The sequence below is a fragment of the Bombyx mori genome, chromosome 1, assembly GCF_030269925.1.
Source record: "Bombyx mori chromosome 1, ASM3026992v2".
NCBI classification, from domain to species: domain Eukaryota; kingdom Metazoa; phylum Arthropoda; class Insecta; order Lepidoptera; family Bombycidae; genus Bombyx; species Bombyx mori.
The window spans coordinates 6,376,898-6,486,876 of record NC_085107.1 but is presented as its reverse complement, the minus strand read 5'-3'; the positions used below and the strand labels follow the sequence as shown (position 1 = coordinate 6,486,876).

General features: G+C 36.3%; 4 protein-coding genes and 2 long non-coding RNA genes across 12 annotated transcripts; 3 read left to right on the top strand and 3 right to left on the bottom strand.

Annotated features, from left to right (window-relative positions):
• The first annotated feature begins 3,776 nt into the window (after window positions 1-3,776).
• On the top strand, window positions 3,777-16,254 carry LOC101743847 (peptidoglycan-recognition protein 2). The gene is made up of 5 exons (XM_004929756.4): window positions 3,777-4,477; window positions 8,380-8,541; window positions 10,415-10,616; window positions 12,106-12,218; window positions 15,846-16,254. The coding sequence occupies exons 1-5, from the start codon at window positions 4,285-4,287 to the stop codon at window positions 16,088-16,090; spliced, it is 915 nt and encodes a 304-aa protein (XP_004929813.1). The 5' UTR covers window positions 3,777-4,284; the 3' UTR covers window positions 16,091-16,254.
• Window positions 12,047-25,557, bottom strand: LOC119628458 (uncharacterized). Its single transcript, XR_005244626.2, has 2 exons — window positions 25,286-25,557; window positions 12,047-12,337 (listed from the first exon to the last, which is right to left on the bottom strand). It is a non-coding gene; the product is annotated as an uncharacterized LOC119628458 (long non-coding RNA).
• A 4-nt stretch (window positions 25,558-25,561) lies between these two features.
• Window positions 25,562-53,950, top strand: LOC101739885 (peptidoglycan-recognition protein SC2). 2 transcript variants are annotated; one of them, XM_038010646.2, is made up of 5 exons: window positions 25,684-25,916; window positions 41,212-41,367; window positions 43,128-43,329; window positions 45,745-45,857; window positions 47,236-53,950. In XM_038010646.2, exons 1-5 carry the CDS (start codon window positions 25,694-25,696, stop codon window positions 47,484-47,486), a joined length of 945 nt encoding a protein of 314 aa, XP_037866574.1. In that variant the 5' UTR covers window positions 25,684-25,693; the 3' UTR covers window positions 47,487-53,950. The 2 variants fall into 2 exon arrangements, with proteins under 2 accessions (XP_004929814.1, XP_037866574.1); XM_004929757.5 differs by lacking the exons at window positions 41,212-41,367; window positions 43,128-43,329; window positions 45,745-45,857; window positions 47,236-53,950 and adding exons at window positions 34,449-34,604; window positions 34,821-36,669 and having other exon boundaries at window positions 25,562-25,916.
• Window positions 53,951-61,560: 7,610 nt separating this feature from the next.
• On the bottom strand, window positions 61,561-63,804 carry LOC134198869 (uncharacterized). The gene is made up of 2 exons (XR_009973130.1): window positions 63,481-63,804; window positions 61,561-63,173 (listed from the first exon to the last, which is right to left on the bottom strand). It is a non-coding gene; the product is annotated as an uncharacterized LOC134198869 (long non-coding RNA).
• On the top strand, window positions 62,880-85,667 carry LOC101739748 (peptidoglycan recognition protein). Of its 2 annotated transcripts, XM_004929891.5 has the most exons (5): window positions 62,880-64,227; window positions 79,013-79,177; window positions 80,092-80,293; window positions 82,305-82,417; window positions 82,803-85,667. In XM_004929891.5, the coding sequence occupies exons 1-5, from the start codon at window positions 64,005-64,007 to the stop codon at window positions 83,066-83,068; spliced, it is 969 nt and encodes a 322-aa protein (XP_004929948.1). In that variant the 5' UTR covers window positions 62,880-64,004; the 3' UTR covers window positions 83,069-85,667. The 2 variants fall into 2 exon arrangements, with proteins under 2 accessions (XP_004929948.1, XP_012549076.1); XM_012693622.4 differs by lacking the exons at window positions 79,013-79,177; window positions 80,092-80,293; window positions 82,305-82,417; window positions 82,803-85,667 and adding exons at window positions 71,329-71,487; window positions 71,808-72,971.
• Window positions 85,668-88,180: 2,513 nt separating this feature from the next.
• On the bottom strand, window positions 88,181-109,129 carry LOC101743510 (cold shock domain-containing protein E1). Of its 5 annotated transcripts, none has more exons than XM_021350437.3 (17): window positions 108,905-109,117; window positions 108,446-108,580; window positions 108,107-108,216; window positions 106,863-107,260; window positions 106,571-106,767; window positions 106,295-106,502; window positions 106,020-106,208; window positions 104,182-104,333; window positions 103,232-103,364; window positions 102,002-102,190; window positions 101,121-101,249; window positions 97,845-98,026; window positions 96,450-96,667; window positions 94,955-95,131; window positions 94,296-94,467; window positions 93,519-93,676; window positions 88,181-92,678 (listed from the first exon to the last, which is right to left on the bottom strand). In XM_021350437.3, exons 3-17 carry the CDS (start codon window positions 108,198-108,200, stop codon window positions 92,662-92,664), a joined length of 2,613 nt encoding a protein of 870 aa, XP_021206112.1. In that variant the 5' UTR covers window positions 108,201-108,216; window positions 108,446-108,580; window positions 108,905-109,117; the 3' UTR covers window positions 88,181-92,661. The 5 variants fall into 5 exon arrangements, with proteins under 5 accessions (XP_021206112.1, XP_012548989.1, XP_004929811.1 ...); XM_012693535.4 differs by having other exon boundaries at window positions 108,107-108,184; XM_004929754.5 differs by having other exon boundaries at window positions 108,107-108,580; window positions 108,905-109,129.
• Between the last annotated feature and the right edge of the window lie 850 nt (window positions 109,130-109,979).

Below are 109,979 nucleotides of genomic sequence, written 5' to 3'. Positions count from 1 at the left end.
TGGGTACCACCACCCTGCCTATTTCTGGCGTGAAGCAGTAATGCGTTTCGGTTTGAAGGGTGGGGCAGCTGTTGTAACTATACTTGAGACTTTAGAACTTATATTCATTCCCGGTCCTGCGAAAAGAATGGAAAGCAGTCGACGTCGCCCCAAACACGTTATTTCGGATCCTCCCGATCCACTAACGGTCCTTTTAGGTAACTCAAGAACCGGTCACCGTTCTCGTCGAACCCGTCGCTTGCGCCCTTCGCTCGACGAGTAAATTAACCCTCAGACACAGCCCACTGAGTTTCTCGCCGGATCTTCTCAGTGGGTCGCGTTTCCGATCCGGTGGTAGATTCTGCGAAGCACGGCTCTTGCTAGGGTTCGTGTTAGCAACGTCGTCAGGTTTGAGCCCCGTCAGCTCACCTACTAGTTAAGGTTCCGCTGAAATAGCCTCTCAAGGCTATCAGCTTAGGTAGGAAAAAAAAAAGAACTTATATCTCAAGGTGGGTGGCGCATTTACCTTGTGGATGTCTATGGGCTCCAGTAACCACTTAACACCAGGTGGGCTATAAGCTCGTCCACCCATCTAAGGAATAAAAAAAAAACAGATTCTCCCATTGTTTTGAAAACATCGATTGGGGTTTCATAAAAAATTATGGCTTTATTCGCTTGGAGATGTTTAATAGCCGCTTGAATTTCGTCGGGCATGACGTCCAACTCCCGGTAATAAGTGCTGTAGGGTTTGTTAGCATATAATGTTCCATGGCGATTTCTGAAGTCGTCGTGGCCTAACGGATAAGACGTCCGGTGCATTCGTGTTGAGCGATGCACCGGTGTTCGAATCTCAGGCGGGTACCAATTTTTCTAATGAAATACGTACTCAACAAATCCCGGCTAATAGTAATCTGTATTATTCCTTCAACACATTCACTTTATCTTTTTTATCCGTTACCGTTGTTTCAAAGCAGTCCTCAATATCCCACGTGTTAGGCTTAAATAGGCGCGTTATATATCGCACTTTATCATGGAGATCCTTGGTACGGTAGTATCAGAATACTTTTCCAGTTCATCACATACCTTATCCAGGTGTCCATGCGGTCACGTCAGCAAGCAGCCTGTATGATAGGTGACTTGGAATTCAACATAGCAATACTAGGAACTCTGGCTTTGAGATTTCGGCGCTCTTCAATCAAACGTCAGGTGTTTTTTCTTAGCCCCCTTGGTTTCAAGTGGTTACCACAGCCCATAGACATCTACCACGTAACTACTGCCACCCACCTTGCGATATGAGTTCTAAGGTCTCAAGTATAGTTACAACAGCTGCCCCACCCACCAAACCGAAACAAATTACTGCTTCATGGCAAAAATAGGCAAGGCGGTGGTACCTACCTGTGCAGACTCACAAGAGATCCTACCACCAGTAATTACGCAAACCGTAGCTGTGAGCTCGTCCACCCATCTAAGCTATAAAAAAAATGTTTTTGACTGTGATTCCTGTATTATTAAGGTTCTAGTTACGACGGTGATAAAGAAGTTGTGCACTCGAAAATTTTTAAAAATAGTTGCATCTTAACATAGTGGACGGATATTAACGAGGCATAAGCTATTTTTAAATATATAATCGATTTCGGTAAAGTCCCCGCTTTATTTATATGGAACTCGTCACGTACATCCGGATTGGCCGTGCTGGCTTCATTTGTCGAAATAAAATCATTTCGATAACAGTTTTACAACCTTTATCTTAATAAACCTTTGCTATCGTACTTTATTCCAAATTTTACAATGCTCCGAACGAACGATAATGCACTATTTTATTTTGGTGGTGATAGTAATATATGTGTAATCTGATACTTGTTATTGTTTTTAATTCATTAAATTGACAGCTAATTTATTTATCTAAATTCTTAATTTCCGTTCGTTCCGATACCTACCTTTTGTTTATGTCCTTAAATATAATAAAATGTAGACGTAAATAGTTCATTACAAAAATATTAATTATGAAGAATAAATATTTATGTAGTGCTTTCATTGAATGCCAATTAAAATAGTAATAATAATAGATCTAAAACAGACATCCGATTTTATGAAACGAAATATAATTTTATGACCAGGAACACAGCAATTTCAAATAATAGATATAATTAATTTCATATCATATACATATAAGATCTATGAAATTCTAATTGCACTTGTCAATATTTTTAAATAAAACTTGAATAATATGTGGCTCTATAAAAACAAAGTTTTTTTATTTTATTTATTTGAATTACTATCAAACTAAAAATCTACTACATTGCTACACTTACTTGAAAAAATAATGGAAGTGTAGAAAAAGTTAACGTTGAAGGAAATCCACTTTCTTTACATTCCATTCCTTACATTATTTCCATATATTGCATTAAACTAAATTATTGGAATCTAGTCAATCTCTGGTCGTTATTACTATCAATTAGATTAGAAGTGAAACAATCTATTCAGACCATTAAAATTATATAAAATGATTTAAGAATATATTATTTTTCTCATCAAAAGTTTTAAATTAATTACCACATCAAGCTGTAAGATCATGTTATTTTATTCACATCTTACTCCTAGATTTAGTTAGATAAAAAATAAACAAATGAACTGAAGCTCTTTAAGCGATTCTTAGAGTATTCCAAAAGAACAACTAATTCCCGGAAATCATAAGAAAAAATGTCCATTCATTTTTGAAATAGCGAATTCCTTTTACTTTATCTGTTTCATTCCAAAACTATCTAAGTCAAACATCAAGCGAAGAATCATTATCTATTTAATCATCACTTAATTAGGTGATCGATAAAGATCTGACGAAAATATTCTATCAATTGCGAACAATGATGGTAGCACGAATTCCTTTTTTCTATTTTTACTTTATAATTTTATTATATATTTTTAATTTTTATTGCATAGATGGGTGGCCGAGCTCACAGCCCACGGGGTGTTAAGTGGTTACCGGAGCCCATAGACATCTACAACGTAAAACCCACCTTGAGATATGAGTTCTAAGATCTCAGTATAGTTACAACGGCTGCCCCACACTTTAAGCCGAAAAGCATTACGGCAGATATTGGTAGGGTGGTGGTACCTACCCGTGCGGACTCACAAGAGGTCCTATCACCAGTAATTACGCAAATTTTAATTTTGCGAGTTTGATTTTTATTACACCATGTTATTCCTTCACTGTGGAAGTCAATCGTAACATTTGTTGAGTACGTATTTCATTAGAGAAATTGGTACCCGCCTCTCACTACATCGCTCAACACAAATGCACCGTACATCTTATCCTTTGCGCCACGACGACTTCTAGTAGACTTTTTTCGATTTTACTGTTTTTCCACGAGCTTCTAGAGTACTTAATTCGAAATGAATAGTACAATATACTTATGCATAGATTTATATTGCCTCTAGTATAGGTAAATGAACATACGGTCGTCCCGACGGTCCGAGGTCACTATCGCTTATAGACGTCAGCTATAGGTGGGAGATGAACCAATAACTGCCTAAAATTGTCTTAAAGTATCGTATTGCCGTTACTGTGTGAGTTGACGACCAGTGAGGACTGAGTTGAGATTTTCTGCTAATTGATCAACTCAACTATTGTCAGGACTTTTGTTTATACTTTAACAATAATTTTATTAAATTTATAAATAATAGTATATGGCACAAAAAAAGCTCACATTATTATATTATTATACGCATTCATTATCCATTGCTTCGTTCGTTAAAATATATTGATATAAATAATATAACTATGACTAGCTGACCCGGCAGACTTCGTAGTGCCTCAATCGATTAATAAAAGACCTAAACTTTTGTATAAAATAAACTTAAAACAAACAAAAAGGAACCCGTCCGACGCGACGGGGGACACATCAAACTAAAAACAAAATTGTTATTTTTATTTAATTCCGAGCATTTTCATATTTATCTACCTTTTAAACCTTCTCTGGACTTCCACAAATAAACCAAGACTAAAATTAGCCAAATCCATTCTCGAGTTTTAGCAAGACTAACGAACATCAATTAATTTTTATATATGTAGATTAAGATTATAAAACTACTTACGATTGCTACTTAAATAGCTCAATGCGATAGAAAAGGAAGCATATATTATGTATATGATGGTTCGAATTTATCAACATTGCAAAGGTTTATCAACCAGTGTTGTTTTGTAGGAAACATAAATTAGTTGCGTTCGAGAAAACGTGGCGATACGTCGTCTGCTTCCATATATTTTAAAGATCATTTTGTGAGTTTTGTTTCATTTTTTGGACTAAGATGCCTAGACGGGGCGTACATACAGAGAGCGGTCCCAGCACAACTGCAGATGTCATCATGTTGAATGACAGAAATGTAGCAACTGTGTCGGGAGACGTCGCGTCGATTCAAACTTCACAATTTAATGCAACCGAAGGCCCTCGAGATGTTGAAACCAATGCTTCGAACGCACAAAAATCCGAAAAAGACAAAGGTGAGACAATCGTGTTAGCACTTCGCGATATACTCTCTAATATAGAATAGCTAGCGCAAATTTTATATCGGCGGCTAGAAAAAAAGATTTTTTTTATAAAAAAAAAATGTGCTGTCCAGCGAATTATTTTATTTAATATAACCCGGAAATTATTTACATTCCTTTATTTATTCAGAAGGATATATATATATATATATTTAATAATGTTCATAATGCATTTTAATTTACTTACTTTATTACCTACTCAGCAATATTGTAGATAAGCTTTGTTATATGAGTTTGAAGGAAATATAAATACAATCAAATAAAATAGATAGCATACATACTCTTTTGTAAGAATAAAATCCTATATTAAATTAAATCTTATTATCTTAGATTATTTGTTAATTTTTTAAAACATTGAAAAGGCAATTTCATATGTTATTCTGCTGCCGGAGACTATAAATTTAATATATAATAATATATAAATAATATATAAATTATTGACTTGAAACTTGGTATTCATGTAGAAAATACATGTACTTAATGGATAGGCTAATATTGATATGAGTTTTGGACTCCCTACACCAGTTGCGGGGGTGTTAATGATGAGAATCTTTGTGGGGGTGAGAAATAATAATGTTAATTTTAACTGCCCAGCGAAGCAGACGAAGTACAGCTAGTTCTTTCATAATCGTATTTGTTAGGTATTTTTTTCAAAGTATATAATCCGTCTTTAGGTTTCGAGTCCCTGTATAATCTTATCACTCGAATCCAATACACCGAGCATCTCACAAATTTGGCCAGGGAAGACTTAAACCAACCGGTATTTTCAGAAATATTTTTAAATTACAAGTGGAAGAACTGTATTAATGATAAAACGCTGTACTAATGAGCTAATAATTCAATATCGGTTATTGATAATATTTTTAATTCGCGGCAGATTACCATCTCTTTTGTCTTTTTTTTTTTTAATAGAATTGTAGGCAGACTTTCGTGTACCTCGACTCGATTTATAGAATAGGGGTGGTACGGAAACCGAAACAAAGCGACGCATCGGAATGGCCAAATCCACTATGAGCCAGCTAAACGAATTATGGAGGGATCGGAACATACTCAAGAAGATGAAAGTGCAAATGGTTGAGACGCTCGTTTTCTTAATCTTTTTGTAAGGGGCTGAGACCTGGCCCTTGAAAGAGTCTGATATGCGACGCATAGACGCGTTTGAGATGTGGTGCTGGCGGCGCATGTTGCGCATCCCTTGGACGGCTTTCCAGACGAACGCTTCCATCCTCAACGGGCTAAAAGTTGACCAGAGGCTATCCACCATATACTTATATAGAGTGTTAAAAAATGGGGCAGTGCCAAGTCGTTGTCTACCGAACGTTGCGATGTTAGATGAATTTCGCTCACGGCGGCATGAGTTCACCATATCAAACGTTTTAATATTTATTGCTTTCGTAAAAAAATTGACGACAACGTAGGTTGACATGGTTTATGATCCACATTGCAATATTTGCGTTGGTTCATTATTGTTATCACAAAACATAAAATATTACATTAAGCTTAATCCACGTATTGCCACGATCGCTTACAGGTAAAGTTAACAACGTATCCGATGATAACATTTCGAAATAAGATTGCAAACTTGATAATGAAAAATAAATGTTGACAATTCCCTTGTTTAACTTCTTCTTTAAGAACAATTAGATTAGAACTAGTAGAATATAACTATAAAATAAATACTGAAATAAAGATATGTTACGGCTTAGATTCCCGTTGGTTATTTTATTAAAGTTTCGAATTATTAGTTACTAATATTTAAGTAACTTTTTTAGAATTTCTCTAAATAAAAACGATTAATAGCTTTTGTTGATTAGACCGACTTTTGTATAATTATACTTTTCTTTTCGGCCAGGCGGCCGAGCCTCGTACGAGGTGTCTGCGCCTAGAGGCGCGCAGGGTATGTGGGACTTCACGATATGCAAATTTTGGCAATAGAGAGCGGGTCCACGGTATTTTAGGGCTCTACCCACTAATTGCGTCTTTTTGCACTCCATCCGAGGTTAGAACCCGGGCAAAGAAAGAATGCTCCCGCGGTCAACACTACAACCAGACTCGCGGCGCCACTTTTAGGACGCCCGAGTGACGAGGGGTTGAGGGGTCGAGACGATCGTCGACGAACAACGCCATCGGCCTCCACGTTTGTACAGCCGCCCTGGCGATGCTGTGTTGATATACCGGGATAACACCGTCCGATCCATCCCCGGTTCGGCGGCGACGGATCGGTGCGGAGTGGAACGGACCCTGTTTCATTCCGCCGCCTCCTTCAGCAATATAACCGAACATCGTAGTCACAATGATCGGCAGCGACAAATCCAGTCCTATATGTGCGACGAGTAGATTGTCGAGGCAGTAAGCGAAAATGTGGTCTACCTCGTCGCAGTAAAAGTCAATTCCCGCCGGCAATGCGACACGGATGCAGGCCGAAGCACCCAAAGAGCGGTGAGAACCAGCGTCGACTAATGAGACGCCCTCTGTAGCGGTTCACCTAGTCCGGGAGGCCCGGGCGTAACGTGAAATTTTATACCTGCCTGTCAACAGCATTTCAATGTTAAATATGTTTTAATGTGCAATACAGTATTCTTTCTCTCTCTCTCTCTCTTTATCTCTCTCTCTTTCTCTCTCTCCTATGTAAAACGAAAACTGTAATGTTTTAAATACGTTATTAACAATAATAAAAAACACGATGTTAAACCGTAACAATAGATTTGTCTTTGGCTTACAAAACTCGAAGAAACTGTCATAAATGCTATTCGAGGATTCGTTTCTTATTCGTTAGTACTACGATAACTTTATTTCATTGCTTGTTCATTGATTGGTTCATTGTTTATTGTAGGTAAGCTGATGAATATAATAAATAATTCAGCTTTGTACGAAATAATAAAAATAATAGTGAACATTGTGGTGTGACATATAACTAAATTGGAAGTTAAACATGTATCCCGTTCGACTCATATCTATGTATAAGCCACTATCAACATGAAAATTCAGTTTACCAACATAGATAAAAAATGGTGTCTTGTAAGTAGTGTGTGAGTCATTAAGCATTTAAAAATACTTTTATCTCTATTAGAAATTGAATTATTTTTATAACATAGATAATAAAGGAACACTAATAACAATCGCAAAATCCTCGAAATTGGACCATAATCACTACTAAATAAATAATACCTTAAGATTTAGATTCATTGTATGAATTTATTACATTTGCTCTTTTGAGATCGAAATTTTGATTTTGATTTTACTAGTTGCATGTTTTTTTTGATAACCGTAAAGTTTGCTATAAACAAAAAAAAAACAGTTTATCTTAGCAATATAAGTATAATGTTTATTATATTATGTATTTAATATTATAATATATTAAGAGACCAGAAGCATAAGAGGGGTCTATTTTCCCCAAAATACCTCATACTGACAGTAGACGGCAAGTCCATACCGTTAGGAATTTCCATCCAGTCTATTTCTGGGAAGCCATCACATTTCCCACCCCCGAGGCCACCGGAGACAAACATAGCCCGATCTGTTACCTCATTCGACAGGATATCCGTAAATTGATTCTCCAGCATTAAAAAAACGGTACGCTAAGAGTCTGCACATCTAACATTACTAGCCGTACTCGCCCGCTTCGCTGGGCATTTAAAATTGACATTATTATTTATTGTCATTATTATTGGGGAGTCCAATACTCATATAAATAATAGTCTATCCATTAAGTACATATATTTTCTACATGGATACAAAGTTTCAAGTCAATCGGATGCATGGTTCAGTACTTATAACGGAACATCCGTAAAAACCACTGTAGATTTATATATTAGTATAGATGGTAACTACAGAAATATATTTTTATCACTTTACAGATATACCGTTTTCGCGCTACCTGCGAAAAGTAGTGAAGACATCGAGCAGGGTGATTAGAGCGTTGTCTATAGCTGCGTTCGTAATACTTTTAACAGTCGTCGCCTTCATGCTGTATTTCACGATCATGGCTAACTTTTCCTCCGAAGACGGCGACCGTACCGGTAAATATGCATACTTTAAATATTTAATTTTACAGTTCAATCGCTAAAATGCTGTCCCAATGCTTAATCCGACAAAAAAACGTTTATGTTGTAAGTCATCGTGGCCTAAGCGATAAGACGTCCTATGCATTCGTAACTAGCGATGCACCTGTGTTCGAATCTCAGGCGGGTACCAATTTTTGTAATGAAATACGTACTCAACAAATGTTCACGATTGACTTCAACGGTGAAGGAATAACATCGTGTAATAAAAATCAAACCCGCAAAATTATAATTTGCGTAATTACTGGTGGTAGGACCTCTTGTGAGTCCCCGCGGGTAGGTACCACCACCCTGCCTATTTGTGCCATGAAACAGTAGTGCGTTTCGGCTTGAAGGGTGGGGCAGCCGTTGTAACTATACTGAGACCCTTAGAACTTATATCTCAAGGTGGGTGGCGCATTTACGTTGTAGATGTCTATGGGCTCCAGTAACCACTTAACACCAGGTGGGCTGTGAGCTCGTCCACCCAACTAAGCAACAAAAAAAAAATGTTTATGTTATAAAAATATCTACCGTGAAACTATACTTAGAGTCTATACTTAGAGTTAATGCTAAAAGCAAAGCAAAAAAACCGATCTGAGAATTTATTGGTGCCACTATATTTTACGAAAGGTGTCTATTACTTTAGACTACATTTCGTTATGAAAAGTAATGAGGTTTCTCCAACTTCCACCATTACAACAAGCTTAGTGTGTATAATACCAGCTAAGTGAAGTATAAAGAAGTTATGAAACTTAGCCAAAAGCATTGGCCCGCTGAGTTTTTCGCCGGATCATCTCAGAGTGTCGTGATTCCAATACGGTGGTAGATCCACTCGCGAAGCTGCTTCCCTTGAGCAGTTAGACCTCCTTTGAGTCGCTCGAAGAAATGCTAGCAAAAGTTCCCTTAATAGCTAAGATCTCGAGTTCACCCATCCGTTCTGGCAAATCGACTAGTTCTCTGAACTAGCCGTGATACCTACATGCCACAAAAAAAAAACATTTTAAACAAACAACTTTACAAATATTGTATTTGAGTACAAACATTGTTTTCTTTTAAATATTTTTTCATTTTTTTCATCTGTATTTAATGTATCGGAATCTGTCACTCTAATGTTTATTAATTTCAAGACGTTCAATTAACTTGCAAATTTGCAAACTTAACAATGACCATATTAATTAACCTTGATATCTTAACTAAGACTCTACTACTCCATTTAAGCAGACAAGGAGCTCATATGTTTAAGCCAACGTTACCGAGACCGATTTACATCCCAATATATAAAACGTATCTCCCATGAGTACGTTTTAACCACCATATCAACCATATACAACAAATGAGGTTCAACAGACAGTACCTATGAAATTAACCTATGAAATATTCATAATAATATTAATAACTGTCTGACCCGGCAGACTTCGTAGTGCCTCAATCGATAAATAAAAGACCTAAACTTTAGTATAAAATAAACTTAAAACAAACAAAAGGAATCCGTCCGACGGGGACATATCAAAGGAAAAACGAAATCATTATTTTTATTTAATTCCGAGCATTTTCATATTTATCTACCTTTTAAATCTTCTATGGACTTCCACAAATAATTCAAGACCGAAATTAGCCAAATCGGTCCGGCCGTTCTCGAGTTTTAGCGAGACTAACGAAAAGCAATTCGTTTTTATATAAATAGTATAATAATAATAATAATATTACCTATGAAATTGAATTAAGATAGCTAAGTACAGTTAGCTAATTACTAGCAATTTTTTAACATTCAATTGTACCTACAAAGGTTTTAGCGGTATTGTATATCACAAGAATCAGTTTTGTTAACAATATTTTCTTTATTCTCCAGCTCCTCACGAGTGGGATATTTCAAGGGTGTTGTGGCAAGCCAGATGGGCCAACAATACGCAGCGCACAACAGCTTTCGATCCTATACGACTGGTCATTATCCAGCACACCGTCACACCAGACTGTTTCACATTCGTCGCTTGCGTGGCGGCATTACGTAATCTCCAGAGCTACTTCTTGATAAACTTACATTATGACATACCGTAAGCTGTCCAAGTACTTTCTAGTTTAGTTCATGCCACTTATAGGTCTACTCACAATGAGGATCGGTAGATATATGTCTGTGCTATTCCGCCCTCGAGTAGTATTTTTTTTGTTGCTTAGATGGGTGGACGAGCTCACAGCCTATCTGGTGTTAAGTGGTTACTGGAGCCCATAGACATCTACAACGAAAATGCGCCACCCACCTTGAGATATGAGTTCTAAGGTCTCTCAGTATATTTACAACGGCTGCCACGCCCTTCAAACCGAAACGCATTACTGCTTCGCGGCAGAAATAGGCGAGGTGGTGGTACCTACCCGTGCGGACTCACAAGAGGTCCTACCACCAGTAATTACGCAAATTATAATTTTGCGGGTTTGATAATTGTTTGATTGTAGAAGTATAATACTAGTTTCCTGGCCGTTCCTAGTAGTAATTAGTCGAAGTGGCCTAGATAAATAGACACCAGGGCTTACTCGTATCAAGTAGCTAATACACGTTCGCGAATGACTTCCACAATGAAAAAAAAACGTATAAAAATAAATAAATCAGGAACATAATTAGCGTAATTACGGGTAGAAGGCATTATTTTAAGTCCGCACGGATAGCACCGTGTCTATTTTTGCCATTATGCCTATTTCTGCCGCGAAGCTGTCAGGCATTCCGGTTTTGAAGAATAGCACTGTACCGTTAGACTTTTACTTCTTGTTTCTTGACGTGGGCATTCACAATATGATTAATGTCTATGATGTTTTAGCCACTCAACGCTAGATGATCCATGATCTGGTATTCACTTACGCAATAAATAATATTAGAGACTAATAATAATGACTTTAATATTACATTATTTTTAGTATTAGTCCTATTTAGAGCAGTATTTCTCTTTTATGAGGAGTTTTAGTAGTACTTAATTGTTTGTACTCTTATTTGCTTACGAGCATAGGCCATTCCAGGGCTACAATTGAGTCTTACGAAATCTATTCGAGCCTTGTTCGAACATGCCACAGTGGTCAGGAAAAACCGGATAAAAGGGAGTTTTTTTCTAGATTACGTGCTCAAAATATCTCTTGACTCACATTTTACTGGTGGTAGGACCTCTTGGGAGTCCGCGCGGGTGGCTACCACCACCCTGCCTATTTCTGTCGTGAAGCAGTAATGCGTTTCGGTTTGAAGGGTGGGGCAGCCGTTGTAACCAAACTTGAGACCTTAGAACTTATATTTCAAGGTGGGTGGCGCATTTACGTTGTGGATGTCTATGGGCTCCAGTAACCACTTAACATCAGGTGGGCTGTGAGCTCGTCCACCCATCTAAGCAATAAAAAAAAACTAGGGACGTACAGTGGTCCCTGGGTCCGATCCCGGGTCAGGGTCATAGGAATGATTTATAATCTGGCGATGACAAAACGAGATGAGAAAATGAACACAAATATATACTTCATAGTAACAAGATTATTCATTGATTAAAGAACTATGTAATTAATTACTTTCAGCTACAATTTCATGATTGGAAATGACGGCAGAGTGTACGAAGGACGCGGCTGGGGCATGGTCGGTGCCCATACCTTCATGTATAACAGATGTACACTGGGCCTAGGATTTGTAGGTGAGATCTCATAATAATTTGTGAGGTCTTCTTGATCACTTCGGATCCGCTTTTGATTACTTCTCGAGACTGGTGCCGTTGTGAACGATATTTGGTATTCGATGTGTTGAACGATGCCCCTAAAAAAGTTTAATAACTATGTTTAAATGCACTATCAATTGATAAATCCTCGATCGTACGGTGGGGTATCAAGGAGACCTATCGATTCTAAAATTTGAAAATATATTTCTATTTTTTTTAATTTCAATCAATGTAATTTTTTATAGTAATGTAGATATTGAAGAAAGGATAATGACAATAGTTGAATGGTTGTGCAAATGGTTTGCCAGCTTTAGGTAATAGTTCAAACAACTCATGAAACCGATACTCACTTTTCAATATAGTTAAGTTTTCTTTTAAAATAGTACACGATCTTAAAGTATGGTGTGAAGTCGAGTAGAAATTCAAAAAAAAGACTACACGCGAACCCACTTTAAAATAATTTTGCCCACCTTATAATTTTGAGCTATTACATAATATATAGTTTCCTGCAAAGGAGACGGTCATTAGTTGGTAGTAAGTAAGTTGGTAGTAGTAAGGTAAAAGCACCTATTACGGAGGTATTTCGCAAAATTTGAAAGTAAGAAAGAAAAATAAGCATTTGTAAGTATTGCTAAAGATGGAAAAAAATTTCATCGTCAAAAATGGAATTTAAATTTCGTATTACTGTTGAGTCTATGTTTCTTTTCTAGAAATTACTTATTTAAAAAAATGTTTTAAATAGCCGGGTCGATTTTCCCTAATACGGAGGTATGATTGAGGTCAGAGCCTATTACTGCGGTAGACGGTTCCTAATACAGAGGGTCAGAAATTATATTTATTAAGTTCCGAACATATAATATTTATTAAGTAAATAATATAAATGTGAAGAACTTAAATTGTAAGTTTTGCATTAATTGACCACTTTTAATGAAATTTATAATACAAATGTACCTAGTAAGTATAACAGTGCATTCACACAGGTCGGCTCGGAAAGAAGAGTACATTTTTACCGCGTTTAAAAGTGATTTGGATTGTATTTTAACATGAGAATTCTAGGGAATTTCGAATGTATGTAATACACATAAATAAAATTGGAGTGTCTGTTTGTAATATTGAAATAACCGCTTTTTATCACATGCATATAAATATATATACGGTATATACACCAAAATAACATTTTTTACAATTTTTGTCTGTCTGTCTGTTTGTTCCGGCTAATCTCTGGAACGACTGGACCGATTTTGACGAGACTTTCACTAATAGATAGCTGATGATATAAGGAGTAACTAAGGTTTTTTAGACTTAAACTTAATGGTAAACTTAAGGTAAGTGAAGTTTTCGGCTCAATTCAGACATCGGTGGCAACGGCCGACAGCGATGCGAAGGCCTACCCGATCTTGTGGACCGAATGGTAAACAGTCGACGTCGCCCTAAGCACGTCATTACGGATCTTCCCGATCCATTAACGGTGTTTTAGGTACCTCAAGCACCGGTTACCGTCCTCGCCGAACCCGTCGCTTGCGATGAAGAACTCGAAGAAGAAATCAACCTATAGACGCAGCCCACTGAGTTTCTCACCGGATCTTCTTAGTTGGTCGCGTTTCCGATCCAGTGGTAGATTCTTCGAAGCACTGCTCTTCGTAGGGTCAGTGTTAGCAACACTCCCGGTTTGAGCCCCATGAGATCATCTACACGTCAAGGGGAAGCTGAAATAGCCTGCCAAGGCTATCAGCATTGGTAGGAGAAAAAAAAGGTGCGAAGAGCACTTTCAGCTTTGAAAGAATTTTAAACTTTATCTACATTGTTTTATAGATCAGTATCGCTTGAAAGGATAAAAATGTTCGGTGGCTGATGCGGCGGCCGCTGCCACTGCTGTCTGAATAGAGCTATACATATTTAAGATGAACAAAATAGAATTACTTAATGGTAAATTTATTGAGGACTGCTTAGGAACAAACAAACAAAGCATTTGCTTGACCATCTGTGAACGTTTCACAGATGGTCATCTGTGAATGTAAACAAAAGATAAGAAAGTTTAATAGTTTTATGAATGAGTCTTTGTGCCTTTACCGACTCAATAGAAATATCTGTACGGGATTTCTGGGAATCTGTCATAAATGGTTCATAAAAACAAATCGCTATACCCGAAATTGACGCTATAGTATCCAAAGTCGCTCTTACCGAATGAATTTCCTACGAAAGTATGCTTTACATTCAAGGGACGTAAGTTTGACGTCGCTATAACCGAGGTCGTTATTAATGAAATCCACTGTATTTAATATATTTTAATAACCTTTCACTTGTACACTATTCCCCTCTTATACATCGTATTTCTCTCTGAAAAGGGTTTGCTGGAAGAAAACTCATGAAGAGTTAAGCTCGCCTTTGTACATAGTATTTAGACATTCTTTAAATCTGTTTTTATTGTATTATCTTTTTGTGTAAAATAAGTATAAATAACCTTTCTATTATTTCTATGGAATCCTAAAACTTGTAATTTTATGTTCTATGAATATGACCGTAATAGGAGATCATAGAACCTAACACAGAGTTACCTGGAAATAACTACCACCGTAATAGGAAAACTACTCGTATTTTTTTAATCCTAATTCTGACCCATAAAAATTTCGATAAACAAAGAATGTAAATACTTAATCAAACGATAACAGTTTTTTGGCCCAGATGTGTAAAACTCAAGTCAACAGTTATACAAAACAAATGATTTGTGATTAATTAAAATACACCTTCCTATTTTTACCCCTTCTAAGAAACCAACATTTTGCACTCGACAGTTTTCATATTTAACTAGATTTTTAATGAATAATACATACCGCAGAATATGGTTTCTAATTTACAAGATTAATAATTATTCCAACTAAACTTGGAACTAATTCAATAACTTAATAAATTGAAAGTTATAAACAATTAAATATGCCCAGTATATTTCCTATTTCGGAGTTATACCACCGTATTAGGATTAATCTATAAAATTCGTACCGTATTACGGCGGTATTTTGTTTCTGATTTTTTGAGTAAAAAATGAGTTACATATATGAAACAAGCTATTTAAAAAGTAAGTATAATAGTAGGAAAATGCTATAAATAACACATTAACAAAGTTGAACGACTTATTAATACAAAAAACTTAGTTTCTAAATATTAGTGTACTTATTTTTTTGTTCCGCGTTTGTATGGAAACTCCTCTCACGTTGATGCCGTGCTACAAACTGATAGATCTTGTAGTGTTGTTTATATGCTACACTTGAAAATGTCAGTTATGTTATGAAGTAATAGATTTAGAATAAATAGATTCCGTTTTGGTGAGCTTAAACTGAATAAAACAAGAATAAATGTCTAAAATAGAAATACCACCGTAATAGGAAGCGATTTTGACTACCGCCGTATTAGGAGCTTTTACCTTAGTCGTTTTCGTTCGCTAACGTCAAGAGAATATTTCTAAATTGTTCTAAAACAACAAACGTGTTTTGTGTACTCAATATTTCTCTATAACTCGATCACCCTATTCGCCCCTATGATGTCTGACGATGGTGCTAATAATGCGGTTTCTCTGACATATAAATAAATATATTATGAATGTATTTGCAGGAAACTACGACAGACACACACAAGTTTCAAAGCTGCAAATCGAAAGAATGAAATTGTTACTCGAAAAAGGCGTAAGAGAAGGCTTTCTGGATCCTAACTACCACATAGTCGCCGCTAGTGATATACAAAACACAGACAGTCCCGGATCGAATCTATACAAGGCCTTGAAAGAATTGGATCATTTCGAACACACTGATCGCTTCAGGAACGTCGACTGTGAAGTTACCTACGGAATGGTATCTTAAGCAAATTGTATTTATTGTACATGTAAAATAAAAATATTGGTAAATGTTGCATATACCGTCTAGTCACCTCTCTTTATCCGTCATCGTTTTCTTTGTCAGTAAAATTAGGTCAGCCCAATTTGTTTATACGTTTTTAAGCTAACCATTAAAATGTAGTACATATACACATGTGTTTTAACCTAACCTATAAATGAGTCGACTATTATCAAAGCCGGCAATGTGACTTTTGGACAATTATTGGTAAATCAGAAAAACGAATTATTGACTTTGTATTCCATTGGCAGTCACAAAACTCTTCTGAACGACATCTTAGATAAATAACAGGTTAAGTATTAACCTTTATTTAATGCAGGTTTTGAACCGTATTCTTTGAAGGAGACGATTATATTCAAATCAATCTGTATCGACATATCAATAACATTTTTTTGTCCAAATGCACAGATTGCCACCTTTGATAATAGACGACTCAAATACTGTTGTGGAAATATATATTTTGGATACTAGTATACGGAGTGGGTATGCGAATGGCTGCAATGGATATGTGGCAGCGGTACTGGCTTAAGATCATCACCGTTGATTGTTGTTAAGCTGCGGGATCTGTAGTAATCAAGAGCTGATACGACAAAGGCAAGATTTTCTACCGAGCCTTTGAAATTGCTGAGTACACCGAGGACCCAGATAATGTTATTTCGAATTTGTATTTAATTAGCGACCCGCCCTCGCTTCGCTTCGGAAACTGTAATTTGTTATTGATTTCTCCACTATTTAATGGATTTTATTATACATATAAACCTTCATCTTCAATCATTTTATCTATTAAAAAAAAAGAACCGCGTCAAAATCCGTTGCGTAGTTTTAAAGATTTAAGCATAGCATAGGGACAGACAGATATAGGGACAGAGAAAGCGACTTTGTTTTATACTATGTAGTGATGTGTCGTGACGTGCAACCTCTTTGACAGGACATAAGACCTACAACGACTAGACACTGACTAAGACAGACACTTGACAAGAATTCAAAAATAAAGACAGAAATGGAACGAGGGCGTACCTGACTAGCGGCAGGCAGTACTTTTCATAGATTATACACTTAATATATTTGTACTTTTTTTGACTTCCTAAAAGACGGACACGAACGAGACGATAAGGAACGAATTGACCGTTCTCACGTGTATATAAAATAGACGACAAAAGAACTAACCTTCTTCAAGTGGTCCTTCGACCGTTCATGTATACAAGCTTATCTTGTAGACTTGTAGATTCCTATTTCCTTCTTCTGTTTTTGTATTGCTAAGATGGGTGGACGAGCTCGCGGCCTACCTGGTGTTATGTGGTCACCGGAGCTTCTAGACATCAACGACGTCAATGCCACCACCCATCTTGAAAAATGAGTTCCGAGTCTCATTTTTCAGAATATAACGGCTGCCCCTCCTTCAAACCGAAACGCATACTGCTTCACGGCAGAAATAGGTAGTGTAATGGTACCTAACTGTGCGAACTCACAAGATGCCTTACCACCAGTAGTTATGGCAATTATATGTTTTGCGGGTTTGATTTATTATACGATGCTATTCCTTCACCGTGGAAGTTATTCGTGAACATTAGTCGAGTACGTATCTCATTAGAAAAATTGGTACCTCCCTGCGGATTCGGACACTGACACAGTCGCATCGATCGATACCAATGCACCGGCCGTTCTATCTTTTAGGCCACGATGACATTGATTCATATTTAGATTGCTACCACTACAACGTTATTACCATAAGCGAAAACACGCCTTTTATCAGTATTTATAGCATTACAAAATCAACAATCAATGTTCATTGAAAAAACGCACACAGCTTTCACCAATCTTTAATGCGCATCAGAATTAAAAAAAATATATATTTGTCAATCAATTTATCGGAATCACGAATAATAAATACTACGAAGTACATAGGTCACTGACCTTGGCGAAAGCTGATAACATAATAACTTATAGATAAGAATTATTTTCAAAATTATTGAGTATGTTGATTTTTTATGCGATCTCTAAACCTCACACGTGTAAGTGCATGGCTCGATTCTCTATGACTATATTAAATCTCAAATTTGGGCACCATTTTCGGATTGTTGAAACAGTTGACGTTAACATATGACTAGAGAATATTTTTGTCATACTGCCATGGTCAACCTATAATAGATGCCGTACGAGCTTTTTCTACAAATAGATGCTTTTCAATCACTTAATAACAACCATAGCCTTTTCGAAGAGGAAGAAGGGGAGAAGAGAAGGACCGAGGTCCTCCCCCTCCCCCAATTTCTCACAGGAGACTACGCCTTGAAAAAGACGCGCGAGGCACTTGCTCCGCAGAACCGACTACCGACTAAGCCCCATCGAGCTCCACTACTTCAACTACACGAAACTTGCGGTACCGCAAGGCGCGCCGGAAATAACATCCATACCCTGAGGGAAGCCGAATACTGAACGAAGTGGAAGAAGATTGTACAAAGAGCCACGAAGGTCATTCAAGGACACGACCTTCAGCAATGCAGTATGCGACTAAGAAGAAGAAGAGATAATAACGTCCATAGGTACTTTATACGTGTGCAAATTTTCAAGTCAATGGAACATCTTGCAGTTCATAAAAAACATGCATCTTCTTCTTCTTATCAGTCCATGGCCATCCACTGCTGGACATAGGCCTCTCCCAAGCCTCGCCACAAAGACCGGTCCTGCGCTGCCTGCATCCAGCGGATCCCCGCGAACCTCAATAGATCGTCGGCCCATCTTGTGGGAGGCCTATCCACGCTACGTCTTCCTTCCCCGTCGCCACTCAAGAACTTTCTGGCCCCAACGGCCATCCGTTCTGCGAGCAATGTGTCCTGCCCTCTGCCACTTCAATGTCGCAACCCTTTGGGCTATGTCGGTTACCATGGTTTTCCTGCGAATCTCCTCATTTCTGATTTGAAGATAAGACGTTGTTAAAAACAAATAAGCATCTACTAATACATAGTAATGTTAAAAATATATAGTATTAAGCCGTAAAATTGTTTGCATCGTTTTTATTTCAATAAAAATAAAAAAAAGTAATAAGCATATCACGTCTAGCTAGACTAATGTCTCAATCTATTGATGAGGAAGGAAAATTGTTACGTTGTTCTTTTTTATCCACATCTAAATCGAATATAAGGAGTTACTACTACTGTCTACTGGTGGTAAGTTCTCTCGTGAGTCCGCACGGGTAGGTACCGTCACCCTGCCTATTTCTGCCGTGAAGCAGTAATGCGTTTCGGTCTGAAAGGTGGGGCAGCCGTAGTAACTATACTGGGACCATAGAACTTATATCTTAAGATGGGTGGCGGCATTTAAGTTGTAGAAGTATATGGGCTCCTGTAACCACTTAACACCAGGTGGGCTGTGAGATCGTCCACCAATCTAAGCAATGAAAAAAAAAGTTAAAATATGTAGTATTCTTGGCATAAGTTAGGATTTTAGCGGTTCAGTTAACACTGCCTTTAATTGTGCTGGAAGACCTCTGTCACAAACTGAAACGTATAGTTGTTCTAATATTATTATTATAAGAATATTTATAATTAACGAGTCTAACACCTGGTTCTATGTCAAGTGAACAATGGGACGACCGCGCTCGGAATTATAACGCCTTATTATACGCTAAAAGCAAAATTGTTGGTTGTTGAATTCAAATTATTATTTGTTGTGCAAACGAACAATTTCTTGTGGCTTCATGTTTTGGGAAGAGTACATGTTTAATCAAGATGTCGTGTTCCGTTTTTCTAACCACTCTTCTTCACTCGAACGGCTTCAAGCCAGGAAAATAAGTTTGGTATTGAACTATAATTACTAGTGGTCGTCCGGTAGTCGAAATTCGACTATAATTAATTGAAATTAAAAGTTTGTACACTATTATGATTATATTTTCAAAGACTATTCTATAATCACAAATTTCGCCAAGACTACACTATAGAAAAATATTAATAAAGACAAACAATATTTAGTCTATTCTCGATTTGACCACAGACGTCAAGAACAAAAGTTTGACAATCAATAAATAGTGTGCATGCGTGTGTGCGTCAAATACATGGGAGTGTGTATAATGTTTTTTTTATTGATTTATTGTATTTTTAGGCAGAATTTAAGAAAATATTAACATTGTGCACTCTTTCTCTATATTCTCTATAAGTGTGGGAAATTTCATACTCCTCCGTCCGCGCAATTTTCGTAAAAAGGGATACAAAGTTTTTCCTTCACGTATTAATGCATAGATTTTTCTATCTAGAAATTGACAACAGTTTCATACAAAAAATTATATACCTAATAGGAAGTGCCACAAGTATTTTATTACTTTGACCGTGTAAGGATATCGTAACCTTGCCAGACGACCTTGACGATTTTACGGTACGAATAGTTTATTTATACACTTGTGTCGACGTTGACGCATTCAAAGTCCGCGCAGGGTCTCGCGGGGGTGCTTCTGGGGGGAGAAACTTGATGAATTTCAATCCGTTAATCATCTAAAACCATGTAAGCTTAAAAAGAAGGAATCATTATTAAACATCAGCGTCAACACATTTTAAATTTGGATCTAGATTTTTGAATGGTACCTAATAGAGTAATATTCTGCTTATTTTGAAATTTAATTTAGGAACACTAAATTTATTCTGTTGTATTGCATTATTTCATAAATTATATTTTATTATTTTATATTATTATCATTTTTCAATATAATAATTAATTAGCTAGAGAAATATACAAAAACTTAAGGCAGCTTCACGAAGTTATTCTTCATCGCAAATGACCTACCTATCCTTGAGTTAATAATATACTTTTTTCAGAGGCGCTCAGGCAATTCAATTTGAGTCTTTGAGTTCGCCCATCCGTCCTATGTGAAGATGAAAAGGCCAAAAGGACTCAAAAAAGAAACATCCTGACTTCCTTACGATTCTTGATTTTTACGGAAAATTGTCAGTGAAGTTCTAGATTTACCTTATTTCATCGGCTACCCGAATATGTTGCGATCGATCCAATTTGAACTAGATACTAAATTTACAATACGCTTGGAAATCGAAACTTGTGTTGAACACTAAGGATCATCTTCTTAGTGTAACCGATAACCTCACGATAAACTATGCCGCACAACTATATATATTACCGTAATTTAACATACGGCAGAGTATATTTTAAAATCAGTTATTCTTTTCTTAAGGCTTTTTGTCAGTACTGTGTTTCAAAGTCAATTGGTATGTTTATTTTTATTCCTTAGATGGATGGGTGAGCTCACAGTCCACCTGGTGTTAATTGGTTACTGGAGCCCATAGACATATACAATGTAAATGCGCCACCTACCTAGAGATATAAGTTCTAAAGTCTCAGTATAGTTACAACGGCAGCCCTACCCTTCAAACCGAAACGCAATTACTGCTTCACGGCAGAAATAGGCGGGGTGGTGGTACCTACCCGTGCGGATTCACAAGAGGTCCTACCACCAGTGATTATACAAATTATAATTTTGCGGGTTCGATTTTTATTACACGATGTTATTCCTTCACCGTGGAAATCAATCGTGAACATTTGTTAAGTACGTATTTCATTAGAAAAATTGGTACCCGCCTTCGGGATTCGAACACCGGTGCATTGCTAGATACGAATGCACCGGACGTCTTATCCTTTGGGCCACGACGACTTCTCGACGACGAAAATCTCTCTCTGCTCAGCTCAGCTGCTCTGCATTATCGATTCATATGTATATTATAAAAAAAAAAAATTTATTGCCCTTGTTGGCAGACGAGCATACGGCCCACCTGATGGTGATTGGTTGCCGTCACCTATGGACTTCAGCGATGCCAGGGGCAGAGCCAAGCCGCTGCCTACCGTAAAGTACTCTCCACAAGCCTCGTTTGAAGAAGGAAATGTCATAGCGCTCGGGAAACACCGTGGAGGGGAGCTCATTCCATAGCCGGATGGTACGTGGCAAAAAAGATCTCTGGAAACGCACTGTGGATGACCGCAGTGGCTCCAGGTAGTATGGATGAACTCTACGGTGGCGGTCGGTGCAATGGTAAAAACGAGATGCCGGTATCATCTCGAACAATTCCTCAGAGCACTCCCCATGGAACATACGGTACAAAATACAGAGGGAACCGAAGTCCCTCCTCAGACCAAACGATCCGTGAGAATGGGATTATCGACAATCCGAACGGCCCTCCTCTGTATGGAGTCAAACGGAAGAAGCTGGTATTTGGGAGCCCCGGCCCAGAGATGGGAGCAATACTCCACGCGAGGCCGGACTTGTGCTTTATAAAGCAAAAGTCTTTGTCCAGGGGTGAAGTACCGCTTCGCTCTGTTGAGGACTCCCAGCATTTTGGACGCCAACTTAGCTTATTATTTTGTGTTGTGTTTGATAGCGGCAAAAATATAACTGCGAATGTAACAGTAAAAAAAATCCCTCCTTGCTTCCTCGCCTTCCTCGCTTGAAGAAATGCTCGTGACCTTTGATTATATACACAATCAAAGCTCGTGACATTGGGAAAATTCTGTAGGAGTCGTAGAAAGTGAACTCGATTTTTTGTCCATGATATTTCCAGAGAGTTCCTCGTTCAATGTGAGATCAATTATTGATGGATTCTCTGATTAAATAGTTCTCTCGATAATTCGGCAGGGCTTATTAAAATCATTGTTTTCGACAGCTTCTTACATCTCATTACATCATATTTAAATAGGCTAGCAACCGACGCCTGGCATGTGTTGTTTAAACAGATTGTAGTAATTAAGTGAGAGATAAATAAAATCTATTCTGCTTTATAAATACTTGTTACGTAATTAAAAAAAATTGACAATGTCCATGAGTACATAGAGCGAGAAGGGATTTTAATTTTTTTTAAATTACATGCAATTACTGATACCGAAGATTTGTGGAACAGATTAAAAATTTATGTTCATACAAAATTCTACAAAGTCAAATCTAACGACATGGAAAATTAAAAGAAAAACAGCGGCACAATTTGAATAGTGCAATATAAAGAGATTTGAAAAGTATTTATTCTTTTTTGTTCACCAAATTTGTTATAAAAACCCATTATAACAATTGATTAAAATTACTAAGCGATCATTTCCTGTATAAATGCCCTATATAGAAAATAAATCTATGCGTTCTACGAAGAAAAAAAGTCTAGAAGTTAATACTTTTCTTTGTGTATTACATACAGAATGTCTCAAGTACATGCTTTTATTTAGTAAATAAATTATTTTATAATAGGTCCAAACTAGTTACTTTAATAACGTACTGACAACAGTTTAGTAAATATATTAGTCGTTTTTAGGACACTTTTCTCCTTATGACGACATAAAACGATTTTATTTATTATAAAAAAAAGAACATAATATTCCTTACCTAAAAGTACATGTTATTATCCGCAACATGCTTCGTCAGATTACAGAAATAGAGTTACCAGCAACATGCTTCGTCAAAAAGTACAATACTTACTTTCGTCTACAAACGTCGTCATAAGTTAAGTTAAGCGTAGTTTAGTAAATTATGTACTAGATCAGTCAGATCTTCATTGTGATCTATGAATTTGATTATCAGTCGACTATTTGAAGTATTCTAAACATGCAGATATACATATATGGACCGTTTATTTTGAAAGTGGTGTAAGTCCATTTTCTTTGTTTCGAGAAAATTAAAGGTTACTATATTTGTTGATTTAAAAATACAGGCAAATCATATGAGGTCTGGCTATGCCACCTACCTCTGTCAATTGGACTTACACCACTTTCATAATCGATGATTATGCAATTTCATTTACCGACCGATTTTAAGTTGTACAGAACATGGGATTTTTTTGAGAAATTAAACACGGATTAGTTATATATAAAAAAATTACATTAAATTAAGCATGAATTACGTGATAGCTCATTTTTCTCAAAAATGGACTTACACCACTTTCAAACTAAACGGTCCATATCTCAATCTCACTTAGCGAAAGAAGAAGCCGGCTTAAAACAAATATTTATAATGTTTATTACTACTATTGAGAATTATAAGAAATATCGTTTTTATTATTAATTCATAATAGTATAGCAGTCTCGAATATTTATATACTTATTGTTTGGTGGAATTCAAAAGTTAACGATTTCAATTTATTTATGAACACTATTATGAATTATGTATTGTATAATACATATAATGATGTAGAATATTCCAGAATGAATTAACAATAAAATACTTAAGTTTTCTGTAATTTAATAAGAAAACAACATTTAATGCCCTTAATCTCTTTTTAAATTATTATTTTTAACAGTATTATTATACATTCTATGCAAAACTGAACTACTCTCTTCACTGAATGACAGGCAGGCAGGTGAGTGATTTCATCTATGAAAAATCTTTTTTTAAAACTAAAGAGTTTTAAAGGTTTTAAATGATAAAGGCTTTTCTTTACATAATATGTACATGTTTTCAAAACACACAAAACCTTGGGCATTGAACTCATCCTGACCGACCATATTAAACTTGCTGGCGGATCCAATAGCTAAGGAATAAGCCCTGCTCAAGGAATAAGATTGACGTCTCAGTTGCTTCAGATTGTGTTGAAATCGCCAATATACTTTTTGTTAAACTACTAAATAGAAAACAGTTTATTTTTGATTGATAAAAATAGCTCCGGACGACTGTGAATATCATTCGAATTATATTTTAATGTAAGTTTTTCAACTGGTTCTTGGAACCTGTTGTTTGACGTGTTCAATGTCACTGACTCAAAAGCAAGTATATTTTTCCTCATATCAACATCGAGTTATTGATTTCACTAAGAAAAGATGTGTAGCAATTCGATGAACAAGAATCTGTTAATTGTTAAGTACATAGATAACAAATAAATGTAAACATGTACGTTTTAACGCTAAGCTAAACAGGGACATTCAATGAATCGCCTTAGAGACGTATTAAGGCTATTTAGTGAGTACTTGATTCGAAAAATTTAAAGGTAAGTCAAATAAAATCTAACAACAAACCATCAATGCATTACAATCACAGTCGACGCGGTTATTGACTGCGATGGCCTACTTGCTTTAGTCATTTACGGTAACAGAAGACACAGATAATAAGGTCAGAGGATACTACATGATAGTAGGTCCTATATTAAGCAGAACGTATGCGTATGCAAATCGGTATTTAATCCATACAACGATACTCACAAGTCCAAACTTCAAAAATAATATCTTGAATACTACTGGTCGCTTCGAAAGTTCGTTCGGATTAGCCAAAGTCAAATATTTGGATAGTCATAACCACAGTTCACTTTTGTTTACGACCTAAGTATCAAATTGGGCATTATGGTGTTTGCGGATTCCAGTGACTGCCATGAGCTCATCTGCTTATCTACTAGCTAGCAAAAAACAGTGCCAATTAACCAAGATCCCAAGATGTTTATCGGTCAATGCTGTTAATGTTTACAGAGAAACGAACTACGAAGTTAGTCGCGATCGGAAAAACGTAGAGAGCCGTCGTCTGAGTGGTTAATCATCTCGGTGCGTCATTCCATTGTTTTCTGTGTATGTGTGTGCGTGTGTTGTGTTTTTCTTGTTTTGTTTTAAGTGCTAGCCATGAAGAGTGATGGTGATGAAAATCCTAAACACGAGACGAAAAGCCCGCCTCCTATCAGCTCTGACGTAGCTGTAGTGGACGACAGAATAATGGCAGTTGCAACGCAAGCTGCGAGTTCGACGCCTATATCACAACTCAATGTAACAAAGTCGTCACGGGTCCATATCGGACCCAAGTTCATATCAGTAACTCAAACCGTCAGGAATACAGAAGAAATCAAAGGTAAGGCTAGTCGAAAATCGATTTAAATTATTTTCTATTAGCTTGTCTGCATTATGCGAACTTATTACTCTAAATGTACAATTAACGAGGCTTGCGTACAATGGCAGTGCTATCATATATTATGTACATATTATAACCTATTTATTATAAGTTAAATAAATGCAGTCTAACACGTCTACTTGTTTTTATATGCAGACTGACAATCACGATTTCTGCGAATTATTTGGCGTATTTTTCCTGTTATTTCGATTTTTTGTATTAATTTTAACGTTACACAAAAAATTATTATACTCTATCATTTACATGTTCACTTCAACCTTATAATTTCAAGCAGAGGCCATGATAACATTTTACTTATCCCGAATATGACGTTCATATTTTATGTCGTGTCACTATCATTTTATGAATTTATGTTTTTGAATTTGAATCATTTCATTTGCGTATTTGTTTTGTGGTAGCTGTTCTCATTTGGGTAACGGTGTATTAATTACATAGTAACGACTATTGAAATGCTTAGTTATCATTGGATAAAAAAGTAATAATAATAATAATAATAGCCTTTTTATTCCTAAACATAGGGTTACAAGAGGTCCCTAAGTTCGGTGTGCCTTTTGGCATAGGCCTCCTCCAATTCCTTCCAATGGGTCCTATCCCTTGCTACTCTCAGCCAGAATGGTCCCGCTGTCTGCTTCAAGTCATCTTCCCATCTCCTGATTTGACGACCCCTACTTCGTTTGCCGTCTCTTGGTTGCCAGAGGGTGACTTGCTTGCTCCATTTGTTAATGGGGTGGCGTAGCATATGCCCAGCCCATCTCCATTTTTGGACGTCTATCCGGGTGAGAATGTCTGTGAGTTTCGTTCTTGTTCTTATGTCTACGTTCCTAACTCTATCTTTGATTTTTAACCCTAGCATGCTTCTTTCCATGGCACGTTGGCATTTTATTAGCTTTTCCCTGTGGTTAAGTGTCATTGACCAAGTTTCGCAGCCATAAGTAAGAACTGGTAGAATACAGGTCTCGAATGTTTTCTTTTTGATGTGATTGCCTAGATCCTTACTTTTCACTATTTCCTTCAGTGACCAGTATTTTCTCCAACCTTGGGCTATTCGCCTGGTTATTTCCTTGGTCATTACATCTGAAGGGGATATAATCTGGCCTAAGTAATTATATTCTTTGACATATTCGATCTTGATGCCATCTACCATAACGTCTATTTCCCTTGAGTTTGTCATCAATTTTGTTTTTCTGCCATTGATTTCCAGACCAGCTTCCCTACTTATATTGGCTAGGCTCTGCATCATTAGTTCTATTGCCGCAGGATTCTCTTCAAGAAGCACCAGATCATCGGCAAATCTTAGGTGGTTTAGGCGAGCTCCATTTATATTTAGACCTAAGTGGTCCCAGTTTAGCTGTCTAAAGATGTGCTCGAGTACGGCGTTAAATAGTGTAGGGGAGAGAGGATCGCCTTGGCGTACACCCTTTTTGATAGGAAATGACTCTCCTGTTGATTCAAGTTTGATACTGGCCTTGCTAGATTTATATATACTCTTGAGTATTTCTATATAGTTGCTCTGGACTCCTTGTTGTTCAAGACTCCGCCATATGTATTGGTGCCTGAGGCTATCGAATGCCTTTGAGTAATCTATGAACGCCAAGTATATTTGTTTATTGTATTCATTATACTTCTGTATCAACTGTTTTATTGTATGAATATGATCGATTGTGCTGAAGCCTTTTCTGAATCCTGCCTGCTCTGCGGGTTGGCTTTCGTTTAGCGTTAATGATATTCTTTCCAGGATCACTTTAGCAAATACTTTATATATGTTTGATATTAGAGAAATTGGCCTATAGTTCCCAATCTCGTCTCTAGTGCCTTTTTTATGTAGTAAAATTATGTGACACTCGGTCCATTCTTCTGGGATTTGCCTTGTTTTTAAGATTTCATTGAAGAGTTTTGCCAGCACAGGACTGATTTCCTCTAAAGTTCCCTTAAGCATTTCGTTAGGTATCTTGTCCGGCCCTGGAGCTTTCTCGAGTTTTTGGGATTTTATTGCCTTGGTTACCTCTGAGGCAAGAATCTCTGGCACTTTGTCTACTTTGTTTTCATTTGCTTCGTAAACTTCCGGAATTGTGTCCAACCCTGAACCTAATTTATCAGAATACAATAGGCGGTAATAGTCCGTGGCTAGTTTCAGTATTGAGAGTCGGTTAATTAAGTTAGATTCGCGTTGGTTCAGTTTCAATATCCATTCTTTCCCGTGTTCGCTTAGTTGCTTCAGAGCCTTTTTTGTTCCTCCTGTTCTTTTTATATTTTCTTCTAAAACACTATTTCTTTTCTCTCTACGGTCTTTTCTTATATTCTCCTTAATTTTCTTGCTAAGGTTTGCAATTTTTTGGCGTCTTTCTTTATCCCCTTTATTTGATATTAGTGTTCTTCTTTTATCCAATAGTTCTAGTGTCTCCTTGCTTAAATAGCTTTCTTTGCTCTTAGGTTTGCTGACTAGCATCTCTTTCAATTTGTTTTGTAATCTTCTGTATTTAATCCCAGTTTCTGCGTCGGAAGCAATAATTTCTTTGAGTGATTCTGTTTTGGGAGAATTAATGGAATGACTGTATTCTGACATTTGACACAGCTTATTATTATTTGCTAGGTTTTTCCTGGATCTTTTAGATTGGTTTAAGCTTAGGCAGCTTCTCACCATACGGTGGTCTGTGTTAAAGTTAAGGTTTTTAACTATGTTGGTATCTGTGAACGCGCTTGCTTTGTTAGTTATAATAAAGTCTATTTCAGTTTTGAATTTTGCACCTGGGGAGGACCACGTCCATTTGCTTTTAGTCTTTTTGTGAAAACGTGAGTTCATTAAAATAAGGTTATTTTCCATCATGAACTCTACTAGTTTCTGTCCATTTTGGCTTCTTTTGCCATGTCCAAACTTCCCGATTGTGGATTCTTCTCCATTTTGTCTTTCTCCAACCTGTGCGTTAAAGTCGCCCATGATTATTATATTGTTATTGTAGTGCGGTTTTATTGCTTCTGAGATACTCTCATAAAAATATTCTATGTCTGATATCCCTGCTTGTTCTGTTGGGGCATATATTTGGAAGATGGCCCATTTTTTCTTGTATTCCGGAAATTTAAAATGAGCTACCGCAATTCTGTCAGATACTCCTTCAAAACCCATAATGTTTTTCTTTAGCCTAGACTTAATAAGGAAGCCTACTCCTTTTTGTCCGGTGTGTTCTCCTTTGTGAAACATGATATAGTCGTTCCTCTCTTCTATTCCTTCTCCTGGCCTTCTCATCTCGCTGATGCCTATTATGTCCCATTTTATGTTGGATATGGCTATTTCTAATTCTTTTAGGCTCTCTTCCGTTCTTAGTGTCCGAGTATTCAGTGTACAGACATGTATATTTTTATGTTCGGTGTTCTTTTTATCTTGTTTTGTCTGTATTGTTTTCTTTTTGTGCATATTTTTTCTGGATAGGTTTGCATTAGGTTGTTTCGAGTTGTAATATTTTGATTTAGATGGAGGGTGTTTGTCTTCTTCCCCCACGGTGACAAGCCGGCTTGGGGTGCTTGTTATACATGTTGTGTTTGGTAATGTGGTTGTTGGGATTGTTTGGATCCGGGTGCCGCATATTAGTTTTTTGAGGGATTTGATAATGAAGCGGATCTCCCGCGCTCTATATAGTTCAGTATATTTGGGCGCATTGTTTCCTTTGTCGCGGTTTTAGAAGAGGCGTTGTTCAGGGCGGTCGATGTACTTTGGGTATTACTTGCATTGACTTTCTTTTGTGATGGTGTTTTCGGTGATCTTGAAGTCTCTCTTTTCCTCTTTTCTCTGTTGCTTTCATGTGTTTTCTTTATTATCAGTTTGTCGTATTTGATGAACGCTATATTCCCTTTGTTCTTTTCCTCTTCAACTTGCCGCTGTAGTTGTTTACGTTTTTCTATTATTTCTTTAGGGTAGTCCTCTTTGATATTTATACCTTCTTGTAGATTACGTCTATTTCGCAGAATCATGTGTTTTTTCCATGTAGTTGTGAGTGAGACTACAACAGGGCGATTTTTATCGAGCTCTTTTTTACCGATCCTGTAAGTATTATTAATTTCGAAGGTTTCAAAATGTACTCCCATTTCCAGTATAATGTCTTTTATATAGTCTACTAGCTCCGTTTCTGTTGTTGCTTTTCCTTCCTCGATGCCAAAAAAGACAAGGTTATTTTTGCGCTTATCCTTATCAGCGAATTTCAATTTTAACTCTAGCTCACTGATTTTATTTTTGAGTTGGGTATTTTCTTCGGTGATCGCTTTAAACTTTTCGTCTAGTGCTGCCATGACATTTTGTGTTACTGTAGTTGTTATAAGTTTAGTTTGTTGGTCTAACTTTTCATCTAATTTTGCCAATAGAATTTCCATACTTTTCTCCATGTTTGGTATTTTTTATATTGCTATGGCAGCACTTGTTTCGCTGTGACAACACTGGTTTTGTAATGGCAACACTTTTTTTGCTGTGGCAGCACTTGTTTCGATGTTTGTTATGTTGGTACTGTAGTTTCCACTCTGTAGTCTATGTACAATTTGCATCAGATGACACTTCACAGTATTTTTGTAGGGTAGAATGATTACAATATGTGGTTGATTTGTTCTCACAATTTAACACTTTTCTGTAGTTTTTTGCTAATCGTGTAATTTGTTCTTTGTTGCAAACAATAGTTCGTATGACACTCTTTGTTGGCACTTTTTTACACTGTTTATTTTTAATTTTCCGCGGAGCTCTGTGACGTGCGTATTGACTGATCGACAACCGGAACCGGAATCCCGGATAAAAAAGTATATAGTTAATAAACAATTTGGCAGCGGCTTGGCTAGGTAGGCAGCGGCTTGGCTGGTAGGCAGCGGCTTGGCTCTGCCCTTGGCATTGCTGAAGTCCATGGGCGACGGTAACCACTCACCATCAGGTGGGCCGTATGCTCGTCGGCCTACAAAGGCAATAAAAAAAAATTAAAAAAAATTTGGTAAAATGACATTTCTGAGTCGATGTATTTTTTTAATGTTCTTCAGTAGTGATTTTCCAATCGAGCTTATCCCTGAAATCATCCTAATTGTTCCACAAAGCAAGCTATATTTATAAAAACTATAAACTTTAAATTTAGAGGCGCAATTCATTCTGTCTGTTTTATCTGAAATGTCGAATTTAATTGGGGCACTGAATAGCTACTGTGTTTAATTTGATCAATATTACAATAATTGCTTTGTAAAAAATTCAAAAAGTCTAACATAGCTGCGAGCTTAGTATACTGGAATTAGTGCAGACTAATTTATTATTATTATTTCATATATATTATTTCACTATTAATGAATTTACTGTCGTTTATCACGTATTTATTACAAAAAACCATGACAATATGAAGCTTCTCATTTATGACCCACTAGCGTTATGTTTATACAAACTCGATGCGAGATAATGAGAACATTACATTTTTCACAAACGGTAAAATATTTCGCCTTTTCGCAAACATAAGCATAATTTTCTTTCTCTTTTTCATAAAACTTTCGTCAACACGAAATTATTCACAAAAAATAACAATAATTGATGATCGTACAAAATAGGAAAAGGTTTTTATGACTGGAAAAAAATGTTGATTAAAATCAACATACATAGTCCCCCAGATAATAGTCTAAAAAAGTAAGATTTTATTACAGATAAGGCAATATTTGGTTTTAAGTAAAGAAAACAGTGAACTGACGCTCAGATTAAACACAGGCGTAAAGTTATAATGGAATGTTCTGGATATAATGGTGTCCTAACCGCGTCATTATGTGGGTTCTACTAATGCTTTTAATTGAATATCACGATGGAAAGTCTTAGTCTTAGTTAGTCTACTCCAAATTACGTGGTTGTTATCGTTTCCTGCTCTATATGGAAGATCTTCCACCGTGCTCGTGTTTTTTTATCGATGAACAGACAAAGCGAATATTTTCGTTAAAAACTTTTTTTATTCCTTAGTTCTTATAAAAGGCCTTCTTACGCTTCTTATTTTTGACTCACTGACGTTATTAAATTACTGAAACTCAGAATCTAAATGAAGGCATAATAATTTTTTTGTGTGTTTTTTCTGACTATTCTTTTACTATGGAGTTTTGAAAAATGAATTACTGAAAACATTGACAAATCCAAAATAAATAAATAAATAAGTAAATATAAATAAATAAATATTTACTAACAATCACGCCACGTTAACTGGTCCCGTGATAAGTTCGTAAAGAACTTGTGTTACAGGTACCAGATAACGGAAATAAATGTAAGATCTTTGTTATACACATACATATATTTAATATACATCCATAACCCTGGAAAATACATTTATATTTATCATACAAATATCTTCCATTGGCGGGATTCGAACCCGCGACCCCCTTGTGTAGTGACCATGTCACTTACCAGTACACCAGACGGCCGTTGAATACATTAGAGTCACGAGAACTATGAGTATTTGTGAACTTTGAAATGTAACGAGAAGGACAATTGACTTTTTAGCATTCAGAAATGATTTTGTTAATAATATTATGATATTTTTTAAACAGAAGAAAAATATAAATTATCATTACAATTTAATACAATTTCAATGATGACGAGTCCTATTTATTCAATTTCAAATTAAAATTCAAAATCATTCAAAATTTATTTCAACTTGTCATCAAAAACACACTTGTTGAATGTCAAAATGTAAAAGAAAATGTTAACTCTACCACTTACTATTGATAAATATGTATGACATAAACGTAAAAACCTACGCCTAATTTATTGAACAAACATAACGAACAAAGATTCAAACCAAATATCAAAACCTACCCATGCTATAACACTTTATCTATACTAATATTATAAAGAGGAAAGATTTGTTTGTTTGTTTGTATTGAATAAATAGGCTCCGAAACTACTGAACCGATTTGAAAAATTCTTTCACTGTTTGGAAGCTACACTCTCCCCGAGTGACATAGGCTATACTATTTTTGAAAAAAAATTGGGGATCCTTACTAGAACTCTAATAATGTAACCCGAGGTGTAAAAAAATTACCTAAAATTTTTGCAAAAGACCCGAGCGAAGCCGGAGCGGGCCGCTAGTAGTTAAATAAAGAGCTACGTAGCAAAATAAGATTATTAGCCATTCAGATTTAAAGAAGCTAAGAGCGTTTTAATTTCAAGCTCGACAAAGAACAATACAATTTAATAACTACGCCAATTTTCATATCCGGTATACAGATTCTAAACCAGAAGTCCGTTGTGGGATAGAGACAGCGGTTCCTCTCAATCTTCATTAAAACTTCAAACGCTTTCATTAGACGCGAATACGACAGCGACACACGCCAAGAAAACTCGTGAAGTGCGTACCATGTTTGGTTGTACCATGATTCTGGTTGGTATTTAATAAAAAAATTAAATTTAAGCCGAATCCGTATAGTTCATTAACATGTTTAACAAGTACCCATACGCAGCAGGGCTAACTATTGACTGAAAAACGTTGAGAAGGAAAACCGTATAGTCAGACTTTGCATGACAATTGTGCAAATTAATTGCATCAAACATCGAATGTTGCGCAACCATTAGTCTACAAAAAATATTAGGCAACTAAGTTTACTCAATGATTAACACATTTTTTTTCTACTATGAATCCGAACCGATTCTTATATTCGGTAACTTTAAATCAATGTATTATTATTATCTAAAACTTAACGCTCCGATAGATACACTGTACAGTGTACGGTAACCGTCACTAAACCAATACCATAGTGCTTGTAACTACCGGCAAAATAATAGTGATTAGTCGTGTTCGATAATTGAAATTTATTTTTTTATAATATTTAAATTACTGAATTAAAAATCAAGTATGGTGCGTGATCGACGATCTTGCACAAGCGCGATAGATGTTTGTCGGCTGTCGTGAAGTTGAGCGGGTGAGGCTTTTGATCTTCCAGTTTTGTATGATAAGCCTTCGGGTTGTTGATGATTTTACGCTAAGCTAATCGTAGGCAGCGGCTTGGCTCTGATCCTGGCATTGCTGAAATCCATGGGCGACGGTAACCACTCACCATGAGGTGGTCCGTATTGTCGTATGCCTGCAAAGGCAATAAAAAAAGCTTACACAAATTAATATCGTGTTCTATTTAAGGTATAGTGTTGTTGGGCAGCTTTGGAACGGTTCCCTTACCACTTCGTTTTGTAGAGGGTATTTGTTTATGGAAGCATTAATTTTGGTACCAAACATAATTCAATCTTGTCATCCACTTTAAAATACTATCGATTAAAAATTTTAACACATGGAAATGGCAGTTTGATGATTACGTAAACGATAATAATAACTGAAGCGTGTCACACAAAATGTAATAATATGATCGGTGCTAACCATAATTTATTTGAAAAAATGAATACCGTTATGAACTTTGTAATAACAGAAAATTAAATGATTTATTTTTAAATGTATTCTGTTGTTAGTTTAAAAATTGCCAGAAATTATGGTTTTGTTTTAGGCCAAATACTCGGTCAGGAGCTGATATCATCTAAGAGCACACGCAAACTCCGCTGTAGTATCGCCGTGTTTGTTTGCTGGACGCTCATTGTCACATTAGGACTGGGCTTCTACATATCCCACTACGCGCTATCCAAGCTCACACGTCTCGATCTAGGTACGTGATCCAATTTGAACCCTTAAGTGGTTAACTTTATTCCATACCTTATCCGTTCTGGTCTTAATAATAATAAAAATGTTTGTACCATTGTCAGCAACAACAAATCATAAACTTTCCTTATAAATTTTTATGTGAATCTAAGATGTAATTAATTATTGTTTTTATAATGTCTGCTGATAAAACTTTACATAAAATCTCCTTTATTTTGATTAGATATACACGAGCCCTGGTATCTTCGTCGAAGTGACTGGCAAGCGATGTCGCCATACTCAGTGGATTTCCTCGATTTACCCCTATCCTTCGTCATAGTTGGTCACAGCGCTACCAACTACTGTACTGAAAAGTACGAATGTATTAAGGAAATGTTGGATGTGCAGAAAAGCCATTTGCATCGCGGATGGCAAGATATCGGTCCCAATTTCCTCGTGTCTGGTAACGGCATCGTATTCGAAGGCAGAGGCGCTAATGTGTTCGGTGCAATGGCGATAGCTTGGAACCGCAGAAGCATACTAATCATGTTCCTCGGGGATTATACAAAGGATAAGACGACACCTGTACAGTTTGAACACTTAAATATCGTCTTAGATCAACTTGTAAAACAAGGAGTCTTGCGACCTGATTACACTTTGTATGGCCAATGCCAGGTAGCGTCGCTCACTATAAGTCCTGGACCTAACGTTATACGTGAGCTACATAATTTGAAGCACTGGAGCTCTGAAAACAGCAGTCTTTGTCTCCGGGGTTAAGGTTGGCTATTAATGGCATTTAAAATTTACTCGTGTGACAGTATCTTATCAGTAACTAGCAGAAAAACTTTCTGCGCATACGGGTATGTAAGCAAACAATAAGATGTTCCAACGAAACACGTTTTGGTGTTACTTTCTTTACTTCATTATTGTATCTTAAGTAGTAAAGTAAGGAATAAGTCAATGTGGAAGTTATCTATGTGCAAATTGAGTCAAGATTTTTAATAAGAGGATATTGTTTATTACTACACTATGACTTAAAGTACTGTATGCGTACTATAATAATTATCTATTTAGCTACAAGTCCAAGGCGGATCTCTAGTATAGTATTATCTTTCTGAATTGAAGCCTTCATTCGTCCAAGGGTCTGTCTGTTTTGCTTTCGTTGTTATTCATCAGCTAAAATTTAAAACCTTTTAAATTTAATTACTATTAATCCATATTTCAACGAGAGATATTCGGTTCGAATGCATTTGATTTATCTTCCCTTCCAATCTGAATCTATTGCTGATTATAACCAACAAAAAGGACGGTGTAGTCAGTGGGCTTATAGAGCACCAGTATCAACCACCTCCAATGCTAATATTACTTAGAACCATTTAAAAAAAAAAATACAAATTAAATGTTAATTATATTGAAAAATTTGTTGTGGATATCAAATATATATAAAATTGAAAATACAAGTAGTGTCAATTTATTTCGTACAAAGTATTTTGTTGTTCTATTCAAGACTGAGTTCAATTAATTTTAAGATTATTAAAGTAGTTAAAAATAATTAAGTACCATATTATTATTTTAAATTTTCTTAGGTAGGTAGTTGATATGATTAATTGTTTAGAAGAAATTGTTACTTACAAAAAAAGGCGGATTGAAGAAAAATAACCAAAAATAAAAGTTTCTGTCCCTCGAGATACTTGCAGTTGAAATAATTTTAAATATTTTGACAATGATCCTGAGTTTTTTGGTTTCCCTATTTACGACTGACATGACAAGAAAATTCCTTTCTCTTAACAATTTTCATAGTAATGTATAGTAAACCTGTATAGTAAGTATCTGTGCAACACTTTACGCATGTGTAAAATATGTAAATATGTATGTGTAACTAGTAAGCAGCAAAGTTGTATGTAAACCACAAATCTTTATTTTAATCATGGAAACAAGTTACAATTAAGTATTATTATGTAGAAAAACTAATGATTAAAAAAATTTTAAAACAAAAAAAAATTAAATGTACATATTACTACATATATCTATCACATGATTGGTTCTCGCATTGTGCTTAAGAGAAAATAAATGAATGTGTGATATTTAAAAAATCTCGTTTTATTTTAGTATTGCTACGCGCTGGGGTTCAGGATAAATAAAAGCTCTATCCGGAATACTACTTAAAAACTGTATTCAACACTTAGAAGACTTCACAAACACTTTAAAAATCTCAATTCGCTTCTTTCGCTTCGAGTAGTTCCGATTACTGACTGGCTGCGTGCCATCTCTGCAACGCTTTTATAATCGAGACGAAATCCCTAGAATCGTCGAGAATATTCCACAGAAGTCGAATATTGTGTGTTTCCGTTATCTGACAATAGATGGCGTTGTACCTTTCAAGCGTTTTAGATGCTACTAGATCCTACGATGTTCGTTCGGCTATTCGGCGATAGATGGCGTTACTCTGACCGGTGTAACAGTATTTTGTTTTCAAGTAATACTTTATTTGTATTTAAAAACAACTGTTCCTTCTTTAATAAATTTAGAAAAATAAAATATCGATTATCCCGAGGGGCTGTTCTATTTTAATTAAAAACATACGTACGTATACGTATACAAATTAAAGCATAAAACAAAAACGACGTTTTTGTCTATTCAAAGACGTTAGACAGTTTCGTCTATTAGAAGCTTATAGAGCTCATAGACAATAATAATCCTTTATCAGATATTAAACAAGTAATTTACAATAATAACAAAATTTGATTATAAATTAAGATAATAACTCACTTAAATTTGAACAAAGTGCATATTTTGAAGAAAAAAAACTTAAATTTAAAATAGTTAGTTTCGGAGTTTATCTTGGACAAACATCGGGCCACATTAATTATTTATAATAATCAACATTTTTCATCAACAAAAAATTTACAATAATTACTAACGGTATCCACACTAGGCCAGGAGCAGCCAGGTATCGTGGATAACAAACAGCCTGTATGTGTTCCTTAAATTATTTCGTAAATCATTACTATAGCAAGACAAAATAATTAATCTAATATTGTTGTTTATCTTTAGATATATGCGTGTGAAACCTGAGTAATATAGGGTAAATAACATGCGACAGATTCTTGATTTTGGTGAAACAGATGGCATGAAGGCATTTAAAGCACAAAAAACGTAACGGTTTTACTATAAATGTACATACACATAATGTTTTTCACGTTTTTCTTGAAATAAATATAACTTTACTAGACAATGCCTCATCACTCCTATTACATACTTATATGTATGTAATTAGGACTCTGAAATCCTAAATCAACATATTTCTTTATAAAATTTCCCCTAGAAATTTTAGAAATGACTAATATTTAGACAAGATAAAACCAGAGCAAAGAATTGGTATGTATGATGTTATTATATCGTACGATATAATCACAACATTATTTTTCATTCGTAATAGTGGAAGGCTAATTCTAAGAGTATATAGACAAAACGCGATGCGATAATAAAAATTCTTTCGTAATGTTACCACCAATAGAGAACCGAGAAGACATCGTAGAATGCTGTCTCTCTCTCTCCGAGCGTCCCTAGCTTGCCCTTCCTATCTTCTTATTCGTACACTCTTGACAGAGTGGTCGTGGTCATGCATCAGTCGGATCCTGCGATATCGATGCTCTCGCGATGCGACGCCATGTGGCACAATGTTTCGCAGAGTGAGAGCAAACATTTATGATGGAGTGAGTCACAGATTTTATGAGGTCGGTCCATCGTGTTGGAGATTGTCCGCGAGATCTTTTGCCCTCGACTTTCCCTTGCACCACCAACTGCTCAATGGAGTCCTCATTACGAGTGATGTGCCCGAAGAACTTGAGGATTCGTAATTGGACTGTTGACGATAGTTTCTCCTTGATGTTGAGCTCTTTCAGGATCGAAATGTTGGTACGGTGCGCGGTCCACGGAATTCTGAGGAGACGTCTCCAACACCACATTTTCAGTGCGTCAATCTTACGACGGTCTTGCATCCTCAGCGTCCACGTCACAGCCCCATACAGAAAGATTGGAAAGACCAGGCATCTCATTAACCGAACTTTTGTGTTTTTGGTTATTCTGCGGTCTCTCCAAATCTTTGTTAGCCTCTCAACTGAGGCTTGCCCATTCGTCCGAAAAGTCCGCCCGCGTGTCCGATTTCCATCCAGAGAAGTGTATGTGTGATACATGTTTTTTCAGTTTATCAGACGATCGTTATCGTATCGACGCAATAGTCTCAATACACTCAAACCGTCTAAAAAGTCCCAGTGAGCACAGCTGACACTCTACTGAAACTTTTTATTTTAATTAGCTATTAATTCAGGACATTAAACAGTCTCTTACGATAAATTAATGCCTATAAATTGGATTCCAAAAAGTTGGTAACAATCTGTATCAACCAAACAGTCTTTATTTAAAAATTTAGTACTTAAAATCTATTAACAAACACAATCCTACATAAAAGTTAAAACAATTGCACATTGTATGCATAAAATCAAAGGAAAAGGTACAACTAAATTTGCGATATCATTCGGGATAAAACTGACTTTAATTGATATTTACGTTATTTTTTTCGAAAATTTTACCGGCAGTATTCGACTGAAAACCTATCAACGCATTTAGGATTTGGAGCTGTTAATATCATTATATCCGTACTCGGGTGTAGCACTGCTCATGCTGGTGCCCTGCACCCCCGACAACAGATTTTGTCACTCTCAGAATCAGAGACTGATCTCGCTCGCCCTAAACACGTCATTACGATCCATTAACGGTGTTTTTAGGTACCTCAAGCACAAGTCACCTCGCCGAACCCGTCGCTTGCGACGAAGGGCTCAACGAGTAAATTAACCCATAGACACAGCCCACTGAGTTTCTCGTCGGATCTTCTCAGTGGGTCGCGTTTCCGATCCGTTGGTAGATTCTGCGAAGCACAGCTCTTGCTAGGGCCAGTGTTAGCAACACTCCGGTTTCAGCCTTGTGAGCTCACCTACACGTCAAGGAGAATCTAAAATAGCCTCTCAAGGCTATCAGCATAAGTAGGAAAAAAAAGGTCTCATATAGAATCCCCGTACTATGTCACAACGACAGCCTAATTTAAAAATAGACAGGCAGCCCCTAAGCCTCTCGCTGTTTGATAAAAGCGGGCACAATGCGTAAGCCCATATTATCGTTCACCTCCGACATCGCGCCCGTAGCGGGCAAAACAATTTTTTCCGCTGCTACGGGAATATACGTAAACCCGATGTCATAATTAGCAATGAGAGTCACAGCGGAGCGTGACCGTATTTCACTAATGAATATATAAAGATAAACAACTGCTATATTAGCTACAATAGGACTGATAAGTATCCTATATTTAGATAGATAATAATTATCAGATATCGATATCAAATCTATGCCAATTTCACCGTAAGTTAGCACAAAAACCTGCAAAGCATATATTAAGTTGTCTGTGCATATTCGGTATGAGCGCTATTATCTATTATGACGTTAGTAACATGTCTGGGTGGGTAGTGTGGGAAGAGAATGAAATGATAACATTTTTTTAATTAATTAATCTTGTGGCTATTAAAGTTCTCTAGAGATTGATACTTAAATAAATTACGCCGTTTGAAGAAGTACTAAATATTTAATTATTTAAAAATATTTTTGATTTCAATAGTTATTTAGTTTAGTTCCAGTTTTAGTAGTCAGCCATGGCTCTTTATGAAATCTAACACAATCGGCTACGTTATACATTGCAATTCTTGTTGAATTAGTTTATTTAGAGATAACAAATTTTAATAATTAGATTCAACCAGGTTTGCTATTCTCTCTATAATTTTGTACACTTGCACAGGCGTGTTTTTAATTTTTTGTGCATTTTTAAATGTTACCCTATAAGTTACCATTTAAACTAGGGTCTTAGTGCTCGTTAGCGAAGCGGTTAACATACAGTCAGCTCCGTACAGAGATAACACACAAAAAATTTAACTAGATAATTATAAAACATATAAGAGAATTTAATTCCTAATAAACTTAATAGGACTACTTTTACACTGTTTTCAATTAGCTAGCATAGTAAATAGAGGTTTTTTTTTTTTAATTTTAAAGTATACATATCTAGCCTTTAAGATCTGTGCTGTAACGTTTTAAAGCAGCACCGAAACAAAACAATAAAACACATTCAAATAATACACAAATAAAATGATATGAAGTATTTCAGAATGAATAAACAATAAAATACTTATTGTGTTTTCTGCGATACAATAACAAAACAACATTAAGAGCCCTTAATCTCTTTTAAAATTAATATTTTAAACAAACCGAAGTTTCTTTTTTACTAAATGACAGACTTTAATGAACGACACTGAAGAAAAATCCTTTTTAAAAACTAAAGAGTTTGAAATAATGAAGGTTTTTCTTTACACACAAGAATATTATGATATTTGAAATAACTTATTTTACTCTCTTACGCATATGAGGATAATTCTGTGTCTTAGCTTATTATTTCATTATATATCCGAGGGCTCATTAGTGCAAGGCATGTTTGAATTTAATGCGCTACTGTCCACCCCATTCGGTATACCAAGTTAAATCTAGAGGATGACAAATTTATTTTAATAAAGTGAAATTAATTTTTTTTCCAGAACTTCCACTGCCGCGCTTCATATGGAAAGTGTTGAAGAATACAAGTAGAGTGGAAAGATCGCTATGTGCTGCTGCTGTTTCAGCTTTAATCATATGTATAGCGTTGACACTTTACTTCACACTGTCAGCCAAGGCGACCACTGACGACGATGTTGGTAAGTGTATTTTACAATGTAGACAAACTTTTGGCCCACCTCATGTTAAGCGATCACACGCGCATATACATGAGATCATACAGTAAATGATTCATTAATATACTTAGAACAACGCCAGCAATTTAAAGCGTTTGAGTCGTCCGTGAACCACGAAAATTGTATAGTTTCAAAACTTAGAAAACAATATAATGACAATAAAAATTAATGTCCACGATTCGGGGAAAACCCAAACAAATACTAATTTAAATCAAATGGTTAATGGTTATGGTTCGAATAATTTGCTGTCAGAAAACACAATTTAGCACGTTATAGAAAGTACGACAGTAAGCCCAGAGTTTTTCACCGACTGAGTGAAATTCCTCAATAAACACACGGTCCAAACGTTTTATTCTGAACTTGTATATACGCAAACTTATCCTGAAAACGTCATTAGTAAGATTCAGGCAAATATTTTGTGTTCTGTAATAGCTACCTACTACAACTCCTACAATTGCTTCAAGATGTAGGACATTTTTGTAAAAATTGTCATAACAGATTTTTGATTTGATTTGATTTGACATTATAATTGATACCTAAAGCAATTGATACCTAAAGCTTTTTACGTCACTAGTGTTGACGAATTGTGATGAAATATGAAAATCCTTTAGCCCTGTATGAAGCTTTCTTTCATCTTACTGCTGAGTACGAACAACTCTGCCTACACGATGTAAGGCGTACGTCACACGGTTGACGCCTACGGACGGAGAGTTAGTTAAATACATATAAGTTATTGTTCTAAAAATTCGCTCCACACAATGAAAATGTATTCAAATGCTACAGCTATTAATGTTAAAACACTTACAATTCATTTTATTAATAGCAAATATTTGTTTTTGTACAGAACTGATAAGAGCACAAGGACAGACCGGAGCGTTTAGTCATTAGTGATAATTCGCGTAAAAACTAACCTCAAAACGCTTCATATTTGTTTAAAAATAACTAACGCTAAGTGGACTAAACTTATTAACCTGAAACTTATTATTTTTCGCATTTGACATAAACAAGATTTGCCTATTTTATTACCGATTTTTACTTGCAGATTTATAAAATATAATTCATATTTTTACCGAAAAATACGATCATAATTAAGTTTGACGTAGCTGTATGAATATTTTTCAGTACTTATCATAAAGTCCGTTCACTGGTGATAAGATCTGCAAACGCTTATCGGTACATATACTAATTATAACTAAAGCAATAGACTGCGGTTGCGTTCAAGACCAGAGAAGTGCTACTCTACGAGTGTAGTTATATTATAATTAGTATATGTATTAATACGTGAAGCAAAAACTTTGTCCCCTTTTTACGAAAATTGCGCGGACGGAGCAGTATGAAATTTCCCACACTTATAGAAAACATTGAGAAAAAGTGCGGAATGCTCATTTTTTTTAATTATTGATAAAAAATACAATAAATCAATAGAAAAACATTACACACACACTATCATGTATTTGACACACACACACACACACGCATGCATACTGTTTGTATAATGTCAAACTTTTCTTATTGCTTATAGTCTGTGGTCGAATTGAGAATAGTTTAAATATTGTTTGTCTTTATTAATATTTGCCTAAAGCTTAGTCTTGGCGAGATCTGTGATTATAGAATTTGACTTGAATAGAATCATAATAATGTTCAAAATTATAATTTCAATTAATTATAATCGAATTTGGACTACTGCGCGACCACTAGTTTATATTAAGTCCTTCATTCCACAGCACCTCACCCATGGAACATCTCTAGAGATATGTGGCTGGCCAAGAAGTACAATGGGTCAGAAGCAATTACACAGTTTGTGCCGTTGCGACTGGTCATCGTCCAACACACGGTGAGCGCGAAATGCTCCAACTTTATCACGTGTGCGGCCGAAGTCCGGATCATCCAAACGTTTTATTTGGAAAAACAAAAATATGACATTCCGTAAGTTTTTTTTTTTTTTTTTTTATTGCCTTTGTAGGCAGACGAGCATACGGCCCACCTGATGGTAAGTGGTTACCGTCGCCCATGGACTTCAGCAATGCCAGGAGCAGAGCCAAGCCGCTGCCTACTGCTTAATACTCTCCACAAGCCTCGTTTGAAGAAGGACATGTCATAGCGTTCGGGAAACACCGTGGAGGGGAGCTCATTCCATAGCCGGATGGTACGTGGCAAAAAAGACCTCTGGAAACGCACTGTGGATGACCGCAGTGGCTCCAGGTAGTATGGATGAACTCTACTCCGGTGGCGGGCGGTGCGATGGTAAAAACGAGACGTTGGTATCATCTCGAACAATTCCTCAGAGCACTCCCCATGGAACATGCGGTACAAAATACAGAGGGACCCGAAGTCCCTCCGCAGACCCAGAGGCTCCAAGCGATCCGTGAGAATGGGGTTATCGACAATCCGAACGGCTCTCTTCTGTATGGAGTCAATTGGAAGAAGCTGGTATTTGGGAGCCCCGGCCCAGAGATGGGAGCAGTACTCCACGCGAGGCCGGACTTGTGCTTTATAGAGCAAAAGTCTTTGTCCAGGCGTGAAGTACCGCTTCGCTTTGTTGAGGACTCCCAGCATTTTGGACGCCAACTTGGCTTTGCCTTCCAAATGACTCCGAAATTGGACATCGCTCGAAATGTCGACCCCAAGTATCCCGATACTCCCGGAAGCTTGCAGGGATACTCCTTGGAATTGCGGCGCCATGACAAAGGGGTCCTTCTTCGCAGTGAACGCGCAAACTTGTGTCTTTGTCGGGTTGAATTGAACCAAGTTCAATTCACCCCATTCGGAGACTCGCCCCAGAGAGTTCTCCACTTCAGACACAAGTTTTGATCGTCTCTCTTGCACCACGCTCCGAGAGAGACTCTGATGGCCGATATATCGCGCATCCCCCGTGCTGTCATCCGCATAGCAATGCATGCCATCAATAGACAGCATGTCATTGATATACAGGATGAAGAGCGTGGGGGAGAGCACCGAACCTTGTGGAACGCCAGCGTTAATGGTCATGGTATCAGAGCAGTCACCGTCTACAACGACAGTGATGCTCCGCCCATCCAAAAAGCTAGCGATCCACTTGCAGAGACCCTCGGGGATTCCGTAAGATGGTAACTTCGATAGAAGTGCCCTATGCCAGACCCTGTCGAAGGCCTTCGCGATATCAAGGCTCACAGCAAGAGCCTCGCCCTTGCTCTCCAAGGCTTCAGCCCACCTGTGAGTAAGGTATACAAGAAGATCGCCAGCTGAGCGACCGTGACGGAAACCGTACTGTCGGTCACTGATCAGCTGGCGATCCTCCAGATACTTCAGGAGTTGTATATTTATTATTCGCTCCATCACCTTGGAAAGCAAGGAAGTTATCGCGATAGGCCTATAACTCGATGGGTCCGACCGGTCACCCTTCTTGGGGATAGGGTGGACGTGGGCGGTCTTCCATGAAGACGGAACCCTGTTAGTGCAATAAGAGAGGCGATACAAACGCGTTAGCGCGGGCGTCAGCTCAGGGGCGCACGTTTTATCATTCAAAAGTATCAGTTCAATTGAGTTTAAAAAGGTAAAAAATCACCTTTCATAAAGCTAGGGATGCAGCTTTGTCAGTCTATTCACGTTTTAATAATAAAGAAGTCTTCCAACTCTTTGCATCGTGATTCTCAAGGCTGAGGGTCGCGACCTTTATGAAGCGCTTTTGTTTGGATTCTGATACTCCAATCATTCCTGTCCTCTGTGCAGTGGATAGCGTCACTGATCCCAACATCAGTTGGAGACGACATGGATACTCCAAAGTCCCATGTCGTCCTAATTTGATCGGACCAACGAGAAACAATCAACGGAGCAGCTCTAATACACGAATCCAAAGCGCTTTACTTTAATTTCCTTTTCATTTATAATAAATTTTATTATTTTTTTTGCTTAGAAAGGCGGACGTGCTCACGACCCACCTGGTGTTTAGTGTTTATCGTAGCCCATAGACATCAACAACATAAATGCCGCCACACACCTTGAGACATAGATAAGTTCAAAGTTTTGGTTTTATAGTACAGCGGCTCGAGCTGAAATGCATTACTGCATCACAGCAGGAATGGGCAGGGTAGTGGGACCTACGCGTGTGAGTTCACGAAATGCCCTATCAACAGTAAAAATGTGTAATTTATATAAAACAATTATTCCCAAATCACCGGATTAAGTCAACCATTTGTTGTAATAACCGTTTATAAGTGCACAAGCGCACACATCAATAACTTAAGTTTTAAATATATTATTTCCCTATTTACTATTCGTTCGTAGCCTAAAGAACTATTCAAGCTTCGCGCGGAGATAACAAAATTAATTAATTAAAATCAATGAAAAATATGCTGATTTCAGTTACAATTTCATAATTGGCAACGACAATAGAGTTTATGAAGGACGCGGTTGGGGCATTATGGGAGCACATACTTTATCTTATAATAGCTGTTCGGTCGGTGTGGCTTTTATAGGTAAGAAGTTAATTTATTCGAACTAATTTTATTCGGGCAATAAATATTATTTTTGCTTAATCTAATATAATTTTTACTGTTATGTTCAACGAGATATGAAGATTCGGGGGTGTATGTGGGTCAATAAAGTATTTTAGATCGAAATGCATTCCACCTACATACTGTTCGGTAGGTGTATAAATGTTCGATGTAGGTCTAATTTATATTAAGACACCTGTATAAGTTAGAATAAGCAGGTTGTTTTCAAAATATTAATTCTTGTGATTTCTAATAATAATAGGTATACTCCACAAACCATTCTAGAAGATACTACACACAAGCTCTACTACGACCGCGCCATTCTCACCGATAAGGCAATTCATTATAATAGACCAGATATCACCGTACAGGACAAAATTAACAAAATCACTTACCTTATTGACATTGCTGTTTCTAATACACAGAACATACAAAAAACAATAACTGAAAATATAAGCTCACTCAGAACTCAAAGATGAAGTGAGCAGAATTTGGCGACAGGAAAAAGTATACATGGTAACCATAGTTCTCTCCACAACAAGCGTTATTCCCAACCGTCTTCTCCATAGCCTAAAACTATTAGACCTCAAAGAAAGCCTCTAAAAACCCTCTACATAACTCTACAAAAAGCCGCTATCTTGAATACATGTAGAATAGTCAGAAAATTCTTGCAGATAGACGAAAACGAAATTGCCCCTCATAATAACATACAGTCAACATAAATTTTCCTCACTACACGCTGCATTCACTTGGTTTAGGCCCGTGGATGTGATTCAGACTAGCCAAAGTGCTAAGAAAAGGTTACCTTTCCGAAAAAAATAATAATAATAATACGACTATACTGAAAAGGCGCGTACGATAAATTATAGTTATATTTTATGTAACACACAAATCGTACACGACTTTTCCACAAATCAGATACTCGGGATATAGTACCTCAAGGGAAAACACCGGTGCGATCCACAGATTCCTGATTCATTTTTTTTTCTCTAAGCTGAAAACTATTTATTGGCTTAATAACTTGTGAATGTAATTATGTATACTCTACGAAATGTACACGTTGAATTGGATTTCGTTATTTTAAAATATTTCAGTACATTTTTTTTAAATTATATCTATAAATGATTTAAAAAATATAATCATACTAAATTTTAAGTATTTATAAATGTGCGCACTCCCGGTTATATATTTAATTAGTAGGTCTTACGCGGAAAATAAATCGTTCGAAATAGTGGCCTTAATCTGAACTTGATGAGAAAACTCAATGTCGAAAAGTCTTCTATTTCAATGAGCTGTTTCATTTGCAGAGTGAAAACGGTCGTATAAAAAATTCAATTAAATGTTTTTATTATTATTACAGGTGATTACCGCGAGCTGGAAGCCACAGATCTTCAGATTAATAGAACACAGATGTTACTTGACGACGGCGTAAGAAGGGGTTTCCTACATCCCGATTACTATATTGTTGGTGCTTGTGATATCCGTGAAACAGTCAGTCCGGGAATCAACCTGTATAATGCCTTAAAAAAATTGAAGCATTTTGATCACAGCGGACGTTTCAAACACAAAACTTGTACGCAAATCTATGCAATGATCGAAAGTGAAAACTAAATGTGCCACTACTTTTAATATTAGTTCGTTTTAAGCATATTTTTACTATAAAGATATGGAGTTAAAGTGAATCTTGATCATAATAACAGATCGTAAAGGATTTTTGATCGGTCCTTACTATAATTATATTCGACACTATTGTCCAATTAACGGCAAACGAAAGCTTATACTGTTAATGTTTTTATCAAAACCATTCAAATCTACGAAATAAATGACTATAACGTATTTTTTATCTATAGCAAACGTTTACCAAACATTTGTTTAGGCAAATTAATACGTCAATTTATAATCCCGAATCAATGAGAAGTTGTCATCGTTCAAATTCAAAGTTCATGTAAGTCGTGTAGTTTTTGTGAATTTCTTGTGAATTTTGTGCAACTGTAGACGCCGCAAAAGCATCACGAAACATTGAAGGCAAAGCACCGGCCCAGTACCGAGTCTATAATTTAAGACTATAAATATGCACGATAGAATAAGATGAAGATAATAACAATAATAATACAGAGATTAAGATAATAATAAGAACAATCTATCCTAGTAGGTGCACGGTAATGTTTCGTATGTACTAGTATAGTTTGATGCGGAAATGCTCTATTGATATTTGCTAGATGATGTGTGGAAGAAGATTGACAAATTGAAGCCCTCAAACTACAAGTTGAACAGACAAACAACTAGACGAATAAATTAAAGCATCTGTTAATTTTAAAAGCTTTATTTTAGTAAAAGATCTTATATTGTACAATAGATCGACCTCATAATATGTCAGTGCTAAGAAAAGAAACGATGCATCTATCTATGAAATCACAAATAATATGTTAAATGTTTATTCAGAGATTCCTTTATGATATTTTGCTCTGGAATACTTTGATTTGACAGATTGACAAGATTGTGGGTTGTGTTGTGTTTGTGGGTTAAGTTGCACATTAAATATTTTTATTCGTCGACAACGGTGCTTGGAATGCCTAAAAGCAACGAGAGTGAATTGGTAGGATCCGAAATGACATGTTTTCGGCGACAGCGACTATATGTTATCCGAACGTGTATCAGATCGGGTATGAAATCCATTAAAGTTTTCAGATTAGATTAGAGATTATGTTTTTGTACGACAAATTCTATACAATGTAGAACTCAGAACAATATCCTGCGTAATGAAACCTACGCTGCTTGCATTAATCGAGAATATACAATTACCAAAACAAAATCGATGACTTTTCTCCCAACCCTTATAAGACAATTTTAATTATTGTTGTATTGTAATGTAAATCATAAGGTGTCAGTAAATATTGTTGAATTTCGCTAAGGGGCTAATAGTACTGAAGACGATAATGATACAAATTCCAGCTTTTATATAATTTCAGTGAATAATATTTTATGGATTATGGATGGAAATACGTGAAGCAAAAACTTTTTACCCCTTTTTGCGAAAGTTGCGTGGACAGGGGATAATAAAACTTCCCACACTTAGCGCCTGGCCACGGGGATCGGCGGGGCGAACAGCGAAGCGGTGGGCGAGGCGACCATTCGCGCAGCACCGTTTGCAGGCCACGGGTACTCACGTTCGCCGCCGCGACTAGTAAGGAAGTCCGACAGCGAAATGTCTATATCGAAATTATCTCGATATTGCTTACAAATTAATAGTTTTTTGGTTCAGGACCTATTATTTGGAAAAGATTGTGAAGTACATGATTTGAATAAGAATCGGAGTATACCTATAGATGGAGAATTCCACAAGAAGTACGAGAAATACTTTGGGTGGCTAGACTTCCAAATAGCTGGTCTAGCTAGTATTTCAGCTATTTTATTTTTTTATTGCTTAGATGGGTGGACGAGCTCACAGCCCACCTTGTGTTAAGTGGTTACTGGAGCCCATAGACATCCACAACGTAAATGCGCCACCCACCTTGAGATATAAGTTCTAAGGTCTCAAGTATAGTTATAATGGCTGCCTCACCCTTCAAACCGAAATGCATTACTACTTCACGGCAGAAATAGGCAGGGTGGTAGTACCCACCCGTGTAGACTCACAAGAGGTCCTACCACCAGTAATTACGCAAATTATTATTTTGAAGATTTCATTTTTATCACACGATGTTATTCCTTCACCGTGGAAATCAATCGTGAACGTTGAGTGTTGTTGAGTACGTATTTCATTACAAAAATTGGTACCCGCCTGATATTCGAACACCGGTGCATCGCTCAACACGATTGCACCGGACGTCCGTTAGGCCACGACGACTTTAAAAATATAAAATAAAAAATAAATAAAAAATATAAAAATTTCGGCGTTAATTTTTCGCGGCGAAAACAACTAAACTCATTTAATCACTGCACTATTCGCCGCGACTACCGCTCGACTCCGTGGCTCGCGCCGTCCGTATTCATGCATTTGTTTTGCTCGCCCGCCGCATCGCGCGATTCGCTCGGTACATTTCGCCGGTCGCTTCGCCGGTCGCCGGTGCGCGTGGCTTGTTAGGTACATTTCTATGCGCTTGTTTTAGTCGCTAGACGCTTCGCCGTTCGCACCGCGCGAATATTCGCATCGGCGAATGTCCCGTGGCCAGGCTGTTATAGAGAATATACAGAAGGAGTACAGAATGCTATTTTTTTTTAAATTATGCCTAAAAAATACACTAAATCAATAAAAAAACGTTACACACACACGCATATATTCTTGTGTTTATTTTCAAACTTTTGTTATTGTTTAAAGTGTATGGTCAAATAATAGATTAATATTGGGGACTTTTTGCGTGAACGCGAGGTGTGAAGTTGTGTGATTTGTTTTATTTTGTCTAATTAGTGTTTCTTCAGGTTTAAATGTGTAATAACGGTGGTTTATTAACTGTTTAGTATCTGTGAAAGTGCACAAATGTGAGAAAATGAAACAAAGCCGCTGAACGTAGCTTCTCGGGATCGGGAAAAGTCCAATAGTCTCACATTTTATTGAGATTATGTTATACTTCACCCCATATCATCTCATCTCATTTCATTTCATTTCGTTTTCATTTTATTTCATGCCATGTTTCATAATAATCAACTTCATTTCATTTCATAATAACATTTTCATACAAAAAAGTTATCATTAAAATTAAAACAAGACTTGACCTAAAGGTTTTAGTTACTAGGTCATAAAATCCCTTAAAAAAAAAATTAATATTGTTTGTCATTAATATTAATTAACTATAGTGTAGCCTTGGTGAAATCTGTGATTCTAAAAGTATAGCCTTTGACAATAGAACCATATTAATGTTCAAATTTATAATTTCTTTTAATTATAGTCGAATTTCGAGTACTGGGCGACTTCTAGTAATATTTTAAGACGCAGCGCAGGACCTCGTTGTGGCGTGGTTTGGGGAGACCTATGTTCAGCATTGGACATCTGTGGTCTGAAAGATAGAAGATTTTTTAAATCGTTAAATCAAATAATTATAGCACTACTTAATATAAATCATAATCGTTTCATATGTGGTTAATCGTTGGGTTTTCGTTCATCTTCTATAAGAATTTTGTATTTGTAGCCGTTACCGAAATCCACATGAAATTATGATGGCGCATCATTCTCTAGTTTTCTAGTCATTTATGTGGAATTGGGATCGTGGCACATAAAATAAAGTTATTCCATTGTTGCACTTTTATTGTTATCTTGTCAAATCTTTTGTATTATATTAATTAAAAGTATGTATTACCTTTTATACGCCTTGCTCTTCAATCGCCTTCGCCATCTTCCTTTTCTCTCTCATTCTGTCTGTCATTCTCTTATTCCTTTCATACCGTTTTCTCTCACTCACATCTTAACACTCCGTTCCACACTCTCTTCATAGATTCCGTTCTTACCAATCGTACATTTATTTTGGTCCTTAATAACGTTATATTTTTATATATGGTGGCGTCGCTGTTTATCTAAACTATCGCATATGTTCTTATCGCATGTGCATGTGTGTTTGAAATTGTCATGGCCAAAAGGATAGGACGCTCGGCGTACCCGTATCAAGCGATACGATTGTCGGTACGAGCACCCCGCAAATGAGTACTAATATTTCTGTCTTTTTTTTTTCATTTTATGATGATAGCCTCTCAAGGCTATTTCAGCTTCACCCTAACGTGTGTAGGTGAGCTTACGGGGCTCAAACCGGAGTGTTGCTAACACTGACTTAGGGTCAGTGTTAGCAACACTCCGTAACACACTCCACAAAGGGCAGTGATTCGCAGAATCTACCACCGGACCGGAAACGCGACCCACTGAGTAGATCCGACGAGAAACTCAGTGGGCTGTGTCTACGGGTTAATTCGCTCGTCGAGCCCTTCGTCGCCAGCGACGGGTGCGACGAGGACGTTGATCAGAATTTCTGATAAGATGCACACTTGGTACGTATTTACTGTTGTAGGAATAACATCTAATAATGTAATAATCACAGAGAATAGGACGCGTTGTAAGCCCGCATGGGTCGGTAATGCCGTCCTGACGATATCTGCGCCAAGCAGCCTTGCGTTCCAGTTTCAAGGCAAGGAACAGCCATGGCACGTTCTATTCTATGGTAAATCTATGTGCACTATATCAATATCCTTATCTGTCTATATCTCCATGCACTCTATTTATTTATCCATTTATTATTTACTAACGACCTGCCCTCGCTTCGCTTCGGAAACTGTAATTTATTATTGATTTCTCCACTATTTAATGGATATTATTGTACATATAAACCTTCCTCTTTAATCACTTCATCTATTAAAAAAAACTGCATCAAAATCCGTTGCGTAGTTATAAAGATTTAAGCATACATAGGAATATAGGGACAGAGAAACCGACTTTGTTTTATACTATATAGTGATCTATTTGTTATAACTCTATGTCTATGTCTATAGACGTATCTATATAAATCTATTACAAATCCTATTGAGATTATTCTATTTTTATGGGGCGACGCCGCTGTCGCCAACATCACTAGTAAGACGGGTATGGAATTCACGCGGTGATATTCAAGCGTTTCGTCATTCACTTAACAATAAGTGAACCATAAGCTCGACTATTCATCTAAGTAACATGATTTTGTTATTGTAGAGACCTATTGTAGGCGATTGCATGCAGCAGATATGCGAATGTTGCGATGGATGTGTGGAGTAACGAGAATGGATAGAATACGGAATGAATATGTTAGAGGAAATCTGAAAGTGGCACCTGTGACAGAGAAGCTGAGGAGTGCGCGTTTGGGACGCTATGGACATGTGATGAGACGAGATGAAAATGAGGTTGGTAAGAAAATGCTAACTATGAATGTGGAAGGATATAGAGGAAGAGGTAGACCTAAGAAAAAATGGATGAATTGCGTGAAACACGATATGGGTAAGAGGGGAGTGAGCGAAGAAGTGGTATATGATAGAAGAGTATGGAAGGAAAAAACATGTTGCGCCGACCCCAAGTAACTGGGAGAAGGGCAGGATAATGATGATGAGTGACCTACATTTTTTAATTGAACTGAATTATCTTAATGAGATTATGAATCGTGATCACATTACAGTTTTCATATATATATTTAATTCCAACTTCAAAGCATTTAATTATTTCGGCTGTGTAAAAAAGCCGCTGTACAAAATGTAGCTACCTTAAATATGTAACTATAAGAAAATAATGCGACATAAGATTCTGATATTTACTAGTTGCAACTGATTGCAATTCTAAGTTCATACATACACATCAATATATATATAAAAAATCTTTGTTGGAAAACACATAAGTCTTAAAGTAAAATTAGTCTAAAGACGTCGTGGCCTAAAGGATAAGACGTCCGGTGCATTCGTATCTAGCGATGTACCAGTGCTCGAATCCCGCAGGCGGGTACCAATTTTTCTAATGAAATACGTACTTAGCAAATTTTCACGATTGACTTCCACGATGAAGGAATAACATCGTGTAATAGTATGCTCGTGTAAAGTAATAAAAATCAAAGTCGCAAAATTATAATTTGCGTAATTACTGGTAGTAGGACCTCTTGTGGGTCCGCACGGGTAGGTACCACCACCCCGCCTATTTCTACCGTGGAGCAGTAATGCGTTTCGATTTGAAGGGTGTTGCAGCCGTAGTAACTATACTAAGATCTTAGAACTTATATCTCAAGGTGGGTGGCGCATTTACGTTGTGGATGTCTATGGGTTCCAGTAATCATTTAACACCAGGTGGGCTGTGAGCTCGTCAACCAATCAAAGCCCAAAAAAAAAGTAGTAATTTAGGCTTCATATTTTACATTTAAAACGCAACCGACCACTTATACTCATAACTAATGTTATATTATGTGAAGTTACAGTAAAAATATATGTATATCAAAAATTTATTTCACAACAAGAGAATGCTACGTTTAAATATTTTAATGAAAACGTTGGACATAAAAAAGTGTGTGTTCACAAACTAAATAAGTAAGTAAACTTTGTATCGTTTCCAGATATTGATAAATAAATTTTTAATTTTGTAAAAAGCATTTTTATTCAGCCGTACTAATAATATAATAATATGTTGTCTGAAAAATTTTTCAATATTTACTATTAAGACCACAAAGATGGCGCACAATTACATGATTGAGTGCAAGCATCTTCGTATAAAAATTCAACAAATATTACTGAAGCTAAAATGTTAACCGATAAAAAGTAAATTATACATATATATTATATAGACACTGCACTTAAGCTGGGTAAACAAATAATGAAGAAAACGTAGTAATTGAGATTATCTACAACTTCACTTACGTGAAGGAATCGACTGAACAAGTGCAAAAAAGTACTATTTAAAAAAGAAATTAAATACATTATGAATCGAACAAACATAAATAATGAGACTGTGGAATATCGAAAATCTCTGTTCTTGGCAAAAATACGCATATTACAAATTCAGAAAACGACAGTGAGAAATCACATCATAGTCATGGATATTTCTTTTATTGTACAAATTGTATAGATGTTACATTGTAACGAATAATGTATACTCATACATTCTGTTATAAATTTCGATAAATAAAAAATTTAAAATCCTCAAACTTCATAGCCTTTCCGATGCACTAAAAAATATGTTCCGAGATTTTCAACTTACGGTACGGCTAGTGATTGAGTGCTTAACTCATTCGTTTGCGATCGGCGTCAAGATGAAACCACGTCTTTTAATATGGACTAATCTCTAAAATACGATGGTTAATTTTTAAGCATTTTTGACATTAAAAAACAATGACAATTATAAATACGTTTACAGATGCCATAAAAATAGATGCGCATTCTAAATAGCAACCATGTTTGGCTAATATCGTCATTCGTCAGATTTCGACAAGCACAAATATCCTGCGGTAGCGAAAAACAAATGTTTACATCACAAACTTTTTTATTATTACTTCACCGACTAAGCGCGGAGTACTACTGCAAAACTCCAACACCATTTCGACGCTTGAAAGGCAAACGTGACTAAACGACAATGCGTGAACTTTACAGTAGACTAATTTAAAGTTGAAATACCTGAGAACAAAATTTATTTTAACGAATCTAGCTGTAGTAGAATCTAGCTAGTAGCTGTAGGATTGAAATGATTTTAATAGACCTAGAATATTTTTTTTTGCGCATCGATTATGTTTATTGCCTATCATTTATGTACAAAGCAGTTATTGTCGCTTAGTCACGTTTGCCTTTCAAGCGTCGATTTATAGTTGATACCATAGATATGTACTATAATACACATTTCCTTATCTTATATATTCTAAATTTATATTATGGAAAATCTTACCAGTAGCAGGACATCTTGTGAGTCGGCACGGGTAGGTACCACCACCCCGCCTATTTCTGCCGTGAAGCAGTAATGCGTTTCGGTTTGAAGGGTGGGGCAGCCGTTGAGCTATATTGATGCCTTAGAACTCATATCTCAAGGTGGGTGGCGGCATTTACGTTGTAGATGTATATGAGCTCCGGTAACCACTTAACACCAGGTGCCTGTAAGCACGACCACATCCACTGTGAAAAAATAATAATAAAAAAATGTTTTTTAATACTTTTGTGCGAACGTCCAAATCACGCAGTGCCTTTGAAGATTAAAAAAATCGCTTCATAGATTTATTCATGCCTACTAACACGTAAGAGTATTATGTCTCTTTATTGCCTTTGTACGCACACGAGCAAACAATCCAGCTGATGGTAAGTAGTCGCTGTCGCTTATGGACGTCAGCAAAGCCAGAGGCACAGCCAATCTGCTGCATACCGCAAGTATGTCCAACAAGTAGCATGGTAGATACAGCAAGGTTAGGAAGTATATAATACATCACATATTTATTATTGCTAACTTAACTAATTTTATAGTTTTTGCTTGATGCACAAAAATTGATTTAATAAGTTATTAACTTTTGATTTAACTCATCTCTGGATATTCTAACCTTTTTATGTCGATGAAATAAAATAAATTATGTTATTCAAAATAAGGTACAATAACAAGCTGCAAATATAATAAAAAAACATTCAAAATTTAAATCTGGAATCTATCAAGTAATAACATTTATGTGATTTCTGATTTTAGCGCCAATCTTTTTTAGATATTTTGCCGATATTAAGCTGGAGTGGGTTGATAAGGAGAATCGAATTACTGAGATACAATTCTGGGACGCAAAATGGTTAAGATAATACACATTGATAGTTACGCTAATAGATAATGCCCACGCCACTATACTGATTAATTGAGAAGCTTCAGTAGAGCTTTGAGCCTTAACTTAGTCATGTTGCTTTTTATATTGCTTAGAACGGTGAACGAGTTAGTTCTAAGTGGTTACCGAAGTTTATATAAGGCATCAACAACATCAACGCTACCACTCGAGACATAAGTTCTAAGTATATAATTGTATATACTACAATGACTGCCCGAAAACTTCAAATAATAACACAATACTGCTTCGCAGCAAACATGGGCAGGGAGGTGGAGTTTTTTTTTGCTTAGATGGGTGGACGAGCTCATAGCCCACCTGGTGTCAAGTGGTTACTTGAGCCCATAGACATCTACAACGTAAATGCGCCACGCAACCTTGAGATATAAGTTCTAAGGTCTCAGTATAGTTACTACGGCTACCCCACCCTTCAAACCGAAACGAATTACTGCTTCACGGCAGAAATAGGCGGGGTGGTGGTACCTACCCGTGCGGACTCACAAGAACTGCTACCTACTCGGGCATAAGCTGTCCTCCTACCGGTGCTATTAAAACCTATTGAACTTATTAAAAATTCTTATTAAAATGCGGTTCAATAGTAAATACGTCCACATCAGCAAATAAAAAAGGAAGATCGTATATTCGTACCACCCAAAAAGTTTTTATGATTTTACCATATCTTAAATTATTATCATATGTAAATGTTCTGGCTTACGCACGTCTCTTTTAAGTGATCCTTTAAAATATGGTCTGTATAATAAGTTTATTTCCCTAACAAAATCGTAATTAGGATCACCATTACCTCACTCATGTTAATATCGTAGAAGTATATGTATACTTTGCACGAAAATAATGAAATATTAAATTTTCAGATAAGAACAGTAAATTCGAAGTTCAAACCCAATTTTATTGTTTTTATTTTTTACTTACTCTGGCCATCAATACTGTTACAATTAAAAGTAAACAAAATATTACATTTGAATTTGGAATCTGTCATTTTTATATGATTGCTCATTGAGTTTTCTCATTTTGGCGCCAATACATTGTACAATATTTTGCGATATTAAAATGGAGTGGGATGATAAAGAGAACCGAATCACTGTGATTGGATTACACAAAGTAGGTATGGACCCATATGCAATTTTTAAAACTCTACATACGCTTGGTATTAGTAAAATGTTTGTGTACCGGGCTATTAATAGGTGCAATGCGACCTCCTCTGTTTGTGACAGAAAGAGATCTGGCCGTCCACGTAGTGTTCGTACGAAAAAGGTGGTCAAAGCAGTAAGGGAAAGAATTCGAAGAAATCCTGTCCGAGAGCAAAAGATTTTATCTCGGGAGATGAAGATAGCACCTAGAACCATGTCGCGAATTTTAAAAGATGACTTAGGACTTGTAGCCTATAAGAGACGTACTGGTCATTTCTTAACTGATAATTTAAAAGAGAATAGGGTGATAAAATCGAAACAACTACTGAAGCGGTACGCAAAGGGAGGTCGTAGAAAAAATTTGTTTACGGATGAGAAATTTTTTACAATTGAGCAACATTTTAACAAACAAAATGACCGTATTTATGCTCAAAGCTCTAAGGAAGCTTCCCAATTAGTCGACAGAGTGCAATGTGGGCACTATCCGACTTCAGTGATAGTTTGGTGGGGTATTGGCTATTAAGGAGTGACTGAGCCATACTTTGTGAAAAAGGTATCAAAACATTTGCACAAGTGTATCAAGATACCATTCTTGAGAAGGTAGTGAAGCCCCTTAACAACACCATGTTCAATAATCAAGAATGGTCCTTCCAGCAAGACTCGGCGCCAGGTCATAAAGCTCGGTCTGCGCAGTCTTGGTTGGAAATGAATGTTTCGGACTTCATCAGACCTGAAGACTGGCCGTCGTGGCAGTGAAGAATTTTCCCATGGAAAGAGTGCGTGCTTCTATTGATAACTGGCCTCAACGTTTAAAGGACTGTATTGCAGTCAATGGAGACCACTTCGAATAAGCTTTTTATACTTTAAATTGTTTTATATTTATGTATTAAACTAACACACTGTAAAAGTAATAAATGTTATTTGCAATAGATTTTTTTAATTTTTAATTGTAACAGTATTTATGGCCAGATTAAGTAATGCAACACCATCTGTGACCACATTGTGAGTTTATATTAAATTACAAACTAATGCATTCAATCTTACTACAAGCTTAGAAAAGTAATCACGTCTTACCTAATTCGTCAATTTATGCCACCATGACCGTATGAAAATATTGACATAAACAAGACACACACGAATAATTTTTACGACCATTGAAGACACAGTTTCGATGGTCGTAAAAAGTAAAAAGAAACCTTAAAACCTACGTCATTATCGATGGTTCAACGCAGCAACAGGCTCTATTCATGTATTTGCTCTCTCTCTCTCTCTTATCTAAGTTTATAATTCTTAATCACCCTTCATCAGTATCGAAAGTAGGTTAAGCAATATAGTACATATTTTCTTCGTTTTTCGCGGGTCGTAGATATAATTAAAACTTATTTTACGGTTTAATATCGTCTTCTTGTTGTCATTACAGGTGTAGTAATCGGCACAAGTCGTGAGCTCTCGACACAAGAGTGGGGGGGGGGCACCTGCGCATAGTACACTTAGGGTAAAGTTAAATGGATCACTCATGTATTACCTTTTTTATAATTAAATTGACTTCGTGCAATTTGGAATTTAAAAATGGTTTAGTAATTTTATAATAGTTTTGCCCGGCGTTTCGCTCGTATTATAGTCAGAAATAAGCCTATTTTTGATCGACTTCCAAAAGGTTATCAATTTGTCCCATTTTTTTCCATAGAAGAGGTATGTTGTCGAGTTTTTACCGCTAATTTGCTTTTCCCGTCTGGGGACGGATTTGGAAGAAATACACGAATTTATACTATTAAGCTTTAAGATTACTATTAAGATTTTAGTCGATTTTCATTGATTTCTGTAGTGCCAGGGAAACCATTTGAATAATATAGCTAATCATATTTCTAATTGATAAGCTTGAAAGAGAATCTTACAGCTACTTCATACAAAAACTATGGAAGTTATAAGCAAGTTCTTAAGTTATCTTTTTATACGAGTATTGATCAAGGTCCAAGACAAAAAACAATAAACCGACTTTTACTAAAAAATTTCAAATAATATATATTGTATATGTACTTGTGGTACTAAATGTACATTTATCCACAGTACATTATTCATAGGAAGTTGGTGCCTGGAAGAATAAAATAAGGTTGACAAAAAATATGTGGTTAATAAATATAGATAATAACATTTAACATTTGAGTTAATAAAATTAGAAGAAAGCGTAGTTTGTTGCAATGATGCGCTTGCACAACACAGGGAACCAATCAAAACTGACGGCTTGTGACGCGACGCGGGAAGATCCAATCACGTAATCGATATGGCCGGCGTCACCCCCGTTCTTACCTCGTTCCCCCAAACAGACCCAAAATGCATTACTGCACGTATCAAGGTCAGAGCTCAAGACTGGTGCCGATTACTATAACCCTCCGCCCACTGAGTTTCTCGCCGGATCTTCTCAGTGGGTCGAGTTTCCGATCCGGCAGTAGATTCTGCGAAGCACTGATCTTGTTAGAGCCAGTGCTAGCAACACCTTCACACTAGGACAACGCTGAAATAGCCTCTCAAGGCTATCAGCATAGGTAGAATAAAAAAAATAACCCCAAACATCACGGTATTACACAACATGGTTCCAAACTAAGACGAAAAGAAAAAATGGCCAAAACCCTCTTAAAATACCTACGGCACTTCTGTAACACGAGATGTTTGTTTAAAATTACCCTATACACTATTAACATACTATATATAGGAATAACCGAAGTTTTACTGCTTATTTTTTATGTATAATAGGGAAAAATACTACAAGCATAGTTGAGGTGTTTCATTCAGAAAAAGATACTGTCATTATTGTACTGGCTTCTAGTTTCTAATAAAACTAGACCCGAAGTCTTGAGAAACAAACAGGTTAAGCGAACCCGCGAACCTTTTTCTGTCGCGTAATCAAGTTCAAGTGCTCCGATAGTAGCTTTATTGACGCAACTAGAATGTCAAACTCAATGTTTCCAAGGTTGCGCTGTATAAAGACTACGACTATGACTTATGACTAACGATCTATCGGACCGGAAGAGTAAAAAAGTTTTATGCGCACTCATATTATATTATGTCTGTTCTTATAAAATTAACCTAGCGACACTGATTGCAAATACAATCCTTTAAAAAAATTAGATTAAAGATAAAACGATATTGGCAAACACATTTAATCAGCATTATCTACACAAATCGCGGCCATATTAAAATGGCGGACCCAGAACGAGCACAAACAAAAGCAAATCAAACAATAATATAACACATAGTTAATACTATTTCTTGAACTAGGGCTATGTGTTTCAATTTAGGTTTCATTTTTATTGCCTTAACGGGTGAACGAGCTCACAGCTCGTTTTGTGTTAAGCGGTTACCAAGGGCCCATAGACATTTCAACGTGAATGGCGTCACCCACATTGAGAAGTGAGGTCCATGTCTCGATTATATAGATTTAAAGGTACACGCCCCCCCCCCCTTAAATCGGAACGGGTCACTCCTGGCACCCTTAGTTCGGTCACACTTCCTGGCGTAGCTGGAATCTGGTAGTATAGTATATAGTATATAGATCCTTAATATTTTTCAATAAAAATAATTCATAAATAATAAATAAACACGTATTTACATAATAATAAATCATAAATACATCCTTACGGCTCCTGCAAGGAGACCAATGGAGAATTATAATATAATCAGATATGTAAGAAACCAGACTAAGAACCACACGGCGTCTTTGTCTCCACCTTATCCCTTTAGGTGGGGTCTGCACAGCGAATTTTCTATTCCATTCTTTTCTATCAGCCGTCATCTCAACACTTACTCCTCTTTCTCTCATCCCGTGATTCACACACTCCATTCATGTCTACCTCGGTCGACCTCTTCCCCACCTTGCACTACCATTTCCTTATATTCATATATATATACCCTCATCTTGTCTATTTTTGTCACTCCATACATCCATCTCAACATTGGCATCTCTGCCGCATGCACTCTTTTTTCATGCTTTACTTTCGTCGCCCAGCATCAGATCGATACAGCACGACAGGTCTAATGATCGTTTTGTAAGTTCTCCCCTTGAGTTTTAACAAGGCATTCTGCGACCACATGGTGTTTGCAGAGACTTGTCGCCATTTCACTCAACGGGCGCTTATTCAACTCGCTACATTAACTATTTATGCTACCATTCCCATAGAACCATAACTATGAAGATCTAAAAACTAAGTTTAAAATTGAAGTACATAACTCTTTTGAGCTCTATAACCAGGCTATTTTTGAGAGCAACAAAAAATCAAGTTCGGAAATATTAATTTTTTTTTATTTATTTATTTAATATATTTTGTACACACAGCTGTTAGAAAATACACGTCAATAAGGATACAGAGTACAAGGGCACTACTTATTTCATGCTGAAATCTCTTCCAGTTAATCTTCATTCTATCATCATGAATTAGCCAACCCTATATTTGTTGCCGTAATTATTGAGCAAGAGCTAGTCTACGTGAGTCTAATCCTGTAATGCAACGTTTGGAAAAAATCAATGATGTCAACTTACAAAACGCTTGACAATAACTGAATTAGAAATCGAGGACTAATGTTAAATTTACCTTGATCTCTTTATTTGCACAACACTAATTGATAATCGCTTACCGTCTTCAACCAGTTATTCTTTGGATGCGACGACCGAACCATTTCCACTAGAGTGTAAGAACCTGTTTGACAACTTTTTAGTATTTTTAATAATTTACATATTGGCTCTAACACTCGTTTTGGCATTAACGTAATTACGTTCTATTTTGCATTTGCAGCTATTTATTATTGAGTTAAGTATTTCAGAGGTTTGACAAGCGTAACGTATTTCCAAAACTGTGACGGAATAGACTAGACCTTTAAAAAATCCATCTATGGGCAAAAGTTCTTTGTATTGTGGTTTACTTCCTTTTTAGTTAAAACAAATACAATAGAGTTAAAGATATTCTTACACGGATACTCAATATTTTCGTTTTGTTCCAGCAGTACCTACTTTGTGGATTGATCGATCGCGGATCTTCATATAAGATCTGGTAATATCGCTAATATTCTCTCTAATAATCTTCCTAGTTTTTCAAGTATAATAGTACCAGTGGTTAATTCATTCCATATATTTATATACTCTTACCGAATTACACATGATCATCAAGTCTGGACATAGGCATTGGGGAAGGCCTATGTCCAGCAGTGGGCAGATAAAGGCTGATGATGATGATGATGATCAAGTCTTCGAGTGATTCAGAAAAGCTATATTTGTGATTACGATGTTATCTACCATCAATCGTCTTTTTTGTGTATGTAATCTGCGAACAAGATATTTCTAGGTATTTCTAGAAAACAGCCCGGATTTAATAAGATCTACATAGTGTGACAAAAAAGCAAGTTGTACTAAAATTTAAATATATGTATAGCTAATACAAGATACACTATATGTAAATGGCCAAAATATATGTACCTTCCTTATTGAGCTTCTTTATTTACTAGATTCTAACCGAGATCAATTCATGTAATACCAATCTGAATTAAATTGTGTGTTGTTAAAAAAACAAGCTTGATCCATTAAGCGTAATACAATGTCGCAAATATTTTTTTTATTCCAATGATCTTGACAACTGGATAGTGAAACTTTTAAACATAAGGGCTCGAACACACTCCTATGGAGCGGTGGCGTCGTGTCGTATGTCATAATAACATGATGCGTTTGAGCCTTACTCCCTGTTTACCGACATCCACCGACACATTTCAATATCTTGCTCTTCACGACAAACTCACTCCTTTGTTACGAAACTATCGCGTGGCATCAGGTGTTCCGTCAGATTCTCATAAACACACGAAGTATTAAAATAAATACCTTTGCTTGAATTGAAAATTTAGTTTTACTGAAAGATGATACTGTACATTAGATTTTTGTCGAATGAAAATTTCTGTTTGTAAGCATTTTTTACTCATTTCTTATTAGCAATATTTTTTTTATGATTGAGTCATTACTGGTGGCCCGGAGGCCTTTTCAGTTTTACCATGACAGGTAGGCGAGCAAAGGCTCAGACAGGAGGGGTGGGACTTGACAACAGCCGCCCGAGCGCCTCCAAAGGAGACTTAACAACTCAAGAGCAGCTGTTTAGCAAATTAATCTACTACCGGATCGGAACCAATTAGCAATAGTTAAGCTAAAAGCGAAGTACATACCTGAAGTTCGAATGAATGAAAATGTTCAAAAATCTTAGTAGTTCGGTGTTGCTGATTGCCTGTTATCAAAATCAGCTCTGCATCAATTGTATCGCGACGCGATAATTTATTTTTGTAAGCGAAACGATAATGTGAACAAGGGTGCAGCGACAGTGATTTTCTCTAGTAAAATAAATATAAATTTAACTCGTCAATTACAACTAAAGTGACTTATCATCAATTTCTTTTTAGTACCGCTTATAAAATCGTTGCACAAATTCAATAAGCATTGCTATTTATAGAGAAACTCAGGTGATTGTAACCGACGGGAGTTTCTGGTAAATGATAGAATAGGAAGGCTATAGTTGTCCGACATATTCTGGTTATTACTACAATTTTTATCAGCCAACGTTTCTGCAAAAGAAACGAACTTAGACGCGTTTGATAGACAGAGCGAGCCGTCGTCTCAGTGGTTACTCACGCTTCACTCATTGTGTTGTTCCATTTGTTTTTTTTTTTTTTTTTCGTTTACATCGGTGCTAATCATGTGGAGCGATAGTGACGGAGAACGTGAACTTGCGATGATGTACCGTCCGGACTGCAGTTCTGACTTCGTTTTGATGGACGAACGAATGATAGCATCAGCTTCACGTGCAGCAGTTTCGCCGCCTATATCACAGCTTAACGTGTCCAAATCATCGAGGGTCCACATCGGGCCCAAGTTCGTATCGGTCACACAAAAAGTCAGGAATACAGAAGAAATAAAAGGTAAGTGACCTCTATAATCCATAGAATATTTTATAGTGTTAATCTCTGTGATTCTTTCTGCAATTGGCGACTCAGTAGGACTAATAAAGCTAGCGTACTATAAGTTTTCATGCCATGCTTAACGATTAATTTACTAATTGGTTACGATCGTTAATAAGCTACTTGCATTCATAAATTATCTACTGCGAATTGTTATTTTTTGTAATCATTATTTCATTTCCTTTCGCTTTTCATTCTTGTATTAAAATTAGATACATGAGTAGGTTATTATTTCACTGAAACGTTTCAAACAACAAAGAAAACCACAGTCTCGTATGAGAGTACAGTTTTACTGAATAATACTTAACTTAATAAAGGAAAAATTAAACACTAAAGGCAACGAGATAAAGAATATTTATATACATATATACATACATTAGACCAGACCACTTAAAGTAAAATATTTTGTTTTAACAAACCCTATTTTTCTAATGGCATATCGTGATATGAATTCTGAGATCGGTCCTCTTAATTTCCATATAATTAGTCATATTTTAGTGAGTCGTTTTATAAGTTTTGTACAATATAAGTAGAAATCGCGCGGACTGTTTGGCCAATGACAATATTTAAACATCTGACATAAGCACAAATATTTCGTATTGCGGAATGTTGTAAAATATCCTGTTATGAGGAGGCTATTCATTCAGTAACCTTTTTTTTTAAAACAACATCCAATTGGCCATATAATTTACAAAATACTTTTAAAGGAAGAACTGACTCCTTTCAACAGTTTTTTTAAAACGCAGATATTTAACAATGTTAAGAGTATTAATACAATACTCAAATATGTCAATATGTGTTATAGATTAATCAGAATTGAACTGTCTACGTACTTTCTTAAAGTCTGTTAATAAATGAATGTATTAAGTAATTAAAAAACAAGCTAAATACTCGTATAAAATCTGAATTTTACCACAAAACAAAAAAAAAAACTTGTTGACAGTTTACGTCAATTTTATCGAACACTTTTTTATCAACTCAATTAAGTCTCGTTATCAGAAAAAATACATTAATTTTATCAACTTAAATTTAATCCACGCATCGACATGGCTTTTGCAGCAAAAGTGATAACAATATACCTAATAAATAATTTCGAAATATTTTGTAGAATAGTTGCAAAATGATAAGAAAGCAAATAATCAGCAATTCCTTTGATTAATCACGATATTATCTAGGTTGAAGTCTTTAACATACTTGCTTATTGTTCTGCCCGTTATTAGGTACAATGACATTAGTATTCATGTTTTGTAATGACTTTATTTCCAATTTTATTATATTTGGTGATCAGTGTAAGACGGTTACCAAGTACACTATCAGGTTACACCGTGCATGCCATACTCAGACTCGACGTGAGAGTACCAATAACGTTTTTGATACTGCGGCAGAACCCGTGGCTAGCAGTTAGCCACCGTTGATGTTGTAGATACGATAGATCCACCTGAACCACCTTAAAGGCTTGTTCGAATAATCCTTCCGTTCCCCAAAAAAGGTAAACACAAGAAAAAAAACTGGTGCCAGTATAATTAGGGGGAAATTAAATTCTGAATTTCTTAATGAGAAAAAAAAATATATATACGAAAACAATCATTTAGGGTACTTTTACACTCAGGTGTGTATAGAAATTTATAATTCTTATTCTGCCCACTAAAAAGGTGGTTCAATTATCGATGATCACATATTATTATACAAATATGTACCTATAGCACTAAAATCTCAGTTGTTAATCATTCTGTTCACTTAAGCTTGGAAATGCAAATCTAAAATTGAACGAAAAAATATATAGCATCGATAAATTGAACTAATTAATTAATGTGATGAACTTCCTTTTTTTATTACCTTCTTTGATTCATATAGGAGTACTAGATAATTAAATTCAAAATGGTAATCGTGTGCGTAAGGGAAACTTGGCTATATAAAATGTATAAGTTCATTTTGCAGTACGCATTAAATATTGGTTTTATAACGGTACCACCGTGAATTTGCTCGAAAATTCGAAGATTAATTTTCAATGAGAAATCTATAAATACGACGAGCATATGCTCTGTCGTGTCCAAGTCGCAACCACAATGCTGGCACTCTGCCGACGGCTCGGATCCGATCCAGTGCAGGAACTCACCGAAGCAACCATGCCCGGTGAGCATCTCCGTGGGCCGGAAAGTGAGGCGTCCTCTGTCACGATTCATCCAATCCACAATGACCGGGTGAATCGCCTCGAAGGTCGTACGACCAGCTGAAGAATCGGCTGGCTGCCTGAACCATGACTCCAGCACGGATCACCGAGATTGGGCCCTCCGTGCTCTGAGCACACCGGGGCTGTGACGCACCACGCCCCGGACACGAAGGTCAGCCCGCCACTGATAGCCAGTGGCGAGCGCTTCCACCTCCGCCTCTAAATCCAAGGCGGCGTCCCAGCCAGTCGCACGCCGCCTCAAAGGAGATGGTGCGATAACCACCGATGACCCTGACTGCGATGGTGCGTTGCGGCCGTTGCCGTTGGCCTCACACGGGCGCCCCGTATAGGGCCATTGATCACACCCCCCTGTATAGAGGCTCGTCACCTGGTCAGGCCTCTCAACCAACCCCAACAAACGAGGGACCAGTTTCTGAAAGTGAACATGGAAGGTGCAACGAATGTTCAGAATGAGGCCCAGGTACTTCAACTGCACCCCGACCCCGATACGGACGCCTCCAACCACGATACAGTCATTGACAGGTGGCTTGTGGAAGCACGTGGCCTCGGATTTACTGAGTGCCACGTTGAGGCCCAATCTCCTGATTTTGACACCTCCCCCCAGGCCACGACCAACGGATCGTCTGCGCAACAGATTGCGCTCAGGCCCGGGAGGAGGGCACCCCTCAGCACCCAGTCATACCCGATATTCCACAAAAGAAGGCCGAGCACCGACCCCTGTGGAACACCGCGTACGACCGGAAACCGGTGCACGATCCCACCGTGTCCGGTACATATGACCGATCTGTCGTCCAAGTAGGAACCCACCAGCCGGCTAAGGTAGGGGGGCACTCCGTGTCTTTCCAGGGCCCTCCCCTATCACGGGCCAGGGCAGGCGGTAAACACATTGGCGATGCCGGGCGACACCGCCAAGGCTACCCCATCCCCGGAGATGGGCTCCTCCGAGAGTGCCCGCACGCGAAGATCGCGTCCACCGTTGAGCGGCCCTTTCGAAAACTCATCTAGTACTTAGAACATCTTTATAAAAGTGTTTAAATAAATAATATGGGTTACAAACCGAATAACGAATAAAGGGTTCGACGGAAGTATCTCTTATCGCTCAGAATCATCTCTGTTTATCATCATTTATCTTGTACGGGAAAGAAGTGTTATGCATGATAGACATTGTGGTTCTACCGAATTCACCTTGATTGGCAATGGCAAATCGAAAATTAAGAAATCACATATAAACTAATGAATGAATGATCAAGAAATCTCATGAATTAACAGGATTTGAAAATCTTGTCACCTTTTCCAAAGGTTGGGCACACTACGATAAGTTTCCAGGAAGAATTATAAGGATGTCGAAAAATAAAATGATATATTTAGTAACTTCAGTATCCCAACGGCCACAACGAAAGCGATGCTAATTCGAAAATCAATCTTAGACCGGACATAGTGATGATTATTCATACTCTGGATTATACTGGATCGGAAGTTGGTGGAATATTAAAACAAAAAAGGTTATCTTGTGCAGCAAACGAAAAAAATTAACCATCATTTCAAAGACATTATATTTTAGAATAAAATATAAAAACTGAGCCTAAGCTACAAAGTTCGTGAAACTATATAGTGTTCACCCAAAAACATGACATACGTGTATTCTAATTACTTACGTAAAAATAAAATCATATAAATTTACGAACAAAGTAAACGGAAAAGGGAAATAAGTGCGATATTTAAATAAATGGTAATTCACGGGAAAATTTGGTAGAAATGAAGAATTCTCAAATCCGAAACAAGAGTAATGTTTGAAACTAGGTGAACATTGAGGTGGCCGTGAGCAATTAAACTTAAACGTATATAAAGACTAAGGACAAACATATCCTGCCTTGAAAAAAACTTAAAAATAACCCAGTTTCCGAACAATCTACTGCATCCGTATAAATCTATTATATAAATCTAAACCATACCGAATAATAATCAAACGCACAAAAAAAATCATCAAAATCGGTCAAGCCATTTTGCCGGAGTGCGGTGAAATACACACGTACCTAATAATTCTCTATTTACAATCACACATTTTTTTGAAAACCGTTTATTTACTATACCTGACTCAGAATGTAACGGAATCCTATTTAAAATAACTACATATATTTATTTATTTATGTAAATATGCATACAATTCGAAGTGTCGTAGTGTAGTCCTTTTTAAATGGCCTTTAAAATTACCAGACCACCACAAACCAGCAAAAAACCACCTAACTTCGATTTCATGAATCAAGGTACCTTAAGTTTAAAAAAATTCTGACAACCAACAATATATACTTAGTCTGGCCATAAATACTGTTACAAAGGAAAACAAAAAAAATTCTATGGCAAATAACATTTATTACTTTTACAGTGTGTTACTTTAATACATAAATATAAAACAATTTAAAGTCTATAAAGCTTATTCGAAGTGGTCTCCATTGGCTGCAATACAGTCCTTTAAACGTTGAGGCTAATTATCAATAGAAGCACGCACTCTTTCCATGGAAAATTTTTTCGCTGCCAATCGTATGGATTGTTTTAGGGACTCCAAATTATCATGGCGTTTAGAGCAAGCCGTACTCTCTAAAACTGAACATAAATCATAATACAGCGGATTAAGATCGGGACTAGACGACGGCCAGTCTTCTCTGATGAAGTCCGAAACGTTCGTTTCCAACCAAGACTGCGTAGACCGAGCTTTATGACCTGGCGCCGAGTCTTGCTGGAAGGACCATTCTTTATTATTGAACATGGTGTTGTTGAGGGGCTTCACTACCTTCTCAAGAATGGTATCTTGATACACTTGTGCCGGTGTTTTGATACCTTTTTCACAAAAGTACGGCTCAGTCACTCCTACATAGCTAATACCCCACCAAACCATCACTGATTTGCTCCACACGGATTTCCTCCCGGATTAGGAGGAGGAATCTCACACCCCCGATTACTCTCTTTAGACAACCCATACCCTGGACCAGGAAGGTCAAGTACCTGGGCGTTACCCTGGATGCATCGATGACATTCCGCCCGCATATAAAATCAGTCCGTGACCGTGCCGCGTTTATTCTCGGTAGACTCTACCCCATGATCTGTAAGCGGAGTAAAATGTCCCTTCGGAACAAGGTGACACTTTACAAAACTTGCATAAGGCCCGTCATGACTTACGCGAGTGTGGTGTTCGCTCACGCGGCCCGCACACACATAGACACCCTCCAATCCCTACAATCCCGCTTTTGCAGGTTAGCTGTCGGGGCTCCGTGGTTCGTGAGGAACGTTGACCTACACGACGACCTGGGCCTCGAATCAATTCGGAAATACATGAAGTCAGCGTCGGAACGATACTTCGATAAGGCTATGCGTCATGATAATCGCCTTATCGTTGCCGCCGCTGACTACTCCCCGAATCCTGATCATGCAGGAGCCAGTCACCGTCGACGCCCTAGACACGTCCTTACGGATCCATCAGATCCAATAACCTTTGCATTAGATGCCTTCAGCTCTAATACTAGGGGCAGGCTTAGGGACCCCGGTAACCGTACTCGTCGAACTCGACAAAGAGGTCGACGTGCAACCTAACCCATGCATCAGCCCGCTGAGTTTCTCGCCGGATCTTCTCAGCGGGTCGCGATTCCGATCCGGTAGTAGATTCATTCGCGAAACAATTGCTGTTGAGTTGTTAGGTCTCCTTCGGAGGCGCTCGGGCAGTTGTTAGCAAATCCCACCCCTCTTGGCTGAGCCTTTGCTCGCCCACCTGTCCTGGTGAAGCTTCCTTAGAGCTTTGAGCATAAATACGGTCATTTTGTTTGTTAAAATGTTGCGCAATTGTAAAAATTTTCTCATCCGTAAACAAAAATTTTCTATGACCTCCCTTTGCGTACCGCTTCAGTAGTTGTTTCGATTTTACCACCCTATTCTGTTTTAAATTATCAGTTAAGAAATGACCAGTACGTCTCTTATAGGCTGCAAGTCCTAAGTCATCTTTTAAAATACGCGACATGGTTCTAGGTGCTATCTTCATCTCCTGAGATAAAATATTTTGCTTTCGGACAGGATTTCTTCGAATTCTTTCCTTTACTGCTTTGACCACCTTTTTCGTACGAACACTACGTGGACGGCCAGATCTTTTTCTGTCACAAACAGAGGAGGTCTCATTGCACCTATTAATAGCCTGGTACACAAACATTTTACTAATACCAAGCGTATGGAGAGTTTTAAAAATTGCATTTGGCTCCATACCTACTTTGTGTAATGCAATCACAGCGATTCGGTTCTCTTTATCACCCCACTTCATTTTAATATCGCAAAATATTGTACAATGTATTGGCGCCAAAATGAGAAAACTCAATGAGCAATCATATAAAAATGACTGATTCCAAATTCAAATGTAATATTTTGTTTATTTTTAATTGTAGCAGTATTTATTGCCAGACTAAGTATATAATATGTGTGTGTGCCAAATACACGGTAGCGTGTGTAGTGTTCTTTTTATTGATTTAATGTATTTTTTATGCATAATTTAAAATAAAATTTAGCATTCTGCACTCCTTCTCTATATTCTATATTCATATTCAATATATGTATGTGTATAATAAAAATCTTACATTTATTTCCGATATCTGGTACCTGTAACACAAGTTCTATACGAACTTATCACGGGACCAGTTAACGTGGCGTGATTGTTAGTAAAATATTTATATATTTATATTTATATTCTCTATAAGTGTGGGAAATTTCATACTCCTGCGTCCGCGCAATTTTCGTAAAAAGGGGTACAACGTTTTTGCTTCACGTATTAATATATAGATGCTACTGAATGTCGAATTGTACAAATTATGTTTGTACAAAGTTTGATGTTGTTTCAGGCCAATTACTCGGTCTGGAGTTGGTTTCGTCTCAAAATACGCGCAAAATTCGCTGTAGCATCGCCGTGTTCGTCTGCTGGGCGCTCATTGTCACAGTAGGCCTCAGTTTCTACGTCTTCCATTACGCACTATCCAAGAACGAAGCTCGTCTCGATCTCGGTACGTGATTCTAATCTTCAACTTCCTTTTTAAATGTCTCTTTAAACTAATAGACCCCTTTAATAAAGTCTTGACTAAAACCTGAAATATAATTATTCAAAGCTACTAGGCATTATTCATGCAGTTATTTTGTGGTTACACATAAATCCTATTTTCTTTTTTACAATGCTATATATTTTCACATGTACTTCACACAAGAAAATATATTATTATAAAACTCACAAGCTTGTTACTATATGGTTAATTTATCTCCAAAATCAAACCTCATCGACAGTGTCATTTTATATCATGGTGTATAACGCCTCCGTTATTTTGATTAGATATACACGAGCCGTGGTATCTGCGACGGGGCGACTGGCAGGCAATGAGGCCCTACACTATGGATTTCCTCGAATTACCGGTATCTTTCGTTATCATTGGCCACACCGTTACCCAATATTGCAATCAGAAATACGACTGCATAAAGAAAATCATAAATGTACAGAAGAGCCACCTGGACGCTCGCTTTGAGGATATCGGCCCCAATTTCCTTATAAGCGGAAATGGTATAGTATTCGAAGGGAGAGGCGCCAACGTATTAAGTACTATGTTGAAAGGGTGGAACCGTCGAAGTATTACGATAATGTTCCTTGGAGATTATAGAACTGACAAAACGACTCCTGCACAATTTGAACATCTAGACATTCTTTTAAATCAGCTCGTTAAGCAAGGAGTTCTGCGGCCTGACTACACAATATTAGGCCAATGTCAGGTGAAGCCACTCACCGTCAGCCCTGGCCGCAACATCTTGAAAGAACTAAAAGATTTTCAACACTGGAATTCGGAAAACGCACACCTGTGTTTGCCTGGATGAATTTTGACCGGTTTGAAATACCAGCTGGCTTCTCAGGAAATAAGAGACAAAGAATTGTCGTTTGTGTGTATAACGTTGAATTTAATTCTATCGCAGAAGGGAGGCGAAAACCGAGAAGATTCAATTACTTCGCGATAGGTTCTGTCGTTCTTTTATTTTGAAATTTCTTGTTACACATTGAAGTAAAATTATCAAGTAACGGTCCTCGTAACGACTAAAAATCGTTCACATAAAAATTTAAGAACTTTAATTAAAACAATACATTTTGTATCCTATCTTTGTGATCGCACAAAAAGCCTCATAAAACAATACACATTCTGTTATCGGGTCTTTGCCTTTTGCTGTAGCCTACATAAGGGTAATAAAAATCAAGTACATATTTTTTAACCAAAATAATTTTATTTAAGTAGATTTAATCATGTCTGCCGTCAAAAAAATTGGTAATACTTTACTTTTAAATATCATTCCATTACCTTGTTTATTCTTAAATGAAACCGGGCCTAACTGCCTTGTCTGTACTGCGTCATACCTTCTATGTAATTAAAACGTAGTGCTACCACAAATTACTAACGTCTGTAATTCAAATAGAAAGAAATTTTGAAACTGTTAAAAATAAACGTCCAAAATCTCATTTGGTTTTTTTTTCCTGTTTGTATCGATATTTGAAATAACTAAAAAAAATTTGGTTATTTTATATATTATTATTTATTACTTACATAATTTATATTAAGAAAAAAATAACATTCTTTTTCTATTGCACAAAATGAAGTATTTGACGCGCCAAATCTGCGCTTTTATGAAAAAGCAGGGGCGGCTTCTGCCACTAGTTTTCAGATCACATTACGATCTCACGAAACATGAAGTACTTATTTGACATTTATTAGTACATTTAGTTCACTTCACTATAATACCTTTACTTCAAAAATGCTCACCTAACGCTCACCCGAATTGTATTATGAGTCGTTCTTTTTTTTTGTTTTTCGTTTTGATAATCCACAAAAAAACCGTACTATCTTAATTTAGAAATTGTTTTCCATCGCTTTTACATTTACTGCCTGCTGAATTATTATGAAAAAGATATTTGTTTTTCTTTCTTGTTGCAGACAAAACTGATCACTATTAAAGTAGTTTCAGTATAGATTTTTGCCTAAAACACGTCATTACGGATCCTCCCGATCCATTAACGGTGCTTTTAGGTTCCACAAGCACCGGTCACCGTCTTCCTCGAACCAGTCGCTTGTGATGAAGGGCTCGACGAGCGAATTAACTCATAGACAAAGCCCACTGAGTTTCTCGCCGGATCTTCTCAGTGGATCGCGTTTCCGATCCGGTGGAAGATTCTGCGAAGCACTGCTCTTGCTAGGGTCAGTGTTAGCATCACTCCGCTTTGAGCTCCGTGAGCTCACCTACTAGATAAGGTTACGCTGAAATAGCCTCTCAAGGCTATCAGCTTAAGGAGGACAAAAAAAAATTGGATTTTAAACTACATTACTGCAGATATCAAAATATGATCCAGTATTTAATCTCTCTTAATATACATATATTGTATAACTCTATCTAGTGGTTTGGATTTTGGGGAACTTAAGATTTTTTCTAAGTTAATGGGTCTTTATGAAGTGCTTCAAAGACTGCAATATCCCTCATGACTCAAGTTAGGCGCTGATATTGATTTTGTGATATCCATTGCTTCTCTTACAAGGGTGGGATGATAAGTAACTAGCCTAATAATGAAACACTGAACTTTCCATGATAAAATTAATTTTATTTTTCGACCTAGTCTCCGTGAACTTCTACGCACTTATTCCATCTTCGTTCTAAAGCAGTAATGCCTTCCATAAAATGATTTCTTCCAAGGCCTGCAAAATACTCCTCTACAGCGGCTATGACTTCATCATTTGTGGCAAATTTTTGTCCGCCAAAAAAGTTTTGAGCTTAGGGAATAAGTGGAAGTCTGATGGCGCTAGATCAGGCGAATAAGGTGGGTGGGGCAGCAAATCATACTTTAATTCGTTGATTTTTGCCATAGCTTTAACACATGTGTGAACCCTAGCGTTGTCTTGGTGGAAGATGTTTTTTTTTTCCGCCAAACCTGGTCGTTTTTGCTGAATACATTGATGAAGATTATCTAGAAGATTAGCGTAGTATTCTCCATTAATTGTTTGACCTTTAGAAAGGTAATCTATCATCAGGATCCCATCTGCATCCCAAAAGACGGGAGCCATCACTTTTCCAGCCGACTTTACAGCCATGGTTTTTGTTGGAGCCGGGCATCCCGATTGCGTCCACTGTTTTGATTGAATTTTTGATTCTGACGTGTATAATGAACCCATGTTTCATCTGTTGTTAGAAATCGACGTAAAAATCGGCTTTATTACTCTGAAACGGTCCAAACATTCTTTTGAGTTTTGCACCCGATCCTTTTTTGATCATGCGTAAGCAATCGCGGCACTCAACGGGCCGATAACTTTTTCATATTTAATTCCTCACTTAGGATATGATGTACCCGTTCTTTTGAGATACCTGTAGTGTCAGCTATTCCAGATAACTTCAATCATCGATCTGTTAAAACCATATCATGTACTTTCACGACCATTTTCGGAGTCGAGACGCTTTTTGGACGTCCGAGGCGGGCTTCATCTCGGACACATGTACGACTGTGTTTAAACTCATCCACCCAGCTTTTACTGTGGCATTAGAAGGAGCACATTCACCCAAACATTTTTTTAACTCGTCGTAGATATCTTTCCCCTACATGCCCTTCATATGAAGAAACTTTATCACCGCTCTTTGTTCAATTTTATCCAATTTGAAACCACTTGGCGAAATATATTTTCAAATGACAAAAAATCAATAAAATTTTCACGCCACCAAATTCAAACTTAGAACACAGGTGGCCAGAGATACGAACTTAAAAATGACATATATATTTTTTTAATTTTAGCTTTTTAAATAGCAAAGGCTAGTTACTTATCATCCCGCCCTCGTAGCACCAGGTGAGTCCCGAGCCTGATGGCCAGCTTTCAACGTAGAAAAGAATTTGTTTTAGTATAAAGAAAAATAGAAAAGCAATTTCACGAATTTTCTTTAATCAATAAATTAAAAAGATAATGTGTCTTATGCCACACTATGCTTATTGAATATGAATAAATACCTTTATAGCTTTGTAAACGGTTGTCACAATAAAAGAATTTGATTTGATGCTTTTGTGCCGCATTAGAACGAATTTTCTCAAAAGGATACTGAATATGCACGCTATTTTTTAATACAGTAATGATGTACAAAGTGATGTATTTTAAGTTCAATGTGCACCATTGTATAACAGACCGTTATATCTTTGATTAAAATTAATTTTATTTTATATACTGCTCACCATTACATACATAGCTATAAATAACCAATAGATAAACTATCACTTCAACTCGAAAAGAATTCTAAGTTATGTTTGGTCAATTTTTATGATAGTTCAATAAAGATGTTTAGTAGTTCTTAACATTCTGTCGTTTTCCTTGAAGTCCGTCTGAACTGCCATTATCGAATATTAATTAGGTAAATAATTGAAATTATACTGTCATACAGGTGTGAAACCTAGTATAGGTTAAGTTAGTAATACTAAGGTACTAGTCGGCTTGTCTAGCTATGACTGATGTCCATGGACTAAAATACTACATATAAACAGATGAGTCTGGTGCTACTACTGACACCATAAGTACGAATAGAAATAAATGTATGTACTTAATAATAATACCAAAAGTCCATCAGATACATGTGACAAATAGTCATACGAGAAGTGTGATAATGACTGAACCAGTTTGAATATTTTAGTGTTTTTAATGAGTGCGTGTAGACTCATTGAGAATTATTTTAGGTAATACAATTGTACAGGAATCTTTCAGCTTTGTATACTAACAACAATTTTACAATATTTCAAATGGGAAAGTCTGTGTGTCTGTCCTATTACGAAACAACGAAACAACAGAACTAAATTATTTTCAGCAGAAATGCCCGGAGTGATAACTATGTCTATCCAGAAAAAAATTGTTCGTGTTTATCTTATTACTTTGTTCTTATTATCTTATTACCTATTAATAGATTATTTTATTCACAGAAGCTTGAACATTAATATAAGAAATAGCAATGCGAACAACAATTAATTATTAAAGACTCTACAAAAGTTAATAAAAAATATTTACTCATTTAAAAATATTAGTTATGGCAGTGGGTATTATGAGTACAAGATTTACTTTAAATGCTCTATGCATATATTTGATTTACACAGTCGAACAGCGAAATGAGTCAGGTTACGTTTGCCGTCAATTTCGATGCGACTATGTTTAGGTTAAAGTCGTGAGGAAAAGCACATTTTTTTCTAATGAAAACCAATTTTAACTATGTAGCAATAACATCGTTTAAAAATGATTAATGTAATTAATAGCGGTATCTGTGAGCCCCTTACGCAGGCTAACTCCTGTAGACGTTTATGTTTGTATCTTTTAGGCGTTGCTTTTCGAGTGTTGTTGGCCATATTAGTATGCTCACCCTACGGCCCACCTTATGGAGTGGTTAACGATAGCGACAGCTCTCATAGACATTAACAATTACAGTGGCAGAGCCAAGCCGCTGCCTATCGCAAGCTACGAGTATATGGTGTTGACTAAGCGGGATCAAGACAAGGCCCGTACCCGATCGAGAATTAACGCATTTGAAATGTGGTGTTGGCGCAAAATGTGTCAATTCTCTCGAAGCTAAACGTCAAGACCCGTCTAAATATAATCTGTATGCAGCGTCTCCTCAAGTACTTCGGACACGTGGCCCGACGAAATCCTGACAACTTGGAAAAACTAATAGTTGTAGGTCACGTGAAAGGAAAGAGAAGTCGAGATGATCGCCAACCAGGTGGACGGACATTGTAAGGGAGGCCCGAAAAAGGGAGGGGATATCCTGGCGGCACGAATTGGCAGTGCCGTGTAGGGGGCCTCGGACAGCCCAAGGGAGGGGGCCCTAAAAAGGGAGGGGTTATCCCAGCGGTACGAATTGTCAGTGCCATGTAAGGAAGGGGCCTCGGACAGCCCACAGCCTGAGAGGCCCGGCGAGCATGGTTTCTAGTGGCAGTAGGGCGGCGGGGAGTAAGGGCTCAGCACGAAGCGCGTACTTTTGCTCCCAGCCTGCCTTGGATGAGTTCTGCTTCATCAGAAGTATGGAAGACAGTTGTTGAGACAGGGCGTTTTAATTGGTTCAATCACGATATTCCTTGGCTACCGCCCTCAACGGGTAGACGTAAAACCACCAATTTCTTAGTGAACAAAACATTTTTATGCTTATGTATTAAAATATACTTACTAGAGGTCTTATACTTACGCACGAGGTAAATATACTTACGCAGTAATCGAAATTCGATTATAATTAATTGAAATTATAAGTTTGAACATTAGGTTCTATTGTCAAAGACTATTATTATACATTGCCAAGACTACACTATAGACAAATAGTTAAAGACAAACAATACTAATATATTTTCAATTTGACCACAGACTTTAAGCAATAACAAAATGTTTGACAGTAAACAAAGAATATATATAGTTATGTGTGTGTGTCAAATACATGGTAGTGTGCGTAATGTTTTTTTTATCGATTTAATGTATTAATAATGCATTTTTAATAAAAAATTAGCATTCTGCACACCTTCTCTATATTTTCTTTTTAAAAACAATCACGCCAGGTTCACTGGTTCCGTGCTAAGTTCGTAAAGAACTTATGTTACAGGTACCAAATAACGGAAAAAATGTAAGATTTTTATTATACACATACATATACATATATTTAATATACATCCATAACCCTAGAAAAGACATTTTATATTTATCATACAAAATATCCTCCATTGGCGGGATTCGAACCCGCGATCCGCTTGTGTAGTGACCATGTCACTTACCACTACACGAGACAGCCGTTCATACATATTGTAAGTGTGGAAAATTTCACGTTCATCGGTAATTATAGAATTAATTAATTACATAGAGCGATTGCTCTATGTAAGATTTTGATGAGAAAAAAAAAATTCACTTTCATAATTTTGCCGCCCTAAAAAATTTGCCGCCCGTAGTGTAAATTCACCACTGGTTATAGTATAAACTTGATAATTTTTTGAAATAGAATAAACGCTACGTATTTTGTTCAACTGTTAAGTTATAATATAATATTGTAGATAACATGTTCAGCTATCAGAGTAAGTAAAGATGTTATAGAATATTAATATAATAAAAATTTTACAGTGATAATAATAAAGAAAGGGTCCATAATTTCTTGACACACATTGTACTCCATATTATGTTTCATGTTGTTTCAATAAATTTAACACGGAACTTAAGTTCAGTGAAATTTTAACCTAATGTCAGTAAATTTATTTTGTTTTTGATTAAGCTTTAAATTATATTAGAATCTTGTAAGTTTCGGCCTTCCGTTCTGACGGTGAGGCATGTTGCAGACCAGCACGGGAAGGTGCTTACTTGTTTTTGCCGCGCGGTAATTATAACATATTCTCCGTTAGCCGCTCATCAAGGCACTCAGCTCGTTTAGTTATAAAACTATTTAGACAAAATTTTAGTTGATACATTTGTTGTTGTTTCATGAGGAATATTTTTTCATGGATAAACAGGAAACTAATTTATATTTCAGAACTCCCGCTGCCGCGTTACCTATGGAAAGTTTTGAAGAATACAAGCAGAGCAGAGAGACTATCGTGCTCCGTAGCGCTCACCGCTCTTGTCATATGCATCGGGCTAACTTTGTACTTCGCTTTGACAACCGAGACAGTCGCAAACGATGATGACATCGATGTCGGTGAGTTATCGTGGCCACAAAAGTAGGCAAACTTTTAGATCTATTTCTGCCGTGAAGCAGTAATGCGTTTCGGTTTGAAGGGTGGGGCAGCCGTTGTAACTTACTTGAGACCTTAGAACTTATATCTCAAGGTGGGTGGCGCATTTACGTTGTGGATGTCTATGGGCTCCAGTAACCACTTAACACCAGGTGGACTGTGAGCTCGTCCACCCATCTAAGCAAAAAAAAAAATTTTTCTTTTTAAGTTTCGCTCGTGGCCTAACGAGTACTAGTGCAAAAATAATAATAGTTTTAAAACTTTACGATATGTAATTTTCTTCTAAAACCACTACGTAGGTTCCTCACGCATTTTAATTTTAATTTTTTTTCTTGACGATGAACAATAAGAAATAAACAAAATAGCGAAGCTACAATTTATAAAATTTAGATGACAACGAAGAAGCTATGTGTTCTGGTTAAAATGGTGCAATGTCGTTGCTACCCGTAACTAAGCATTTGGGATGGTAATAAAAACCACATGGTATTTCAATTTCGACGTCTCAATAAGTATATAGTGTTAATACGTTCATTAGGCTTCGATAACCACTTCATCCCGGGTAATTCGTGAGCTCGTCTCTCCATCTTTCCATCATGCTTATAGCATTTTCCAAGATATGTAAAAAATATGAAACTACTGCTATAATTTTGTAATATTTTTTTATCAACTGATTTCTATTTTGTAGGCGGTACCCAAATGCTTACGTTGACAATAATTTTAAATTAAAAGTTATTATTTTACGGCTTACTTTTTTAATATGCATCAATTAAATTTTAAGCGTCATAATGAAATAAATATTTCAATTATCGTCATGTGCAAGCGAGATATTAATAATAAACATACTTGATGTAATTTATTATACACAAATATTCCTTAGCTCCTCATGAATGGAACATCACAAGGGAGATGTGGTTGGCTCAAATTGTAAACGACACGGAATCAGTCAGAGAATATAACCCGATTCGTCTGGTCATCGTTCAGCATACGGTCAGCCCTGAATGCGACACCTTCCAAACATGTGCGTCGCAAATGCGTATTCTTCAATCCAATGTCTTAAACAATCTTGAAGATGACATTCCGTAAGTTGTCTAAAATATTATGCACATCAACATCTACTTAGTCTGGCCATAAATGCTGTTGCAAAGGAAAACAAAAAAAATTCTATGGCAAATAACATTTATTACTGTGTTTATTAGTGTGTTAGTTTGATACATAAATATAAAACAATTTAAAGTATAAAAAGCTTATTCGAAGTGGTCTCCATTGGCTGCAATACAGTCCTTTAAACGTTGAGGCCAGTCAATAGTATCAATAGAAGCACGCACTCCTTCCATGGGAAAAATTTTCACTGCCAATCGTACGGATTGTTTTAGGGACTCCAAATTATCATGGCGTTTAGGGCAAGCCGTACTCTCTAAAACTGACCATAAATCATAATCCAGCGGATTAAGATCGGGACTAGACGACGGCCAATCTTCAGCTCTGATGAAGTCCGAAACGTTCGTTTCCAACCAAGACTGCGTAGACCGAGCTTTATGACCTGGCGCCGAGTCTTGCTGAAAGGACCATTCTTGATTATTGAACATGGTGTCGTTAAGGGGCTTCACTACCTTCTCAAGAATGGTATCTTGATACACTTGTGCCGATGTTTTGATACCTTTTTCACAAAAGTATGGCTCAGTCACTCCTTCATAGCTAATACCCCACCAAACCATCACTGAAGTCGGATAGTGCCCACGTTGCACTCTGTCGACTAATTGGGAAGCTTCCTTAGAGCTTTGAGCATAAATACGGTCATTTTGTTTGTTAAAATGTTGCTCCATTGTAAAAAATTTCTCATCCGTAAAAAATTTTTTCTATGACCTCCCTATGCGTACCGCTTCAGTTGTTGTTTCGATTTTACCACCCTATTCTCTTTTAAATTATCAGTTAAGAAATGACCAGTACGTCTCTTATAGGCTGCAAGTCCTAAGTCATCTTCTAAAATACGCGTCATGGTTCAAAGAGTTCATGGTTCAAGATGGCATGGTTCAAGATAGCACTATCTTCATCTCCCGAGATAAAATATTTTGCTTTCGGACAGGATTTATTCGAATTCTTTCCCTTACTGCTTTGACCACCTTTTTCGTACGAACACTACGTGGACGGCCAGATCTTTTTGTGTCACAAACAGCGGAGGTCTTATTGCACCTATTAATATCCCGGTACACAAACATTTTACTAATACCAATCGTATGGAGAGTTTTAAAAATTGCATTTGGCTCCATACCAAACCAAATTGGCATACTTTGTGTAATGCAGTCACAGCGATTCGGTTCTCTTTATCACCCCACTCCATTTTAATATCGCAAAATATTGTACAATGTATTGGCGCCAAAATGAGAAAACTCAATGAGCAATCATATAAAAATGACAGATTCCAAATTCAAATGTAATATTTTGTTTATTTTTAATTGTAACAGTATTTATGGCCAGACTAAGTATAAATCTACAGTGGTTTGTACGGATGTTCCGTTATAACTACTGAACCGTGCATCCGATTGACTTGAAACTTGATGTCCATGTAGAGAATACATGTACTTAATGGATAGGCTAATATTTATGTGAGTGTTGGATTCCCTAATGATAATGACAATAAAATTAAATAATGTTAATTTTAAATGCCCAGCGAAGCGGTCGAGTATGGCTAGTTAATGTATAAATTGTGATATTGTTGTGCCAAGTCAGTTTTTATCTCTCTAAAGATAAGCGCATTGAATTGATTGTAATAGCTACAAAATGTATTAATAGGTGGAACTAAATAGTCATAAATGTTGTCAAAATTAATTAACAGCGATGAGGTATCAAACATGGGTACATTAATTTTCCTGATTAAAGATGTCATCGCATATCAAATTCCGTACACGGGATGAGTGAACTTTTAGAAATCAACACAGCACACGACACGTGTTCGTAGAGAACGATGAGAAAACGTGACTTGAACATGAAAGAGTAATTTTTTTAAATTATTGTCTTAACTTAAACAGTTTCATTTTATACTAGTTTGAGGTAGCGTAATGCAGCATCGCACTGTCAAGGTCTTACTTCCAGTTACAACTTTTTGATCGGCAACGATGGCAGAGTGTACGAAGGACGAGGTTGGGGACTTGTGGGAGCACATACGTATCATTACAATCGATGTTCGCTCGGCATCGGGTTTCTTGGTAAGATGTTTACTTTAAAATTACATTGATCAATTAACGTGCCCATAGTGTTAAGTAGACTAGTTCTCTGCGGCAATTTCATATTGACACCTCTAGAAGTTTCGTGCAGTAGTTTGTTAACAACTCTCACAAGTACCATTAGAGATAGATACCAGTAACATGGCGTAAAATCTAAATAAGGCACGAAGTCACTTGCGAATTGAAATAAAATCCACAACTTTGGACCAATACTTAAAAAATATATCTCGCTGTGTAGCCATTGTTTAAATGCGCCGCACAATTTATTACATTCTTAATATTTAGGAATTTTATATGCTTATAGATTTTACATTTATTGATTACAACTAGTTTTCGTTTAACTGTCATACACACATTACCATTACAGGCGACTATCGCGAGGAACTTGACCCACACACCAGAGTTACGGATCTGCAAATAGCAAGGACGAAAATTTTACTTGAAGATGGCGTGAAGCGAGGCTTTCTGCATCCCAAGTACTACATTAATGGTGCTTGCGACTTCCAAAGCACCGCCAGTCCAGGGTCAAACTTGTACAAAGCTTTGAAAAGTTTTGAGCACTTCGACCACAAAGGAATATTAGCGAACAGAACATGTGATGAAATATATACGATTCTCAAGAATAAAATTTAATCAGATTAATCTAGCCAAAAATCAATGAAATTGGTTTAAAAAATTGTAAGCAGTAGTTCATAATGATCATTTTAGGTATATAAAATATAAATATAAAATAAAATGTTTTCAACACAGCTAAACAATAGCTATTTTAAAAAAAATACTAAGTAGAAATGTAGCAGTATTCAGTGTTTAAATTTTACAAACCACTTATGTAAGCTAACGTTCCAGATCAAGATGTGCCAGTGGTTAGTTATACGACACGAACATTGCCTTTCATAAAACAATCTACATTATTTGCCATTGATCACTTTAGAGTATTTTTATGAAGTTTAAGTGGTATGAAGCTGTTATAATACTTAAAAATAAATGTAACCTAATTACAACGATGTGGAAAGAGCTATTTTTCCATTGCTATCGAAATCTGGTTCTAAAATATTTACTGCGGAAATTAAATGATTAAGTAAGAAAAAGTATAAAAAAACTTTTATTACTAAGTCTGGAACTGTAGCTAAAATGAGGAAAATAGAAATGATTCCAAGCACCTCTAGGTATATGTGTATATATTTTAAGTAATTATCTTCATTCTTCGAAAAACATAAAAAAATCATTCAGTTTCACTTACTGTGATATTTTACATTTAACACAAAGGGTTTTACGACCCAAAAGTTTCAGCCACTCCAAAATGGCTAACCTAATTCTAATAAATCGTTAATTCCTTTTACCACAGTCACAGACATACAGAAACGATAAAATGCCTCAAACCATCGAAACGAATCTATACTGTAAAAAAGTAAATATTTCCAAATTACAGTTTAATTTTTGACGCCAAAATTAGTACTAGGCTATTAGATAATTAAGTTAGCACTAATATATTTTAAGGGTCCTAATGTAAAAAAAAATCTTTAGTTTTGAAACATCTGATGATGTTTATGAGTTTTGTTTCTCAAATATAATTTCCATTATTAACTAAAATGTTATGTGAAATATACATATAAACACGTGAAATAAAATATTTATTCGTCATTCAATTACCTTGCAGACTTCACTGTAATCACTAAAACTGATAATTACTGGCGCTAATAAATTAATAATTATATATTAACAGATTACACTTTCATTTGCATTTAATTTGAAGTTGGGCGCTATGGCGATGTTCTACATCACAACTTACTTATTGCAATTTGATTTGCTAATAACTAGTCAGGTCATAAGTATTGTCACACAGTAAAAACTTTTCTTTTAGAATGCTGGCCACAAAATAGTTTATTGAATTCGAATTTCGAATTGTTCACGAAAAAAGAAATATATATACTTTTAGAATTTTACTCATTTTTAAATATGGAGTGGACGCTTAAAGAAGACTGTGTTGCAGTTATTGCGTTGGATCGTTGCGGTTACGCGCCAATTCCAATTTTTAACATACTGAAAAATTTGAATATAACCAAAAGATTCGTTTATCGTACCATCAAACGATACAATGAAGACTCTAGTGTAGATGACAGGTCAAGAAGTGGTCGCCCTCGGTCTGTTAGGACTCCAGCAGTGATAAAAGCTGTGAAGGCGCGAATTCAAAGAAATCCCAAACGTAAGCAGAAACTGTTGGCCCTTCAGATGGGGTTAAGCAGAACCACGGTGAAAAGGGTGTTAAATGAAGACTTAGGGCTTCGGGCATATCGAAGAAAAACAGGACATCGTTTGAATGCTCGTTTAATGGTCCTGAGACTGAAGAGATGCCGCGCTTTGTTGAAGCGGTACGCGGGAAAAAAATATCGGGAAATTCTTTTTTCGGATGAAAAAATTTTTCCGTAGAAGAGAGCTACAACAAACAAAATGATAAGGTGTACGCACACAGTAGTGAAGAAGCGAGCAACCGTATTCCGCGTGTCCAACGAGGTAATTTTCCATCCTCGCTCATGGTATGGTTGGGAGTTTCTTATTGGGGCTTAACAGAGGTACATTTTTGTGAGAAAGGTGTAAAAACGAATGCAGTTGTGTATCAAAATACAGTCCTGATGAACCTTGTGGAACCTGTTTCTCATATCATGTTCAATCACAGGCACTGGGTATTCCAACAAGATTCGGCGCCAGCTCATAGAGCGAAGAGCACACTAGACTGGCTGGCGGCGCGTGAAATCGACTTCATCCGGCACGAAGACTGGCCCTCCTCCAGTCCAGATTTGAATCCGTTAGATTACAAGATATGGCAACACTTGGAGGAAAAGGCGTGCTCAAAGCCTCATCCCAATTTGGAGTCACTCAAGACATCCTTGATTAAGGCAGCCGCCGATATTGACATGGACCTCGTTCGTGCTGCGATAGACGATTGGCCGCGCAGATTGAAGGCCTGTATTCAAAATCACGGAGGTCATTTTGAATAAACTTTAGTGTCATAAGAATCTATGTTTTGTTAAGTTCATTTTGGTATATGAATGGTTACATAATGAATAAACTTGTTTCAATTATTTTACATTAAACATGTGACAGAATTTATGACCTGACTAGGTATGTGCTGAACTGTTTTGTATCCTAACTGAAGAGAGAGATAGAGAAAGAAGCCATGATTTTGAACTAACAAAAAATTTTCAATTGAAATATTAAATAAGTAATCACTAGATTGACTTGTTTTACTTAATTTTTAAATCTATTCAATTTTACTGTTAAAGAAACCAGATATTTAACATCAACCAACGTCAGTATACTAAATTATTAGAATAATAAATAAAATGTTTCAATAGCATTATGTTATTGTCAGTTTTTTTTCCTACCTATTCTAGTAACCTCGAGGGGTTATACTAGATTCACCGGGTGAGTAGGTGAGCTCACGGGGCTCTAATTTGACGAATTTGCTAACACTAGCAAGAGCAGCGATGCGCAGAATCTACCATCAGATCGGAAACGCCACTCACTGAGAAGATCCGGCGAGAAACACAGTGGATGGTGTCCGAGGGTTTATTTGCTCATCAAACACTGCGTCGCAAGCGACGTGTTCGACGAGAACGGTGACCGGTGCTTGAGGTACCTAAAAGCACCGTTAGTGGATCGGGAGGATCCGTAGGGACGTGTTTTGAGCGACGGCGACTGTTTACCATTCGGTCCGCAGGATTGGGTGTGTTTATTGTCAGGAATCATGAGTACCGCTACTGTCCTATAAATTTAGTACATTTTTTTCGCAACGAGATATACAGATTTCAATATTCTTATAGTGATAATTAGCCCTCGCCTGACTCATTAAGAGACCACGAACGCCTTGCAGCTGTAATATTATGCTTTTTGGTTGTACTTACCAGTTTGGTTGTAGTTCTAGAACATATTTCTTGACACTAGGAATTAAAATTTGTATTTTTTCTAAAACTTTTCTGTAATTGTTTCTTCTGTAAAACCGTTAGGCGTACCCTAAAAATGTTACCCATATATATGATACGAAGCAAGTTATATAATCTGATGATTAATAGTTCGACGGGGTTCTTATTTAAGATTATAGTTTTGCTAATAGTATTTCAAGGCAGGTACCGGCTTGGCTGACCGTATGATCGCAGCCTACAAGGACAATGCCGGTGCAAAAAATGCATATCTGTCAAAATTTTCAAGTGTATGATAATAATTCGGGGTGAAGGAAATAAAGAGTATCATACTCGTATAGGCTCAAAAAAGTTATATTGAAATAATCCAAAGGATCTCCGGTCCTTAAATCCGCTGTTATAGATTCTTTCTTTTATTCTGCAATAAATGTTGGTCAGCTGATACGATCAGATTTGTCGCTCGTTTGTGTTTATAGTTCAGTTATAGTAATCATTGTATTTTCTTTTGATGTACATGGGGTACTTTCACACTGTGCTGTTTTATTAATTAATATATACTTGAACGATAAGTTCATAATATGTACGACTAGGTAGATGAATGATCTGCGGGGCAAGTGCTTCGCGCGCCTTTTTCAAGGCGTAGTCTCCTGTGAGAAATTGGGGGAGGTGAAGGAGGCCCTTCTCTTCTCCCCTTCTTCCTCTCAGGAGGCGCCGGAGTCCGACATAACCCGGTCCGTTACCCCCCTCGACCGGGAATCCGTAAATGGATACCCCAGCGTTAAAAAAAAAAAAAGGTAGATGAATGATTTTTGTTTTACATTTATTTTAGGATCGTAGTTTATGGTCGTTTCTGTCAATAGCAACGTATTTAATTATATCTGTCCTTTTTAGACAATATTTAAACTCTCTTAACTATGCAGCCATCACTCATTTTGCCTGTGGGCGACAAGCAAATTATGGAATACCAAATGGTTGCTATAATAACCGTTGTTGAGGTAACCGTCACCATGGCAACCGACGCAATGGTTAATCCTTCGTTTGTCCTCAATACATCCCTAAGCCATTCATCCAGGTGTTACGAAATATGGCACAGTTGTTGTTTACGACGTACCCAAGGATTATTACAAAGTAACATCATTCTATCAACGAACGATAGGTAGCAAGCACACGAACATTTTCAGGAAATCGATGTATCGTTTTGTTTTAAAAATTGCGATACTCACTTATTTAATTTCAAATTTAATGGTTATGCAAAGGCGTATAATGTATTTGGTCTACAAAATGTCCAAGTCATCTTTCTTTGTGATTAAATTGTATTTGGACAAATAATAAAAATAATATTGTTCTTTTTTGTCGTTGGTTTATATTTAAATTGGTGCATTACATTAGAGTTTTTAATTTCATTATTTTATTAGTGGTGAACTTGGCCTCCATCGATTAAGCCATCGATTTTACGTTTTTCATATCAATATAGACTAATATATAATATAATAAACACACACGTCATTGTGCGGAAAAATTCTCAATAATTTTGTCTTAAATAAGTTTCGACGTATTTCGGTTTCTTGAAGTTTTGATTAAAGCACCTCTGTAAAGCTACACACTACGTACAAAATTCACTTTTACAGAAAAATAGCATTTTTTTATTCTATAGAAATGCATCAATTTGTAAAAGACCTGTTATTTACTAAATAAGTAAGTATATGTGTATACTTGTGGATCATTAATCTACCTTACAATGTTGCGATAAATAGGCTTTTCCGTAAACAAAATAATAAATAATAAAGAAAAAAAAACAATTAAACCTTTCAAAAAATTTAAGACATCACAATTTCTAATTTTTATTTATTTTTCGATAATTATACAGCCTTCGAGTTTTATACCATGTTAACATAAACACATTGAACGATATATATATATATAGATAGCAATGTCATTTGTTAAATGGAATAACCCAGGTGTGCCTTGTTCGATTTCACATCACATGATAACCATGGAAAATTTCAAATAAAACTAACACAGTGCGGACACCGACACTAATATTCTAAAAGTTATACGGTAAAACCTAATTTGTTTTGTATAATAATCGAGAGGTATTTCAAAGTCGTTAATAAACAGCACTCATTGCTTTGTATAAAATTATAAAATCGTCGTTGCTTTAGTATTTATAGTTAGGAGTAAAACTCCGATATTTATCACTGGCGAGGTCCATTCGATTGTAATACGCTAGCGAGCACAACGCGTAATCATAGCCTGATCAAAAAATTAACGCACTCACCCCAGTAAGGTGCAATAAATTTTAATCAGATTAAAATTACTATCTCACTAAAACTATTAAGGCCTATAAATAAAATTCGATTAGTATTTACGACGATTTTTCGTTATAATAATTTCGTGTTTGAATAATTTGACGTTATTTTAGCCTTAGTTTAATGTTTACGAAAAATTCAGATCTTAAATTCATTCATAGACGTGCATAAAAAACAAGATACGTTTTTGAGAGCCAAGCTACAAAACATTTATTTAAATGCAAGAAATGTATTTTTATATTAATACTTTTTTTTTTTTTTTAATAAAATGTTTACAGAATTTTACGAGACGACTCTTATTTAATTTTATCTACAAATTACACGACACATTTGGATATTATCAGAAATAGTAAAAGTTTGTTTAATCAAGTCTCAAAAAACATTTGGCAAAGACGGTTCCCATTACGATTATATTCGAAGAATAAAAAATAAAAATATACCCTTAGTATTATTCCAGAGTTTGTAATTCTGAAAGCTTAAATAATTTAACATTTCTTGTTTGGTATTTCCGACCGAGAGGTTCTTTTAGGCACTGTATTTGACAATTGTTTTAGGTTCGCCAAATTCACTGCTAGACACTTTGGTTTGAGTATAAACAACAGTTTACGTTGGTCAGATCTCACAAGACATTCATAGCATCTTAAATATACATTTTTCAAGTGAAAATAGATAATGTAAATATGTAAGACTAGTACATATTAATACCTATACCCGAAATAGCACGGGATTTAATTTCGTAAACTACAACACCAAATATTTTGATAATATTATTACATTACTATTACTATGTTATGGTTACATGAGCATAAATATTACGATTCAGAATATCAAATCATCAAGATTAAAGGCTAAGTAAGCATATACATTTGTTCAAAATTCCCTCGCTCAATAAATATGTACAAGCGAGAAAGCGATAACGGTTATACCGGTCTTAATTACATAGGATTCGCTTTTACTTACTTACAATTCACAATACTCACACTCCTAAACAGTTATACGTAATCGATCGTAAACGAAATTTAAGACATACCGCCATAGTCAAAGACATTAAAATATTTAGAAATGTGATTTAAAAAAATTTGTTCATCTAGAAAGGCTTACAGGAGGGGTATTAGATTACAGAGCACTAAAAAAAATTGAAGGGTAAGATCCGATATAGAAAGAAAAAAAAGAAAAACTGGCAACACCTAAAAATACATTTAATAGCCTCCTACCGTTTCGGGTTCTAGTCCGTTCAATTGAAATACGTTCAAAAATATTGTACACATCAAACAACAAGGCTTATTTCACTAATCTTAACACGTTAAAAACGTGATATCAAAAAATGAGAAATCTATGATCACTTTGTACTTGTACTTTGAATTTCTTGTCGTAAAATTTATCACCTATCCGTTTCTTAGTGTAATCACATTTAGCACTAAATCACTTACCACATCAAAACGCAGTGGCCCCGTCGAATCGTACGATTAAAAAAACGACATTTACACATTTACGGTTCATCATTGATCACAAAAACTGGTCAGCGCGGCCAGGTATTATCACAAAATATGGAAATTTTATCAGAAATATCAAAATTCACATTGGGCACGTTAAATATTTGAACACATTTTATTGCTCGTAATGAAAATATTATCTAAGATAATTATAAGTTTCCGTCTAAGACGAAGTCTGGTGTTGTTGTATAGATTCATTTCGTGTAACGACTATTTTATAGAGCCAGTGTGTAAATGACGCTTATCAAAACACCGGTCTTGCTTGCCCTTTTCTAACGTAATTGTACCCGAGAGGCGCCTTCGGGATATGATATGCAGCTAGGCAAAGACAAGCTAAAGGAATTCTTCTAATATCGCTTTAACAAATTTTAATAATGCACAGTTGGTACTTTGTATATTAATTAAATGTATTATTGCTTTATATGCATAAGACGTTAGCCAGCTTCGGTAGGTAACCTGAGAATCGATAGCTCAACGCAAGACAAGGATCATTTTGAACGTGATAACAATGGCGCATCAGCCGCCATCTTGTGAAAATCAATTTTTCATTTATTTTGGTATGATTAAACAATAAATTTCTGGAGGTCATATACGAAGCGTTGTTAACAAATAAATTTATAGAGATAAATTAGTAACAGAAATATGTATTAAATTAAATAAATCCGGTTGTATATCAAGATGATAAATTTAAATATGACGCTCATGATAATAATAAATTTCAACGTCGTCAGGTGAGCAAAAAGACTACCATATTTCCAAATTTAAAATGATCTTAATCTGAAAAGACAAAAAAAATCTTTATAATTTATTAGTGGCAAAATGAGTGAAAGTATTTTAAGCGTCAACATGGGTTACATATAAACTAATTCTCTGATATATATATTTTTTTTTGTTATTGGCAACACTGATGCGTCGGTAACGTCTCCAGAACCGACTTCGATCACATTCATAAAGATCCTTGTAGCACTATAAAGCTTTTTACGGTCGCGTTACCTAAAGCCTAATCTCGGCTGGCCAGTGAGGCACATGTTGATTAATTCTACGAATAGTTACGTGGATAGTTCCACGCGCTTCAGGAAATTATTATTATCACATCCTTATTGCGGTGTAGTAAGACAGGTGTTCATAAAATATATATGTATGTCTGTACAATGCCAAAACTAATTTTCTTAACCGAGCTAAATTCGATTCTTCGTCAGATACAAACATATTATGTACAATATTTTATTATATAAATATGAAAACAAGCAAAAACGTAATTCCGTACGTTTAAGCTTATATGAAAGGCAATACGTTTGTATTCTAATGTTTATTTATTTATTGTAGATTATGAAGAAAAAACATCTAAACTGCCACAAAATACTCGTACTATAGATATGTGTGCAACATACAATTAAATTAAATCTAACACCAATCTTATTTACTCAAATGATTTTTTATTTCAGTCTTTGGTAAAAAAAATGTTGCATAATTCATAGCAAATGTATTGCTGTTGCAAGTGATTGTTCGTCGTACTGTTAATTATTGGTAAATTACAAGAGTATTAATTTTCTGGCGACACATAGCATATGAAGTAAAATAACAATGGAGAGAAAACACATAACACTAAAGGACTAGCAGAATTGTCCTGTAAGGACTTTGTATTTAAAATATTAACATTTTATTTTTGAAATTGATTTCACTTTTTGATTACATCATTGATAAAAGTAGCTCATAATTCATTTCATAGTTTATTGCACGTAAATTTTACAAAATCACAGAACATGTTTCGTATAACAGAGATCTCTTAAACAACATAACAGCAAGCCATCAAATAATAAATAACATTCCATTTTTATATCCGATCTTCGCGAACTGTACATAAATATACAAAAAGTTTGTTTATCACTTTGCAGACGTGGTCCAGTTTTGTTTCTTTTTTTTTTTCATATAATTATAAAAATGCTTCAAAATTTTCAAAGCATATATTCAATACATATAAGAGAAGTATATTTAATGGACGTATATGTAATACATGCGTTTTTAATTTTAATTCGACCTTCATTTGTTATGTGTCCGCCAAGTAGCCTATACAAATACATAATTGAACTTGGCAAACCGTAATATGCTACACAATAAATAGATAGTTGGAATTTTGAACAACGTGTCTATGCGAAAAAGAACCTCTTATAAAAGAAAATTAAAAAAAAAATAGCGAATAAAAAACGATATCAATAAACTTGATATGTTGAACTCCTTATTGATCATTAAGCGACATAGGTGATACGCGAGCCGATCTATCGAAAGGGCCAAAGTAACGAATTATTTTTCTTTTCCTTCGTCACCTACTTTTGACACAATTAACAAAACACAATCTAAATGCTGCTAATGAAAAGAGGATCAGTCAGTCTCTCACGAATACAATGAAACAATTTAAATCGAAAATCAAACCGATAGCTGTTTTTTTTAACTACGTACATAGCTGTAAAATGTTCAGGTCTTGTTGCGGGTTGGTCGACCAAGACGTCTCACTCGGCCAACAATTCTGTCGATCAAATAATTATTTTATGAATACGTGAACATCGAATATTAAGAGTAACATTTATTGAACTTATTAATATAGGAAACTTAAAAATAAAGGTATCAATCCATTAAACCGACGTGATTTGATAAGATGGTGACTGATCCACTATTTGCCAGTACTCTTTTTTCATTGCGTGGATTTTACTGGAGTCCATTAGCTTAATAACATGAATGCCGTCACCTAATTTGAGGTACGACGTCTGTCTTAATTGTAAAGGACTGTTCCAACCTTCAAACCGGATTATTTGACTGCTTTGCGGCAGAAATAGGCAGGGGTTGTGATATTTACCTAAAATAATTACTTATAGTAGGATTTACATTTATTGTACAACCCGTAGAGGCTGGGACTAGGGTTCTGCCTATTTTTGACAAAAATATTTTTTGTGTTCAGGTAGAAGAGACGCAGAGCCGTTAGCTAGACAGTAGTTAAAATTAAAATTGTCCCCGTATCTCATGGTTAGTGGCGTCTTTCAAGTTAAGATATGATAATCACACTTAATTTCAAGAAGAACAAGTTAAAGCCTTCTTTTTTTCCTACCTAAGCTGATAGCCTTGAGAGGCTATGCCAACGTAACCAGGCGAGTAGGTGAGCTCACGGGACTCAAACCGGAGTGTTGCTAACACTGGCCCTAGCAAGAGCAGTGCTTCGCAGAATCTACCACCGGATAATGGATCAGGAGGATCTGTAATGACGTGTTTTGGGCGACGTCGACTGTTCACCATTCGGTCCACAGGATCGGGTATATTAGCCTTATGGAAATTAAGACTGAAGAAGAAAATTAAAATGTCATTAGTATTTGACCTGCGATGGGACGACGCGGACGGAAGCCTCTCGATCCGTCGGGGCCGCGTGGAGTGCGCACAGCAATCACTCGAGGCCCTGCCGACTCCTCCAACGAAGCCGTCCGGAGCCGAGAGAGAAGCCGCTCTGGACGTTCACTTCTCACTTTACCCTTGCTCCTAAAACAAAATAAATGCAACAAAATTACAAAAATTATAATAATTTTATGCCTTTTTATTCTGTTATTGTTTTATTAGCCTATCCATTGAGTACATGTATTTTCTACATGGATACCAAGTTTCAAGTAAATCGGATGCATGATTCAGTAGTTATAACGGAACATCCGTAAATACCACTGCAGATTTATATATTAGTATAGATTTGGTAGCTGTTGACGAATGTATCGTGTTATCAAAAAAATCAGATAGAAATTATTTTTTTAAACTTCAATAACAAAAAAGATAACACGTAATACATAAATTGAGTCTAAATTGCGAAGTGTCCGAAAATCACTTGATCGAATTTCGGTGATTGGAACACTAATGATAATAAATACACCATAAATAACAATACTCAATGTGCTTTTATGTAAAGAAATTTGTTTTTTATTGTACGTAATAAATTTGAGGTTAGAATAAAATTCCCACTATATGCATATGACGTGTCTTATGTAAAATTTACACCGAAGATCAAAGAATCTATATTTGTCAGACTAAATTCCAAAAACAAAGTTTGAATGACAAAGCATTTAATTTTACTAATACCTTGAATAGCTTTTATTTCCAAAAGTATACTCACGCTATTTTAACGACATTGCAAGCAGAAGACTTCCCATTACGAGGATTAGTAAGCATCACGAACTCAACAGTATCCCCCGACTGCAACTCGGAGGGATTACCTCGAACCTCAGACATGTGGAAGAACAAACGACGAGTATCTTCGCCGTCGACAGACAAAAAGCCAAAAACACCTGGAATTAACGTACGATACATTTATTTATCCAACATTGCAGTGAAATTATAATTTGCCTAATTAATGGTGGTAGGACCTCTTGAGAGTCCGCACGGGTAGGTACCACCGCCCCGCCTGTTTCTGCCGTGAAGCAGTAATGCGATTGGGTTTGAAGAGTGGGGCAGCCGTTGTAACTATACTGAGACTTTAGAACTTATATCTCAAGGTGGGTGGCGGTAGATGTCTATGGGCTCCAGTAACTACTTAACACCAGGTGGGCTGTGAGTTCGTCCACCCAATCTAAACAGTAAAAAAAAAGTATACTTTCAACTATTTAGTACAAATTTACGTTAAACAACAGGCTATTTACTTCATTTAAATTTCTATATTTATATTATTATTATTATTTATACAGGCTAAAAACAGAAAATAGTTAAGTATAATTTCTCCTCATTTTATCTACAGATTTTCTTATTTTTTATATAATAGTCAAAATAATTACGTACCTTTTATGGCGTCAACAATGGCACGTCGCTTCTTTCTAATTGGCACTATGTTACTGGCCCGTCCCTCTATGTCAGCTTGAAAAGTTACTGGATCACCAACCTGCAGAATCTCACGCTTGCATGATAATCCCATAATGCCAAACTCATAGCTTGTCCCACCTTCCACTTGAATCAAACCTGAAGAACAAAAAAAGTGCACTAAACTCATAATTCAAACAAAATTATAGTTTAAAACTAAACTAAAAAGATACGCTTTAATAACGAGCACAACTAAATAATCGAAAAATAAAATTATGGACCCCTTGTGGACCCACGGGGTGCCGTACAGTTGTCGTCGCAAAGGCCACCGAAAGTTTCGGTCGACGGCCTAAGAGGAATATAGCTCGGTTGACGGCACGGCCAACTCGCACCTTTCATACTCGTCGAACTCGGCGAGAGTTCGACGTGCAACCTAACCTAAGCATCAGCCCGATCAGTTTCTCGCCAGATCTTCTCAGCGGATCGCAATTCCGATCCGGTAGTAGATTCATTCGCAAAACAGCTACTCTTAAATCGTTAGGTATCCTTTGGAAGCGCTCGGGTAGCTGTTAGCAAATCCCACCCCTCCTGACTGAGCCCTTGCTCGCCCACCTGCCCTGGTAAAACTAGAAAGGCCTCCGAGCCACCAGTAACCTCTCAAACATAAAAAAATACTCCGGACACCCCGTTGAGTCAGAACAGCGTGGGTCGAGGAGTTTACTCTTTCGTGAGCCGGTTGCTCTGTTGAAAAACACGGGTAGAACAATTGCATGTCATCTACAATGCCAAACTGGCCAGCGGGAAAAACTATAAATAAACCCTCAGGGGGCGGGATGCAGAAGACATTCCTATCATAGCTCTCTTACCTATTTTGACAATTTCTAATTTGTAAAGTTAAGTAAAATTGTTAACGAGACAAAAGTTAAATGAATTAAAAGATTAAATTTTGTTATCAGCACAATGCACAACTGTTAATACTTATATAATAATTTAATTATTTTTCAATTCAATCGATTAAATAAGCAATCTCTCTAAGTGACGCGACAACACTATTACTAGCACAATTATTGTGTAACTAAAGCGGGTACGTCCAGAACCAAGGATCAATAAGATCAAGAGTGCATGATAAGCTAACAAGCTGAATTCATCAATGAATCTCAATTTTTTTATCCAGTGAACCAAAGCAATAACTCCTCATTTTTACTTTGCAGTCAACGTATATCTCTCTCTCTCTTCAATCGGTCCCTCGTTGCTGAGGATCGTGACTCAGTTTGATTCCGTAAACTAGCTGTCTCCATCGATCCCGTTCTCTAGCTTGGTGGAGAGCGTCGCTAACAGGTATTTTTAGTTCCTCCGCTATTTAGTCTGACCATCATTCGGGACCTCTACCCCTAGGCCTTTTTCCCTCGACTAGGGTTGTAAATACAACTATAATTTTTCGTGGGTTTTCCAGACTTCAATACTAAAATTTGCTTACCGGAATATTGGGCTTGATCAGGGTTCAGAGCCCGTAAGGTTCTCGTCACAGTTCCATTTAGAGTTGGTTCTAGCGGCTTCGCAATAGGTATAGTACCTCGAGCCAAAACACGGACGTATTCAGCGCTTGCACAGCCCCCGCCAGAGCCGTTCAGGCGACCCAAACTATACTCGACTTCGATGCCCAATTCCAAATTTTCCGGGCTACCTTCCAAATTACTGAAATTTAAGATTAACAAGTTTAGTGAATTTCGTATACTCAAATTTCTTAAATATATTACAACATCTCAGCGCCAGGCTTAAATAAAATAATATTCGCATTATATATGCGTTTTGTTTGTTAAATATTCGCTTGTGTATTTTTTCTATCAACAAAGAGATTTTGGTGAACTCATTGTATGCCTATTGGTACCAATCAAAAAGTTATCAACAATCCATCATAATGGGAATTACTATATGAATTTTTTATAAAAACAAAATTGAAGTTTACAATCTATTTAAGAAGAAGAAAGGACAGTTTTAATAATTCTTTCTTTTTTTGCTACTTTTGATATGAATCTTGTTTAATTTGAAAAAAATAAAATAATCTGCAAAGCATAACAACACATTTCATATTTAATACAGTACTTACTTGCAATCCTTTACGATTGCGAAAAATACACCATTAATACAATCGCTTCGCTGCTTATGCAATAAAAGCGCTATAGACTAGAACTATAAATAAACGCACTTTACAAAGGGGGCGATAAACCCGCTTTAGATAGCATTAGTTACGTTCAGCGGCGCTGAATAAAATAAATTGAAAATATCGTTCACAAAGGGATAGAAAGAAAAAGGTAAAAGCAACGTATTATAAGCGTGTTCATTTTTTACATACTATAATAAGAGGTACGTTGATACTGAGCAAAATAATTTTAATACATGCAAACAAAATGAGTAAAGCAAATTATTTTTAAATATAAAAAAAAATATCTACTTATATACATTTCGCAGTGCAAGTGAAATGATTCGTTGATTTTCAAGTAATGAATTTTCTTTCATTTTCTAAGCCAATTTTCATACGTTTTTCATCTTTTTTTTTCATTAAGAAGATCGCTGTGTAAGTGTTGAGCTCATCTGGTATTAAGTAGTTATTGCGGCCGATAACCATCATAACGTGAACGTTGTGAACTACCTTGAGACATGAAGTTTATGAATACTGCCACCCACGATGAGATATGAGGTTTAAGTCCCAATTTTATTGTAAAACAGTTACCACTCGCTCCAAGCCGAAACTAGGACACCCTACCACCAGTTTCATGAAAATAATCTATTAAAAAAATAGATTGATTGGACGTATTTTTTGTAATCATCAGCAAATAGAAAAAAATCAAGGTTTAATATCAATATTACGCACCTGAAGTGGAAAAACACTTCTTTGGTGTGATCTGATGTTTCAATAAAACCAAATCCATCTTTCAGAGCAGCTATGAAACCTTGCATGATGGGACGGCTGCCGTTTCCATTACTCGAGTTGCCGTTTGTAAGACTGTGTTGGACTTGTACTGACATCGCTACAAGCTCCTTTGTGCGTTTAACCTGTGGAATTATTTATAAATATTATGTTTCCGCTTATTTTGTTTTCCATATATTCATTACACTACAACAAAGCATTGATTAATGGGAATTTCAACGAAACCGTTACATGTAAAACTAAGCAATAATAATAATAATAATAGTTTCTCAAGTAATATAAAAAATATAACGCGGGTACTTCGTAGAAGATTCTCAAAAAAAAGGCAAAGAAAAAGATATAGAATAAACTATTTAGCAATTGTAGAGTATGATAGCCCACAAAGTAACACGTGCATTAAACCTATCTCCATCATACGCTCAATATTCCTGAGCATTATCACCAGAGCGCAAGTATACGCTCAAATTTTCTAGAGATTTCCCTACGAAAGAAGTCTAAAACGTTATATCATTTGGATCAAAAGAAACTTAATTTTCAATGTGACAACTGTGAAGTGACTTTATGCATTAAATATTTCGACAAAACAAATACATATCCAATGTTAGCAATTTTGTTGTTAAGAGATAAAGTTTTTTCGTAATTTATATATAACACAAATTAAATGTGTTTTTACGTGTTTATTTTTTTACATTACGTTTAATTATAATGTAAACGTGCACATTCCTCAACATTTCTGGTATGTTGTTTAAAAAAAACTGCAACAAGTACTTTTGAGAGTCCTCTCTTGATGTAGATCTGGCACTATAATGAATTCTGAAGAGACCAAAACAAATAAAAATCTGAGGGTGAATAATTATGGCAATATGTTAGAATCATTAACACTACCCAAACAAGCTTACTCAATATTTAATGAGTGGCCAAAGTTGTGTGTAGTTTCACGTTTTTTTCACGACACCCTTTGTGTTAACCAATTCCGGCTACTTTTATTTTTTAATTAACTTGTTCGAGTCCTTTCAGCTTTTAACAGTAGTAATCTGAATCGACGATTTTGCCCGGCAGTTAAAGCTCAAATTAACGATGCCCTTACAATCCAAGCATACGCGAGCATCATCTTACTGCGAATTAATCCGGGTTTCGCTAGTTTGGAGCTTAACTGCTCTTTGACAGCTTTTTAGCACGTTACGTGTAGTCCTGTTTCAGACAATCTTCTATTGACCACTATCAATGAATTTTTTTTTAAGCGGTTCAGTTTCATTACTTTCAAAAAGAGAATAAAAAACGATTCATAAGTTTATTCTCGCTCGTGTATAATACCGACGTTTTTCTCTATAGGCAAACTCCTTTTCAAAACTGTTTTGTAGTGAGCCTCTAACCCCTCTAGCCACTCAGTTATATCGTCCTATCACTAACAAGCCGACCTTGCTCCACTTTTTCAAAGAATGGCATCGACTTTGCCCCGATACAGGTCGACCAGAGCAAGCTTCATGTTTGACGTAAAAATTCCTGGACTTGGCTTGAACCAATTTTATGCTAGTCTTAATGACACTTCGATAAGTTTATAAAACGTCACTTTTTCTGTAAGTTAACTTCAAAATATATCGCAACTTCTTCGTCAGATCCGCTTATTTTCGACAGAAAATCAATATAAAAATGGAGGTAAACCGTTTCCACAAAAAAAAATTAATGTCATCTATTCAATGGTATAAAAACTAGTCAGATACAAATAGTATAACCAAAGACATTTTACTGTGATTTATTATTACTTATAAATTCGAAAAAACTTAATCACTTTGGCAAGGTTTATTTTCGCTTATAATGCAAATGGATTTAGGGTCAAATGAAAACATATGTATCACAGAGAATAATGCAATGACCACATAATAACCAACTTCGATTTTATACTAATTTACATTTTTCGAATTGCTGTCATTTTCAATGTAACGTTGCGATTTTCTTTAATACCTGTTTATCCTTTAAGGCCCAGAAAGACCTTACACTAAGAAGTATATTAAGCTATTAAGACCTGACCAATAGCCTAATAACACCTCCAGAGGTGCGACCACATTTGTCCTAAGAGAAGTCCAGTCACTCATTTATAAAATTCTTCCAGCATTTGACGGCCTCCTGCTACTAGAGACCGAACAAAAGTCAAAAATACGGGAGAACCTATCAAACTCTTGTTTCTCAAAATCATCACGCGTACTTTACAACACTGTCAGCTCGTAAACGACGATACCAATCCTTTTTAAAAAGTCCTCAATAAAATTTTAGTAATTTAGTAATTTATAAACTTGTGCTTCGAAAATACACTGATAGAATCTACTGCCGTACAATCACAGTATAACAAACTACGGAGCACTTCAGATCTGTTTCTATGACAAGTCATTCTAGAAACTTCGACCCCTATATCTCAATACGAAATTTACTTCGATACCAGACTACCGCTTACCGTTAGAAACGCACACATCTCTGACCTAATAATATTCGGTTACCTATTATTAGGTGCTGTCTGCTCGTCGACTGAAGTAAAGCATCTAACGCGTAAACAGTCTTTAGGTACCACAAGCACCGGTCACCGTCCTCGTCGAACCCGTCGCTTGCGACGAAGGGCTCGACGAGCAAATTAACCCACAGACACAGCCCACTGAGTTTCTCGCCGGATCTTCTCAGTGGATCGCGTTTCCGATCCGGTGGTAGATTCTGCGAAGCACTGCTCTTGCTAGGGCCAGTGTTAGCAACAGTCCGGTTTGAGCCCGGTGAGCTCACCTACACGTTAGGGCGAAGCTGAAATAGCCTCTCAAAGCTATCAGCATAGGTAGGAAAAAAAAGTAAACAGTCCTGTTTGAATTCCTTCTGCAATTCAGTACTTCTAACTGTTACAAACTTAATATTCTAATTTAATTCAAAATTAGAAATGGAGTGATGAAAAGTGTTTATGGTCCACCTGTTATTTAGGTATTTACAAAGGATAAGTATCACAAATAAAAAACCTTCCCACCTTGGGACATGGGACATCCTCAAGATTTTTGTAATAAGAAAATCCTATCATTTATATTCAGATGTAAACTACCCTCTCATTTGAAAACCCTCACTTCTATCACGTGCGTGTTTTTTTTTCACTTCATTTTCATTTAGGAACAACTTGTTCATTTATTACATTCGCAAAGCAGTTATGTAGCAATAGCCGCACTGCACTGGCAAAATTAAAATATACATTACCTGGTATAAGTCGAAGGTGACCTTGTCTCCAACACGGGGTAGCATTTTTGATTCGCATTTTTTGGCCATAAAAGGCAGAGATTTCTTAGTCTGATTAATCTGACAAGAGATTAGTCCATTTGTATCCGGCTGAAGGAAAAAGCTTTGTTTATTATTTACGTATAATAAAAGAAGCAATTCATTAATTACATCTTGGTATATTTTAATGGACTTTAATAGACCGCATTAGTTACTACCGTCGTTTATCAATCTAAAAATTGAACAGTAGAATAACATTTAAATATTTCATACCAAATCATAGTCAATTTGTCTAGTTTCCAATACTGCGTCTTTCGTCTATGATGACAAAAACAATTTTGTATAAATAAAACTTAACATGGCAATATAGGTAAAATATATACGTACGTACATTCCACATACCGCAGTCCCAAGCTATGTTTTTCTCCCGGGTTATTAGCACTGATGCACACTTGACAAATAAAGCCAGACCAGAACTCAACCATCAGCAAAAGATGTTAACTTCGATCGGGAATAGAATCCACGCCCCTTGTTACAATAGACCCATCTGCTCTCTAATAAACAATCCGACGTGACGATATAACGGACTAAGAAGGCGCTATCAGCATCGAACGTTGTTATCGCCATTGAAGTTTGAATGCAAATTTGGCACATTTAATACCTTTTTTGCGTTATGCTACTTAAAAAGCCTCATGAGCGACTATCACCTCCTATACTACGGGTGATTTATAAATAACTTATGTGAGTCGTATTATGTCTCAAGCACACTATAAAGAAGTCCAATCTTGCCTCAAAAATACCTCATACGCGTTGCCTGAAAATTCCTCAAAAATTATCCCGCGGTTAGGGCGTTAAGAACTTACTGGAGGCTGTCGGGTCGGACTGCCGGTGTTGTTGTACACTTGAGCTTCCTTGGTCACAACACCTCTGACGCCGCGCTCGATCAGAGTCTCGAACTGAACCGTGCCCGGCGAGAGATGCTTGATGCGAATAGCTGATTGCCGCGTGTTCATGTTCGAGAATGTCGATAAATGGTCAACGGTAAACTCCACCTGCGGAATACTTTAAATTTGCACCCGGATTCAAGGTTTAATTTCCATGGTAATTTGTTTGTAACTGTGAGAGCAGAGTATCTAGCTTAACAAGTATGTTCAGTTGACATACAGAGTATACGAAAATTCGACTAAATCTCCTCGCGCCGTCAGTACTTTTTCATGATTCAGTAACTGTATCTACGATTACCTGGTTGTTCCTCGTTGAATAAATTAAAATCAACAAAATTTACCCTTGCTTAATTACTTGCACTACAAGTAATTATGAACTTACACCACTTTATCCATTACTAGCCAAGAAGGTCCGGTTTGAAGGGTGAGAAGATAGTTTTACATAACGGTTATGATTTTAACTCCAGTCACCGTCCCAAATTAACCCAGACACAGCCCACTGAGTTTCTCGCCGGATCTTCTCAGCGGGTCGCGTTTCTGATCTGGTGGTAAATTCTGCGAAACACTGCTCTTGCTAAGACCAGTGTTAGTCACACTTCCGGTTTGAGCCCCGAGAGCTCACCTACATTAGGGTGAAACTGAAATAGCCTCTCAGCTGATAGCCTTGAGAGGTTATTTCAGCTTCACCATAAGCAGGAAAAAAAAGAGAAAAAGAAAATTAACTTCGTGTCTAACATCATATACATTTAACATAAGTAGCGAGCGGCATTCATGTTGTCATTTACTCTAATTCCCGGTGAACACTAAATGTAGGCCGTTAACTACTCCGCACATCAAGACTTATAAATATTATGTCAATATAACAACTTAATTAAAAAAATAAACAAACACTAACGTGTTTTTATAACAAGACTAATTGAGTAATTGAGACTTAATGTGTGTGTCAGCATTCACTATTCAATAACAAAAGCGTTACGTATATTTACAATTTATTCTATTTGATCACAACATGATTTTAACGTACGTAAAATGAGCATTGTAAGCAGTATCTTAGAAGCGCTAATGTTCTCTTTTAAAAGTACTATATTGAAAATACAGTTCCACAATCCGGACCAATTTTACTATAGTACTCTTTGGAGACATATTTACCTCATCTCCAACGGTGAGATCTTGTCCTAAGCGAAGAACCTCGGCGAAATGAAAGAACATAGTCTGTTCTCTTTCCACGCAACGGATGAATCCGAACCCTTCCCGCAGAGAGCACACGAGGCCTTGCTCCCGCCTGTTACAATCACTTATGCAATTATCAAACGGGTCAAGGTTAAACTATATTACGTAAAAGTATTGAACACATTTTATTGTAGTGTATTTCAGATAAATTCATCAATTTAGCTGACTAATTTCCTTTTCTTACACTAGATCGATGAACTAGTTCATGGCCCCGGCTGATGTTAAGCGTTTTGCGGAGCCAGTAAATATCGTAACGTGAATGTTACCTTCCATCTTCTCACATGAGACGGAAGTATCTTGTAGAATGTATTATTTAAATAAAAGTAGATTTAAGTTTAAGATATTAGTGGTGGTGGTGGTGGGATAAATGTTTGGCTCGTTCGGGAACCAGTCTTGCTAATGTCGGCCATAAAAAAATCATTATTTCCGACTATAAGTGTAAAGATAGCCACTATTTCAATGCAAATGAGACTTGAACCTCATTTCTCGTTATATACGGCAAGATTAACACTGCAGGGTCTGAGCTTCGGTTGCCGCTTAATTCGCTGATTCGCTTATCAAGTACAAACAAACGCCAGTAAAAAAAAAAACAATTTACAATTTTTTTCTTGAACATTAGTTCATAATTGAATACCTAGCTATTACTCCGGCTGGCGTGAGTTGTATACATTATTATATTACACTGCACTACAGATAATATACATATCAATGAAAATGAGGTTTTATTATTCAAATATTTACTATAGTTTTTGTAGGTATTTTGTAGGATTCCCAAATTCGAAAATTTCTCCTTGACTTAGCTCAATGCATATCTCATTGTTTGCTAAATTTAATTTAAACGAACAATGGTTTCGACGTATACGACTCACCGTTCGCCAGATACATAAAAAGATTCATCGAGGAGAGAAATATTAGTGGCGCGCTTGAGCTGATCACGACGATCGGTTGCAACTTGAAACTGCACCCAATCTCCGTGTCGGAGCGTAAACTCACCACACTGGTCTTTATCTCCAAAGGGGACCTGGTAAGAATAGTTTAAATGGTAATTTTTATAAGAAGGTACCATACAGTTTTTTTTATTGCTTAGATGTGTGGACGAGCTCACAGCTCACCTGGTGTTAAGTGGTTACTGGAACCCATAGACATCTACAACGCAAATGCGCCACCCACCTTGAGATATAAGTTCTAAGGTCTCAAGTACAGTTACAACGGCTGCCCCACCCTTCAAACCGAAACGCATTACTGCTTCACGGCAGAAATAAGCAGGGCGCTGGTACCTATCCGCGCGGACTCACAAATTTTATATTGCTATCGAAATCAGACGCGCTTACGCCTCACCTGTTCAAGATTAGTTCACCGTCATAAACTGGCAAGCTAATTCCGAGAACTTTTTTGATGACTCTAGCATTCTATCTTGCCAATGCACACGTCCGCAACGTATTGCAAAATTACGCCAAAGCACATCACAAAAAGAGTCGTATTGTAAATTCGAACATAGTACGTTAGAAGAAGGGTCACAACATTTTGTTCAAATGAATGAGCTTTGTAGTGTGTACATTGCAAGCACATGGTTCCGATAAAAAGCTGTGTTAGTAAATCTATCGGGAAATAAATAAATAAAGAAATGAATCATGATAAAAAAAGATAATGTTCGTAATATTTATATTTACAAATTTTATCATCATCTAATGTTGCAAATTAATTATTGCTAATGTTGGGACGAATTTTTACTTTTACTATTCAGTCATAAAAAATCGAAATACAGTAATGTTATGTTTCTCATACTTAACCTCTACTATTGTCCCTAACCTTATACTGAACACTTGTACTAGAGAGTAAGTTAAATCCGACGTTTTTAGCCGCGAATAAGTCACGGATTTCGGTGTGAAATATAAAAATAAATAATGAGGGATGCACAAGACACCTGGGCCCCAAACTAGAATATCCTTTATTGAAACTGATACATACTTATGTATATAAAATATAAATACATGGGATAATCGTTAAACAATACAAATGAGACGAACCTCATGTCTTTAGTGACAGTAATCACCCTTATAATATATATGAGCTCCGATAACTACAATACATAACACGAGGTGATCTGTGAGCTCGTGTATCCAACCATCTAGTTCAAGAAATGAATAAAGAACTGCTTTTTTCTTATGATGTTTGTGTGTAAACGTCATAACCCCATTCTGTACCCATTTCAATATAAAATAGACCGTTTAAATTTCATTTACATAGCTTATATAACCTTCGAATAAATTGGCTCTAACAAGAGACAATATAAAATGTTCCAAAAGAAGTATTGTTAAGTGTACCAAAAGAAAAAGGGTTCCAAAGAAAACGAGAAAGACGCACTGAAAAGGTGACCTAATTGAAGTTTGAATTGCCCATACATAAAAGCAGGCAGGTCATATAACTATGTGTTTTGAAATGCTGAGGAGAGGGTAATGTATATAGAAAAATGATTTTATAGGGCAGCATTTAAAAAAAACTCTTTGTACAATTATAACAAGTCCTTGAATAGATGTTAATATGTATACACAATTCCTACTTATATCTCATAGTTATTATTCTATTATCTATTTATTATTTATCTATTACTTCTACTTATATCTCATATCAAGTTTCTACTTATAGACTAATTATAGATATATTAATATGAATCATAACTTATTTGCAAATAACCAAACAAATGTACCTCAACTTCAGAATGATCTGCAGCACGGTATCGGATGCGCCCAGGGAGAGGATCGTTCTGTGTTGCACGCACCAAGTTACCGCGTTCCAAAGGCTTCAACACCTGACCACGCATTATTTCAGGACTTACATCTTCAAACACAACTGAACCACTTGGTAACTTAGTAATGTTACATGCCACTTCTTTGCCCTATGAAGAACACAAAGTTATAAATATCTGAATACGTCAAAGTCTAATTATAGGATCGTTATTGTTCTACAAAGTAATGTACTTACATTTCTAGTTTGTATAATAAACTCGACATCATCACCGAGAGTCAATTCTTCTTTACATTTAGTTTCAGAAAAATGAAAGAATATCTCTTTTACAACATCGGCACGTTCAATAAAACCAAAATTTTCTTTCATGGAGCAGACAACTCCATGATATTTAACTGGATGTACGGGGTTCTCAAAACGTATATGACAAGCACCTAATGTTCCTCTGAAATTGCAAAAAACATTATTTTCTGTCTGTAACCTAAAATATACTTTTTCGTCTATAAAAATTACCTTTGATTAGTTGCAATTTGAAAGCTGACAGCATCTCCAGTGCGTAAAGTGACATTCCCTTCAACATCATCTTTTGTATAGGGCAAGAAGAAACATTCTCCACGAGTTTCATAGGATATTCTACCTGTATTATCACCAGATCCTTCACCTTTTACTTCTGTTGTTACAGTGCCTGTGACTCTAGCTTCGCTTAATACCTTATTATGTAAAACATAACATTATATAAATTTGTTGGTGATATTATAATTCAAAATAATAGAAATTATTAATATTCATCTGAAAATAAACTCACCACTTCCGGTGCAATTTTAGTGACTGTTGATGCAATTGGTTTGCCTGTTCGACGATCATAAGTCATTTCAAATTCCACAGGGTCACCTATTTTAAGATGTTCAGTATTACCACTGAACTGACTGAAGTGGAAAAAAAGACGGGCTTGCCTCTCACAGCATTGTATGAAACCATAAGAATGGAGAAGTTTTTCAATAATGCCGGTCTCTCTAATAGGTGGGTGATTGACTGAGTCATATTGGGATGAACTGTTATTGGTTGAAGAAGATGAATATGCTGAGTCACCCATTGGACATCCATCAGCATTGTATCCACCTGAGAATCGGTTTCCACCACTTGATTTGGAACCACCATTATAATTATCCCGAGGAGAACTTGGGTACTCACTGCTGTAGGTACCTTCAGGGAAACGAAATAAACCATTGTATGATCTCTAAATATATCAAAACAAATGTAATTCAGTTAAGAGTAATCATTATATCAAAGAAAACCACATAACCAGAGGTCAACATTGTAATGTCCACAGGTTCTCTACTTAACACCAAGGGACCATGAGCTTATCTATATCTAAATCCAATTTATATCCACTGTTTCAGATTAATATTCAATACTGAATGTGATTAAATAAGCCAAGCATTTCAATTGCTGTAATGTCAATGAAGTAAGCTGCAAATGTTTATCCAACAATAAAAATAGCTTAAGCAGTCTTTGAAGACATTTTAATAATTATTCTAATCTGTGGAATTTTTAGCACTGAATTACAGAATCAAGATTTACATATACACTGAATCACAGAATCAAGATTTACATAAAAAAAAGATAATTTTATGTCTCAACTAACATTGAGGATAAAAAAAATCATATTATCTGGATTTATAATTTGAACCAATTGACCCATTTAACATGACCTTTTATCACTTGGCAAGTTCATAATAAAAATGCATTAAATATTTTTTTACATTGAAGAATGATCACGCTATTATAATTTTGAAATCAAGATTACATCTACCTCCACAATTTTATAAACTGCGGGGCATATTTTGTAGACTGGTTAAAAGAATGATTATACAAAATATTTCTATTGTCTTTTTCTTTAAAACAAAACACTTTTGGGTCACTGTACTTGGTATACTATATTTAATGAGTAACAACTTAAGTCACATTTTCAGTCACTTTTAATTTTATTTGAGAAACTAAATGATATTGAATTAATTGCAACACATTAACAAATTATAATAAACTCACCATTACGATACGAAGATTTGTGCTGCATGTTGGAGTGCTGGAGATCTAAAATATCTTGCAGGGGAGATGAGTGTGAATCTGGCGGTTGGAACATTTTCCACTGAGGATTACTAGACATTATATTTTTCTTAGGTTTTTTGTATAAGAGTCAAAAATCTGTTTTATTACCAATATATCACAGTTAATTTTATGGTGTCACAATTTAATCTACAGCGATTACAAAGCTTTAATCAAATCATATTTATAAAGTCTGCGTTCACGCGAACATAATGTACCAATGCGACTGTGACCATTTAATACACACCAAAACCACTATTGTTGCAAAATAAAATTATGTACTTTAAATTGTGTTAAGCTAAATCCTCAGATGTCTTCAATGCTTGCTGAATCGGAGCTCCGTGATGCATTGGCTCGGTTGCAGACAATAATAAAATCGTGTTGCTATCTGCACGTTTGTAAGTCGATATTCACAAGCTGCAAGAAACACCGTCATTAGAGAATTATTTTTCGTCAATTGAAACGTTATACCGAATCATTAAATAAGCCCGGATTACAGCAAGACGATGCATCCGACGGACGTTCTACATTTTATCATTGCTATCTAGGTAGGTACCGCCGACCGATAGACCGATCTGCATAAATTACAACGATGTCCGAAACGTATGAAACTACCTTAACTGCTCTCATAAATGCGAATACTGTATCATATTAATTACGCAATTATTCAAAATTTTCGCATACGTTATGGTGTCTGACAGCAAATAATAAATACAAAACTATGTTATTATCGAATCTCACCACGACACAGCATAGCACTGACGACATACCGCCATATTGAATGTCAACATTTATCACGATTTGGTTCTGTGTTATGTTGAACTACCTATTCAAACTTCGTATTTTGGTTAATTAAATTCAATAAAGCTCTTTTTTATCCAAATTAAATATAGAATTATGATTTTTGAATTTTGTGCTTATTTTTGTCTAGAATCTAAATTAATCTGTCATTTGAGTATTTTTTAATTTTCATGGCAACTAATAAGCTGACTATCAATATTTAAATGCAGTAAAATTATTATTTTTAATACTGTGCAGGAAGGTATAGTATAAAGATAGGATTTATTTTTCTTAGAAATGACGCCTTATTTTTCAATATCCATCCAAATTTCTTTTCTGAACCTTATCCAAGTTTTCACCGAATGTACCACATTGGGAATATTATAGAAAATGGCAGCACTAAATTACTAGAGTGTTGCCAAACTATTTGAAAAGGAATGATTCAGTTATTTATTATAAATAACGGACTTGTAGCTTATAAATCGTTTTGTCGTTTCATTAAAAACAACCTCTGGTATTTACAACATCGCCAAGCACTAGTCAAAGCAGGAAGTCTTGTTCCAGTAGAAGTATGCGACGAGTAGACCACAACCGCTTAGATTTAATAAATTTGAAAGACTCAATTTTTTTTTAATACTAATAAGTCAAAAAAAATTTTCTGTCGTGAAGCAGTAATACGTTCTAGTTTGTGGAACGGTGAGTTACTATTCGCATCAAATTTCATATTTATTTACTCTCTTTATTATTTCACAAACTTGGATCGTCTGGTCAGTGGTTAGTGCTGCCCTGGTAGGTACCCAAAATGTCTGGCTTTCATGTTTTCTTAAAATCAGTGTCTTTGGTTAATAAATCCTGACTTTATGTCATTGAGTGAGCTTACTTTGTTAATGATTACCCATATCTTAAGTAGGTACCTACTACAACATTTAGTTGTCAAAATTATTTTTTTAAATGCTTGTGATTATTATTTTCAAAATCGACTTATTTTGCTGGCAAGGAGTTCACAAGACGTGGTGTGAACAGGTGTAAACAGATA

Bases quoted from the DNA above. Each gene is read 5' to 3' on its own strand.
- LOC101743847 (XM_004929756.4), top strand. From the start codon at position 4,285: ATGCCTAGACGGGGCGTACATACAGAGAGCGGTCCCAGCACAACTGCA. The intron at 8,542-10,414 runs GTAAATATGCAT...TTTATTCTCCAG, and splicing joins CGAAGACGGCGACCGTACCG to CTCCTCACGAGTGGGATATT. The intron at 12,219-15,845 runs GTGAGATCTCAT...ATGTATTTGCAG, and splicing joins ACTGGGCCTAGGATTTGTAG to GAAACTACGACAGACACACA.
- LOC101739885 (XM_038010646.2), top strand. From the start codon at position 25,694: ATGAAGAGTGATGGTGATGAAAATCCTAAACACGAGACGAAAAGCCCG. The intron at 41,368-43,127 runs GTAAGTGTATTT...TTCATTCCACAG, and splicing joins GACCACTGACGACGATGTTG to CACCTCACCCATGGAACATC. The intron at 45,858-47,235 runs GTAAGAAGTTAA...TTATTATTACAG, and splicing joins GGTCGGTGTGGCTTTTATAG to GTGATTACCGCGAGCTGGAA.
- LOC101739748 (XM_004929891.5), top strand. From the start codon at position 64,005: ATGTGGAGCGATAGTGACGGAGAACGTGAACTTGCGATGATGTACCGT. The intron at 80,294-82,304 runs GTAAGTTGTCTA...TCTTACTTCCAG, and splicing joins AATCTTGAAGATGACATTCC to TTACAACTTTTTGATCGGCA. The intron at 82,418-82,802 runs GTAAGATGTTTA...TTACCATTACAG, and splicing joins GCTCGGCATCGGGTTTCTTG to GCGACTATCGCGAGGAACTT.
- LOC101743510 (XM_004929754.5), bottom strand. From the start codon at position 108,224: ATGTCTAGTAATCCTCAGTGGAAAATGTTCCAACCGCCAGATTCACAC. The intron at 106,503-106,570 runs GTAATTTTTATA...TTGCAATTTCAG, and splicing joins CAAATTGCAACTAATCAAAG to AGGAACATTAGGTGCTTGTC. The intron at 95,132-96,449 runs GTAAGCAAATTT...TTTGTTCTTCAG, and splicing joins TGATCAAGCCCAATATTCCG to GTTTGATTCAAGTGGAAGGT.